This window comes from Beta vulgaris, chromosome 4, assembly GCF_026745355.1.
Source record: "Beta vulgaris subsp. vulgaris cultivar EL10 chromosome 4, EL10.2, whole genome shotgun sequence".
Classification (NCBI taxonomy): Eukaryota; Viridiplantae; Streptophyta; class Magnoliopsida; order Caryophyllales; family Amaranthaceae; genus Beta; species Beta vulgaris.
Window position 1 is genome coordinate 54176605 of NC_079205.1, and position 119703 is coordinate 54296307.

Sequence of the window (119703 nt, forward strand, 5' to 3'; positions counted from 1 at the left end):
CTCCGGGCAATGTTCCCACAGGCCCTACTATGCCTGATATCCAAGCAGTCAACTTCGAAATCAAGCCTGGCCTCATCAACATGATCCAGCAGAATCAATTTGGTGGCCATCCATCTGAAGACCCTGCAAATCATTTACAACGGTTTCAACAGCTTTGTCGTACCGTTAAGCACCAAGGGGTCACTCCTGATCAGTTGAAGGTATGGTCTTTGAATTTTCACTAAAGGACAAGGCACAGAAGTGGCTGAATGATGTTAATGAAACTGAGTGGAGTGCTATATCTGAAGCATTCCTGAAAGAGTACTACCCTCCCACCAAAACTGCAGAAATAAGACACAAGCTTGCCACCTTCCAACAAGAACCTGATGAAACATTGAAGGAAGCATGGAATAGATTTAAGGATCTGCAGAGAGAATGCCCACACCACAATCTGGATAAGTGGTTCATCACCCAAGCATTCTACAATGGTCTACAACCTCATATCAAGAGCACGATTGATTCATCTGCAGGGGGTGTCTTCCTAGATAAGGGGGTAGATGAAGGATAGATTTTCTGGCCAACTTAGCAGCAAATGATCATATTCCTCCAGGACACTACAAAGAAGAAGTTGGATGCTGATGCATATGCTTTGTTGTCCTCACAAGTAGCACAGTTGAGCATGAAGATGGACTCATTGAAATCTTCGCAGTCCACTACTCCTCCCATGAGTATTAATGCGATGTCCTCCATGGCTCCTATTACTTCCTCCTTTTGTGAAGTGTGTGGTATTCAAGGCCACTTTGGTCATGATTGTTCCTACAGTCAACCTGATCCGAATCAGATGGAGCATGCCAATGCTTTTCAGCAGAGACCACACAACCCCTATTCTAACACTTACAACCCAGGTTGGAGAGATCACCCCAATTTCTCCTATAAGAGCAACAATGTCCAAAATCCTCAACCTCCACCACAATCTTCCTACCAACCACCACATCAAAACCCACCACAACATGCTGCTAGACCACCATATTATCAAGGGGCTCCTCAGAACCCCCTCCTGGTTTCAATAGGCCTTCACCCCAAGGCTATCAGCAGCAAGCTCCTCATAATAACAGCTCTCAAGAGCCTACTATGTCTGATCTAATGAAAATGATGGTTTCTATGCAGAAAAATCATGAGGAGAGCATCAAGGAGCTGAAGAACACCACCAAGCATTTGGAGACTCAACTTGCTCAGGTGGCTGGAAACAATGCACAAAGGCAACCAGGTCATCTGCCGGGGCAACCAATTCCTAAAGAAACCGCTAATGCTGTCACTCTTCGAAGCGGTACACAATATGATGCCCCACCTATGCCTACTGATGATTCAATACCTCCAGTTCAGAATGATGCTGTGGATGACAATGAAGGTGAGGATAGCTCCAGAACTGAAGTTGAGCGCGGGAAAGTGGATGACGCAGAGAAACGCAAGGAGAAGGTTACTGATTCTCCTACTCCACCACTACCTTTCCCCCATAGGATGCAAAAATCAAAGGTCGATCAACAACTTGGTAAATTTATGTCTATGGTCAAAAATCTTGAGGTAACAGTTCCTTTCACTGATTTAATTTCTCAAGTACCTGTGTATGCCAAGTTTCTGAAAGATATGATAACTAAAAAGAAAGATTTTGGTGGGATAGATAGGGTTGCTTTAACTGAAGAATGCAGTGCTGTTCTGCAAAATAAAATTCCACCCAAATTAAAAGATCCTGGTAGTTTTTCCATCCCTGTCATGTGGGTGCTCTGTTTATAGATAAGGCTTTGTGTGATCTAGGTGCTAGTGTATCTGTTATGCCTTTATCTGTCTGTAATAAACTGAACTTGGGTGCTTTAAAGTGCACACAGATTACTTTACAGATGGCTGATCGATCTGTGAAGTATCCTTTGGGTATTTTAGAGGATGTCCCTGTTAGAGTTGGAAAATTTTATATTCCTGTGGACTTTGTAGTACTTGATATGGAAGAAGATAGTCAAATTCCCATTATTTTGGGTAGACCTTTTCTATGTACTGCTGGTGCTGTTATTGATGTAAAATCTGGCTCTCTGACTTTGAGTGTTGGTGATGATACTATTACTTTTAAGTTAACCAATGCTATTAAGTCCCCTATGCTTGAGCACACATGTTGCAGGATTGACATACTCGATGAGATCTCTGGAGTTAGTTTTTCACAATTTCTGTCTGATGAATTATTGGAGACAAGTCTTGATCTCACTGATGATCTTGACATTGATACGGTAGCAGATTGTAAGGTAATGGAGACTATTTGCTCTACTTCCGAACCACAGGTAAAGAAGTTAGAACTTAAACCTTTACCTTCTCATCTCAAATATGCATTTCTTGATGATGCTGAGGAATGTCCTGTGATTGTCAGTACTAAACTCACAGATAGCCAGCTTTCACAACTTCTTACAGTGCTTCGCATGCACAAGAAGGCTATTGGGTATAGTATTGATGATCTAAAGGGCATTAGTCCTGATTTCTGCATGCATAGAATTAATTTGGAAGAAAATCACCGCCCTTGCATACAACCTCAAAGACGTTTGAATCCTAATATGCAAGAGGTGGTGAAAAAGGAAATTATGAAACTACTTGACGCGGGCATCATCTACCCCATCTCAGATTCTAAGTGGGTGAGCCCGGTTCAAGTTGTTCCTAAAAAGGGGGGACTACTGTTGTTAAGAATGATAAGGATGAACTAATTCCTACTCGTACTGTTACAGGTTGGCGGATGTGTATTGACTATCGCAGATTAAACTTGCCACTCTGAAAGATCATTTCCCTCTCCCTTTTATTGATCAGATGTTAGAAAGATTAGCAAAACATAACTTTTTCTGTTATTTGGATGGATATTCAGGTTTCTTTCAGATTCCCATTCACCCAGCTGATCAGGAGAAGACGACGTTCACTTGCCCCTATGGCACTTTTGCATATCGCAGAATGCCATTTGGTTTGTGCAACGCCCCTGCCACATTTCAGAGATGTATGATGGCCATTTTTTCTGATTTCATTGAAAATATCATGGAGGTATTTATGGATGATTTTAGTGTTTATGGTTCTGACTTTGATGTGTGTTTGCATAATCTCTCTCAAATTCTGAAACGTTGTTCTGAGGTTAATCTGGTTCTTAATTGGGAAAAGTGCCACTTTATGGTGAATGATGGAGTGGTACTTGGACATCTCATATCTGAGCGTGGCATCCAGGTGGACAGAGCAAAAATTGAGGTGATTGAGAAACTTCCTCCTCCTGTGAATGTCAAGGGAGTGAGAGTTTTCTGGGTCACGCGGGTTTCTATCGCAGATTTATAAAAGACTTTTCAAAAATTGCGAAACCCCTTACTCAATTGTTGCTCAAGGATGCCACCTTTGATTTTACTGATGCGTGTGTGGAGTCTTTTGACAGGATTAAGGAAGCATTGATCACTGCCCCTATCATACAACCTCCAGACTGGAGTCTTCCTTTCGAGATCATGTGTGATGCTAGCGATTATGCGGTTGGTGCTGTGCTTGGTCAACGGAAAAACAAAGTCCTCCATGCCATCTACTATGCCAGCAAGACCTTAGATGAGCCCAGGTCAACTATGCTACGACAGAGAAAGAATTGTTAGCCATTGTGTATGCTCTTGACAAGTTTCGGACCTACCTCATAGGTTCGAAAGTGATTGTTCATACTGACCATGCTGCGCTAAAGTATCTCTTGGCCAAGAAGGAGGCCAAACCACGACTTATACGATGGATATTGTTACTACAAGAGTTTGATCTGGAGATCCGTGACAAGAAGGGTGCTGAGAATGTAGTTGCAGATCATCTCTCCCGGTTGAGGTTTGAGTCAAGTGCTGACGGTCCCATAGATGATGCTTTTCCAGATGACCATCTTTTCGCTGTGTCTACTCAATCTCCATGGTATGCTGATTTTGCTAATTATTGTGTTAGTGGTTCTCATCCTCCTGATTTGACATACCAACAGCGCAAGAAGTTCTATCACGATGCCAAGCATTATTTTTGGGATGACCCCCTCTTATACAAGAAGTGTTCAGATGGCTTGTTCCGACGATGTATAGCTGATTGGGAGATAGTTGGCATTCTCCAACATTGTCATAGTATGCCTTGCAGTGGACATCTGGGCTCACAAGCCACCGCTTATAGAGTTCTCCAGAGTGGTTTTTATTGGCCTACCATTTTTAAAGATGCTCGTTTTTTTGTCTCTCTTGTGATGAATGTCAACGAACGGGTAATATTTCAAAGAGGCAGGAGATGCCCCAGATGGGTATTTTGGAGATTGAACCCTTTGATGTATGGGGTATTGATTTCATGGGACCTTTCCCTTCTTCTTGTGGGAACAGGTATATCTTGGTTGCTGTGGACTATGTGACTAAGTGGGTTGAAGCTGTGGCTTCCATTACCAATGATTCTAAGGTAGTCATGAAGCTCTTCAAGAAGGTCATTTTCCCTCGATTCGGAGTCCCGAGAGTCTTGATCAGTGATGGGGGATCTCACTTTCACCAGCGCACTTTCAAAGCTTTACTGAAGAGATATGGAGTCACTCACAAAGTTGGTTTAGCCTATCATCCTCAGACTAGTGGTCAAGTTGAAGTCTCCAATCGTCAGATCAAGCGCATTTTGGAGAAGGTAGTCAACAGGTCAAGGAAGGATTGGTCACAAAAATTGGATGATACTCTGTGGGCTCTGAGAACTGCTTTTAAGACACCTCTAGGAACCACCCCATATCGATTAGTCTATGGCAAAGCTTGTCATTTACCAGTTGAAATGGAGTATCTCTCAGCTTGGGCAGTTAAAGAAATTAATTTGGATTTGGAGGCTGCAGGGGAAGCAAGACTTCTTCAACTGAATGAGTTAGATGAGCTTCGACTGGAAGCATATGAAAACCACAAACTCTACAAGGAGCAAACCAAACGATTTCATGACAAGATGATTGTAAAGCGGGAGTTTCATGTTGGTGACAAAGTCCTATTATACAACTCTAGACTGAGGCTTTTTCCTGGAAAGCTTAAGTCAAAATGGTCTGGACCTTTTGTCGTCACTGACGTAAAACACATGGAGCTATTGAAGTGGCCAATGCAGCTGGAACGAAGTTCAAAGTGAATGGGCAGCGTCTGAAACTGTACCATGAGGGCGCCTTCATCGGCCAAGTAGAGGTCATGTACCTAGACACTCCCTGATTTTGAGAAGAGGTACTAAGGTCGTGCGGGACCATCTAAACCAGCGCTTTGCGGGAGGCAACCCGTCTTTTCTTTTCTTCTTTATTAGTTTCGATTTTTGTTTTCTTTTGATTTTTTTTTAGTTTACTTTCTTAGTGTGGTGAGGGAGAGTGTACTGATATTTGGACGAGTCTAGTGTGTGCAGGAGGCAAATTTACGGACTTGGGAAAATTTTGACGGAAAACGCGAAAAATTGAAATCGCCCGGTCAACCGGGCGAGCTCGCCCGACCGGGCGCGCAACCACTTTTTCAGCAGAGTGAGGAAAACGAGAGAAAAAAGTAACGTAGTTTTCGCCCGGTCGACCGGGCGAAGCCGCCCGACCGGGCGCGCAAGCGTGTTTTGGGATTCCATTGCCGGTCAACCGGGCGAAACGAAAGTTAAAATCTGGAAATCGCCCGACCGGGCGGAATTTCTTCTTTCGCACACGCCAGTTTCGTGAAAAAAAAAATGAAAAACCGAGAAAACTTTTCGCCCGGTCGACCGGCGGGTCGGCCCGACCGGGCGAAATCCCCGACAGCTTTTCTAACCCTCGAATTCACCTTCCTTTTTCATTCTTTCTTTTTCCTTCTCTCACAACTTCATCTTCTCCAAACCCTTGTTTTCTCTCTCCTCACTACCTCCATCTCCATACCTTCTCCTACCTCTCTTCTCTCACCAATCTCATCCCTTCCTTCAAATTTTCTTCACTTTTCTTCATCTTTCTCACAAAAACAAAAGAAAAATTCAAAAATCTCCATCTTTTCTCTCTCTCACTTCATTCATTCCATCAAATTCAAGATGCAAGCAAGAAATCAAAATTCAACAGGGGAATCAAGCACTCGCATCCCACCGGATTCCAACTTTCCCGAGGTAATCTTCAAATCTCTAGAACAAAAAGAAAAATTTCAGAAATTGAAACATAGAAATATTGTTCCTACTAGATTTGTTGATTCACAATCTCTACATACATTGGGAATATTTAATGATACAAAGACTTTGTTTGAGAAATTGGGTTTGGGTACTATGTTTGGCATGTTTTTCTGGACCTATAGGCACCTAACCCTCGAATTTCTGAGTTCCCTAGAAGTAGGGAATAAAAATCAGGTGCTTCATTTTCGCCTCATGAATGAGGATAGGGAATTAACATTGAGCCAACTAGCTGCTATCTTTGGCCTACCCCTAACTGGGGAACATCGTCACCCCCCAGAACTTCGCATAAACACACTTTGGACGGCCTTTACGGGTGAAGATGAGGTCAACACCCAACATATGTCTGCCGATCATTTGCACTTTCCCAGTCTTCGCTACTTGCAGCGATTTCTGGGATGTACACTTTTTGGGCGAGCTGAGCCCCACTCCTGTCAAAAACAGGAGATTTTTCTGATGGGGAGCTATTTGTTTCCCGAGCTTGACTATGCTTTGTGCCTGCCATATTTGTTTGTCTCCCAGCTCAAACGGACCGCCACTAGCTTGCCTGCCCAATTTGAGGATGGTAGTGTCAGGGGACAACCTATTGTTGTAGGTGGACTTATAACTGCTATTGCTGTTCACTTTGGTTTTGTGCCTGACGTTAACAATGCAGTAGTTGGCCCTGCAGAAATTGGCATCGATTACATGATCAATGCCAAGTGGATCACTGCCCAGTCGGCCAACAAGTTTAGGTGGTACATTGCCAAGAAGGAGTCCATCCTTCTTCCTGACCGCGCCCAGACCCACCTTGAGCCTGGAGTAGGTTCCTACCTACTTCCTTTGCGGGGTCAGGAGCCCATTGCTCGACGACCCTTGAGGACCTACCATAGGCAGTCGCGGGGGAAGCCTCTTCCTCCGCTCCTGAAGACCCTATGATGGCCGCCCTTACTCGCATCGAGCAGGGACAGCAGTCCCTTACCTCACAGATGGGCCGTCTTGAGTTGGGTCAGGCCACCATCCAGACCCACCTGACCTCCTTGGACACACGGTTGACCACCGTGGAGTCCGACATGCACCATGCCCTCTACCCCATCTACCATGACTATTACCACCAGGGGCTTATCGCCCATGACCATACCCATCCGTCTTGGTATACGCCACACGTCCTGACCCCACTGACCATATGGGGAGGATGCCTTTGGCAATGCTGTTTTTGGTGCTGCAGGTACTTCTGGAGGCGGTTTTACTGCTGATATGTCTGACGATGAGACATGAGTCCTCTCTTCTTCCCTCTTGCTGCAATGAGGTCATTGCCGAGTTCAGCTTGGGGGGAGATTTGTTGTAAGTACACCCTCTCTTTTTATTGCTTTTTAGTGTAGTCAGTTTAGTTAGTGTGTTTGTTATAGTTTATTTCATTGCTTTAAAAAAAAAAAAAAAAAAAAAACATATATTGCTGAAAAAAATACCAAAAATACGAATTGACTGGATTGATATGATCGCTTCCCTGTGCCCCATGATATTCTTTGAAAATGTATTTGGGCTCTTTATCTGGATAGTTGGGTACTTGTGATTGTGATGCTGGAATGTGAACTCTAAAGGCCATGACCCTCAATGAGTTTTGATAATAAAGCGCTTATCTTGACTGCATACTTGATCTGGTTAGACTGTGAGGATTCATTTTTGCCAATGGATTCATTTCTATATCCATTCTGTTTTCTTGTGTGTTAGTTCCTCATTAGCTGACTGATCTTGACTTTGACATCGTACGCATTGAGATCTGATGACTTGTGGCAATTGCTGTGATAGAGGCGTTCTTTTGTCTGCTTTTTGAGCCTTAAAGTGATTTTCATGATATACTTTTATCCTCCTTAGCCCTGCTGAGCCTAATGACTGTTTCATGTTACTTAACCTCATTACATGCCCATGACCTCTGTTTTGATACTAACCCAAGCCTAGCTTGGGGGAGCATATGGTTGAGTTAGCATCTGAGATAGTTTTTATGAGTTACTTTGGATGGAAACGATCGTCTTAAGGTACAAAAATTGAGAAAAAGAAAAGAATGAGCAAAATGAAATACATGTGATTATGGGATTGAAAAAATCAAGAAAAAAAAGAAAGATTGAAAAGAAGAAACGAAAAAAAAAAAAAAAAAAAAAGATCAAAAATTCTTTCTTTTCCCAGTGCTTGCAAAGAAAAAATTTCAATCACGCTGTTTCTAGAATGAGTTCATTGCAAATTTGGTGATTTATAGAATTGGGTGAACTTCAATACTTGGGATTTTGCATCTTTTATTTCGCCCGGTCAACCGGGCGATCAGACGAAGAAAAACGCTTACGCGCCCGACCGGGCGGATTTCGCCCGGTTGACCGGGCGGAATTTTTCCTTCGTCGTAAGTTTGCGATCACCGTCGCCCGACCGGGCGGATTTCGCCCGGTCGACCGGGCGGACTCTCAGGACGCGATTTTTCGGGTTTTTTTAGCCGGTTTTGTATTCAGTATAAATAGGTTTTTAGTATTTTCGTAAAACCTACTTTATTTTCTATGTTATTAGAGCAAAAACACTTAGATTATTCTCTCTAGTTTTGTTGAACTTTTACATTGGAAGATTATATAGATCGTCGATTTCCTTTTCCATCGTTCTTCAATCATTTGGTATTCTTCTCTACTTAGTTTAATTTCATGAATTCTTTTACTTTGATTATGTTTATTGCTTTCAATATCATCATGAGTGAGTAGTTTATTTTCTAGGGTTTAGAGAGGGAAGCCATGTTTATACCTTTTTGATTGTGGTTTGATGTTCTTCAATAATTGGATTGAATTAGAATAATTCCTATTGATTTGTTATACTTGTTTAATTCATGTAATTGCGCAATATCATGAGTTATGTTTAGCTAATAAGAATTAGAATCGAAAGATCATATTCATTAGAGGCTTGTTACAATAGGTAGATTTGATTATGTTGAGCGACCGTACTGGCATATGTTAATCTAGGAGTTGTTAATGCCTGACCAAGGATTAGCGAAATACTTCATTTATTCGAACCTTAATCCAAGTGTTGTTGAACTATATTATATTGATTAAACTGGTATAAGCATGGTGGACCGATCGATTGCCCTAGGCTTTTAATTATTTGATAAATTCTCATTTTTCTGCGTTCTAGTTTATTTTAGTTTAGTTATTAATTCCTCAATTATTTTTCCTCTCTGGAAGTAGTTAGATAATTGAACATAAATCTGTAGAACTCCTCTCCCTGTGGATCGACCCGTATTTGCCAGTTTCTGCCAAACAGACACCGTGCACTTGCGGTATATTTTAAAACACATCAATTGTTTGGTTAGACGTTTATAACGTGAAATCAATATGATGCATTGAGATATGTTGCATTGAAATGCGAAGTTCTATCGTAGTGTAACATCAGCATTATTAATCTGATCTATAGAGTAACGAGAGTGTTACCAGAGATAAGATTGAGTTTGGTAATTAAGAGAGCATGTAAATGACTCCTTAAAGTTATAAAAAGAATAGTTAGTAGTAAAAGAAGATTATGGCAATAGCTTGTAGTTGGATTCCCTACAAGTATAGAACAATGGGGGGAGTGTGGGACTTGTTCTACACTCCTACGCAGGCCTACTGTGACGACAGTAGTGTCCTTATATTTTGATAACTCAAGTAGGCGGAAGGTTCCGTTCGATCTTGGGGGTATGCATACTAAGGTGATGGGTGTGAGACGGAACAAAACCGTATTTGCATTTCATCTAATAGACCAAGTTGTCTATTAAGGATTCAGTAGCCCGTATGATTCTAGTAAGATGACGGTGCCCGTTCGATGCCAAATAATGAAAGGTTAAAGAATGTGAGATATTGTAGTTTCATATAGCAGTCTGTAAGGTGTGCATCATTTATGTTCATATAGTTTCAATGGTTCATTACGTACTCAGCATAGCTGACTCTGTGTGTTATTATGTGTTTGTTGACCTGTGATGAACCATTGACACTTCAATGGGGAGCAGACTAGGTGAGCTGGTGCTGCTGCATGGTATCAAGCATAAGGGGGCTAGTCTGTAGTTTGAAGTTAAACTTTTGGTTTAAGTATTACTGAATTTTATAGAACATTGTTAAATGGTTTGAGTTTGAATAAAGAGGGGTCATCTGTGATTCCCGAGTTGTATTTACATTTTCTATTCTGCTGCAATTTGGTTTTGAGACAATGAATTTGAGTTACCGTATTTCTAATTATGCCTTGCGTTCCATCGCGGCGGTAACACTTCCAAAGTCGATGCGACGTAGCATTAGACGTGTATGGATTTTGGGGGTGTTACAAAACTGGTATCAGAGCTAGAAACTCCTATTTTCAAAGACGTTTTCAAAACGATTTCAAAACGGGTAGTATGGGATAGGAGCATATAGATCATGTCATGTGCATTAAGTTATAGGAATGACTTCATTGCAATTCTGTTCGTATCTTGAACTTGTATGTGCTCTTTGTGTAATTGAAATGGTGAAAGATTCTTGAAATCTTCAAATGTGACTAGATTAAGAGAGTGTACAAAGATAGGTCTAAATTGATGTTAGACTCAAAACTTATTTTAGTATAAAACTATTTTATTGATCGAAATGAGCTTGATCTCACTTGTGGATTTCAAAGTTAAAATGAGCATTTACCTCTTGAACATGTATTCCTATAACATATGTTTTGAACCCTACTATTTACAAAAACTTAGACTATTCTATTTTGTGTTTACTTTCGCAGATGGTTCACGACATAGGTTGTAAGGACTATTTGATGAAACAAGTAGGGAGGACTGGGATGTTTGGTTCTTTAAGATGAAGTCTGCTATGGATTACAGAATTATGCAAGGGGAGCAGTGGTTACGATCTGAGGGCTCTAGGATACACTTCATGCTTCGTTATGTTCCAGACATAGAGCCATATAGGTTCGTTCATCGTAGGTATGGAGATATGTGGACTACAGAGGGGTATTTCAATAGGAATAAGCATACCTACGGATACCAGAACCTTCCTTCTGAAAAGCACTTCCTCACTGACCTTAAATACTGCGAGAATGAGTGGAGGGTTCGTGAAACCAGGGGTCAAAACCCTTCTACTTCATCTGAAAGGGAAAGTTCGGGCAATAGGACCGTAGATGGGAATTCTGAGAACCCAGGGGTCATACCTGAACCACCATCAGCACCTGTGGCAAAGAGGCCAAGATACCAACCATTTGAGGATGAGTTAATAGCCGATGACTTTCAAAATCTTAGGACAATCACTTATGTCTCGGACGATGAGAGAAACAATAGGACCTTCATTATAGTGTTGGGTGGGGTCCAGGTTGTACCAGGGTTACATGGGGAGGATGATGATGACGAGCCACCCCCACTAGAGGATATACCAGTTGAGGAAGAGGACCCTGCTGAGAATGAAGACCCTGTTGAGGATGAGAATCCTGTTCAGGAAGAGGATCCCATTGAGGAGGAGGATCCCATTGAGGAGGAGGATCCCATTGAGGAGGAGGATCCCATCGAAGAAGAAGACCCCGAGGAAGACCAAGGACCCATACTAGAGGATATATTCTTTGAGGACGACGAGCCTGATGCAGAAGAGATTGACCTTGATGGGGGGATAGAGGATTCTGGATCAGAGGATGAAGCTCGCCGCCTTAGCCCATAGTTCTTTTGATCATATATGTAGGATTAGGACTTTTGTTTTATTTTGGTCATTTTTTTTTTTCAGTTGTTATGTTAGTGATCATAAGGCTTGCATGCCGATTAGGGAGTAGCATTATTTGATTTATATATATATACATATGATATTTCTTTACAAACATTACATTCCCATTTTCAATAATAGTACATAGTGTTATCTTTTATTGTTAATTGTGGCATCTTATTTTGGATGATTGTAATGCAAGTCAGTACAGACTTAAAGTGTTCGCAATATATGTTTATATTTAAATGTGTATTCGTTGAATAAGTTAAAACAAAATTATGTGTAAGTCACTGAAATAGCTACTATGTTAATTTCAGCGCAGAATGGTTCGATCGGGAGCGCCCCTGAACCTCTCTAATATCGAGCAATCGATACGTGACCTAGTACAATTACTGCCAACTTAGCCCAAGGTCACAACCGGGATGGGACCTATCTGAAAAAGTGGCCCGTAGGAACCCACCTGTACTAAATGGAAAAGGGGACCTGAAGAGTTGGAGAACTGGGTTGGGGAATTTGATAAGCTTTTCTTCACCCTATCCTGCCTGTGAGAAAACGTGCCCTTAGCTAGTACTATCTGCAGGGGATGCCCATTTCTGGTGGACCCAGGCTAAGGACAACCTTCTAGCAACCGGGTTTCGGGTGGGAGACTTTCAAAAAGGCCCTAAGAGACAAGTACTACCCTCCTATCTTAAGAAACAAAAAGCCCAGAGAGTTATGATGCTGGAGCAAGGGACCATGTCTGTGAGGAGTATTACCGAAAATTATTGAACTAATGAGGTTTGCCCCGAGATTGCCCCTACTGAGGAGGCTAAAGCCTCACGTTTTGAATTGGGACTTACCCTTGACCTGCAGGGTAGACTGGGGGAGATACATTCACCTCTCTGGACCATGTGTTTGGCAAAGCTGCCCACCTTTATGCCATCAGGAAGAGAGGAAGGGGGTAAGCTTGGCGAGAAACGTAAGGATAACCCAAACCCTGAGGGCCAAAGTTTGAGAAAAAGCACAACGGGAACCAGAAATCAAAACCCTCAGAGAATTTTGGTAAGGGACCCAATAATAACCCTAATCCCAAAACAACAACACAACCGAATAACAACACCAATAACCGCAGACCTGAGCGTGTATATGGTGTAGAAAGTGCCCTAACAACCATCCTGGTAAGGATGTGAGGGTAACAAGGTTGAATGCGGAATGTGGGAAGATGGGACATAGAGCCTATGAATGCTATTCGAAGAAACAAGCTAAACCCCAATGGCCAAAGGAAGGGGAATATGGGGACAAGCCCCGAAACGGAAATGGAACGGGAATGGTAACGGGGAGTAATTACAATGGGAATTCTAACTATTCCAAGCCCGCGACCAACACCAGCAACCAAGTCTCTAATGTGAACAATGCAACTAGTTCCCAAGATAAGGGCAAAGGGAAGCTGTACATGATGACGGCTAGAGAAGAAGAGGCTCGTAGAGATGTTGTCACGGGTACATTTTCTATCAACTCCACTCCTGTTAAAGTTTTATTTGATTCTGGAGCATCCTTGTCATTTATTGCCCATGCAACTGTTAGAAATTTAACATTGGTCGAGTCTGAGTCGATTTCTATGCCTATAGTCATTCCATCTGGGGAGACTGTTAACTGTTCTAAAAGATTCTAAAAGTGCCATTAAAGATAGGTGAGGGATACTTTCCCTCTGATCTGATAGAGTTTAACTTATCGAACCTAGATATCATTCTGGGGATGGATTGGCTTGGGAAGTACATGGCTAAGATAGATTGCGATGCGCAAAAAGTGGAACTAAAGGACCCTTCGGGGAAAAGAGTGTCATATAGGAGAATACCTCGAGAACCGGAATTAAAGTTATCAATGCGTTACAACTTAAGAACTACGTAGACAAGGGTTGGCCCCTATTTATGTGTTCAGTGAGAAGAGTTGAGGATGATCCGTTAAGGCCTGAAGATGTGCCCATAGTCCGAGATTCCAGGATGTTTCCTGAGGAAATACCTGGTATGCCTCCAAGGAGAGATGTAGAGTTCACCGTTGACCTAGTACCTGGGACTGGACCCATTTCGAAAGCCCCATATCGGATGGCTCCGGCAGAAATGAATGAGTTAAGAACCAGTTAGAGGAACTACTAGACAAAGGGTATATTAGACCTAGCATGTCGCCATGGGGAGCACCCGTCTTTTGTTTGAAAAAGAAGGATGGTAGCTTGAGGTTATGTATAGATACCGGAGTTGAACAATGTCACTGTGAAAAACAAGTATCCATTACCTAGGATTGATGATTTGTTCGACCAACTTCAGGGTGCGGGGATGTTCTCCAAAATGACTTAAGGTCTGGTTACCATCAGTTGAGGATTGTTGATCATGATATACCTAAGACTGCCTTTCGAACCAGATATGGCCACTATGAGTTTACGGTTATGCCTTTTGGGTTAACCAATGCACCTGCAGTTTTCATGGACCTTATGAATAGAATTTTCCGACCCTACCTAGACAAATTCGTCGTGGTATTCATAGACGATATCCTGATCTATTCTAAGAACAAGGAGGAACATGAGGATCATTTGAGAGTCATTTTGCAGACACTTAGGGACAACCAATCTATTGCAAAGTTTTCGAAATGTGAATTTTGGTTGGAAAGGGTGTCATTTTTGGGTCATTTTATCTCTAAGGAGGGTGTATCAGTAGATCCTGCAAAGCCGTGAATGAATGGCCTACCCCAAAGAATGTCACGGATATACGAAGTTTCTTGGGTTTAGCCGGTTACTATAGGAGATTTGTGAAAGACTTCTCCAAAATAGCAAAACCTATGACAAACCTGATGAAGAAGGATTGTAGGTTTACCTGGAATGAGGACAGTGAGAAGGCCTTCCAAACGCTCAAAGACAGGTTAACCTCAGCCCCTGTCCTAACCTTGCCTAAGGGAACGAAGGATATGATGTGTATAGTGATGCATCCAAAAATGGGTTGGGTTGTGTTCTGATGCAAAACGGGAAAGTTATAGCTTATGCGTCCCGACAGTTGAAGCCATATGAAGTCAATTACCCAACACATGACCTAGAATTGGCCGCCATAGTATTTGCACTCAAAATCTGGAGACACTACCTCTAGGGGTAACCTGCCGTATCTTCACCGATCACAAAAGCCTTAAATATATCTTCACCCAGAAAGACCTCAACATGAGCAGCGCAGATGGTTAGAGCTCATCAAGGACTATGACTTAGACATCCAATACCATGAGGGTAAAGCCAACGTTGTTGCTGATGCTAGTTTAGAGCCTGTACATAGCTATTTGTGAGGAATTCTCTAGACTTCAGATAGAAGTTGTTCATGAAGGGGAGGTAGAAAGATTGCTGAGTGCCCTAACCATCGAACCTAACTTCCTAGAGAGATAAGGCGAGTCAACCTGGGGATGTGAAACTTGAGCGAGTCAAGGCAAAGCTTAAGGAGGGCAAAGCAGAGGGGTTTGCGATCCATGAGGATGGAAGCATACGATATAAGGGTAGGTGGTGCGTGCCACAAAAGTGTGAAGAGCTGAAACAAAGATAATGAGCGAGGGTCATAACACGACGTATTCTGTCCACCCAGGGGGAGATAAGTTGTATAAGGACCTCAAGAAGATGTTTTGGTGGCCTGGTATGAAGAGAGCAGTAGCTGAGTTTGTTTCCAAATGCTTAACATGCCAGAAAGTCAAAAGTGAACACAAGAGACCTCAGGGAAAGATTAAACCCTTAGACATTCCGACATGGAAATGGGACTCGATATCCATGGACTTCGTTGTCGCCTTACCTAGGAGTCGGGGAGGCAATAATACCATTTGGGTGATAGTGGATAGACTAACCAAGACAGCAAGGTTCATACCTATGAAAGATACGTGGAGTATGGAAGCCTTAGCCAAGGCTTATGTGAAAAATGTCATTCGATTGCATGGAGTACCCACAAGTATAGTATCAGATCGAGACTCTCGATTCCTGTCGAATTTCTGGAAAAAGGTCCAGGAAGCATTTGGTAGTGAGCTATTAATGAGTACAGCCTTTCACCCAGCTACCGATGGTCAAACGGAACGAACTATTCAGACCTTAGAGGACATGTTGCGAGCATGTGCTTTAGAATACCAAGGGTCATGGGAAGACCATTTGGACCTCATAGAATTCTCATACAACAACAGCTACCATGCTAGTATTAAGATGGCACCATTTGATGGTACGGGAGAAAGTGTCGTAGCCCTTTGTGTTGGAACGACATCAGTGAGACTGTGTGTTAGGACCTGAGATGATTCGAGACGATGGATCAAGTGCGAGTCATTCAAGAAAAGATTAAGCTGCACAGGACAGGCAAAAATCCTATGCGGACCAGAAGCGAAGGGATGAAAATTTCGAAGTTGGGGAAAAAGTGTTGCTTAAGGTGTCCCCAATGAAAGGAGTGATGCGATTCGGGAAAAAGGGGAAGCTAAGCCCTAAGTTCATAGGACCCTATGAGATACTGGCGAGGGTAGGGAAAGTTGCTTATCGCCTGGATTTCCCAACGACTTAGAAAGGGTCCATAACGTGTTTCACGTATCCCAACTCCGAGATACGTACCTGATGCGTCACATGTCCTTGAACCTGAAAACGTGAGATAGACGAAACTTTGTCCTATGAGGAGAAACCTGTCCAGATCCTAGACCGCAAAGTGCGAGTACGAGGAATAAGGACGTCAGAATTGTCAAGTGTTGTGGAGAAATCAAACTACCGAGGAAGCCACATGGGAAGCCGAAGATGCAATGCGTCTGAAGTACCCTGAGCTTTTCCAAGAGGTACGTGAGTTACGGGGACGTAACTTTTCTTTTAAGGGGGAAGAATGCGATAGAATTTCGCGCTTTCACCCTAAAGTATGTTAATTTATGTTAGTTATATGCTAGTTATGGTAAAATGCTTATCTATTGTGTGAACGTTAGAAAACGCTTGTGAAATTTGGGACTTAGAAGTGCAAAAGATCGTCGTTAAGACGGGCTACCTCAAAGTTTCGGGACGAAACTTCTTTTAAGGGGGAAGCCTGTAATACTCCGTATTTTTATATAATTTCGTATAATTAAGAAAATATAAAGAATTAATAAAAAGGTATTTTAATTTATTTACAAATTAATAGGAATAAATTATTGTTAATAGAATTTAGGAATTTCGGAGTTTTAAAAGAGTAACCTAATCTTCACTTGACCTAGGGTTACTACCTTTTGAAGGGAGTATAAAAAGAAAAGGAGAGGAATTTCAGAAAACCCTAAACCCTTTCTTCTCCCTCTCCTCAGCCGACTTTTCTCCTCTCTCTCTCTCCTAGCCGATTCTTCTCTTCTTCTCTCTCAGATTTTTTTTTTTTCTCTCTCTCGGAGTTTCTCTCGCTGCTCTTCCTCTTTAACTTCGCTCCGCTCCTTCACGTCGCCGGTGCTGTGCGTGGGTGGTGTTGGTGCAAAGGGTTCCGACGAAGGCTGCAAGGGTTTCGCGCGAGTGTTGGTGCGAATTGCTGTGAGTGGTTGTGCGGTTCGAGAGTGTGGGTGCGAAGAGGTTCGAGAGTGTTGGTGCCAAGTTGTCCGTGGTTTGTGCGAGTTCCGTCGAGCACGAGGGTGTTCGAAGGTTTGTTCGAGGGTTGTGCGACAGATCTGGGTCGCGCAAGGGTGTTTGGGCGACGGAGACCGTTCTCGGTGTGTGCGCGTGTGCGGTGTGGTTTCGGTCGCCGGAATTCGTTCGCCGGCAAGTTCTAGCGGTATAATTTTTGTACTTAACTAGTATGACAGTTTATTTGTTAGGTTTATATTTACAGTTTTCATAATTACGTAAGGTTTGTAATTAATAATTAGTAATTAGAGTGTTTAGTAAATTATTAGATTGTTTAACTAGTTAAGTTATTGTTCTGTTTTAAGTCAAAATTCTGGTTAGGTTTGTAATTGGAATAAGTTGAAAGTAGGAAAAGTGTGTTCTATTATTAGTTAAAGTTATTATCGTTTCATGAGTGACCTGTTTCATGGAACCTGACTTTGGGACATATGACTTACCTTTTTGGACATGGAACTTACCTTTTGGACATGGAACTTATCTTATGGACATATGACTTACTTTTGGACACATGACTTACTTTTGGACATATGACTTAACTTCCGGACATAAGACAGGTTGGACTTATGACCCTTTTGGATTGGTAAAATAGTGGACTAATGTTACTAACTAACTTAGTTACTCACTAACTTTGACTTCTGAAAGACGTTAAATCCACTAGATTAGAATTATAATGAAAGTTCTGGAACAAGGTTTTAACTATCGTTTAATTCGAATTGTTAGATCGTTATGGTCTTAGTACGTAGTAGTTGTTAGTGTTATCAAGGATGTAACACTAAAGCTTTGTTTTAACGGTTTAGGTCCCAATTTCATAAGCGGCTCGTTCAATTAAGTCAGCGAAAATTCTCCGCTACAAGGTACGTACGCGTACCAGTTTACTTTCAAGCTTAACATCATGATTAGGTTGCAGTTCATGTTATTGGAACCTAGTACCATGATAGGGAACATTTGATTGTGATTGTTTGGTTAGACGTTTATAACGTGAAATCAATATGATGCATTGAGATATGTTGCATTGAAATGCGAAGTTCTATCGTAGTGTAACATCAGCATTATTAATCTGATCTATAGAGTAACGAGCGTGTTACCAGAGATAAGATTGAGTTTGGTAATTAAGAGAGCATGTAAATGACTCCTTAAAGTTATAAAAAGAATAGTTAGTAGTAAAAGAAGATTATGGCAATAGCTTGTAGTTGGATTCCCTACAAGTATAGAACAATGGGGGGAGTGTGGGACTTGTTCTACACTCCTACGCAGGCCTACTGTGACGACAGTAGTGTCCTTATATTTTGATAACTCAAGTAGGCGGAAGGTTCCGTTCGATCTTGGGGGTATGCATACTAAGGTGATGGGTGTGAGACGGAACAAAACCGTATTTGCATTTCATCTAATAGACCAAGTTGTCTATTAAGGATTCAGTAGCCCGTATGATTCTAGTAAGATGACGGTGCCCGTTCGATGCCAAATAATGAAAGGTTAAAGAATGTGAGATATTGTAGTTTCATATAGCAGTCTGTAAGGTGTGCATCATTTATGTTCATATAGTTTCAATGGTTCATTACGTACTCAGCATAGCTGACTCTGTGTGTTATTATGTGTTTTGTTGACCTGTGATGAACCATTGACACTTCAATGGGGAGCAGACTAGGTGAGCTGGTGCTGCTGCATGGTATCAAGCATAAGGGGGCTAGTCTGTAGTTTGAAGTTAAACTTTTGGTTTAAGTATTACTGAATTTTATAGAACATTGTTAAATGGTTTGAGTTTGAATAAAGAGGGGATCTGTGCTTCCCGAGTTGTATTTACATTTTCTATTCCGCTGCAATTTGGTTTTGAGACAATGAATTTGAGTTACCGTATTTCTAATTATGCCTTGCGTTCTATCGCGGCGGTAACACTTCCAAAGTCGATGCGACGTAGCATTAGACGTGTATGGATTTTGGGGGTGTTACACAATCAATGCCAACCCGCTGTGTCTTGCCATCACCTACAAGACGAGCTTTATATCTTTCGAAAGAACTGTCAGATTTCACCTTATGAGCAAAAATCCACATAGAACGAATGATATTAACATTAGAAGGACGGGGCACCAACTCCCACGTCTTATTTTTAATAAGAGCATCAAATTCATCATCCATAGCCATTTTCCAATTTGGGTCACGGAGGGCCAACACGGGATTAGAAGGAAGGGGTGAGCGATCACTATGAGTGACAAAAGCATATTTCCGATTGGGTTTGTGAATGTCGTGTTGGCTGCGGGTTATGGGCCGATTTCCGTGAGGGAGAGGAGGTGGAATGGGAGTATGGTGGGCTGAATTTGATTTTGGGGAGCTAGGGGGCTGCAGGTCCGAAGAGGGAGGGCTGGAATGTGAGGGAGGGGAGCTCGTGGGCTGGGGGCCCAAGGAGTGAGAGCTGGCAGTAGCGACTGGGCGGGAAGGAGAGTGAGGGGAGCTCATGGGCTGGGGGCCCAAGGAGGAAGAGCTGGCAGCAGGGACACGCTGGGCAACAAGAGGAGTGGTGCGTGTGTGAGATGAGGGCTGGTTTGGGCTTGGAGGATCAGGCCCAGTGGCAGTGAGTTTGGAGTGGGAAGATGGGAGACTAGGGGAGGTGGCAAATCATCTAAAAAAGTATTAAATGAGGTTCGTGGGGTATGTAATGATGCAAATGGAAAAGTTTGCTCATCAAAAATCACATGGCGACTCAATATTATTTTATTAGAAGATAAATCATAACACTTATATCCCCTATGATTTTCCGGATATCCCAAGAACACACATGGAGTAGAACGGGGTTGGAGTTTATTTATAGTGGTGGATGGAAAAAGAGGAAAACATAAACACCCAAAAACCCGTAAATGAGAATAGGAAGGCTCTTTTTGATAGAGAAAGTGGAGAGGAGACATATAGGCAAGATTCTTGTGTGGAAGAATATTAAGAAGATAAGTGGCCATTTGAAGGCCATGATGCCAAAAATTTGGAGGGAGAGAAGCATGAGCAAGTAAAGTACGGACTACATTATTAATAGTACGTAGTTTTCTTTCGGCTTTTCCATTTTGTGAGGAGGTATAAGGACATGAAAAACGAAAGGAAAGACCATTTGTTTTGCGAAAATCCCAAAATGGCTCATTGTCAAATTCCCTACCATTATCACATTGTATATTTTTGATTTCCCTTTCAAATTGTGTGCGGATATACGAACGAAATTGTAAGAAAGTAGAGAATACTTGGGACTTTTTAGCTAAAGGAAAAGTCCATACAAAATTCGTGATATCATCCAACACAACTAAATAATAACGATGGCCCAAAGAGCTCAAAACAGGAGAAGTCCAAAGATCACAATGAATAATGTCAAAAGGCATCATAGTAGAAGAAGTAGAAGCAACAAACGGCAATTTAATATGTTTTCCAAGAGGACAAGAGTAACAAACACTAGAAGTACTAAGTTTATTACATTGAATCAATTTATTTTGCCCAAGAGAATCCAAAATAGAAGCACCCGGATGACCCAGACGATCATGCCACAAAGAAGGTGCAATAGCAGCAAAAGTAGAGTGGTGGTTGGCTTGATTTGTGGTGGTGATAGGATATAACGTACCCTGACTCTCACACCTCATGATTGTCTCCCCGTCAGAAAATCCTTCACAGAAAACCCAAAAGGATCAAATTCAACAGTGACAGAATTATCCGTTGTAAATTTGCGAACAGACACCAAATTTTTAATGATTTTAGGAGTATGAAGAACCTTTTAAAGAGCTAATGGGGGATTAGGGGAAGGTAAGGAAGTATCACCGTAACCACAAATAGGAATACTATGGCCATTTCCGACTACAATACCATTATGATTACTCAAATTAAAATAAGACGAGAGATTACCTTGGGAGGATGTCATGTGGGATGTGGCGCCCGTGTCCACATACCAATTTGGATCCGGTGGGGTGAGTCCAAGAGTGTGCATAGCTGCTTCAATATCCGTTGGAGCAGATGGAACTTCAGCTGAATAAGCTTGTGGCCTTTGCCCAAGCACCCCTTGCTGCCTTGGTTGATACACTGGTCTGGCCCAAGGTGAAGGATATGAGGGATATGAGCAAGGAGGAGGAAAAGCCCAAGGAGTATACCCCCAAGGTGAGGCCCACGGTTGCTGTCCAGAAGCAAGCGGAGGACCACCCCACTGTCTGGCCGGCTGCTGGTGCTGGGCCGCCGTCTGACCGCCTGAGTTACTGCCGCCGGTAGTGGTCCGGTTGTTCCGGTGACCACCGCCGGAGTTCCGGTGACCACCGCCACCCTCATTTTTCGAGCCCTTGTGACCCTTTTTCCCACCGTTTGGCCCACGGTTAGGACCACCATTTTCCGACGAAGACTCCATGACATTTGCGACCATCACCACGCCATTAGTCTTCTTGGAAAGGCCGGCTTCCTCTAATACAAGCGTGGATCTTGCTTGGTAAAAAGGAGGGAGCGGATCACTTTGACGAAGCAAAGTACCAACACCACTATATGCTTCGGTAAGACCCGCTACCATTTGTAAAACGAGTCGATTGTTAGAGACCGGAGCCCCAAAATTTTTGAGTTGGTCCGCCAACATTTTAAGCCGTTGACAATAAGAAGATGCATTAGGGAAATCCTCCATAGAAGTGTTAGAGAATTCTTGTTCTAAAGTGACCGCACGGGATGATTTGTTGTCTTGAAAGATATCCCGTAAGCGATTCCACGCCTCCATAGCCGTAGAATCCGGTTCAAGAATAGTGTTGAGAAGGTCGGGGGATATAGTGGCGTAAATCCACTTCAACACTGTTGCATCAATGGTGGACCAATCATCTTTTTCTTCATCGGTTAAGGTATCTTCTCTTTACCTTTAGCCGGAGGAAGAATATGATGAATGACTCGATGGGAGCGTGCATGAATCTTGAATAACTCGGCCCACGTCGAGTACTGCATGTTTTCCATGTCTAGAGTGATGGGGATGTTATGTTTAACATTAGAAGCCGCAAGAGATGAAAAAGGAGAAGAAGAAGAAGAAGTGTTAGATTTAGGGGAGGAGGCGCCGCCTGTCATGGTGGCAGCGTGGAGGCAGTGTGGGCGGAGCTGCCGTGAGAAGAGGGGCGGCAGTTTAGAGTAGGTTGAGCGGAAGAGAAAAATCAACCTAGAAATCTGATACCATAATAGAATGTAATTCCTTGAATCATTGAGTTTACAAAACTGATTACATATATCAATTACAATGAGATACTCTAGGCTAGAATTAAGGAGCTAATGCTGACTTTCCTAAACAAATTCTATCCTACCTAAATATTAACATATTTACGTAATCTATCAGTATAGAATATGTTGTAAAGTGATAGACACCGTCATAAAATTGAGCAACTTCACCCAGAAATAGGTGCAAATGTGCAATTATATAATGGCGTCCCTTCCAAGATTTAGCACAACTCTATCTCTGGAAAGATAACGTTTTTTCAAGTGTATCTCAAAGAGATCGTATTTATAAAACTTTTATAATCCTAACTAATCTATAGGATTAAAACACGTTATGGAAGGCGAGTTATAAGGCATAAAATATGAAAAACAATTGCAAAAATAATTTAAAGGATTGAGCAAAATATAACTTTACGAGTCCCATAAATATAAGACTGCCAAAAATGTATCAGCCAATAAAATTAAAGTAGCCACACCACACATGTGCGACGAATTGGCCAGGTGACCAGCGGCAGCGCCACGCATGTGAGGTTGGTAACCTCTAGCTTAACCCCTATATATATATATATATATATATATAAAAGTACTTTGGGACAACGAACTTTTGCACTTCCTAAAAAGTACTTTGTATTCAGAGTAAAAAGGACATTTGGAAAAATTCTCCTATGTGAGACATATTTAATTCCCGATTTCACTTGCATTACAAATTACAATGCACAATTAACAATATTTGCCAGCATCAAGGACGTCAGATAGTCAACAATATAATTGGCTTTTTGGTAATATATATATATATATATATATATATATATATATATATATATATATATATATATATTAGAGGTGATCATTTTGGCCCGGCCCGGCCCGTTTTTGGGCCGGGTTTTGGGCAGAATTTTTCGGCCCGCCGGCCGGGCCCGGCCTGGCCCGGTCATTTTTTTTTTTTTTTGGGCGGGTTTTGGGCAAGCTAAAAACGACTTTTTAGTCTATTTTTTGGCCCGGCCCGTTTTGGCCCGCAAAAGCCCGCTAAGCCCGGCCCGAAATAGCGGGCTTTGGACACAAAAATTCGGCCCGGCCTGGCCAATGGGCAAATTTTTTTTGGCCGCGGCCGGCCCGAACCCGGCCCGGCCCATGATCACCTCTAATATATATATATATATATATATATATGATTGATTGAGTGACCCTAAAGGTTGCCAGCATTATTTTTATGTCACTTCTCCCTTCATTTATTACATACATATTAATATTATATTTTAATTTAATGTGTCTAATAGGGTACCTGGCAACCCTATTGAGTTGCTCAAACATTTTCCATATGTATAGACTATCATTCTAAATTCCACCAAATAGGTCCTGAAGCTTCCGCAAACAATGACATGTTACCTGAAAATATACAAGAGTACACAACTAGATCGAGAACAAACGTTACACTCTCTTAAAAGCGGTGGATAGATGTATATTATTTCCTCATATAGTATGTGATATGTAAATGTTGCCCTTTCAATAATTGAAGTGTAAGATATGCATGAGTCGTGCCTTAAAATTTCTCCATATTAGGGTATGAATCATGATATACAAAAGTATAACTGTATAACGGCTCACAAGGTGTGAAAGCGTGAGAACAAATAGCATCTACTCTCAGAAATGTTTACTATTTCAGCCGTGTTTACGTCAAAATCATAGGTGAACAGTGAGGCTTCCGCTAGCCACACGCAAAGATTATTTGATGAACCATGCAAGTCATCCGTACGCCTACGAAACCAAAACATAACTAGGTCAATGTATTAAACTGGTTCTCCTCATTAAACCTAGCAAATTAAACCATCACAAGTAAACCTAAGGAAATTAATTAATTAGTTATAGTACCTGTTATTAGATTTAGTGAAAGTCTCTAATTGAAGTTAACACCATTGATCAACATTTATATGTTACAAAATAATGATAATCCTTACTGTATTAGGAATCCTACTAAGATAAGAATATGTATACAAGAAAATATATCCTACATAATGATGATCTATACTCTTAAGTCATATACAATTATGAAATGAAGTGAACAAGGAAGCAAATTTTCATCATATATAATTGTATTTGTATATATATTATGAATTTATGATTAGAATATTAATGATTAGTTGGTTACATAAAATACTTGATGGATATCAAATACCTACCTGTGACAAATAGAAATTTTATTCACAAATTAAAATAATTATAGAGGTGTAGATTTTAGTGACATCGAAGAGACCCTCTTTTGCAAATTGGTAAGAAGTACTATTATAATAAAAGATCGAAACCTAAGGTAGATCTATAGTCTATTGGTTTCTCTGGATCTATTCACATTCTTTAATTTAACTATCGTTTGTCAATTATGCATAGGGAAAAACATAATTATGTGTAATTTTGTTAAATTGATCTTAACACATATTTTAGAATATAAACAGTTTACAATTTTACCCATTGATAACTAGAGATATTAATGGTCAAAGTTTTGCGTTGGCATCGCAAGCATGAAAGTCAAATTGTGTAGATTGAAAAGAAACAGAAGTATTATACACTAATGGTGAAGGGCATCAATAATGTAATTTAAATTTTCATTTAAATTAAACGTAATTTTAATATTTATCTTCTAAAGAACCAGAAACTCTTCAGAAAAAAAAAAGATAGAGCCATTCAATAAACATTGCTGACAGGATCTCTTAATTAGTAACTGATCAACTGTGATTATATGCAGATTGAATCCTATTTGAAAACGGACATTGATTGAGTGACCCTAAAGGTTGTCAACCCTCTTATTATTGAATTTTCATTGGTTAGGATTATATTAAAACATTATTTTTATATCTCTTCTCTCCTCATTTATTACATACATATCAATATTTTATTCTAATGTGTCTAAGTGGGTTGGCAACCCTAAAGGTTACTCAAACATCTATACTAATATATTAAAAGGCGTTCATAAAAAAGTTTGTGTGCCACGTGGCACTCTCCTCTAGGCTCTAATGAAATACTTCAAGTCAAACCCTCAATTTAAAAAATAATAGTGTGTAATTGCAAGGAATCGATCATGTGACCTTTGAAATGAAAAGTGGAAGCTTAACCATTAATCCAACATAACACCGTTGTTTAGTAGTTCAAAATAAAATATCATAAGGCTTATTAATATATCTCATTAAAAGATTTACACAAGTAATTAGATAGCTATATGATTTTTATAATAACAACAAGACTATTATAGACATATATAAATTATTCTTACCTCAATTCCATGTATAAAGTTAAGTTATTGCTTTCATCCCCAAATTTTAAAGGGTTTATTTTTCAAAAATCATACAATTACTTATCAGGTCAATACGTCAATTTTTCCTACCTTGACAAAAATGTTACGAAAAATAACAACCCGGAGCATCGTCCGGGACACTCACTAGTTTTCCTTTGAAAACAAAGCCATTAAGGTTATATTTAATTCTAACAAAGCATACTTATTCCGTAGCATACTAAAATCACACTAAGTACTCCTTACTAAATTTCTTGGGAAACTATGAAGTTAACTGTTAACCCAATAATATAGGGAAGAAAGAACTTTTCAAACAATTTTTTTGACATTTTATAACTAGTGGATAACAATAATTATTGTGAATTTTAGCTTGCGTGTCCGCATCTGTGTACAAATTTATTTAGCTATAGATTGATTTATTTAAAAAAAAACCACTTTCCTTCTAAATCTTAACTGCTTTTTGCCGGTTGTGGTGCAAGGTTCGAATCTCCTGCGTGACTCTTTGTTAAAATGCAAAACCACTTTCCTTCTAAATCTTAACTGCTTTTTCATCTTTCATTTAGAGCTATGTATAAGGTGCTTAAAATGGAAATAAAATATGAAATCAAGCATTTATTACCTCAGTTGATGTGAAAATGTGTCTTGAATTCTTAAACTATACTGTTTCCATTTAAAGAAATGTATTTAATGCTTATATGTAGCCCTAAGGGCTACATATAACATTACCCTTTTCTTTTTACCATTTTGTTCATTTAATTTATCTTCAGGTACACCAATTAATTTATTGTATCTTTTAGTTAGTTTAATACTCCCTCCGTTTCCTAAAAATCTTCCCTCTTTCCGTTAAGTGCGTTTCCAAAATATCTTCCTTCTTTTACTTTATTCCTTATTTGGATTTTTTTTTTCCTTTTTACCCTCTCATGTCCATATCACATGGTCCATATTACATTATTAATTCTATTTTACTCCTTTTCTCTCTCCTACATTAACCTCTTTTTATTTGTTTATTTATCTTAACCTCTTTCTCTCTCGTACTTTACCCACCCCACACCTCGCACAAATTAATTCTCATTGGTATCTGTAGTAACAGTAACAAGGAAGATCTTTAGGAAACAAAGGTAGTACTCCCACTACACAAAAAAAAAGCTTTGTGCAATTAGTAATATATCATCACCATAAATTCTTTTATTTTCCGATATTAGTTGAATTCTTAATTTGAACATAATATGACCTTAACATGTTTTTTATCTAAATTTAGACATGAACTTACTTTTACATCCTCTATTTTTAATTATTTGAAACACTTTTAATCGTTCAAGTTATAACACTTTGAATCTTACTTGCAACACATGATATTGACCATTTATATATATGTGAAAATAAATCAAAAATAATCTTAATCAATATTAATTATTTTACATATATTTTGTCAGATATTTTAGACAAGATTGATACATAGATACTGCAAAAGATAAAGCATTATACCTAATAAACAAATAAGTAGAAGGAACACTCATGTTACCAAATTTGATATGATCCGAAATAAACCTATACATGTTACCAAATTTGATTTGGCCCATCCAATGAAATTTTTCTGAATCTGCCCCTGTTATTATTGATCCGCATTATTTACTTTTACCTCGAAATTACAACTACTATAGATGAATATAAGGAGATTATTACGGATCAAAACATGAATATGAATTCCAAGGGCGTTATGCATAGTCAATAACCTTAAGGCTGTCATGTCTCTTATTTCATCCTTTTATGTGCGATTTGCACCACCTATCTTTGGAGTGACATACGGGAAAACTTCTTTTGGGGATCGGAGTTGGAGATGCCTGAATCCTGGTCGAAGCCCGGAGATAGACAGTTAATTACTTTACATTGATAAATAGTAATCTATATATATTGTTAGACTGCGTGGAGTAAAATTATAGTTTGTCACGTGTCGTCTCCCTCTTTAAAATGCTTACGTGGTGATGTTATATCCTTATAGGTGATATAACATTTCCTAAAATAGTTGTTATTACTCATAAATCAGAAAAAACGTTTGTAAAAAGTCTTGTTTTAACCCAAATCATGCCTGCATGATTAAGAAAATTGAGTTATTGTAATAATCAATATAATGGTAAAAAAATAAAATACAATTCAATGCACTTAATAATTTAGATGATGATATACTACATTATTATTACTTCAAAGAAAAAGGATAATGTTGTTAATAAGAACAAACAATTTTCTGTTTGATGCAAATGAGGCAAAGCCAAAGAACAAGAAAAGGAGACACAGCAAAAAAAACAAAACAACAAAGTAAACAAATTACAGAGGAATCATGCGAAGAATACCAACCCTACGAGCATCTATGAAGATCCACAGGAGCTAGCTACTTCCAACACACTAAGACTATTCTGTTGATCCACGCCTCAATTAGCCAACCAATTCACTGCTCGATTGCCTTCTCGATATATACACATGAATTATATTAACAGTCCAATCCTCTTTATTAATTAAAGACGCACATTTTCTAATGAGGTGGGTACAACCATCACAGGATGCACTTCCCAATCCCTTTGAGGAGAGTCATAGCTTCAGCTCTAAATGCCAAGCAACGTCCAAACTTCATGGTCATCGCCAAGATGAAGGAGCCACAGCTATTTCGGTCTTATCACAGCGCCCCCTGCCTCTCGAGAAGACCCACGAGCTGCTCCATTACTGTTGAGGGCATATATACCAACCTTGGGGTAGGCTGGTCCAAGTGATGAATTCTTCATGCTTTCTCACAAAAAGGGCCTCCAGGTTCTCCAGTTCATCCCGTAAACAGCGTTGGGTCTCATCAAAGTGGATTTTCAAGAAAGTACCAACATCCATCGGAACTTCATTACCTCTACCAAACACGAACATATTCCTTCAGCGCCAAAGTAGTAATTGAAAAGAGTGCATGTCAAGTTTCTAAATCAGCATACTCTAAATTATTATTCATCCATTCTTGCACTCCACCTAGAAACAATCCAGCTCATTAGCAAGACCTTCCAAGCGACTCCAGACACTTCTGGCAGCAGGACAATCACGAAGGATGTGTAGCGTGGTTTCATCCTCATCACCACAAATAAAACATTTAGGATCGATCGTTAACTCACGTTTGAGCCTATTGACGTTCCCCATCAATCTGTCATGACAAACTAACCATAGAAAAGCTCGAACTCGTTGTTGAACAGGTGCCTTCCAAACATTTCCATCCCATTTTCTTCTTTTCGAATAATTTTGATAGCCGTTTTAATTGAAATCGTGCCTTTCGATCCATCATTCCAGTAAAGAAAATCTTCCACATCTGGTTCTTCCATCACCTCATGCGCCTGAATGAGTTTCAGGGTAGCTTGATCCAAGTGGGGAGCAAAGAGGTCCCATCTCTAGTCCAAACCCGGTTCCCATATCTCCTAGACTGTAGCACCTACCATCTCGAGGGGAGGAGGTTGCAACACAATCAATGAGGGGTGTCCTGGATAACCACCTATGATCCAAAAAAAGAGTTTTTAAACCATTGCCAACTGCCACCCTAATCCTCTCACATAATATTTTGGCATTCTCATAAAAACCTCTCCATATATTAGACATCCCTTTCCTTGGTTCAAACATGTCAAAATCGCAGCAGCCTTTGCAATACTTAGAGTAGAAAACAAGAGACCAAAGCACATTTGATTCTGTAAGCAATCGCCACCCAATTTTGTCCATAAACGTAGCATTAGCTTGGCTCGTAGAATAAAGTCCAGACCCCCTTAATTTCGAGGCTTTTGGATCATATTCCATGAGATAAGATGAATCCGCTTAGAATCCTCATCACCACTCCAAACAAACCTTTACAATTTTTTATCAATGTTATCACAAATAGACCTAGCGATTTTTGTTGTTTGCATAGAGTAGTTAGCACAAGAGAGGATGTGGTGGATTTGGCTAACATGATCCTTCCCACCAAAGTTAAAAACTCGGTTTTCCACCTTGTAAGGCATCTATCCAGCTTTTCACAAATATGATTGAAAGTTTCTTTGGTAACACGATTCATAAAAGTAGGCATTCCAAGATATAAGCCTAGGTCCTCTGTAGCCATAATACCCAACGTATCACCAATTTGCAACTGATGAGGAACTAACACATTTCCAGAAAAATACACCTGGGACTTAGCTAAACTGACCTTTTACCCCGATACTTTACTGAACCTCTGCAAGACATCATTGATGACAGTGGCTTGGTACAAACTAGCCTCCGCAAACACAATCATGTCATCTGCGAAAAACAGATTGGATAGGAGAGGCCCATCCCGACTTGCCCGAATGTGTTTCCACCTTTTTGCAGTAATAGATTCTTCCATTGTTTTATTCAACCTTTCCATACACATTAGAAACAAGTATGGTGATAACGGGTCCCCTGGCGAATACCACGACTAGAGTTGAAACTTTTCGACAGCTCACAATTCCATAACACTTGAAGAGAGATCGTGCTCACACAATACACTCCATGATTGTATCAATCATAAGAATCGGTAGGTTCATCTGATTCAAGGTATCAAGAATAACGACCATCTCAATCGATCGTAGGCTTTCTCAAAATCAATTTTGATGGCCATAAAACCCTGATTACCTTGTTTCCTTCTCATTGTATGAATCACCTCCTGAACTATGACTATATTATCTGAAATTTGTTAACCTGGAACAAAACTTCCTTGAGTGTTATAGATCTTGTGAGGCAGCAGTGGCTTGACGCGATTAGTAATGACTTTAGTTATGACTTTATAAGTAACGTTATAGTTAGAAAGTCCTATAGGACAAAATTGAGTCGCCATTTCAAAGATGATCAATTTTGGGAATAAGAGTGAGAAAGGTCTCATTTAAGTGCTCAAGCAACCCTTTCCCTTCTAAAGTTTGGAGGACAGCCTTGAAAACATTATTTTTGACAAGTTTCCAAATTTTTTGGCAGAGCCTGGAATCCATTAGGTCTAGATGCTTTGAGCTATTTCATAGTGTGGACGACATCTTCAATCTCCAACTGAGCTTAAAGGCGTGTCAACAATTGGTTATAACTGGGGTAAGTTTATGAAAGCGTATAATGTGTTATTAGTACGTAGTATATATATATATATATATATATATATATATATATTTTAAGAAAAATAGTGTACATATATTAATCCAAGTGAATGAGGTACTATCCAACTCATATATGACATACATTCCAATACCATATTGACATAGTAGTAAGACATTAACACTGGCCGGTAAGTGCGTGGTAATGGTACACCACAGAATGCAGAAAATAGTCTGAAAAATGCTCTTGGCTAATTGATCCGATCTACTACTTGTCCTCTGTACCTTTAGCTAGTAAGCTGCCAAAAGAGAGCAAAAATGAGTTATAATGTCGACACCCATGTTAATATTTTATAGAGTTTACAATATAATAACATACATCCTCTGCACTTTCATGAGAAGCAATAAACTTTATGACATATAAAGAAAAAGTCTAACTTCAACATTACCTAAGTATTACTCCTACATAGTAATGCTAAAATTTATGTAGGGTATACACATAATTATTGTGAATTTGTGATCAAAGAAAAGGTACTACTTCTTGAGGATTGACAACTCTAAAGGTTACTCAAACATGAGTGATCCTAAGAATTGGCAACTTTCTTATTATTGAATTTTCATTAATTAAGAATATATTTAAATATTATATTTATATTTCTTCTCTCCTCATTTATTACATACATATCAATATTTTGTTCTAATATATCTAAAAGAATTGATAATGCTAAGAGTTACTCAAACATTCTTCCGTTCATTTTTACCCAAGTATAAAGGACCAATATAAAAGCAGTAGTACTTCATTTTTACCCTAGAATAAATGTGTAATGAAGTTGAGCAAATTATGACCATAGTATGCCTCGATATTGTAATGAAATACATATCATTATATCAATATATATATACTTCACTTTTGCCAATACCAAAGCATGCAGAATTTATTATGATAAAGATTCTTAGCTAGCTACCTTCCTTATACTCTACCATGCAGTCATAATAAGTCGCCATCTCTAGCAAGTAAAGTGCGTGAAAGAAATATACAACTAACCTTTTGAAAATGATTTACATCTTCAAAACATAAATATCTTTTGTAATATAACAAATAAAAATCATAAAAATATATTATTAGATTCGTCTTAAAATAGATTTCCGTAATATTTTTTTTGTAATTTTTATTATTATATATTGAGAATAATTAACAAGTCATTCAATCAAAGTTCATCATCAAATATTGTGTACACCTTGTATAGAAAAAGAGGGAGTATATAAGGACTTTAGAAAAAAAATATTACATTTCATAGAAAAGAATTTGGTCAAATTTGATTTTTAAATGAACCCGAATGTAGTGATGGAGAAAAGTCGAAATTTTAGTGAGGATATGGTAAATCTTCGACTTCAGATATGAGGTTGAATTACAATAATATCAACTAATTCTGAACAAAATAAATATTCTTATTGAGTTATTTTTACTCAAAAGTGTGGCCAATATTATATTTATTATTGCGTTACACCTCTGTGTTGTTGACATAATGACACATGAGTTAATTTCGACATGACATATCCTCTTGTATTAAATTTCCTCTAGTATTGAATTCCCTCCTTATTAGCCATTTACACATAAAAATGTAACATGATGATTTGAACTAGTGATCAATTAATTGTAACTTAAACGCTTATACTTAAGCCATAATTAAGTTTAAAATCTCTATTATATAAGGGAAGGAGGAGCTACGGTGTCCTTATTTGAAGAGATTGTTTTACCCTCTTTCCCTTTCTAACTTACAAAACCAATTTCAACCAAGACAAGGTTTCAAAAGAACTGTCGGAAGTACAATTATAACAATCAATCACAAGTCAACTGAAATCAATAGAATTGCATAATTCACGATATACAGATCACTCAAATGAGAAAACTTTACAAAAACAAGAAAAAGATCTCCAATTTTCCCCCTCCTTGCAAAGGGACTTCATCTTACCTATATATGTATGTATGTATATATATATATATATATATATATATATATATATATATATATATATATATATATATATATATATTATATATATATATATATATATATATGAGTGAGTTCATATGAGAATGCATACTTACATGAGAAATGAAAATGATATTTACGCGCTATAACTCTTATGAATAAGTGATGTAACTCTAATGAAAAAGTGATGTAACTCCAAAAAACAGTATATTAGAAACAATTCAAAATTCAAACTTTTTTTTGGCTCTAAATATTTTTAGGTGAGTATAACTCTAATGAACAAGTGTTGTAACTCTAATCCAATCGTGTGGTTGAGATTCATTCTCATGTCTCATATATATATATATATATATATATATTATATATATATATATATATATATATATATATATATATGAGCTTAGAACTATCAATAATTAATATTCATAACTCTTAAACTAAACTTCTAAACGTTTATATTAACTGGTTATTATTGCCTGGACAAAATACAAATTATATTCATATATACAAAAGGTGAAAGATAAAGATCCATATTGTTTCTGCAATCATTGAAGTTAGGGCACATATTCCATCAAATTCAGGGTAATGGGCAGCTATTGTAGCATGTTCGATTGATGACATTAATTACCTTTGGTAGATGAACTTCTTTATTGGTTGATATTATGCATGCACAATGCAGAACCACACTAATTGGAGTATGTGCTCATTTTAACAAAGCTTCTCTTTTTCCTTTGGGTGGGGGATCCTGCACCATTTTCTTTATTATTATGTGCATGTTATTAATTAAACATGCATGTCTTGAACCATTACTAACCATCATTATACTTTTAGACAAATATCTAACTAACCACTAACCAGTGATGTTTTGCAAAATGTTTTCGAAATACTCCATTATATTGCAAGTTAATCAAAGAGTTTAATTAGTTATGATATTATGTGGATGTAAAGCAAATCTTTTTAACTTCACATTAAATAGGTTATAAAATCCAGATAGATTGACTTTTTACCAGTCAATACTCATTCAATTTGGTTATTTAGTTACTATTAAAAACAAAATCCACTGTGGTTAAATAATTAATGTCAAATTTAATAGGGAGTATTTATTTATCTAATGTCTATTTAATCAAAGACACATTATCCGAAAACATAGTAGGTTTGCTTCAAAGAAAGAAGGTACTAGGTAAGAAATTAGTGAAAAAACTTGGTTAAGTGAGTAAGTTAACAATGTAAAAACAAAAAAAAAATCTGTGAAAACAAAAATTACTACATGAATATTCCTTCTTTTAAAAATAAATTAGCATGATTCATCATACCACGTAAGCATGTATGTCATATATGCATATTAACCTTATAATATATTATAACATTAATTAAACAAAAAAAATATTTATATACATGTTATATATTATGTACTTATTTTTTATACGATATACTCTCACATACATCTTTGTATAGTAATTAAAAAGAAAAATAACACTGATTATGCCGATGCACAAATCTCAATAGTCGATGCCTTGTGATGATGAATTACCTCTCTGCTATATGATAAAATTCTCCATATTCAAGAGATATTAATTAGTCAATTATACTTGCTAGGGTTAGGACAAATAATTAGAAGGCTCAAGGCATGAGCTATTCCAAATTAAAATGAAAAAAAGTAAAGAGGGACAAGTAAACTCTAAGATGTATTGGGGACCAGGCATCTAAAAGATTAACTATTTAATGTGGACCCTACAATTGCCAATAAATAAGGCCCTTCTCATAGTTGAAAATCTCCAAGTTCAAAGACTCCCAAGAAAAAAAACACACAGAGAAATAAAAATTGTTTTCTTGTAAGAATAGCTATCTTTCTTGCACATAGTGTCGACATGGTGTGCAAAGAAGAACCATTGGTGAACAAAATCACTGAATTATATGAGAAAATCTCAAGTCTTGAGAGTCTGAAACCATCAGAAGATGTGAACATGTTGTTCACACAACTTGTCTTAACATGCATGCCTCCTAATCCTATTGATGTCACAATATTATGTGACCAAATCCAAGAAATGAGGTCTAACTTAATTAGACTATGTGGTGAGGCTGAGGGACTTCTTGAAAAACATTTCTCCACTATTTTAGCTACATATGATAACCCACTTCATCACCTTGATATATTCCCTTATTTTTCCAACTACCTTAAGCTTAGCTTATTGGAGTACAATATCTTGACCCAAAACTCAACCCAAGTACCAAAACGGGTCGCCTTCGTCGGGTCGGGTCCGCTTCCATTGACATCGATCGTCCTAGCTCTCAACCATCTCCCAAACACCCGTTTCGACAACTATGACATCGACCCGTCCGCCAACGAAATGGCGGCCCGTTTGGTGGAACCCGACCCGGACTTGTCGGGTCGGATGGTTTTCCACACTAAGGATGTGATGAGTGTAGGGAAAGAAGAAGTTGAAGAGTATGACGTTGTATTCTTAGCTGCCCTTGTTGGTATGAACAAGGAAGAAAAGGTTAAAGTGATACACCACTTAGCCAAAAACATGGCACCCGGGTCAACCCTAATGGTTCGAAGCGCCCATGGTGCTCGAGCTTTCTTGTACCCGGTTGTCGAACCCGATGATCTTTGCGGGTTCGAGGTCCTCTCGGTGTTTCATCCAACAGATGAGGTGATTAATTCTGTTGTCATCGCAAGGAAGTTCGTTGATGATCGATCTTCCTCGGTCTATTCAATGGATCAGTGGGAGCAAAATCACACTCATAACTTTTCTCCTATAAGGATGATGCAAACTTGCAAATGTTTGGAGATTCAACCTTTTAACCCTTTAAATCATGTTGGAGAACTAGCTTCTAGTGCCCATCAATAAGCCTAAAGTGTAACACATTTACACTACTTACCATTTCTCTAATCTTCCTTTGTTTCTTCTCAATAATCACTCCCAAAACTTTGTTATTCCTCCATTATTCTTAGTTCTTGTTTTACTTTCTTTTCCAACCATACATCTTGTCCATGATCACCTCCCTTGTTCCTTATATATATAAATCTTCATGTAAGGTATTCATGGTAGGAATAAATTGCATGTCCTACTCCTACACATGATAGATTATTGGTCCAACCCTAGCTATACTAGTGTTTATGTCATTCATCAAATTTTCCAATCGAACATCAGTTAGAGGTAAAGTTGCGTACATCTGAACATAGGGTATTGGATAATATTATAAATATAAGGTGATCGTAACTGTTGTATTGTTCAAATAAAAAATTCATATTGAAATTCCCTTAGCTTGGCACATCTATCAAGATAGATTTTAATTGGGATGCCCTTTTTTTCTTGAGGGTTATATGATTGGGTGTTTATTGTAGTTGTTTTTCTACCTTGGGAGGTGGTGTTGGTCCCATTGGATGGATGTTGAATCTAATTCTCAATAATTGGGATTTGGGATGGATGATGTGATGAGAATAGTGAAGAAGACACAACATGGAAGCTAAGGTGTAAGGTGAAATTTCGTCAATGGTATTTATGGAATCAAATTAAGGATTGTTTTTATAATATATTCATCAAGTCCTTGTCAAATGAGATATGAAAATATGTATGTGTGGACTACGCCGATTGCATTACTATTAGTGCATGTAGCTGCAACTAGTTGTAGTTGTCACTAGAATAAGCAGCACCAGTATAATGAACCATGTCAAATCATGTTTATTTACATATTTATGTATGTTTCCTCCTCATTTTAAGTGATACATGTTTGATTTTATCTTAATAGTTGATCTTTTGAGCTTTTCTTCTGAATTTCAATGATGGACTATCAAGGTTTCCACTTTTGTGTATTTGCTAAATAAAATTCCCTCCTATACGGATATAAAGTTGTGAACGCATGTACATTGAAATTGGCGCTTCTGGATACGTGTTGTCTTTATAGCCAATAGTATAATGTGCATGAGAATGAAAAATAGTGCAATTACATGTTTGACGATTAATAGTCAGAATCTCAAACAAAGTTATTAGATCTAATATTCAGCTTAAAAACTTATCAAGCTAATTTACAAGTGGTTTAAACTAGTTAGCCCGTTCTTCTTAAGAAAATGGAGCAGTTAAGCTTTTACTATATTAAGAAATAAATTTGTAGGCAGATTTAGTATTTTGAGTGTGCTAATGAACCTAGTAGTTGGCTTGTGAACCATTTGAAATCAAGCTAAGCTAATTAGTTCAACCCGAGAAACTTGTGAACTTGCTTGAAATCCTTATAACTATTCTATCTTATTATTTAACTTAAAATTAAGGGAAAAGCTAAAAATGAAAATAAGTTGCATTAATTGATCATTTATTACATCAGTTGATGCAAAATATTTCCATAAATTCACAACTTATTTTCATTTTAAGTAGTGTATTTAACCCTAAAATTAATGCTAAGAAGGTGCACGATGCTATTGATCAGAAGCTCAAAAGTAGTAAAAACCTTATTAACATAATATTCTATATCAAGTCATTCAAAAAGTTAAAGCTCAAGATTTCACTTGAGTTTAAGTAGCAACTGTTAGGAGTCAGTTGAACGAGCAATAATCAATCTCAAATTGGTTTGACTCATTAACCTTACCTAAATTTGACTATAGAGTTCACGCTTAAGATGGCAAGTTCCTTGCCTCTGATATGTCCCGCTTAAGAAGCACTCTGATCAACCAGAACTCCAGAAGAGTAACTTCGCAAGGTCCTTTTCAGTTTTCAGTATGCTTGCTCAAACTTTGCTTTCAACTTTCCAAAGATGAATATTTAGGCAAATATTTTTGTAGCAAATCCTTCAGAAGAATCGGAAACATTCATTGAAAAACTATTTATTTTATATATTCTGTTTTAAAGCTAAGAGGTAATTATATTAGTATATATGGAGTATGCACTTTCAAACTGAGGATATTGTCTAGTTTTATAGTTGACTCTCTGATACTTTATTCTGTTTTTAGAGCATAATTGACGGTTCCCATATTATTTGGTCATTAATTTTAATATTATTACTCCTTATTCCATCGTTAAGAGGCGGCTAAAGCTATCTATATTCTATAGGATGAGCAACAACATAGGACTTCAAAATATAAGGGATTAGTTCTTAGTTGTCCGTCCAAAGGGGAAAAAAAACTAAATCTAATTACAGCTTGTTTCTTTCCAACTTATCTAGTCTAATGTTGGATGCAGATTCAAATAGGTTAATTTTTATATAGTGTTTTGTTTCGTCTTTTTATATACTCCAGAATAATCCCCATTAATGACTATTCGGTCTCTTTGTATTTATCATAAATTTTTCAATTTTTATATATTAATTTAGCATACGACTCCTAAATTATACTAGACGGTTATGTCCACCTTACTCATAACCAATTTTTACCTAATTCATAAACGACCTTCAATATGATACACATCACGCTCTTGTGTATAAGATCTAAACTTCTACATACCAACCACTCCAAAACCATTCTAAAAAATTGAATAAAAATCTTCCAAACAATACATTTCCCACTTTTATTAAAAAAAAATATATGTGGCTACACTAAATTCATTTAAAGTCATAGAGTTAGAAGTAATGGGATAATATGTGGTTCAACATCCACTATCACATCAAGCAAATAATCTAATTTAACACCTAACAACTTAAGTTGGGGAATTTTTCATAATAAAGGATAAATATTGATAACGAAATCTATAAAAGGGGAAACTATTTTTGTGGTTCTTTTCAGGTAAGACAACAAAAAAAAAAAAAAGGGGGAGATCAAATTCAATGGCATATGCTTTTAAGATGTGTAGTGAGAGTCCTATTCAATTGTAAGTAGACATAAAAGAGATGATGATGTGCAAGTTGCTATTGTTGAGAGAGACCATGAGATCATTTATTTTGGATTATATTCTACTAGAGTAGCCGCATATAATTATCAAAGCATATGATTCTGGTCCTTCTACATCTTTGTGTTCTTTAGGTTTGTCAAGAGGTACAAATAGATGTATTACACGTCTAAATATCAGTTAATTTAGTTGATTAGGATTGACTCCCTTTGAAGATGTACTAGTAGTGTAAATCCTTTAGTTGATTTTAATGAAGATGTACAACTAGTGTTAATCTTGTGTCATACACGATGTATCATACATACAGTTTCCTAGTTTTGTTAAAAACATATTTCATTTTGATTAAGAAATACCTCCGCCGAATTTCTAATTGTTGCAATCTTTTTTGATCGCTTTTATTCAATTGTCATATTTTCACTTTTTTCTTTTTTTTTTCTTTTTTTTTTGATAATTTTTATACTATTTTATCTCATATACCTACCCACGTTATTAATTCACCAAAATCTTTCCTACTATATAGTTCTCCCCCAAAATGAAGTGTTACAATTAATTCTAAAAGAAGGGAGTGTAAGCATATTCGTGATTGAGGAGCATTTATCATTAAAGTAATTCTTATGTCTTATAGAATAAATGAAATATTAGCCTAGATTTACAAATTATTTATAAGGTAAGATAATATATCATAATAATTTCTTGTTATTGTGATAAAGTAATACTATATGTGTTGATATGTCAAAAACTATTAGAAGGCTAAAAATAAGATACTTAATAAGTTTCACAATCTTTTATCTTGAAAATAAAGTTGTACAATAATTTTCTTTAATAATGGCTAAGGGTTTGTTCTCTTTGGCATAAAACAGCTAAACGGAACTGAACCGAACTGAACTGAATTGAACTGAATTGAATTATATTAAACTGAATTGAATTGAATTAAATTAAATTGAATTGAATTAAATTAAATGTAATAAATACAAATATAATATTAAAAGAATATTAATATGAATATTAAATAATAATTTTAATGATAAGTAATAATAATGAATAATTAATAATGAATAATAATAGTATTTTTGATATTTTAAAATGATAGTTATAAATAAATAATATTAATAATCATAAATTAATAATAATAATAATTAATGATAATAATGATAATTAATAATAATTATTTTATATTATTTTTATTAATATATCAATACTTGATGATGATTATGTAATAACAATAATATCTAAGAAGTAAATTAATATTACTATTTTAATAATTATATTTAATAATATAATAATATTTAGTAATAAAAATAATGATTGAGTCGGACCATGCAAAATTGCATCATAAATCGTTTTGACGCGATTTGATTGATTTATGGGTTAAAAAACGTGGGTTTGTTTGTGCTTTTTGACCTAAACCATGTTCCTCCTAATAATAATAGTTATAATAATGAGTAAAGTTATAATAAACAAAATAATATATAGAAATAATAATAATAATAATAATAATAATAATAATAATAATAATAATAATAATACTTACTAATAATGATATAAAAATAAATAATAATAATAATAATAAGAGTAATTAGTAAAATAAATTAGACCAATAATAATAATATTTAACAAAATGGTTATAAAAGAATGGAGCTGAACTGAGCTGAACTGAACTGGGATTGAACTGGACTGGACTGAACTGTACTGAACTGAATTGAACTGAACTAAAAATAAATTGGAGAGAATAGGCCTAAACTTTTAGTCTGCACCAAATGTCACGTGTTCAAGACTTGTATATAATCATTTTCTTAATAGTGAGACTTGTGAGTGCGTCATAGAACTATGAGTGGCACAAGTGAATGAGTGATACTTCAAGCCGTTACATATTGTACATTTTCACATCTAGTAAGAGAGAAAAAAATTGTCATACTAGAAAAAAAAAAACTTGCAAAATTTGATATGAAGAAATAAAAGTAAAAAAATTAATGTTGATGAGCAACTAAAATATAATGCTATGTTTTTACATCATATATCAATATAGGACTGTAAGTGTAACGACTTTTTTTAGGCTGTCAAATGAGATATGTCTTTGCATGATGCAATTCTACAATCTACATGCAATAATTTTTATATGAGATCGTCTTATCATGATTATATTAATTGATAAAACATATGTAACTTGTTTTAAAAGAGTCGCTTATGGTACAAGTGATGGAGTGACTCATTTAAGACATGAGGTGACCCATTATCTAAAAGTGACCCTTTTAACTTGCAAAGTGATCCTTTTAGAGAACTACTCCTATTAAGGTAGACTTACACTGTATTTATGATAACTTGATAAGGCAGTCTTGCACAAGACTTATTTATCCATCCCTCAAAGGATATGTTATACGCAGTTCTTTTCAAGTTAAAGAATTTAGTTTTAGCAAAAATCAAAATTTGCAAATTCTAATCAATAATACAGTTTAGATTAGTTAAGATATTGATCATCTTTAATTGATAAAAATCATTACATTTAGTTAACTTTGCTTGATTTAAACTGATTGAAATTGTTTAAATGGTCGTTTAATATATATGAGAATTTAATTATCAAGGGAAGTTTCATTTTCTAGAAAGTTGTAATTTCTCTTTTGTAATTCCTACGAAATTGACTAATGTGTTTGGTTGACATCGAGGAATTTGTAATTCCCATGAATTGATGTGGGAATTTTAAATGACCAAAGGGGACTATGTGAATAAATTTCCACATTTTGTGGGAATTTCAATTTTTCAGGAATTTTCATTGCCCGTTTTTCATATTTCCTGTCAACCAAACAACTACCCAATTTTGAAAATCATGAGAATTTCTATTGCCTACATAATAGTATGTATACCAAATTCTTCTAACTAAAAGTAAATTGTTAATCAAATTGATTTTGTTGATTTTTTTCAGATTAATTGACTCATTAAGTTTACTCATTAAAACTAGAAAATATTTTAATAAGTAAAAATTATAATTATAAAAAAATTTGACCTCATTCAAGAGTGTATTCATCATGCACCCGCATGGTACACCCAAGGTTATTTTTTTGCTTATTTGGAGCTCTACCTATTCTGTTATTATGCTCATTTGGAGATTTCAAATGAGCAAAAAAAATAATCTTACCAAGTGTACGATATAAATTCCCTTCATTCACAAATAAGCACTTCGATTATTACAATAAAAACAGTCTTAGGGAAGAAAATCTTTATTAAAGCTACTAAGACTTTATACTAGAATTTGAAAATAATCTCCAAATTTTATAGGCGTAGAAGCATCATATCTTTCTTTTGACAAAGATGGGGGATAACAGACATAATCACATAACACCACGACTGGAAGTCATACTCATGAATGAACTTTCAAATAATTTCAGATAATATTGACAAACCCAATCAGTTGTTTTCCTGATAAATGCAAATACATATCATGGGTCACCACCAATCCATGTGTGGCGTATAACGTAACTGATGTTTGTATGTCAATTGACCTAAAATAAACTAACAATAATTACAGTACCATCGGAGAAAATTGAACGTTTAACAATTTGCAGTTGTGATGATAATATGAGAATTTTGTGATAAAAAAAAACAGATAATAATGTAATGTAACGACGTTACTGGATGTGACTAGTGCTCAAGTCTAATCTTGGTTGTCATAAGCAAATGTAAGCATATATATCTCCAAGCATTTCTTAAAAGAAATATCCAAGATCAAAGATGATGTAATTAGCAAGATATTTCATAAATTAATACAGGCAAAGGAACACTACAGAACATGAGGTAGGTTTTCAGGCTCCTGATAAGGATATTCAGAAGCATACAAATTAATCTGACACTGGCGCAGTGACGCTAGTGTTTTTCGTAAGAAAATACAGGCAATTTTTGTACATACATCAGTTTTGGCCGATCTCACTTGAAACGATTTGCTCAAACAAGGTACTAGTATGTAATAACTGTTGAGTCCAATTAGTGATGGTTGGAAGTCATTTCGGGCGCTTGGCTCCCAGCGGAAAGGAGACTCTCTGCGGAGTGTTCTGCAGACCTTCGATCTTTGGCTCTTGAGATGAGCTAGGAGCAGCTGTCTCTTCTTCGTCTGTCTCTTCTAATGTCTGGGGGTTCTGCTTCTTTTGAATCACTAGCTGGTAGTTAGGGCTAATTAGTGTGTCCTCTTCGGGTGGAAGTGGAATTCCTGAGCCTCCAACGTTCTTTGGTAATGGGGTCTTGTTCCTGTTTCTAGCCAGTTCCAGTAAAACCTGGTCCAGCAGTCAAATGTCAAAACAGAAGCAATGCTACGAAAAGAAATATGGTAGATAATACAGAACTACAGACTACAGACCAGAGAGAGGTACAAACAGCCAATCATCAAAATGCGACCTCAAACACAAAATCAAACAAAAAAAAGGAGAAAAAGAGAACATGGCAGCATTCTTTGGTAAAATCTTTACAGCAGAAACTGAGGAATGGCAATGTAAACTTTTTTCGGTGAAAAGAAGTCTTAAGAGAAAGAATCAACATGCAACAAATCAAATAATATGTGGTTCGAATTGTTACTAAATACTAATTCTGTCCTGGAAATCCAACTATTCTCACTACATTATTTCAGTTAAAATTTCTAATAATTGAAACACAAGTGCGATACCAGATGGCCGTTCAGGTAAATGAGATCAAAACAAGAAAGATTTTTATATGATGCTTAGGTATACATAGTTTTATTTATTTGGGGGTGGGGGGAAAGGTGAAAACTAAAAGTACCTCCCGAGGTGGTGGTTGTGAGAAGCTGAAATTCACTTTTGATTGGATAGCAAGCTTGATATCATCGCAGTCTATTGTGGCTTTGCCAGCATGTTCTGAGTAAACTTGTGCGTCCGTCAAAACATCAACAGCATACCTATACCACAGTTCCAGAAACTGGTGCACAACACGGGGCTCATGCTCCTCAACACCCATAGATTTCAACAATGACTTCACAATCTTCGCATCCCTGGGCAAGTCTTCCTCTCCCTCTGCCATGACCACCCAAGTCTGTCACACCATCCAATGAGCATTAAGATCCATCAACAACCGAAAAGATTCAGTAGGAATATAATTGAACAGCTTGAATTGTAACGACAGCCACAGTTTATTCATTGGCAGGTATGACTGTATGAATTTTCGTCCCAAGCATCTAACACCAGATACGAACTCCACGCCAAAAAATTCAGGTCGAGATTCAGGATTGGCTACAATAGCTTTAAGATTGTAATTATACACTAGAAATTTTCTTAGCAAACCTATAAATTAATAATTGGAGTTGATCTCTCAACTAATTAAATCCCAAAACTATTTTCAAACCACCTTCTACTTGGGATAGTTCAGCTATGTACAAACTACACTATCAAAACTCCCAATCTTAAACAAAAATCAGTTGCACTTTCCTTTAATGTGATTAAGAACACATCAGCTTTAGTTAACAAAACAATGTTCCATAACATATCACTGAAATTCAATTATGAAATACTTCATGCAACCCAAGTACAAAAATTTGTGCTAATTAGTATTCTCTCCGTTTCAAAATATAAAGGAGTTACGCTATTATATAATTGTGTATCCAAAGTGGGTTTCAGTGGGTTCAATTGAACCCCAAAATTCTGGTTTTAATCTAAATTTGAGCTCGCATACTAGTCAGCAACATTAAATAAATTCTTACTCAAATATAATGCTAAACTACAAACTTTAAATCATAAACTTTCAAGTTTCAATATATAACGAAATTAGTCCTAAACAAACCTTCAATTTCTTCGAATCGCTGAAAAAATCCTTCAATTTCTTTTCTCGAAAAGTAACTTGAATTGATGCTGCATATACGAAATTACAAATCAAACTTTTTAGATCGAAAACAGAACTCGAATGAAATTTGTAATTTCTAATATGTAATCTGTAATCTGTAATCTTTAGAGAGAGATAGAATCCCTTGTAATTGCAGCAAATTCTACTGAATGGAATTTGGAAAGTTAGGGTTACAAACTTCTTTCAAATTTTAATTGTTTCTTCTTTTTCTTTTCTTCTCTTCTCTTTTCCTTTCCTTTCCTTTTTTTTTTTCTTTTTTATTCTTTCTTTTTTCTCTATCCCTTTCCTCAAAAGAAAATTTGACTAAGTGGACCAAGGAAAAAGAGGGGACTCACACACTTGAGTCATCTCGACCCAATAGCACCACAGAGTGACCAGAATCCAAACAAACAATCAAACATGCTCTAATTCAGTAGGTAATTCAGCAATTCAGTAGTATAGGTTCCCTAACTCAGTAGGTAATTCAGCAATTCAGTAGTATAGGTTCTCTAATTCAGTAGGTAATTGTTATCCTCTCTCCTCAAACAAACAATCACCACACATCTCAATCAAATAACAGCCAATTCAAGAATCAAATCAAAGCTCAACAATATGATTCATACAATAAGGTAATTTCACTTCTACAAAAAAAAATTGAAGGTTAGTTCAAGAAAACTGACCTTAGGTGGTCGTCGCACGAGAAGTAAGAGGATGATGGCGGGTCGGCGCGTCGCACGAAGAGGAGGCGGGTGGGTCAGCGCGGCACCACCGTCGGCTCGCAGGTGAGGAGGAGAGGGGAGATGTTTGTGTTGGCGTGGTATGCAGGGTGAGGGTGGGTAGTTTTTAGGTGGGTTAAATTAAAAAAAAGGATAGATTAGTCTTTTAATATATTGTATTTAGGTCTTGTTTGGTAATTAGAGTTTAGAGTTTAGAGTTTATGAGTTTAGAGGTTGTGGTTAGAGGATTACTTTTTTGTTCAGAGGATTTGACTGCTGATTTAAATAATTGTTGGGTAAAGGTGTTTGGTAATACTTAGCTGATTGTCTAAAGTTTTGTACTTTAGAGCATGTAAAATGACATTTAGGGACATATGTTTTTTTTTAAAACAAATTTTAGTTTTAATTATATGGACAAAATAGTCATTTTTTTTCTCTCTCCAAAACTCTCATGAAAAAGCTCTTCTACCCAACTTTTCCAAAAGAGAATTTTTATCATAGTTTTTGGTACAAAACTCTTTTTAATCCTCTCTCTCACCAAACACCCAAATTAGAGTTTTTACTGGTCAAAACTCTAAATTCTTCCCAAAACTCTAAACTCTCTCTAAAACTCCCTCCCCCTAACCCTAACCCAACCCAGTCCACCACCCCTCCACCCCCAAGCCCAACCCCCCAGCCCAAACCCCCCCCCCCCTTCCACCGCCGCAACCCCCCTCCCCTCCCTCTCCCCTTCGCCGCAACACCCCTTCCTTTCCCCTCCGCCGCAACACCCCTCCCTCTCCCCCCTCCCCCTCTTTGTTACAAAGATAGCTGTAGTTTAAAATGAAATTTGTAATATGTAATCTGTAATCTTTACAGAGAGATAGAATTCCCTTGTAATTGCAGCAAATTCTACGAAATGGAATTGGGAGAGTTAGGGTTACAAACTTCTTTTAAATTTTAATCTTTTTTATGTTTCTTCTTTTTCTTCTTTTTTCTTTTCTTTTCCTTTTCTTTTATTCTTTCTTTTTTCTCTATTTCTCCCTCGAAAGAAAATTTGAGAAAGTGACCAAGGAAAAATGTTTCCATGTAGATATTGAACAAAAATAATACAAACTTTTGACCGTTATCTCGCAATAATACAAACTTTTAATTATTATGTAATAATACAAATGTTTAATTATTATGTAATAATACAAACTTGAGTTAGTATTGTGTCGGACTCATCCGACCATAATCTTTGGTCGGACGACTTTCAGGTGGTTTCAATTTTTTTTCAGTTAGTCTTAATTTTTTTTCAGTTTGTCTTCATTTTTTTTCAATTAGTCTTAATTTGTTTTCAGTTAGTCTTCATTTTTTTCAGTTACTCTAAATGAAAGTAACTTAGGTCTAACTGAAAGTAACTTAGGTCTAACTGAAAGTAACTTAGGTCTAACTGAAAGTAACTTAGGTCTAAATGAAAGTAACTTAGGTCATTTTTTTCAGGTAGTCTTCATTTTTTTTCCGGTAGTCTTCATTTTTTTTCAGTTAGTCTTCTTTTTTTTCAGTTGGTTTCAAGTATTTTTAAACACCAACTGAAACATATAAAACACCAACTGAAAGAAATAAAGAACTAATTGAAAGAAATAAAGAACTAACTGAAAGAAATAAAGAACTAACTGAAAGAATAAAAAGACCAACTGAAAGAAATAAAAAACGAACTGAAAGAATACAAAAACTAACTGAAACAATACAAAAACCAACTGACCTTCACTCTCCTCAACCTCACCCATCTCTGACTTATCCCTGTAAATGCTACCATTATCATGTTTTCTACAAAAATGTTTCTTAATCCCAGTCAAATCTCCCAAAGCTCTTGAAGGATCATGATGAACACAACTAATTTCTGGGCAAACATAAACTCTCTTCTTAACCTCTTTACTCGATCTCTGCCTCAACTTCCATGGCAAATTATGCCCTCTTCTATGTAACTGAAGATTCTGATCTCTTTGAAAACCCCTGTTACATATTTCACATACAAATCTGTTGGTCGCCATTAATGTTTTCGGTGACAAAGCTATTACCTCTGCATCTGGATCAGGCATTCCAGGTTGCTTACCTTCCCTGCCTTAAACCTCATTCTGTTTTTTTATTTTTTTATTTAAGGTGTTTTGGTGGAACATTATCGACGGTGTGGATGGAGCACTGTCGACGGCGAAGAGCTTTCGGGTAGGATTGGCAGCATCAGTGACAAGAACTTGTTTTGGGCTCAGCCCGTCTGACAGTAAGTATTGGTCAGACGGTCTGACCCAATACTTTCACTACAAACTTTTAGTTATTATGTAATAATACAAACATTACATCAAAATTTCTTCAGTAGGTCAATGTAATCGTTTACCTTTTACAGGTAATTATTTTTTTTAAAAGAACTCCAAAATCTCTTCCTCCTCCCCCTAGCAATGTCCTCGTGTAACTCTGCAAAATCATCGCCGACGACGACGACGTTCCTCCTCCTCCAATTCGCCGATAAGATCAAAATGACCACCATTTTCGAAGATCGTATTGATTTCAAGCGATGATGGTGAGTTAGGGTTTGATTTCTTCCACTTTGATTTGCGTCTGAGACAATCCGACTTGTTGTGCGGGAGATGATCGAGTTCAAGCGATTGAGAATGGCGTCGGAGTTGATTATAGATGTTGAAGATAGGATGAAGGTGAGGATGGGAGAGGGGGTGGAGGTAAGGGTGGGCGTAGGGGGTGGTGGATGGTTTCGATTGGTTTTGTTAGGGGGGGAGGATGAAGAGAGAAAAACGGCGGCTGGGCAGGGTCTAGGGGTGCTGGGGTGTGGTGGGGTGGGGAGGGAAAAAGAGAGTGAGGAGGAGAAGAAAGAAAAAAAATAAAGATATTTTTAATATTTTTTTATATTTAAATCAAAATTTTAAAAAACAACCAATAAAATAATGACACGCGTTGAATGCCACGTCAGCTTGTTTATCTCCTACAACAAGTTAGCAAGCGGTAGTGCCCTACTAGAGGAATTTTGATGTTAAGTTTGTATTATTACATAATAATCAAAAGTTTGTATTATTGCGAAAGAACGGTCAAAAGTTTGTATTATTCTTGTTAAAAAATCCTAATTTTATTCTTTATTTCTATTTTTAAAATAAGGTAAGAAAAAAGAAGTAAATTAGGAGACCCTCCACACACGGGAAACCCCTAATTGATCATTTACAAGATTATGGCGTAAGCATGCGAAGATATTACAATCTTCAATTAAGGAAGCAGAAGGGTGTATTCTTTTCACCTTATTGGACCTGAACTTAATTTATTGGACCTGAACTAAACTTATTAGACCCGATTGGACATGATTCAACTTATTGGACCTGATTGAACCTTATTAAAACTTATTGGACCTGATTGAAACTTATAAGACCTTATTGGACCTGATTGGAACTTATTAGACCTTATTGGACCTGATTGAAACTTATTAAACCTTATTAACTTTTAGCAATTGGAACTTATTGGACCTTATTAGACCTGATTGGAACTTATTGCACCTGATTGAAACTTATTGGACCTTATATAGACCTGATTAGAAGTTATTGCCATCATTGGACCTTATCTGAACTTATCTAAGCTTATCTGAACTTATTGGACCTGAAACTTAATTTATTAAGGTGAAGAGAACGCACCCCAACTAAGGGTGCGTTCTATTCAACTTATTGGACCTGAACTTATTGGAACTTATCTGAACTGAACTTATTGAACCTGAACTGAACTTATTGGAACTTATTAAACCTGATTGGACCTGATTCAACTTATTGGACCTGATTGAACCTGATTGGAACTTATTGGACCTGATTGACCTTATTAGACCTTATTGGAACTTATTGACCCTGATTGAAACTTATTAGACCTTATTGGACCTGATTGAAACTTATTAGACCTTATTGGACCTGATTGAAGTTTATTTGACCTTATTAGACAAAAACATTGACCATGAATAACATAAATATTACCACTAACGTAAATACTACCCTCAAAATTTTTTATGGAATAATAATTATTATAATTCGTCCTTTAAAAAATAATGATTATTAATTATCTCTTATGATAATTAATTTAACAAAAAAATTACTATTTATATATTTGCCTATACATAACTTTCATCACTAATATATCTAATAGTGTTGTTTTAATTTTATAAAACACTAGTAGAAAATCAAAAAATTAATTTTATAAAATACTAGTAGTTACTAATTTAAGCTGAGCAAAAGGCAGTGAACTTTCATTGTAAAGGGCTTGATTATGGGCCTGATTCTCCTTTTCCTAATCAATTAAAATAAGCTGAACATTTATTGCTAACAACAACTCCTTCATTCATTTCTTCAGCTTTCTTCACCTTTTATTTATTTGAATGTTACTAGAAGAAAGAGAAAAAAATGTTCAAAGTCACAGTAGCTTCAACTCGGGCGAAAATTGCAGATGAAATATGGTTGGCTGTTGATGAAGAAAACGTATTGATTGAAGATGATGATGTAGAAGATGAAGAAATATACTCCGATAAAGAAAGATACTCCAGTGATGATAATGAAGCAATCAATTGATAACATTTATATCTTTCATAGTTATTAGTAACGAAAACATGTTATCTCTAGTTATTTAAAGACGAATTGCAAAATATTGTAATTATTATTATTATTGTTAACCTTAATTATTTGACCATGATTATAATATTATTCAATAGCAATATGAATAATCAAATAATAGATAATAATACAAGTATAATACTATACATTGTGGTACTTTAATAAAAAATTCTAATAATAACATAATCAGCTAATAGTAATATGAATAATAAAATAATAGACATAATACAAATAAATAATAAAATAATAGACATAATACAAATAAAATAAAATAATAGACATAATACAAAAAAAATAATAAATAATAGACACTAATACAAGTATAATACTATATAATCATTGTGGTACTTTAATTAAAATTCTAATAATAACATAATCCGCTAATAGTGATATGAAATTATGAATAACAAAATAGTGGACAATAATACAAATGTTTATTAAACATTGACTATTTGGAACTTATTGGAACTTATTGGACCTTATTAGACCTGATTGGAACTTATTGCACCTGATTAGAACTTATTGCACCTGATTGGAACTTATTGGACCTTATTAGACCTTATTGGAACTTATTGCACTTATTAGACCTTATTGCAACTTATCTGAACTTATCTGAACTTATCTAAACTTATTGGACCTGAAACTTAATTTTTTAAGTTGAACAGAACGCACCCTAAGTGTCCAACATTGACGATCTAGGGTGCGTTCTGTTCAACTTAAAAAATTAAGTTTCAGGTCCAATAAGTTCAAATAAGTTGCAATAAGGTCTAATAAGGGCAATAAGTTTCAATAAGGTCCAATAAGTTCCAATCAGGTGCAATAAGTTTCAATTAGGTGCAATAAGTTCTAATCAGGTCTAATAAGGTCCAATAAGTTCCAATCAGGTCTAATAAGGTCCAATAAAGTCTAAATAGTCAATGTTTAATAAACATTTGTATTATTGTCCATTATTTTGTTATTCATAATTTCATATCACTATTAGCTGATTATGTTATTATTAGAATTTTAATTAAAGTACCACAATGATTATATAGTATTATACTTGTTTTAGTGTCTATTATTGTATTATTTATTTATATTATGTCTATTATTTTATTATTTATTTATATTATGTCTATTATTTTATTATTCATATTACTATTAGCTGATTATGTTATTATTAGAATTTTTTATCAAATTATTTATATTATGTCTATTATTTTATTATTCATATTACTATTAGCTGATTATGTTATTATTAGAATTTTTTATCAAAGTACCACAATGTATAGTATTATACTTATATTATTGCCTATTATTTGATTATTCATATTGCTATTAAATAATATTATAATCATGATCAAATAATTAAGGTTAACAACAATAATAATAATTATAATTACAATATTTTGCAATTCGTCTTTAAATAATTAGAGATAACATGTTTTCGTTACTAATAACTATGAAAGATCTAAATTTTTGATTTTCTACTAGTGTTTTATAAAATCAAAACAAGACTATTAGATATATTAGTGGTGAAAGTTATGTATAGGCAAATATATAAATAGTCAATTTTTTTGTTAAATAATTAACATAAGAGATAATTAATAATCATTATTTTTTAAAGGACGAATTATAATAATTATTACTCCATAAAAAATTTTGAGGGTAGTATTTACGTTAGTGGTAATATTTATGTTATTCATGGTCAATGTTTTTGTCTAATAAGGTCAAATAAGTTGCAATCAGGTCCAATAAGGTCTAATAAGTTTCAATCAGGTCCAATAAGGTATAATAAGTTTCAATCAGGGCCAATAAGGTCTAATAAGTTTCAATAAGGTCAATAACTTCCAATAAGGTCCAATAAGTTCTAATCAGGTCCAATAAGTTGAATCAGGTCCAATAAGGTCTAATAAGTTCCAATAAGTTCAGTTCAGGTTCAATAAGTTCAGTTCAGATAAGGTCCAATAAGTTCAGGTCCAATAAGTTGAATAGACGCACCCTTATCTGCTGCCTTGTTGGTTTCTCGGTAGATATGCTTGATAGTCTTGGAGATAAACTGTTGAAGAAGAGTTTGAATGACTTTATTTCTGTTTAGCATCCTATCAACACTTAGGTATTGGTTTTTATATAAATAATGCAAAATAATTTTAACGAACAAACAAACATAAAATTTTAATTAAATATGTTGGTTAAAATTTAAGTGAGTACTTAAACTTTTATGTAGTTTTTTGTTTTATTTGTATCTTAGTCATTTTCTTTCGGAAAAGTGTTTAGTTTAACCAAAAATCTAGATCGTGTTTACATCCTCTCCAAAAAAAATTATTTGACATGATGTACTCTGCAGACTTTCTTTCTCCTTCACATATGGTTCTCTTTATATCTCCTCGAAGTAACCCTAGATGATGATGATAAATGTCAATAGAAGATATTACTATTCTCCCTGTACTAACTTCTACTATCTCTGTTTTTATTTAGTTGCAACATTCACCTTATTGCACAAACTTTAAGAAATGAGAAAAGAGAGTATAATTGACCCACTTATCCTTGCTACTAGTACTATAATTAAATGGGAAGAGTAGGTGAAGTAAGGGTAATATAGTCAAATAATTATCCCAAAAGCTTTCCTAAAAAGGGAAATGTTGCAACTAATAAAAAACATCTAAAAGTAGAAATTATTGCAACTAAATAAAAACAGAGGTAGTATTACCTATTGCCAAAAAAACACTTATATTACCAGAGGCATACTTAGTAAGAACCATCGCAAAGTCTTATAAAAGACCGTCTCACGTTAATGTTAACACTAACGTGAGACGAGTCTGTTTTTCCTCCAATTCTTAGCCTCGGCCTTCATTTATGGTTTTATGGTTGATAATTGTGATTCTGGCTATTAGTTATTGTTTTCTAATAACAAGTTATGATATTTGGGTATTTAGTTATTATTGTTTTTTACACAGAAAACGCACAAAACTCAGACTATCTCCTGCAATTTCACTACCTTGAATCTCTCCAGTGGCGAAAATGTTGAAGAAATTTCAACACTTCTCAAACACAACAACTGTGAAATTTTAATGGGTTCTTCAAACATCACTAAATAGATAAACCCATATATTATTCAATATGTTCTTCATCATAATCAATTTTTTGATCCAACTAAACTTTTGGGTTTCTTCAACTGGTTACATTCTCAATTGGGTATTCATCAATATTTGTTTTCCTTCTCAGTCTTGATTGTTCTTCTTTGATATAGTGATCAATGTTTGTAAGAAAAAGGGTTTCTTGATTGAAGCTGCTAATGTGTTTTTATGTGTTAAAGATGGTGATTTTTGCCCTAGTTTGGTTTATTGCAATTCTTTATTGTCTGACTTATTGACGAAGAGCATGATGCGTTTGTTTTGGAGGGTTTATGATAGAATTAGTACATTAGATTTTTTTGAGAAAGACATAATTATTTATGCGTGATATTGAAGTTATGGAAATAAAATGCATTATAATTTAATTTTTATGATATAACTAATATATATACTTCAGCGCTTAACTAATATAATTCAGCGTTTAACTAATATACTCCAGCGACTAACTAATATACTCCAGCGACTAACTAATATACTCCAGCGACTAACTAATATACTTCATCAATTTAAGGCTAGCATAACTAATACGTGCAAGCGCTTAACTAATTATACTGCTGGTTTGATGCACGCGCGTGATGTCAGCATGACATCAGCGGTCTCACGTTAACACTAACGTGAGACCGTCTCTTCAAAAACGGACTCTAAGAACCATTTATTTATTTGATACTAGTTTTTAGGTTCAGATTATGCCCTAGGTATTTATACCTTTCATTTATTAATATTATACTCAAATAATAATTTCAAGTATCACTTAGTTTAGTGGTTAAGATATTAGAATATATACTTGTGATATCGAGATAGAATCTTACATAATGTATTTTTTATTTTTTTAGTGTATGTGAATTACATAACATAAAATACTACAAGTTATATTTCACATATCAAGTGACATTTTGGAGAAAAAATAAACTTAGTTTTCGAAAGTGCCAAACTGCCAAATGCAAATGTGCCATACTATCATTAATCAATGCAATAATGTATTATTTTAGATCTGTAACGAATATGCCCCCTTGGCTAGAGATGGCAATATCCAGTGGATCACCCGATCATCCGCTCCCACCCGGTTTATTAAGTGGGTGAAAACCCCGATTTAAACGGATGATAGTCGGGTGACGGATAATCGGGTGATGGATGCGGGTCGGGTTCGGGTGATATTTTTTCATCCATCACCCGACCCATCATCCGTTTACCACCCGATCCGTCACCCGTTTAAAGTAAAAAAATATATATAATTTTTTAATTTTGGGCTTGTTTATTTTTACAACTTTATTAATCTATAGTCCAAAAGTTACAAGATGATAATATAAGTATATAAATGTTAATAATGTGGATTAGAGTTAGTTTGGAGACGATTTTACATAGTAAGTAGAATTATATAAATGGATTAGTGGTTCTTGTTAGTAATTTTTTTTTCTTCTCCTACTACTATTTGATTTCACCCGTTAATCACCCGATCCATCCGTTTAACCCGGTTACAAATGGATGGATGGATTCGGTTGGAGATGGATGCGGATGATGGATGGATCGGGTGGAGTGGGTGGATGCGGGTGACGCTCCACCAAACCCGAACCCGATCCATTTACATCTCTACCATTGGCCCTTATTATGCAAATAATCACATATCTTCGAAATCAATGGGTGAATGAATTGGCATATTTAGGAATTTACTCATAGGGGTATGAATACTTAAGTAGGTAGATTCATCAAAAAAAAAATTAAAAAAATAAGCTTTGTAACATTTTAAATAACCAGAACTTTAACGATAAGTTGTCTAATTAACATACCTTTTTAAGTCATGTACTCTTTTTATAACTGATTAACTGTTTCGTTTAAGTTAGGCTATTCTTTTTTCTAGGTATACTACAAAATTATCTACAAATATTAAACAAATTTATACTTTATTACATAAAATAAAAATAATTCAAAATACCATCAAGTGATGAATTTATATATATATATATATATATATATATATATATATATATATAGGCAAGATCACATGAGAATGCTCTTTACATGAGAAATGAGAATGAATCTCAACCACACGATTGGTTTAGAGTTACAACACTTATTCATTAGAGTTATATCCCTCTAAAAAAAATTGAATTAAAAAAAATTGTTTTTTTTGATTTTTTTTTTTCAAATATTTTGTTTTTGGAGTTACATCACTTTTTTATTAAAGTTTATCACTTATTCGTAAGAGTTATAAGTATACATTCTCATATGAACTCACTTCTATATATATATATATATATATATATATATATATATATATATATATATATATATATATATAATATATATATATATATATATATATATATATATATATATATATATATATATATATATATATTGATTGAATGCTACAAATTCAGAAACTTTTAACAGTTAATGTGAAGTTGAAATTTTTTTTAAAAAATATTTGTTTAAGTGTATAAATGAGGAATAATTGAGGGAAAAAACAGAGACAAAAATGGGGTCATTACTCCTAGACCACAGACCACAGTCCACAGTCCACAATCCATATTATGGATTCCATACGCATGCACAAGCCCACATGGTAGATAGTTAGGCTCTGTTTAGTAGGGTGTAAAACGTTTTCCCGGAAAACTGTTTTCCTCTATTTTTTGTTTGGTTGGCAAAAGAGTGTAAAACCATTTTCCCTTGGGGTAATATTACTCTCCCAATAATGGAAAATCATTTTCCTTTCAAAATGAAGGGAAAACTATTTTCCTTATCTCTCTTGTACACTCCTCTCACTACCTCCTTACTTTCCCTTTCATTTTCCTTTCATTTCATCATTTTTTTTACATCGAGCCAAACAACGGAAAACTAATTTTGAAATTGTGTTTTCCATTGTAAATTGTTTTCCATGAAAATCATTTTACACTGAAAATGTTTTACGCCCTACCAAACGGAGCCTTAGTGTAAACACATGCGCCCAAGAGGCAAGCACAGACCTGCCGAGTGCCGAATAGCTTCCATCAGAGCAGTGTGGTTCTGGGCCGCTACCTTTTTCTAATCAAGTAAACAAATTAGATAAAGTGTTGAAACCAAAACACGGCAAAACACTAGATGACGCCTGCGCACTGGTATACAAAGACAGACCCAGAAATGGCGTTCAATATCTAATTACAGATAGCAGTAAATTCTACAGCAAGCCAGCAAAGCTCAATGAAGATCTATCAATAAAGACATTGTAAAAATAGAAGTATGTTCTACTAGCAAAATATTGCACACCTGTGACCCGTCTCTCCACTCCTGCTAATTTCAAGAGCAATAAAAAGAAGAAAAGCAAACACCCCCAGGATGTTCATTTTCTAAAGAAGAAAAGAGAACAGAAGACAGCCTCAGGAATCAGAACATGATTCTCCTTAAACAAACCAGCATTTTATAGTAAAAAAGACATAAGATCAGAGAAGTAAATGGTAGAAAGTAGAAAATAGTTGTCAGGTTCTCAAACACATTCACAAGGGTTTACACCGCCTTCAAAACATGTCTCTGGCACAAAATCAACGACATTACATCATTATCTTCCAGTATGAGAAAAAAATTATTAATCAAGAATGGGTTTAAGCACTGCTTCCCTCTTAAGTGAGCAGCAGACATGACCATATAGCTGTTCAAAGATACCAAAACAGAATATGATTATTCATTATGGATGGATGGTGGGTCTACTCTTCTACTACCACACTGATCTGGCCCTTCTCAAGCATGTCATAGAAGGATCGCACTTTCCTCTGCTCATTCCAGTGGTGCATCTTCCACAAGGTACCAGCAGCCAAACCAAGTCCAAATCCAATAAATATCTCCTTCACGACACTCGGACCTTTCAAAGCAGCATGAGCAACCTTTGAGCCAGCCATAATTATCACCTGAAAGTATAAAAAATATCCAATACATTAGACGGCTTGGAATATATTACAAGAGGGGAGAGGAAAAACAAAGTCTAGTTAATGTGCTACAAATACAATAGGATGCTCATATAACACTTAAGACCTCCGCCTTTCCCTGTCACTCTCCCCACCCTGATACTGATTTTCATATGTAGACTAGGATTGAGTTCAGCAGAATATGCAAGAATGTTCAGCAGAATATGTTTCTCATGCTTTTACTTTAATTCTTGTGGGCGGGGTAGACCAGTATATACTCGGATCAATGCGGTCAACTATGTTTCTCCTAGGAGTTGGTTAGCTAATTCTCATTTTGTTCTAGGATTCTTCCTATTTGTAGTTCATATGTGGCATCCGAGAAGGGATCGTGCTGAAGGATTTAAAAAATTACATGCTTGTGATTTTGAACATGTTCTTTTGATAAAATTTAGACAAGAAATCATTTCATGCTTTAAAAAATTAAATGCTTGTGATTTTGAACATGTTCTTTTGATAAAATTGAGACAGGAAATCAATTCATTACCATAATACATATTGGTATCAGGTCATATGTCAAAATATTCGTCAAGAAAAAAAAAAGTCATAAGCAAAAAGGAATCCTTCATTCCTCCCCCTTCCTTTTCTCGACAAGGGTCATACTAGAAACCCATATGATTATCATGAAAATAATATAATAATTAAGCTCGGAAAATATTGCAACAATCACATGAAACACAAACAACACGTGTAGCTGACAGCCAACAATGGGATGTGTGAACCCTTAAAACATTGTCAATCTATATCATGCTCAATAGCAATTTGTCAGATTGTGTGATTTAAAATTCTCTAGTCGGGAGAATACACAATCCACAAATCTTCTAATCATATATATTGCGGTTATTGCCTTTAACATATAGAGCTATATATTTGACACATCTAATAAATGTTTCTTGCATGACATTCTAGAATTATACCAGAACTACTGTTGCTATATGCCTATGTAAGAGTACAGAAAAGAGCATTAGATTAGAAGGCAAAAGGCTTGCAATTCAACCACAGCAGCCAATACTATTTACTAAATGCAATCACCAGCTTCAACTTACAGTGGTGATTCATAAAATTCCATAACTGAACAAGGCGTCCGTTGAACACCTGGATATACCTATACTCGAGGCTGTTCTGCTCATTTACTCATCCAGAGCTCCTCCAAAAGCAATGAGCAAAATACCTTGCAATTCAACCACAGCAGCCAATACTATTTCCTAAATGCATCACCAGCTTCAACTTACAGTTGTGACTCATAAAATTCCGTAATCGAACAAGGCTTCCGTTGAACACCTAGATATAATTATACTCAAGGCTAACTTTTTAATTCTTTTAAATCATTTACTCATCCAGAGCTCCACCAAGGCACCAAGAGCAATGGGCAAATACCTCGCAATTCAACCACAGCAGCCATAATATTTCCTAAGTACAATCACCAGCTTCAACTTAGAGTGATGATTCATGAAGATCCATAACCGAGTAACGGAACCATCAAACACCCTGATTACCTATACTAAGAGCTAATTATTTGCTCATTTACTCATATAGAACTCCTCCAAGAGCAATGAGCAAATAAATATATATATCTCCGACACTCAAGTCCGAGATGAAATTGTGTTAAACCTAATTGCATTCAAGAACAGATATTCAAACTCACTATTACCCTAGTTTTCTACCAGACTTGACAACATATTTACATTATTGATTTGAGCCACGGCAGGAGAGGCGGCCGCCCAGACCCCAGGGAGAACAAGTCATTCATTCCAGATTTTCAGTCACAAAACTTCAAAAATTAATTTGATGAAACAAACAATATAACAAATGAAAATATGCGCAGGTACAAATTGTAAATTGAAATGAACATGAATTAAATACCAAAAATCCAGATCGTAAGTTTACAACATGTATAGTATCCCTAAAAAAACATGAGATAAGAAAAAAAAGAAGTTGATTTCTTGAAACAAACAATTACAATCGCATAAAATCGAATGAATCACATGAGTAGATCTCAAAAATCGCAAGAGATGAAATATCACATGAAAAATCGCAACAAAAGATCGTCTAAACAAGTAGATTCATCAAAGGAAAAAAAAAACCTGGAACGAGGTTTGAAGATGAAGTCGAGTCTTAGAATTCCGTATGAGTGGGGAGGCTGAGATGAGAGGTCTCTATAAAGTTACAAATTTAGGAGGGTGTTGATTTACATTTTACATACCCCAAGTCGTTTGGGTTTTTTTTTTCTTTTGGGCCGAAAATGTTGGCTGGCTCAGGGCATTGGTTTTATTCGCATTAGTCTTATATGTATGTGACGTGTGTATTTAAATACATAATTACTTTATAAGATATTAATTGCTAAGGAAATGGGAAGGAAATTCAAGATTACTAGGCGAGATATGTTTTTTTAATAACTATGAAGGAAACAATCATATAAATGATGGACGATGAATCAAGTAGAAGAGACACAATTAATAATAAACAACAATTGCTTTCTAGTTCTTTAGTTTTTAGCGCTAGGATTGCCATTTAGGCTTATTAACCTATAGGGTTTTTTTTAGTGTAAGTTTCGTGTGATAGAGATAATCATTTGGTTAACCTTTCTCCGATTATCAATGATGGAGGTGATTTTATCTTTCACTATGACTCGTTGTAATTGTTCAGACTGAATTTATTATTGTTTGTATATGTACGATTTGATAAGATAGAAAATATTTTTCTTAATTTTTGTCATTCCCTTTTTATTGCCTCTTGTTAAGTGCTTTTTTTAGTAATTTAATACTAATAATAACTTGTATGTTAGCCAGGTCCTCTTAAGGTCAATAAACCCTAGCGTAAACCCCCCAAGGCACTCCAATCCCTAAGCGGTAGGGTGCCAATCCTTGTTGGCAATTCTTGCTCCAACAAAGTGCTTCCAAGACTACCCAATCTAAGCCAGCAATCTAACTGAAAGGAGATCCCATGGCGTTTACCCTTGCCCTGTCCTCAATACGAGTCTAAATAACATTAATATCAAGTAAAAGAACGAAGATTAGAAATGATTGGATGGATACGTAAATATGAAGTAAATAAAATGTAGATCGATGGCTAAAAAGAGAAAGAAAAGTTACACGAAAGAAAAGGCAGAAGTTGGAAAACGATGAGAGAGAATTAGAGGAGATAAGCACATATTTGGGTAAAAGCGCGAGCAAATAACAAAACGCAGAATAAAAAATATGGTGTGTAAGGAAGACACGTTGGTTCAACCATCAACTAATGTGCTTACTTGGGCTGACCCAATTTTAATGCATGCAGGCTGCAACTTCTTCAGCTTAATAATCCATTTCAAGAAATGAGTAGTATAATGTATAAACAAATTAGTCGCAATAATTTTTTGCATTTGCCTATTTCATGTTAATTGCAACACTTTTATTTTAGATATGAATCTACTCTTTATTCATTATTCTCACTTCACAACCATACCTTACCCCTTAATTGAAAAAATTAAAAAATCTTATACACAACCACCCCCTTACGAAAAAGGATATGCTTAATTTACCCACAATGTTATAATATTCACTATTTGCAGTTAAATTTACTTTATCACTAAAATAATACAACTCATGTCATACTTTATCTACTTCCTCTCCAAAATATTATCCACAAAAGTTTGTTGCAGTTATCTTAACATTCTTTGTATCATCTTTCTCTCTCCATAAAAAAACCTCTGCCTTCTCTCTAAACAAACACAACAAAACCCTCTAACCCTAGAACTCGTCGGAGATCCGGCGCCGCGTAGGTCTCCGGCGGGTCTCCCGCGAGTTCGTTTTTCATTTGTTTTGTTTCTTTTTCTTTTTTCGTCGCCTTTCAATCTTATTTTCGCCGGCCTTTCACTTTTTCGGCCTCTTCGTCGGCATTTTTTTGTTCGTCGGTGCGTCCCCCTCCCCTGTTTTCGCACCATCCCAACCTTTCGTTCGTCGGTCGTCCCCCAGTCCTTAGGCGTTCCCCGAGTCTGTGCGATTTCACCCCCTCCCTTGTTCGGTGAGTTCCCATCCCTTGTTTCCCCCTGTTTGTGGTCTGTTTCTTCTTCCCATCCACTGTTTTGGCTCGGCTAAGTGGTTCTTAAACCCAGCTTCCTTGGTCAAGAGTTTCCCCTCCCCGATTCCCCTCTTTTACGGTGGTTTAGTCTAAGTTCCCCTTCCTCGTCACCCTGTTTAGGTTTAGGTGTACTCGAGTGTCCCTTCCTCGTCCCCCGCTAGTGTTAGTTGGAATCCGTGTCTTTAGTATGCCAAGGAAGTATTTGGTGCAGGTTCTTGACGGTGTTGTTTGCCGGAGTGGCTCTATGTGTCGGGTGGCAGTTTATGCTTTCATTATTTTCATGTTTGTTTGTTTCAGATCTGTTGTTTGTCGGTCTTCTGGTTTTGAGATTGTCACTTTGGATCTTAGGATCCGTCAGTGGGGCGTAGTTCATCAAACTAACTCGGCCCAACTTCTCGTGATGACATCATGTGTCATCACACCTAAAAAACGCATCTTGTGGGAGGCCCCCCAACTTGTTTTGGGGCACGTCAAGACCTCCACCTCGTTTTTCGAGTTTCAGTCTAATGTGACTGATTTTCGAAGACCCTCGCAGCAGGATCCGAAGTCACTCTCACAAGTGACTTCTTTGTTCATCGAATCAGGAGAATCCCAGGAGGCTCATCAAGGACCTTGGGATTTCGTGCCTAGTGGACAGGATCTACTAGCAGTTGTACGGCAAGCTCTCTATGAAGATCGTCAGAGTTGTGTCTTTCAACAGATTTTCACTCACATCCATCTTCACTCCCCATCGCACAAGACAAATGTTATTCGGCCTGGACTTTTACTAGTTAGTGTTTATGTTAAATTATTTTTACGCGTTATGATAGTTTTTCATAATGTCTGTTGTTTCTTATTTCTGTTTAGTTTGGTTGTATCTCCATTAGGTTGTACTCCCGCTTTTCATTAATGCAAATTTCCTTGATGTCAAAAAAAAAGTTTGTTGCAATTATGCGACGAGGAAGTATCTGTCAATTGATACTCTCTAATTTTCTTCCCTTATTAAAGTAAATAATTTATACGAGAATAATTCGCTCTTTTGGATATAGAAGTATCACAAATCTTTAATTCTTTATAATACTACTATAAGGTGAACTTACAATATTGTAAGATTGAGATAATAGTCACATCTATATTTAAAGTGTTAATTAGTTATCATGTTCGGGTTGCGTTCCGCGTAAGGAAAAAAAAAATTATTAATATTATACTTTAAAATGTCAACACTAATACAAAATTGTCTAGTGGTTAAAACTTTAGTATATGAACTTGAGGTTACCATTCAAATCCTACACTATGCAATTTCTAATTTTTGTATTTTATATGGATTACATAGATTCCTTTACTGATCGATTATTTGAAGAAATAAGTTTTGACACTGCATAATTAGTTTTTGTAAATCCATCTTATTTAAGAGTTGTTTTGGACATTTATGACTTATATTATATGGAATAGCGGGTAAAATTTTGATATTGCTACTTCTCCATGTCTATTATACTTTTTTCATTTCTTGAATTCGTAAGATGAATCGTTTTACTGGATCGGAATCTCGTATAGGTTAACCTGATCCAGATTAGCGGGCTAGAGACTTTGAGAGTAAGGATAAGGAAAATTCCTACACTTAAAATGCTCATAATGAGAATTAAACCCTAACCTTGAGTTTGCAAGTCACAATCCTTACCATTTTGGACACTTAGCTTGGTCCGTGTCCATAGTACATGGCTACATGCATGTTTGTATCCTCTTTCATGTAATAAAACAATTTGCAATTATCCTAAATAGGGGGGGGGGAGGGGGGGAGGGGGGAACTGAAAAATCTACTCCTCTATTTGATATTTTCAACTTTGTGCAGCTTTCATATATTTCCTATGACCATAATTTTCTAATTGATAACTATTTATTAGTTAAAGCAATGTGTCTAGTAGATGTGACAAGTCAAATTAGAGTTTACTGATCATACATCTGGGTGTATAACATACCAAGATTAATTTTTGCTCATTTGAAACTCTCTTTTTGTAGTAATTTTGCACATTTGGACGATTTTAAATGAGAAATGAGCAAAAAAATAGTCTTTGATGTATCATGCTCACAATACACTCATACATATGATAAATTTTTAACAATTTTGAATATAAATTACATTTAAAAGAAAACAGAGGAAATATAACATATTATTATTAGTTGAGGAGAAGAAAAAGCCGAAAACCAATTATATGACCTATCTTTACACTTATATAATTTGTGCCAACGTAAAAGAACCCATCTCTTTATTTAGCTACTAAAGTTTACATGAATTGGATAAAACTATTACATATTTTGTTGAAGCTACCAAGGATGTTTTGGCCTAATGGTTAAGATTAAGGTATTGTGAACGATAAGTCACAGGTTCGATTGCCCCTTCCCTTCTTTGTACTTTGTACCGCCTTCATGGCTCATATGGATCCAAAAAAAAAAAAAATTTTCTTGAAGCTGAACCGTTGAAGGTGTGTATATGTGTTTGGCGTCACCCATAAATCAAACGAGATCAAAAGGTGTACATGATGCAATTACGAAGCCATTTAATCGTTTCAACAAAAAAGAAGGAAAATGTCACAAAATTGCTTCAAATAATATTACAAAAAACAGGCTGCAGATCTAGATAATATAACCCCAACTACTGTAACAGCAGAGCACTGAAGAGTAAAGACAGACAGTAGAAACTAAGACATTTTTCTTTTCTTGTTACCAGAACGAGATTTATTATTGAAACCTCTGATGTCATTGGTTGTATCTGCAGAATTCTGCTTGTGACCGCCTTTCCTTCCCCCGAACCCAAACTTTGAGTCTCTGAATTCACGGCTCTTCCTGTTCTTGTCCATCCCCTTCTTGCCCCTCCCACCAAACTGTTTTGCCTTTCCACCCGACCTATCACCAGGACGCACACCAGGTGGTCCTTTGCGTTTACCTTCATGTGATCCACCCTCCTCGAACGACAACTTCATTTCATCCTTGTCATTTGCAAACCCGCTCCTTTGCCGCTGCTTCCTCCATTTCTTAACAGATTCTATGTGCTCCTTCTTCTCCTTAGCTCGCTCTTTTTCTTTTTCAGCCTGAACCTGTTTCCCCATTTTCTTAGCTTCTCTAGATTTCCTTCTCTCATCTTGTTCTTCCCTTAGCTTCTTCTCCATCAAAAGTTTGCCCTTCACTTTTCCCATATGAACATCAGTCTTCACCATCTCAGCATAATAATCAAAAGGCCGCAGAAATGGGACCCCTTTAGATTCAAGCTTTGCAAAGGCTTGTCGGGTTCCTTGTATTGCCTGTGTATAAAATGCTGCCTCACGAGCGAGGTCATCATTTACATCAACTTCTTTCTCTTGATCAATAACTACATCAAGAGTATGCATCCAATCTACATTGTCAGGCCAGCTTATCTCACTCAACTTATCAGCAAGACCATCCTTATTATAGATAGCAGTTTTTGAAGGTTCTGTTAGCTTTATGTCATCTTGTTCTTCATCATCTGATTCAGATTCTTCCTCAGACTCTGAATTATTGCCCATAGTATTTACCTCCTCGTCATCTTCCAATTCATCTCCATTGATTGAAGAAGGGTATTTACGAAGCACAACCATCTATCCTCGCTCAAAAGTTTACCTGTGAAGGTAAGACAAGAATTTAATCAACGAAACACATATGATTTCATGAAAATAATATAATATTAAGCTCCGAAAATATTGCAACAATCACATGAAACACAAACAACACATGTAGCTGACAGCCAACAATGGGATGTGTGAACCCCTAAAACATTGTCAATCTAAGTCATGCTCAATAGCAATATGTCAGATTGTGTGATTTAAAATTCTCTAGTCGGGAGAAACACAATCCACAAATCTTCTAATAATGTATATTGCGGTTATTGCCTTTAACATATAGAGCTATATATTTGACACATCTAATAAATGTATCTTGCATGACATTCTAGAATTATACCAGAACTACTGTTGCTATATGCCTATGTAAGAGTACAGAAAAGGGCATTAGATTAGAAGGCAAAAAGGCTTGCAATTCAACCACAGCAGCCAATACTATTTCCTAAATGCATCACCAGCTTCAACTTACAGTGGTTATTCATAAAATTCCATAATCGAACAAGGTGTCCGTTGAACACCTGGATATACCTATACTCAAGGCTGTTCTGCTCATTTAGTCATCCAGAGCTCCTCTAAAAGCAATGAGCAAAATACCTTGCAATTCAACCACAGCAGCCAATACTATTTCCTAAATGCATAACCAGCTTCAACTTACAGTGGTTATTCATAAAATTCCATAATCAAACAAGGCGTCCGTTGAACACCTGGATATACCTATACTCAAGGCTGTTCTGCTCATTTAGTCATCCCGAGCTCCTCTAAAAGCAATGAGCAAAATACTTTGCAATTCAACCACAGCAGCCAATACTATTTCCTAAATGCATCACCAGCTTCAACTTACAGTGTTGATTCATAAAATTTTCGTAATCGAACAAGGCCTCCGTTGAACACCTAGATATACCTATACTCTAGGCTAACTTTTAAATTCTTTTAAATCATTTACTCATCCAGAGCTCCACCAAGGCACCAAGAGCAATGGCAAATACCTCGCAATTCAACCACAGCAGCCATAGTACTTCCTAAATACAATCACCAGCTTCAACTTAGAGTGGTGATTCATGAAGATCCATAACCGAGTAACGGAATCATCAAACACCCTGATTACCTATACTAAGAGCTAATTATTTGCTCATTTACTCATATAGAGCTCCTCCAAGAGCAATGAGCAAATAAATATATATATATCTTGAGTGTCGTTACACTCAAGTTCAAGATGAAATTGTGTTAAACCTAATGGCAGTCAATAACAGTTATTCAAACTCACTATTACCCTAATTTTCTACCAGACTTGACAACATAATTATATTATTGATTTGAGCCACGGCAGGAGAGGCGGCCGCTCATTCCTTAGGAAGAACAAGTCGTTCATTCCAGATTTTCAGTCACAGAACTTCAAAAATTGATTTGATGAAACAAACAATAACAAATGAAAATATGCGCAGGTACAATGAACATGAATTAAATACCAAAAATCCAGATCGTAAGTTTATAACATGTATAGTATCCCTAAACAAACCTTAAAAGTTTTTGGAATTGTCGAAAAATGCCTTCAATTTCTTTCTTCGAAATGTAAATTGGATAGATGCTCAAAATCGAACTTTTCAAATAGAGAAGAAAACTGGAATCGAAATTTTATTATCGCCGCAAATTTCACGGATTGGAATTCAGAGAGTTAGGGTTATAAACTTCTTAGGTTTTTCCTTAAACCCTAGTCTTTTTTCCTCTCTCCCAAAACAGTAGTGTTTTTATAGGGGCTTCTAAATTTGGTTATTTTCATTGCTTTAATTCTTAGATTCATTAGTTTTTAGTTTAAGATTATTTGATTTTAACCATTGTATGAAGTGGAGTTTTTTTTTTTTTTCTAAATAACCAATTCATAAACCCTTTTTTAAGATAATCTTTTTATATTTTTTTTGTTTTTCCCATAAAAAATCATTTTGTTTTAATTTACCCCATCGACATATTCCGTAAGAAAAAATGGTTTATTTTGTGAAAATTTGACGGTTTATGTGACGAAATTAGTCAATTAGTGGCAAACTGAAATAAATATAATTATATAAAGTGTAAAAGTGTTTATAAGGTGGTTACTGGAAAAAAAAAGTCCACCTTATAATTAAATTTCTTTAAAAAATAATTTAGTTTATTTTAAATAACTTGCCCTCTCGCTATTAGGATTGTCTCCATCAATATTATGGTTCCATCTACTATGATCTTGAGAGTATTGTTTTTTTTTTTAGCTGGTGAGGTTGAAGATGTGGAAAATCAAACTTGGTGGTTGAAGATCAAGAAGAGCAAGGGAAATGTCAGATTTAAATTTACTATAACATCAATCATAAAAGATGTTGGATCGTTAAATTTTATTTGTTTATGGCTAGAATATTACCATATCAAATAAATGGTTCTAAGACGTTTATATTAGCGAATTGGACGAAGAATTTCATAATGATGTTTTAGATCATTTTTTACATAAGGATTATTATTGTTGTAGATGTCATATAGCGATTTTTTAATGATACTTAGTTGTTGACTATGGCAAAGTCCCAAGTTTTTTTTAAAAAAGTTTTGGATTATATTTCAACTATTCAATATAGTTAGTGCGAGTTTGATGTTACGATTTGGTTCTTTTCGGGCTATTATGTTTAAGGAATGCAATTGATTTATGCGAGTGAGATGTTATCATTTGGTTCTTAAATTGAAAGCAATATAATTTGCAGTTTTAAGTTCTGAAATATTAGGGGGATAAAGCGTTTCAAATGTGCGAATTATATACTTTTAATTTTATTTTTAATATATAAACATTGTACTGTCATTAAATAAAAAAAATATCCCTACAAAGACCTGTATGAGATTGTAGTTAAGTTGGTTAGTGTTTATATATTTCAAATGAGAGGTTGTGGGTTTAAGTCTTAACATACACATATCTATACAAATATATTAAAAAGCGTGCGAAAACAAGAAAGTGCGCAACGTGGCGCTCTTCCTAAGGAGTTTTAGTTCATGTAATCCATGTACAATAAAAAAATTAAGAAATTGTAGAGTATAAGGTTTGATCCCACGACCTCAAGTACACATACCAAAGTTTTAACCACTAAGCTAAGTTGTATTTAGTGTTATTATCATAAAGTATTATATTAATAAATGAATTGTTTGCTTACCCGAGACATAGCTCGGGCCTAATAACTAGTTTATTGTTTAATTTGTGTCGATTTCTTTGTTTTATGGGAGTATATCTAGCAGCATGACAATTATAGGTTTAAACTTTAAATTATACTCCAATACTTCAAAAAAGAAAGAAAAAACTTATTCTATTACATGTTAAAGAAAAAACTTATTCTATTATATGTTTCTTCTCTAATTTTTTTGTTTTCCTTTTTTCTACTCCTCGAAAAATAATTGAAAGTCTTCAATGAAATTTTAACCTTCAATTCTATTTAACATCTCTCTCAACTCTTAAATACAGGTCTTTATTATGTGAATATTTGTAAAATAATTTTTGTTGCACAAACAAACATATATGTCAATTTACAAAAATTTTGCTAGGCTAAGACTATGTTCCTAAAATATGAATAGTGTAAAACTCCGTCTGTTACAAATGAATTGGAACTGAAATTATGTTCCTAAAATATGGTAAAAGTTAGTTGATATATATTGTAAATTCAAAATATTATAATTATAAGAAAAGATGGAGGAAGTATTCAACTAGCTTTTATCCCGAGCAAAGCGCAGGTTATGAGATCCTTACTATTTTTGTATTTCAAAGTAAATTAGTTCTCTTAAATTTTCTCATCAAAATTTAATACAATAGTCATAGTTACCTAACCCATCATCGCATGGACCAAGTAAAACATAGGTGGATCAAATTCATCGATACAAACATAGGGGTCATTTAGTTCAAGATATGAAATGGAAAGGGAATGGATACAAATAGAGGAGAGGAATGGTAACAAAGATGGTTACCTTTATTGAGTGTTTGGTTCAAGCCAAAGAATGAAAATGAAGTGTAATCAGTAACTTCAAGTAATGGATTTTGTTACTTGAGGGGGGGGGGGTAACAAATTGATCCCGTTTTTTGAAACCCAAAAATAGTGAGCTAAACGACCCCATAGAGTTACTCTTTAAGAAGTCATCGTCCATCAAACAACCAAATCTGCATCTTCCAACGAAAATCCCAGAGTTACTTCTATAATATTCTAGGCAAAAACATTAGTATTAGCATAGAAGAAATGAGTTCATACACCAAATGTATGCTATTACTCAAATTACAGAGGACCTTGAAGTAAAAGGGCTTCAGATTCTGTTTTCATTGTCCTCTCCTTTTCTACCTTTCTATAACTAAAATTTAGATAGTGTTAGCTAATGGATATGTAATTATAAGACCATCTTTTTGAAGTTTTAGCAAACCTTTCGAACTCCCAGTAACTTCACTGTCCCAATTCCCAAGAGTTCAAGCAAACAAGTATGCTTATGTTCCAAGTTCAAACATTACGCAAAAGAGCCCGTAATAAACTTCCATTTTCTGGTTGCAACAGGGAAAGCCTGTTTTACAGTTACAAACTGTTTAGACAAGAATTACAAGAATGACCTATTCAATTCATATATCATCATATAGGTGCACAATAGATGAATCTTTCAATGTCTCCGGAACACAACCCTCTCCCATCAACCAAAACAGTTCTTACAGGAGCCACTCAATTCCTCGCCACACATCTTCCAAATTCATAATACCAGAGAAAGTGTGCTTCCATTCACAGTTGACTCCGGTGCAGTATGTTTCTAAGACTAACACAATAAGAATTGACGGTCTTTGCTATTATCAAGACACCTGGTCAGCAGTGGCAGCAGCTAACGGCTGTAGTGCTTTCAAAGGGTTCATGATGACACCGTCAATAAGTCCATATTCTTTGGCTTCTTTAGCACTCATGAAGAAGTCACGGTCAGTGTCCTGGTTGATCTTTTCCAAGCTTTGACCAGTGTGGTAAGCAAGATACCCGTTGAGATTTGCCTTGTGGTGCAGCATTTCATTTGCCTGGCCAGCAGAAAGAGAACAGTGATTGAGCTTGCATTTTTATCAGATCAGGCAGTAATATGTTTCCAACTAATAATGTTCAGACTAACGTAGGGATCCTGGAACAATGCTTGGTTTTTCAGAACATCACAAACTTACACACGGAAAGAAACTTCATCTTCTAGGATTGGAAAGAACTGTCTATAACTAGAGTACACTATCTTGCGGGGATGCAATACTAGAAGGTGATAGCTTTACCTGGATGTCTATATCAGTTTGACCACCCTGTGCACCACCAAGAGGCTGATGGATCATAATCCTTGAATTAGGCAAGCTGTACCTTTTTCCTTTATATATGACATCACATCACAATGATAAAGCAACACTTAGCCTCTGGCAAAGATAATTGAATCAAACATTGTCAATAATCCAATCAAGGGTGGATGATTTACCTTTGGTGCCAGCACTTAGAAGGAACGCTCCCATACTGCACCAGAATGTCAATAACATTCAGAATACGCACAAGTCCATATGTCAATAACATCCATATACAAAGTACTGAAATGGCATGCAGGCTATCTAATGCTCCAGGATCACTGTAATGTTCTAACTGGCTTTGCCATTCATACATAGATCATAGATGTCTTCCCTTTATACTAAAGAGCTTGTTAATGTTTTCAAACTTGTTTGGTAAAGAGAGGAATGGGCATAAATTAGAGAAGGTTTGAGTGAATTTAGAGGATTGACTAATCTAATACTGGTGTTTGGTAAATAGAGGATTGAAAGAGCTTTTTGGACCCAAACTTTTAAATTTGAAAAAGCTAGTAAGGGGAGCTTTTTGGTGAAAGAGGATTGAGACTGTTATAGTGATTTGAGGATTAGGTTAAAATATAATCGGCTATTTACCATACACTCTATTCATTTACCTAGTCAAACCCACTAATACAACCAGCTAGTCAAACCTGCTAATACAACCAACTAGGAGCCACCCGCTAACATAACCAACTAGTCAAAACCACTAATACAACCAACCAGGAGCTACTCGCTAACATAACCAACTAGTCAAACCCACTATTACAACCAACTAGGACTTACTCGCTAATATAACCAACTAGTCAAACCTGCTAATACAACCAACTAGCAGATATCTGCTAATTGTCAAACAGGGTCTAAGTGATACAAATTTTGTTTTGAAGTCTCAATTTAACTCCACACTCTAGTAAAGAGGACTATTGGCTTTCAGAGAAGGGGTTAATGACATAATTTCATTCAAAATAAAAATAAAAATAAAAATAAAAATGAAGGGTTACAAAAAGGTTATTCAACAGCACTACAGAGAAAAACTGCCAAGCAACTATAGCAAGGATCATATGTGACAAGTCTCCAAGAATTGCCCAATAAGAAAACGCCTGCCCCTCAAAATCCCAAGGAAACAGTTCAAATGATGCTGTCAGAATCAGAATACATCGCAAGTCTCAAAATTCATCACCCTGATTGACTATGAAAGCAGACCACAAGCTTAATTCCTTATGTCAAGACCCAGGGCAAAAGGGGGGCAATGGTAAAAGATGTGCCCCCACTCCATCCACCCCCGGGCTGTTAAAACACTAATAGTAAGTATCCATTCAGGTTGATAATAATGCCCTTGTTCAGATAAGCATGGATGAGGGGAGCTGTTGTACTGGTAGCAGGTTCTCCCTTACTGAGAAACTTAGCACATGAACCAAGCGATTCTATCCTGCCAGCCTAGATTGAGCACATTTGGAGAAGAAAAAGAACACAAGACTTAAATAATACTTTCATTACAACAGAGAAAAACCCCAGAAAAGTCGACAGGGTTGGACCTCCAGCAACATATATTAATACAGACAACCACACTACATTCTATTCAACCCTCTTCAAAATTCTTAATTTATGCATCAGATTGAAACCATAGAGAGAAAAAAAAATATGGCAAAGAAATAGTGTTGAAAGACGAAAGTAAACTAAAACTTAGAAGTCCGTAAATAAAGGAACAAAAGTGCTGAAAAAATCAAGAAATTTAAAGTCACCTTGCTGCGAGTCCAACACATACAGTGGAGACATCAGGTCGGATGTGCCTCATTGTGTCAAATATTGCCATACCTAACAAGAAGATGATTAGAGTCATATAACTTAATAAGAGCCAAAAAGGAGGAGCTGCCATCATTTATCAGCAGATAAACTCAATATAATAAGAAAAGATTACCAGCTGTAACTGATCCTCCCGGAGAATTCACATACATGACAATATCCTGCAAATGTCACCAAAAATGCATTGAACACATAAAAATTAGTAAACTACCAAAACTAAGAGAAAGAAGCATCATAAGTTGACACATGCCCACACCATTCAAGAAGGGTCTTGCATAACAAATACCTCATAAGCTAGTGGAAATTCAAAGAAGCATAATATTTCATAAATCCTTAGAAAATAGCAAGTGCATGGAGATGAACATTAGCACTATGTCTAAGGCCTAAGCAAGGTATATCAAAAACATTTACAGCAATCACAGTACAGCTTAACTTGAACATCTTTATACAATGCCAAATCAAATCTACAGTAGTACTGAACCAAGAGCATCACATACCAAGGGTCCAATGATATGCCAAGTTAAATATATATAATCAATAACAAAGAATAACAAAAGCATATAGAACAAGGGATGTTTGGTAGATGATAATCAAGAAAGGCAAAGGAATGATGACTGCAATTCCCAAGGGATGTTTGGTAGATGATAATCTAGAAAGGCAAAGGAATGATGACTGCAATTCCCTTTGCAAGTGTTTGGTCGACATTTCTCCGGATGTCCCTCTTTTCATGGTGTTTCAACACCCCCCCCCCCAACCCGGGACTTGCATTCCCCAACTCGAGGATTTTGACATCTCAACCCATCATCACCTTCTTTGACCAACACAACTAAACTCCGGCATATTATGCACCATGGCCGATGAACCCAGGACCACTACCATAACCCGCCATCAGCAACACCACGATGTCACTCAACACAACTGCCCTCACATACCCCCACAACACCACTATTCCAAACCACCGTGAACCCCCACCACATCACCAACCACCATGGAGACTTTGCCAAGCACATCAACACCTATATTGAAATATGAAAGTTGTGAATGGTACATTTTAACCCTATCAAGTTCGAGTTTCGCGGGCCAAATTCCAGATGTGAAACCTTTGGCCATTCAATTATTATGGAGTAGAATCTCCACCATTTCAAGCCTACATAGTGGTGGTGGTTACAAACCATGGGAGGAAAAAGGGTGGTGACAGAGCATTGTTTGTCAATTGGAGAGGTTTGAGGTGGCTTGGTGGTCTCAAATTCATGGCAGTGGTGATTATGTTCAGCTTGATGGGTGCAATTCTAAGTTTCCTTTCCTTTCTCTTTTTTGTTTTAGGGAACACTTATGATTGAATGGAAGCACTTTCTCTTCTCAAACCAAACAAGGCAGTATATTAAATGGGATAACCTTCAATTCAATTCCTTCCCTTTCTTAATCTTGTTTCTTTTCTTTTCCCCACCCCGAAACCAAACACCCCCCTAGGATTTAATGAATGAAACTAGCAAAAATATAAGAAAAAAAACTGGTAGCTGAAAGAAGTTAAAACAGCTCAATGAATTAGGACTATCGGCACCCCTAGTTGTGACGAAGTAGCTGAAATGTTTCGGATGACATATAACATGTAAACTACCATACTTGTTGGAGTACTCACTACAGCTCTAATGGGGATAAAACAAAACATATTTATTGCACACTAGCTTGTTGGAGTAGCTTCACAATACAGCTCTAATGGGGATAAGATGAAACATATTGATCGGACACTAGCTTGCTGGAGTAGCTTCTTATTACAGCTAATTTGTCAGGCAGATGCAACACTAGCTTAAATATCCTTGACAAACAGTGCCTAATCACAAAGAAGGCATTTATCTAAAAGTATTTGTTTTAAATTCAAGAGTAAGCCACTTTTCACACAAGGATAACATCATAATATAAACCAACAAAGTGAGAATTCAGCAACTAGTATAATATAATAAGAAATGTGATACATTACATCCATCGCATCTAACCTTATACAGACTCCAAAATTTTCTATAGCAACTAACACAAACAAACCTTGGTAGGATCAACGGCATCGAGGTATAAAAGTTGAGCAACAATTATATTAGCCATATCATCATCGACTGCTCCACCACATCGGATAATTCTCTAAAAATCAACAAATAAGAGTACTCAATACATAGCAAATTGCCAAAACATCATTACACAATATTCAATTTCAATCATCAAAAGCTAAAATAGATAATCAACTATAAACAAGTAAACAACCAAAAGAAAACCCTTACATATTGAAATAACTGAGTAACCACACTTTGGAACCTCTCTTGTACCATCGGAGGCGGTCCTTGTCCTTGCGCATACGCCGGAAGATACGGTGATGATGGAACCAACAGATCATCTCTACAAAATTCAATTCAAATTTCACACTTATATCACAGCTTCAACAGAAAATTACACATTTTCACATACTGCAACAACAATATATCCAAACTCTTGACAAAATTGAAACATAACACTGAATAAAAAATACTTGAACAATTCCTACCTAACTGACTCCACAAAATTCAATTCAAATTTCACATATATATCACAGCTTCAGCAGTTACACATTTACACATACTGCAACAACAACAACAAGATCCAAACTTTTGATAAAAAATTGAAATAAAACACTGAATTTAAAACACTTGAACAATTCCTACATAACCGACTCTACAAAATTCAGTTCAACTTTCACATTTATATCACAGCTTGAACAGCAAATTACACATTTACACATACTGCAACAACAATATATCTAAACTGTCGATAAAATTGAAATAGAACACTTGAACAATTCCTACCTAACAGACTCTACAAAATTCAATTCAAATTTCACATTTGTATCACAGCTTCAACAGAAAATTACACATTTACACATTGAAACAACAATATATCCAAACTTTTGACAAAATTGAAATAGAACACTTGATTGATTCCTAGCTAACGGACTCTACAAAATTCAATTCAAATTTCACATTTACATCGCAGCTTCAACAGCAAATTACACATATACACATACTACAACAACAATTAATCCAAACTTTCAATAAAATTGAAACAACACACTGAACACAAAAACAATTCCTACCTTACGGACCAAAGACCAGAGCGCTCATTTCTTCGAGGAGTACCAAATCCATCAGAATACACCGCCTTAACAGTCGAAGTTCGACGAATTTTCTCGCAAGAATCACTAGTTTTTAAACCCCTAGCAAAATTCAATCCACAAAAAAGCTAAAATCGAGCAAAGAACTAAACTCAAAATGCAGTAATTCAAATCTTGATATTAACATCAAGAAATAATTTATTACCTGGTAGAAAGAGGCTTGAATGGAAGAGAGAGAAAGTGAGAGTCAGAGGAGCGAGAAACGAAGTGGTTGTGGTCGAAGATAGAAGTGTTGAGTCTTGGAGTTGTTGAAGATGATTGTAACGCTACATATGAGTGAGCCATTGTTTTTTGTGTGAGCTTTTTATTTTTGTGAAGATATCTTTAGCTCAGAAAAGAGTGAGAGAAGAGAAAGAAGAGAATAGAAAGTTAGCTAAGGTTTTAGGGGAAATGGTCAAATTTGAGAGTGTGATGTGGAAGAATGTTGAGAAAAATGGGTTGAGTTTTTATGGGCCTGTTTTTTGTGAACAAGGGCTAAGGTGAACTTGCTAGATTTTATCATTTATCAACTTGTTTGATTATCAACATTTTTAGTTTTTGAGAGGTGCAATTTGTTGATTAAGAAAACTATTTTTTGATTTGATAGGACGAGTAGGTATTTAATGATTCAGGTATGATTTAATATTATTCTTAGTAAGTAACTGAGATAGGAGATTAGAGTAGTTGGCTAGCTCTCCGACTTTTAGTGAGAGATCAGAGGTTAAATCTCACTAAACTCTTTTCATTTTAATCATCTTTTACTTTTAAATGAATTGGGTTATTGCCTTAAGAGAAAGCATTATTTATCCTATTGTTTCCTTAAAAAAGTGAATATGAATTTGTGTTAATCGTCATTAGTACTTCTATTTTGTTGTATTAAATTAAGTGTTAAATTAACATTAGTTGTTAATTCTAATTTTAGACCAAAATAATATAGTGTTGTAAGATAAAATCCTAATATATAAGATGAAAAAAACAAACATGATTTACCAAATTTATTTATTTGGAGAATTTTTTTAATGTTTTTAATAATATAATAAAGAGAGATCCTTAATAATACACGGTGCATCGTCAAATAACCCAGATTATTCTTATCTTACCACTTTACCTCAAATACAGAAATTCCAAAATGGATAATTTTATATTAATGATGCGGCAAAATTAGAAGGAAATGGAAGTGGAGACATATAATGTCGACCACAATAAGAGTAAGCTTCTATGGACAAAAAGGATGTCAAGTTGTGTTTAGGAAATTTTCAAACATAACAATACGAAAAGGATGGCTAAAAGGAATCCTATTATGTGTAATTAGGTTATCAATTATCACACATAATAGAAGTGTAATTCCACACGTATGTGTATGGGTATGTGCATCCTTGGAGTCTCTTTTAATCTACAAATAAAGTGTCACATTCCCTAAATTTGTCTAGATTTTGATGATTTATCTACCTCCTCCGTTTTTTTTTTACTTACAACATTTTTTCTTTATCAACTCTAATGTAAAATTTGGATAGGAGAGAGGTAGAGAGGGAAAAAAAAGAGAGTCCCAAGTGATTGGAGAGAAATAAAGAGAAAGGAAAAGCAAAAGTAGAAAGTGTTACAAGTAAAAAAAACGGAGGAAGCATATATATCTATACAAATATATTAAAAGGCGTGTGTGACCATGTATACACGCCACGTGACACCTCTGTTACTCCAGTAGAATTATCCAATAACAACTTCTATTTATCGCACAAAAATTACTTAAAATCGCCCAAAAAAAACATTAAAATGTCATTTATAACCTTCTCTTTCTTTCTCCCTAAACCACCACCCCCACCATCCACCACCACCACCAACCCCATTGCCACAACCACCCTCCTGCCCCCACTCTCCTGCCGCCATCACCACCAACCCCATTGTCACAGCCACCCACAGCAGCCCCCACCATCTCCCCACCCCCACGAGCAGCCCTCCCATCTCCCCACCTCCTACAATCCCCTGCGGTTTATCCACAACCACCACCCCAACCCCCTGCGATTTACCCACAACCACCACCACCAGCCCCCTGCAATTTACCCACAACCACCAGCCTTGCGATTCACCCAGATTCGAAGCACCCACTTCGAAATTACAGAAGCCTCCAGTTCGAATTTTTTTTTTAAGACCATGGGCGAACGTCCGCGGTGGACGTTCCACCCATGGCCCGAACGTCCAGGCCAAACGTTCGGGCCATGGGTGGAACGTCCACCGCGGACGTTCGCCCATGGTTTTAAAAAAAAAATTCGCCTGCTTTTTAGGTGGGTGGTGGTGGTCGCAGGAGGAAGGTGATGGCGGTGGAGGTCGCAGGTGGTGGTGGGAAGGTAGGGTGTGGTGGTGGGGTAGGTGGGTGGTATGGAAAAAAAGAAAGGGAAAAATAGTCTAAAAAAATAAATTTTGGGCGATTTTAAGTAATTTCGAGACGATGTTTAACAAACCTCTTATCCAATGTGTACATAAGTCATGTCAATTAACGAAAGTATAATTAGCTTGCAACAAGATTTGAACCCATGACCTATTGCTATTATACATGACGCAATTACCATCTCAACCAACTTTTAATAATGTTTTAAGTGTCCACATTGTTATATTTGTACCTTTTAAATGTTTTGTTTTCCTTAATATATTTTAATGGGAATGGAAAAAAATGCATATCAAGTTCGAAAAACAATACTAACCCGGGGCAACGCTCGGGCCCAAATACTAGTATATATCTAAAACCCAACACAACCTCTCCTTTGAGATAAAAAAAAACTAGGCAACTAATCTACAAGCTTATATTGATTATTTATTGTAAGTGGAAGTAATTATGCTTTTTAAGTTGACACACAAATGCAACTCCTACATTATAGATGAGTAAATGAGTAATATATTAATATATTATTGTGTTACAAGCTATATTACCTATCAAGTTTTTGTTTACCATAATAACGATAATAAAATATCAAATCAACTTTGATGCATTATAAAAATCTCTAATAGATCCATCAACCTTTGTTTTATACTTAGCTTTTTACAAAATAAAAAAACACGGTATTACTACCTATCATAAGGAGAAATTTGAGAAAATTATATTGTAATTAATTTCAATTAATTATAGGTAGGAACGAAAATGGAACGTGTTTTTTTATGACTTGAAAAATGATATTGCAAACTGTGTCGTGTTGAATCAACTAATTTGAACGACTGATTCATTGTATGATATGGGTTCTTGCGCCGATAACTATTGATCTTAAATATATAGACACTTATAAACTCATATAGGACTGATCTATTTAATATAAAAAGTTACCCTTTATACCTATGTAAGTTTCGTCCTAAATGGGTCACTTTTACTTATATGCAAGTGGCTCATTAAGGTAAACAATTATTCTTTGTTTGAAAATGACTCATTTTGACTTAAAAGAGTGATCCATTTTGCGAAAAAGTGAATGATATCACAATAAATTTATTATGAACCCGGTACTCAATACTAATTGAAAGTTATGAAGTATTGGAGGTCGTCACATGTCATCTAAATGTATACGCAAATATGGAGGTATATCATTCAATTAATTTTTTTTTTAAAACATATTAAATGCAATGACCCGAAACTTCGCCCGGTGGAACAACTAGTTACTCTTTTCAAACATAATCCTACATCATTGATCAAGCACTAAGGATTTTAGAGTGAATTAATTACAAGTCTTAAAGAAAGTATATCCCAAATTTATTAAATTATTTAAATACTTCCTCTGTTTTTTTTAATTGCATCATGTTGTTTTCACATTTGCCAAGACGTTTCTTTGAACGTCAATATCTCTAATTGCGTATAATTAAAAATTATAAAAAATTGAACATTGAGACGAATTCAACAAGACGACTATGTTCTTTCTTATATAATGATGCGAGATAGCTTAACAAAGTTGGTTAATGAAAATTATCAAAAATGAAATGGTGCAACTAAAAAGTAATAATTTTAGATAATTAATATTTTAGGAGATGTATAAAATTAAATTATTTGTTAATTATATCTAATAAATTAGGGATTTTTGAAGTGTTGACAGTTTTCTTTTTATAATGCTTTCTTTTTATATTTTTTTACTTTTTAAATTAATTGGATTGGTAGTTCATTTTTCTATTTTTACTTTTTTTATTTTTTAATTAAAGTAAATAATTAATCTCTTTTTTCTATTTTCTGGTGTCCTACTCCTCTTGAAATATAGAATAGAAATATAAAAAGTATATAAATAATTGAGATTATGATGAAGAATATAAAACTCAACTCAAGGAGAAAAAGTAGATGTCCAATTTTATTACTTCTTCCGTGATCGGGATTTGTGGCATGGTTACATTGACCAGGGGCCTTCATGTCCTGCCTGAGCTTTGCTCTAGAGCAGGAAGACACTGTCTACGAACAAGTCTATTTGTTGGCTTTAGTTGGTGAGTTAAAGCAAGGACTATTCACAGTTGCATACTTCTAGAAATAATAATAACCATTGAAAATCTATATTTTGGCCAATTTAGCAATAAAAAGTGCTAGTTATGCCTTGAATCCGGTCGAAAGTCTTTTTGTTGGCTCGCCCGATCTGGCAGGATTGCTCGCTTCAACAGTTCATGAAAGTAAGGCGCCAATTTAGCGAATTACAACCGGGCAAACAGCTCCCGATCGTGCCTGAGACATTAGCTAGTTTGAAGAAAATGAGCGCCCGATCGAAAGGATGTTGCCCGACCTGATCGGCAACGGGGAATTTGACGCATGATGCGCGATTTCTTTCGGGATTTTGTCCGAAGTATATTCTAGGATTTTGTTAGGTTCCCTTGTATTATAAAAAAAAACCCTTGGTGGTCATTATTTGACACACAATTTTAACCTCTAATATTTTAGTACTACTTGTATTATTCTCTCTGTTTTTCTCCATCGTAGTGAAGAAACTCGAATTCTCCACCCGTGGGCATAAGTCTATTTTGACTGAACCACGTAAATCCTTATGTTTATTGTTTAATTTCTTTATTGCATTTCTCATCCTTTTTATTTCATTGACTTATTCTTTTACACTACCCGTTTCCTAACAAAAAGAACTAACGAGATTTTTTTTTGCATGTAAAGTGGTTACCCCGAACCGAATCCATCTTCTTCGAACCCAATTGTACCTAGCATCAGTTATGGCTTCCAATTCCAATATTTCATAACCAGGTCCACGGCCGGAATCCGAAAAAAATGACCAGGTCTTGCTCACCCCTAGTTAAAATTGCAAAGAGAAGAAACAAGAAAGACACCAAGTCACTGATTTCTCAATTAGATTCCTTAACTCGAGGGAAGCTTCGTTTTCATTCTCTTAAGCTACATAGCTGTGCAAGTTAAAACACCTACATACGCCTACTTGGTTAGCACTTAGCAGTAATCAAACAGAAAATTAGATAACATAGTACACACTAACACCAAACTTGATACACTAATGCCACTCCACTTCTGTGTCCAACTCCGTTCGTGGAGATAGTCCAGCTAACATGGGTTTCGGGCCAGAAATTGCATGGAGAAAGTTGTCGAAGGGGCTAGCAGGCGGCAATCTAAGAGTGTTAAACTGGTCACTGGATCCCATTTCTCTATGCACTTCACCAGCACGAGGTGAAACCTACGTTAACACAAAAAACGATTGAGATTGAATATTATAGTCCAACAGTGACCATTAGAGATTCTAAATCATTTGGCTAATACCAGCCCTTGTGCTACTTCCCACTTTCCAGAATTTCTCCTTTATTTTCATTTAGCTTTTGGTTGGACGGAAAATGAATTCAGAGAAAATATGATAAACTTCCTTTTGTGTTTCATTCATAACAAGAAAAAGATACAAAGAAAAGATAACTGAAAATGAAAGGGAGAGGATGGATGGAAAAGGAGAGAGATTAAAGGTCAGGAACATGGAGGAAAAGGTAGCAATAATAGAGAGTTCTTAAGATCTTAACGAAGCTCACCGGATAAGTTACTGTTGCTGCATCAGATGGAAAAGCAAAAGCCTCGCCAGAAGAGGAGTTTTCCTGCGCCAACCAATTGGAGAGCTTCTTCCTAGTGCCCGCCTCAAGAGCTTCACATTGACCAGCCATGGTGCTGTAAGATAGGGGAGAGGTTGATACTGATGTCCCAACTACTTGTCCAGCCACTTCAAGTGCCTATAGATATACATAGGAATAATGGTGAACTAGCAGAGTACATGTTGATCTCAGGATTAGCGAGTGAAATTGGAAAATTATGAAGAAGTCATTTTAGGAGTTATAATAGTAATTAAGTGACTTACTGATTCTAAAAGTTGTCCAATGCTCATGATATGAGAATCTGAAGGAGAATGAGGCACCACCTTTTGGCCAGTAATATTCAAATTAGATAATGAACTTGTCACGTCATCTTCAACAACTGAGCTCAAAGATAATTCCTGCATAATTATGACCTATCATTACTAGAATCTTGACAACAAATCAAGAGGCAAAACAATAACTGACACTACTATTCAAACTTACACCGTCCAGAGAAGGGGACTCCTTCAAATGGCGAATGATGTGAGTATGATCCAATTCTCTTAATTCTTTTGGAGCGAAGATGAAAGCCTCGTCAGGAGTGAATATGTCAGACAGCTGACTGAGTAGCTCTTCTTCCTTTATCTAAAAGAATATATCAGAATTCTGCTAGTTCAGATCTTCTCAAGAAGTGTATTATAATAATCTAAAAACATTCAGCAGCCAAGCGTACCTTAATAATACAGCATAGGTGTCGCACTATAATGTCAAGTGTAATCTTTTCTTGTTCAAGATTCTTCTCTCTTAATTCAGAGAGGAATGAGATAGCAGCTTGGTTATCAATTGCTGAACCATACTGTCCAATTTCCATTTGAGGTTTAACATACACCAGAAGATCATCATTGATACCCATATAGGGATCAACCTGCATAAAGATCAGCTCATTAGTGTAGTGGAGTCAACATTTCTGCTATAATGTATACGCTAGTTTAGTCTTAATACGAAATAAAGATATACATCAACAAACAGAGTCATCCCAAAATGGAATAGAGTGTGAGAATCAAAGACTCACATCAGATGTAATTTGTAACCTCAGCATATCATTCAGCTCAAGCATTTGATACATTCTGCCAGCAAACATTAGCATGGAGGTTGCTGTTATAAACATTGATCTCCGGCAAGCAAACGGAAACATCCCTATAACCCCAAAAGAGTTTTGTTAACCATACTGGCTGGCCAAGACGTTTAAATATAATGTGATAGTGATAGTTCTGTATGTACCACAGTCACGCAATGAAACATTTCTTAGAGACAAGGGTAGCTGGAAAAAGCGCACAACGACACTGTGGTTTGTGTTCTGCAAAAACTATATTGGTTAGTTCATCAAGACAAGTAGTTCAACTGTTCCAAATCTTCTTATATGCTACATACATCAAAAGATAGATAATATTTCACTGAACTACATGAAACATTTTAGCAAATTTTCTTATATAAGTTAAATACTACAATAAGTCCCATGAGCCCATCTAATGCAAGGATCATGATCAATAATAACAGCAGCACAAGGGAAGTGAGACACAAGAAAGCAGAGCAAAGGTGCACCAACCAAAATGATTCTCAGATCAGTTTCACCTTAATGTGTGAAGATATGAGCATCAAACAATAAGAATGAGCTATTGCTTCAAAGTTCGATGGTAAATTATCTGAAAGGTTGGTCTGTATCCAGAAGCCAGAAAGCAATTGCAACATCTGATCTTCAGTCAGCTTCATTGTACAAGTTTCCTGCAATAATTAGCAATAATATGCTCATTACACAAAATTGCTGCAAAACTCCAAAGACTCATTCAACAATGCAAGACTGAACTCATGGCACAAGCCAAGTGAACAACATCTCAGATATCAAATGGAAAACTCCAAAGACATTCAATAATGCAAGACTGAGCTCATGGCACAAGCCAAGTGAACAACATCTCAGATATCAAACCACCACTACTACTACATTACTACCTCATAGAAGTTGCTTGTTCCAGCTGTCCGGTCAATAATTGAGCTTAACTTGTAGAAGTTGGGGGAGCTTCGATGAGTCCGGCCCTCTTTACACTCATCCTCCGGAACTTCTCCTCCCCTAAACTCATCCAAACCACTATCCCCATTCTTTTCTCCCTTGACATCCTTTTCTTTCCGAAGCTTATCAAGTAAATCAGTGACTGAAGCTAGTCCAGATCTCCGGTTAGACTGCAATCTCCTTGTCTCGTATGATCTCCAAGAGCTTGGAAACAAAAGAACAGAAAATATCTGATGGGCCACAATACGTGCCTCAGTATCTGTGTGCAGCATAGCTTTCAAAATTTGGATAAGAAGAGCTTCTGGGAAGGCCTGCAAAGATTAATCAAAATTATACTGGATAAATTAAGTTTCTAGAAGACAAACAAAGGGGGTTTTGGATTGAATCAACAGAAATTGGTATGGAATAGGGTTCCAGCTCCAACAACCACATGATCAAACTTAAACTTTACCAGCTGTAGATGGGAATGAACCGCCACTGATACATGAGCAAGAATTAACACTGAACCCATGGTTGCACGTGCAACTACTCCAGCAGGGGGTAACTTTTCCAATGCTATGACCATCAAGTAAAACAATGAATCTGCATCCTTATTCTGGAGGGAGAGAACAATTTAGAGGATGTTTCATATGGAGGAAACAAGTCCGAACAGCCTAGACAAAGGAGGACGATTACTTACCCCTTTTGCAATTTCGAGTAAGCAAGATTCGATTGAATTTTGTAGATGGATATTCAAGTTGATCTCTTGTTCTCCAGTTGGACCAGCAATTGACTGGAGACTCTTCCTCAAGTGTCGCAACAAGTCACTAACGCATCCAACGTCCGAAAGAGTTCCACCAGACCTAATCTGCCTTGCCACATTTGCAGCAACTTGGACAACACAAGACTTAACTACTGGGTCATGTGAAACATTTTTGTGGTCCATGTGACGTATTATGCCATTTAAGATTATCTGCTGATTTTCTGATAGACAAGAATCAAGAATAAAGTACCAAAGAATTAGCAATGAAACACAAATGTATAAAGCAAGTTTGCCGGCTCAAATTCACAAAAGACTGAATTTGAAAGAGTAGAAATAGAACCAACATACAAACAAATTATAAGGAACATCAAGAAATATAGATTTCAGCAATGAGGAACTAACTATTCGATTAGCATATACTGAAAGAAGAAAAAGAGCGGAAAAGCAGGTGTAAGAATGTTCTGATACAACACAACCAAGTAGAATGCAAACGCTAATCCAAATTGTGAAGCAAGTATACCTGGAAGTTCCATGAAATAACACATATCACACAGAACGGTGACAGCCAAACCCTGCTGAGTAGACCAGTGGCGCCCAGTATCAAAATATATAAACATTGGCTCTAGAACCTGACGCATCGTGGTGCTCTCTCTTGCAAGCTCAGCCAATCTTTGGAGACAAATTTGAGCCCACACTCTTGGATTTTCAATCTCCTCTCTGGGGAAAAATTGATGGAATGAAAAGATGACGAAAACTATTACTTGAGTCCACAAGTGTATTATTATAAAGACGTTATACACTTATCACGTTTACATTACTTTGTCAATGAAGAAATGTTTTTTCTATTAGGGTGAGGCCTGACAGCAGTACAGCAAGGACTCGCAGCACCAGCAACACCACTTCCTCCTCCTGCACATCTAACAACCTCATCCACCCACTGATGACGTGGTTCTTCCCTTTCCTCATTCTGCACTTCTTCCTCATAGCTGTCCAATATAACTTGCACAACCTGTTATGGGACCATATAACTGGGTAAACCATTTCACTCGTTTCAAAGAGTAGGTAATATATGCTCATTTTTGTAAGGCTCAGGACACGTTAACCAGAATACTCAAAAAGTATATCAAGTAAATCCACCTTTATGATTGCAAAGGATGACTGAGGAAGCTTGCTCAGTTCTAAGAGAAGTAGCTAATGGTTTTATTTAACGACACCAGAAAAAGTGTCACTCATATTAAAAAGAAGAGTTAGGGACATTACAATGAGACAAATTAACAATTATCCTAGAGGGATGGACACCATTGTACCACGTAGTTAGACATAACAGGCCTCCAAGCTTTACAATGATTCATTATCTGAAGCAACCTCGATGTATGTGAAAAATCGGAGATAGTTCATAAAAATTTAATAGCTGGAATCCAAATTTTTTCAGTAACCTGATGAACAGCTAGAATCCCTCGCAAACCCCATCCGATCCATATAACAATCAAAAGAAACACTCTTAAGTATATTTAAACACCATTGAGTTCAGGAAAGATAAATTAAGATTACTGACCTCATCAACATTATTATAAATGTGGGAAAATTCAGCCATGTACCACACCTGCAAGTGAAACTCTAAGTTAACTGTAGAAGATAAGCAACTGTTCATATACCTATAATGCTGGACCATTCTAAGAAAAATGAAGAGCTAGCAGGATCAAGTTTGCAGACCAAAGTCAAGAAGTTACCATAGCTGAAAGGCACTGTAGGCTTGAGGCTCGCAAGGAGCGCTTTTGATGCTCTGCCCCTGTCTCCTTAGCTAACATGCATACTTTGTTAACAAAAGTTCCAATATTGCGGGCATAAGTACCATCAGTCTGTGCATGTATTAAGTTCCAGTAAGAAACCATAGAATAAAAAATAAAAACTGTAGCAATAGTAATGATAATAAAGACACTACAGATTTCAACAAAAGGTATAGCGTGCAAAGAACATAAAGAAAAAAGCACAATTCCTATCTTACATGGTTAAGTAATTAGCCGTGTATAAGTTCATTGCAAATGAAGGCTTAAAACCTCAAAGGCCCACCCTCCAGGAAACTCACAAGATAATTGATCTTACATATTCCTTTGTATTAAAAGAACAAAAATTTGCTTCAAGTAAATTTCTACTGGTTTTCATTTCTGAATAAAATTTGTTCACTACAAATCTTGCAACTGGTGGCATATACATCCAATGGCCTAGCTTGATGACAAGATCATGTGAACTGAGCAATCACAAAAACGTGCACATAAAGCAGAAGCCCATAAAAAGACAAACAAGCTCATCACTGGTGAACTACTTTAAATGATTGTTTGAATACAAGAAATCTTCCTTTAGAATACAAAACTTGCACTATTAGTATGAAATTTGAAAAATCCATGAACCAAAGAGAAGCAGATCTTGTACTTTACCTGACTGTAGATAAATCGAGTTAATGTTTGGCATCCAACTACTTGCACGGAAACCTCCTTTGACTGGTCCAAAACCTCATCACTAAGGAGCAACAAACTGGCAGCAAAGTATGCCCTGAAGAGACAATTGAAATCCAGTTACACCGACAACGTGCAAAGCAAGAATGGTATATTGCATAGCTGAGAAGTGACAAATACATCCAGATTCGAAAAGATATCAATAATTTTAGAAAATAAAAGCAGATGAAGTAAGAATGCTGTAGCAGACAAGTGAGAGCAATATTTACGAAAAGAAATCAGGTCTACAGTCTACTCCTGAAAATCCAATAGTACTAAGCACTGAAAGAATGGAAGGCCTAAAATGAGATTTACTAACAACAGAAGAAGGATGCAGTGTGTGTTTAAGCCTTCAAGGATCATAAAACTGTGAACATTAGAATGCTAGAAAGAATTCAGTTTCTCAAGTCCATGTATTCAGGTCAATCAAATGCTGTGACAATTTCTCTTAGCTTTCTTTTTGTTTTTGAATAGCTTAGCTTTCTTAACATAAGAGAACATCAAGGACCAAATTATAAAAAAACCTTAGCTGAGTTCTCAACAGGAACCAATTTTTCTTTGGTTGTAGACTTGTAGTTCAGATTTTATGTAATGAAAACATTCCATTTCTACCAACACAAAGAAATATATCCTCTGAAGAAAACATTTAATGCTGGAAAAAGTACGAAGCTGGAAAGATTTTTACACATAGTGGAGTGTGGATATTTGAAGAATTAACTTCTACAAGAAAAAACTAATTCACAAACGTCTAGGCATTCCAGCTCCTAAATCGATGAAAAAGGGATGGGCCAAGCTGAGGACCTAAGACCAACATCAGGAAAAAGATCCGGCTAACATCAGAATGAATTTAGCTGTCATAAGCAAAGATCGACAAGCTAACTTACATTTGTTTCCCACACATGCAGAGCAACTTATCATAAGCTTCCATGACAATGCCAACAATCTTCAGGTGTCCATATCGCAATTCTCTGAAGAATTTCTCTTCAAGTTGTTTAGTGATCTACAATAACAATTTGGACCCAAGCAAAAATACTATCAAGCAATTTAATAGTTGAATCAAGTGTCAAAGTCAAAATAATTTAACACCTCACATGCTATGATCTTTACCTTAGGAATACGAACAGGATTTTTAGCAGCATACTCACATAACTTTACAAGTTTCCGCTCGTTTGTCTGACCATCCTGCACATGACGAAAGTATTAAAATGTTACTATTTTAGCTGATGATAAAACACGGAGCCACCTAGACTACCACCTTCTAGAGTTCTCCAAAAAGGGCACAAATTTTGTGCTTAGAAGAAGAGATGGTGAGCTAACATCATTCTTGCTGCATTAAAGACAAATTTAGAATCTCAACCATGGAGCTTAATTCAAGCGTTTGCCTTTCTCAATTTCCTTTCCATACACTCAACCTTTGAGTCTGACATCAACTCAAAGATCATCAAATTGGTGTTGTCCTCGTAATCATCTAAACTCTAGAGCTGGCAAGTGCAGTATCCTCTCAGTTGTCACATAATTAACATAACAATCCACTACCTCATCCAACAAATCTGCAGGAACAAGACAACCTTTCCATCTGATTGAAAAGCAAACACTTAAGAACTAAAAGACCTTGCTCCTCTCTCACATCTTGAAGTTTTCACACTCTCCTACATATATCTTTCCAAAGAACTATAGTAGCAATGCACAAAACACACTAACTTTGCAATGAGTTAGAACACCAATAACAAGAACGATTGCTTACTGTACTTAGATCGACGAAGGTGCCAACCACAGCACATAAGTTCAAATTTCTTGTCATATACTTCATGCCAACATAGGCACATAGCCAGTCATGTTCCAATAATTCTAACTATAGTACTATTCCCAGAAACTCTTGCTATAACAATACTAAATTACAAAATAATGTGCATAGAAATCCAGAATATGTGTGTTTTCCAACTTCTAATACATAATTTCATACTTACAGGAGACTTTGGAAATATGTCAGCAATCAACTTCTTGTAGCGCTTAACAGGTTGCCTGGATCTGGACCTTAGAGCAGGACAACAAACACACATACTCCCACATGCTGGGAATAATTTCCGGGAAATGATCCCCATTTCCTGCATTTTACCAAATTCAACCAATTCATCAAAATCTTAACCCTCTAAGAAATAAAAGTTGTAGAAAACTGATAAAAAAAAAGTGAAAAATCTCTTAACATTATTACTCAAGGGAGGGAAAAAAATTCAAAAGCAGCATGAAAAACCAAACCCCACCTCAAAAAAAAATAAAACCCAGGTATGATTCTACATTGACCCCTCCAACAACAAAAAAAAAAAAAGCAAAAAAAGAAACTTCGAAGTTTGAAGTGATGTTTGCTGGAAAGTTTGAGAATTCAACTTTCGAGGTAAAATTTACCAACATTTTTATTTCCAAGTACAAATGAACCAAAAAGAAAGAACAAAAAGTGAAAAAAGGGACTTTAAAGTTTTTAACATTGAACATGAAGCTTAACACAGAAATTAAACAACAAAACATACCAAAAAAAATTCATACAAAAGCACCATGATCACAGAATGACTAAAACAGAGAAAGAAGAGAAAAAATAACACATACCCAGAAATTATTATGTTGTTTTTACCCTAAAAACATTAATCAAACACATAATGCAATTCAAAAGAAGAAACTTTTATGGGTAAAGAAATGAAGAGAAAATAAGAAGTTTACCCAGCAAAGAGGCAGATCTAGGGGAGTGAAAGGAAGCCCCTTCTAAAAGGGGTTTTTTTTTTGGTGTGTTTTCTTCGTTTTGGGAGAAATTTTATTTGAAATTGAAGCAAAAACTATATGTAGAAATTAGAATGTGAATGAGAGAATCAAAAAGGCTGACACATACAAGAAGAGAGAGAGAGAGAGGAGGGAGGAGAATAGAGGAAGAAGAAGAGGGCGCGTGGTTTGAGGTAAAAATAAAGGAGGGAAGAGAAAGGTCACGTGATTGTCCTCAGTTTGGCACTCGAGAGAAAAGATGGCAACTTGGCATTGTTGATACTTTTTGAGTATTTTGGGTTGTCAATTGTCATAGTCTAGGGGTTAGACTAGGGAGAATCAAATGGACAAGAGTCCAAGATTTTACCAAATTCCTTAGAGGTCCCTTTTTTTTCTAAATCTCTTTGTTAAGATTTCTTTTTAATTTTTTTTTTTTAATAATGTAAGAAGAAAAAAAGTTAGAAGATCCTCTAAATGAGGGGAACTTCTACCATATTAGTTACAAGGATATAGTATTATAGAAAGCAGAAGAAGTACAATTTGGTATAGAGAAATGACTATCTACTAAATGACCAACATTACCTATCCAATCCGCTGCCTTGTTTGCTTCCCAGAATACATGATGTATATCCCATAACTGAAAATCTTTGAGAAGGAAGTAGATGTCTCGGATGATGTTGGAAATCTATCACGAGGGGACCATATGTCTTTTACTGCGTTGATGGCCATAAGATTATCGCCCTCGATGAGCATGTGGTGAATATGATTTTTGAGGGCTAGGAGAATACCTTGAAGAAGAGTTGTATCTTCAACAATGAAAACCCTCTGCACAAGGAAGTACTTTTATTTTGAGATTTTTGGAAGGTGTTTAGTGCTTCCTGCGATATTAGTAAGTTTTCGTGAATGGAGCGATCCTGAGTGAGGCGTTTTGAAGAGGGCTTATTTCTCTTTGTAGAATATGGCGTAAGCGATTAACAATGATCTTGGAAATTCTTTTGTAGATTGTATTGATGAGACTAATACATCGAAAGTGGTGTTTCGGCAATATCGGGGATGAGGGTGATGAGGGTATGGTTGAGTGAAGGTGGTAATTTGCCATGGTGAAAGAAATTTCAAAATTGCAATCACGACGTCTTTTTCTATAATTGGCCAGTAGGCATGGAACAATTTTGCTCCGTAGCCATCTGAGCATGGTGTTTTATTGGGGTTAATATCAAAAATTACCTCTTTAACCTCAGTTGGTGTAACTGGAGCTAACAAGAGTTAAGAATCCGATTGTGAAACAAATGGAGCGAGGAAGCTGAGGTCGAAAGTTCTTTGAGCACTAATATTTGATGTGAATCGATCTTGGAATGATTTGGTGAGTAAATTAGCAAGATCTTGTTGATAGTCGAGCCATTGTCCTAAATCATTTCTTAAACAGAAGATGGTGGAGTGGGTTCGAATCTTTTTTTCATTTTGTTATGGAAAAAATTGGAGTTGCGATCGTCTTGGGTGAGCCAAGTTTTGCGAGCGGTATTTCCCCATGCGTTTTGAGTGGAGAGAAGTAATTTTTCTCTAGATTATAAGTCTATTGATATGTTTAATCCATATTTCATCAAAAGGTTGATGTCATAATTTGTCTTGTAGTTCTTTTAGTTTACCGTCATTACATTGTAGTTTATTAGTTGTGTGTTTGCCCTTTGTTTTGGCCCAAAATTTTACAGCAGTCTTTATGCGAAATAGTTTTTGCTAAATGCGATATAAATGTGATCTTGTAATTTGAGTGTTCCAATTTTTCCTAACAATAGAGTGCGACTCCTTGTCCATGACCCAAAAGTTTTGAAATCGAAAGGGTGGTGCTTTGGTAAGAGGTGTTTGATTTGTTGAGAACAAAATGTGTTTGGTGTTGTCCTCGCTCGCATCCTCTTTCTTTATGTTCCTTTCTCATCAGAGTTCTTTATTTTGGGTTTTCCATCAGTTTAGTGTGTCTTTCAGGGAGGAAATACTTATATTTGAATTCTCAAACTCGGGTAGCCTCTCTCTAAAGCTTCCCTAAACACCACCATCAATAATCTCGTTGGTGAGGTAAGGTTAGGGTAAGGGATTCTTTTTCGGGTTAGGAAGTGCTAAATTCGTGTTTGCGGGGGCTGTTTTAGATAAGTGCATTTGACAACCTTTTACTGGAGCTAACCTAGTCGCTGCTGTCTTGCGGTTTCGTTAGTTACCCCAATCGTGATGATAAAGGTGAAGATTAAGTTAGGGTTTCTGTTTTGGTATTAGGTTTTGACGATCTACTTGAATTCCTCCTACTTGTTCCCTATTAGTTGTTTGTCTCATAATGTCTGCTGCTTGTTCTTACTGTTGGGTAATGTTGTTTTTGGCTTCTCTTTAGTGAGGTTGGATCAGGTTGTTTTGAGTGTTAGAGTGCGATTTATAAAGTTGTGTTTTGGTCCCAAGTGAGATAGTTTAGTTTGGATGCTTGTTGATGTTAAACAATTGGAGTTGTGGAATAGGAGCCTAAAGGCTCTGTTAATTGGTGTTGTCTCCTCCTTTAGTGGATGGAGTTCGAAGTTTGTAGGACAGGTGTTTATTAGTCAGGATGACCCTTTTTTCTTCATTAGAATTTTCGAAGGTCACATTCTAGGTTGCATGTCAAGAAAAAAAAAATAATGGGAGGGGGTGTAAGTATTCTTGGGTCAAGTTTGTGAGGTTGTGTCTGAGATTAACTTATGTTAATTCTCAATATCGATTAGCGATGTGATTCATCCCTTTCAAAACTTTTTATCTTTACGCTGCTTCTCATCTTCTGGGGGTTCATAGCATGCTTATCAAGTTACTTTTAGTGACTCTTGTTTTTTTTTTTTTTTGGCAGCAGTTTAGTGACTCTTGTTGCTTGCGAGCAATAATTCACAAGTATGTTATCTCTGACTCGAATCAATATTACCCTTCGATGTCTTTCCTTGTTCTTAAAGTTTCCCAGGTTTTCATATGCCCTTGGTGTTTATGATCCTAACTGGCGCTCACTCATCTTAAATGGAAGTAGTACTGATGGTTGTGGCAAGTGTGGATGCTGCAAACAGTTATCTCAACAACCAAAAGTCCAACTGAGAAGTGTAACTTTATCCATGTAATGTCTTGTAATTTATTTTTAATTTTGCTTCTAAGTGTTTTAAGAGGGACTAATGAACCAGGTAATGTGTAAACTCTCTTTTATTTATGCAATTAGTCGTTGTCAACAAAAAATATACTCCCCCTGTTCTAAAAGTGTTGCTACATTTTAACCGTTGGCACTTTTCACTTGGTAACTTTGACTGTCTTTTAGTTGATATACACAAGAAAAAACATAATCATGTTGGATCTTATTTGATTCTTTCCAATTTGTATTTTCCAAATATATAATTTTTATATTTTTTTCATATATGTAACTCAAGATATTGATGTTTGAAATTGCATCTTGTAAACTGTGAAAAAGCAAATACATTTTTGGGACGGAGGACTATTATGGAATGACAAAACAAAAAAGACTCTCAATAATGCAAAGGGCAAAAGTAGTCCTTTATGCACGTAAATATGCATGTAGACAAAAGATTCCCTCAATCTTATTGTTGAATTCACTAAATTTATGGCGTCGGAATTTCTCTTTCATGAGTCTTAACCTGCACAGCTTCATGAGCATTGCACATGTAATTTTAGCTAATCCATGCATAACAATCCAATCTGTATCATATTATTGTCGGTCCCATCACCATGTTAAGGTTTCAAATTTCCAACTCATTGACTAATTAATATGGGGTTTGCTCTTCAGATTTCAGACAATACTTACTAAGGTTCTTATTGAATTCGTTATAATGTATTGAAATTAGTATTTTGACCCAGATGATGATTCGGATCAATTACAATAAATAAATATGTTTTTATTGTTAAATTTTATAATTTATTTTGCCACTTTTCGTATTTTTTTTCCATTAAGAAATTGAAAAGTTTACGTCATGGAGTGATAAGTACAAAAATCTGAAAGGTTTAAGTTTGTAAATATCTTAAAAGAAATTGTGGTAAGAGAATATAACATCAATAATCTTTTGTTAGTTATGTAATAAGAGTGTTAGAGATGTATATATTTTTGTTTAAGTGTTTTAAGTCAAGTACATCTATTATAAGACTTTATTATATTTTATTTCAAACATTAGATAATAAAGTCATAATGTAATGATGGTTAAACTCTTACTTTTCGTTTCAAAGGTCACTTTTATGAGACCTTACACAGTTTTTTTTAGAAGTACACATGGACATAAAACATTTGCATTGGAAGTTTGAGAAGAGTACCACGTGATATATATACTCCTCTTTAGACACGACTTTTAATATGTTCGTATAGATTTATAAATTTCTCAACTTTTTAGTGGATGAAATATTAAAAAGAGGTCAAATATTATAGGTATAGATGTGTAAATGTGTTGATACTCTCGGTAAACAGTTTTGATTTGGTTAAATCTCGTTTCTTTCAAAGGATGATGAGCTAGATCATGTGGTAGAGCACTCCCTCTCTAATCTCTAAGGTCAGGGGTTCGATTCTTACCCTAGCATTATGTTGGGGTATTTCCTTAGCATGCTTTGCATGCATTACCAGCCAATGTGCTGGTAGTTCCTACAAGGCTGAAGGCTAGTAGCCTTGTCGGGGTTAGCCCTTGAACTGACTTAATTTTCCAATCAAAAAAAAAATCTCGTTTCTTTCCTGAACTGAGTTTAACAAAGTTTGAGGCTCGATTTACAAAACCTTACTACAAGAAATACTAGTTTATTTATGTTTACGAACTTAATTATTTTTTCATGAACCATGCTTTTCATTAAAAAGGCTTGTTTATTTACTTGCAAGTGCATGTGCCTAGTTAATATGTTTTTTTTTTTTAAGATAAGGAGAATCCTTTGGAAGGAGAAAAATTGGGGATCCTTTTTGCAAGGGGTGAGAATCGAACCCCTATCACAGGGGTGGAAGGAGGGTCTTACAACCACTATACCAACCTTGATTCTCGTCTAGTTAATATGATAGATTTATTAAAAAGCATAGAAGTATAAAAATATGCATGTATAAGACACTAGCAAAAAATATATTTCTACTATTAGCATAGAGTAATTTTTTTGCTGCATGAGAAAAAGTTAGGACACCTTTCTCACATAGGAGAATCCTAATTAATCAAGAAGAACAAATTTGTGTAATGAATGATCAGTTGTAACATCCACGTCAAGTGAGACAGTTACAACTATTTTGACCTATTTTTGACAGAAGACCCACTACTCGAAGTACATATTAGTGGTCTAGAATTTAAACAGACAAAACAGTTGTCAATGTCATTAATGAGGGCCTGATAGTTCACGGGAAAGCATAGTGTCCTCGTAAAACTCTTATAACCATTTGGTTATATCCCGTTCAATATATCGATTTTGAATGTGCTGATGAAAGAAAAATTGACACTAGGGGTCTCAACTTTTGCTTAACACTTTTAAAAGGTTGAACTATTGATTAACTTGTGAAGGTCCCTGCTTATGGGAGGCTTAACCTTTGATGGGCTTTGTGGGTTCCCTAACCTGTTACAACCGGTACGACCTCATGTGACCTCATTCAAGAGTCACATGAATTGAACTTTGACGTTTTTTCGTAAGATCTCAACTATATCCTTCTCTCATTAGATATGTTAGTTTAATTTCCCTTGCGATTTTCTCTTTTCCCCTTCTATCCTCCTTTGCGTATTTTCATTTGATTTTTAGACGGGAAAAATTCTAGTGCTCTGGATCTATCAATTCGAAAAGTGAAGTAATGATTCTCAACACAGTTCTCATAGATGGAATGAAGAATTAAGAATATCAAAGAATAGTGGAATTCTGACATTTGTATTGAGGTGACTCAAAAAGAACTCAACAACCAAAATTTCAAAAACCAAAAGTTATTAAGACCCAAAATTTTTCCTAACTAGTGTTGACCCACCAAAAATAACACAATTATAAACTAAGCAATCAATTTCTTGAAAAATTGAACTGCAAATTACCAACTAAGCAATCAAATTATTTTTAAACCACATGCTTCGGTTACGAGAGGTAAGGTTTGGCTAAAAAGATACGCTTGTGCGGATACAAGAAGGTCAATAAAATTGCAAATGGCCACACCAGTAGCGGCTAAGGAGCCAACAAGTGAACCATTGAATTAGTTTAAAAGCGTAAATGGCAACAATATAAATCTTAATGTTCATAGAGAATGGCTTAGATGGTTAAATTTTGGGCAACTAAACTTTTTTCACATCGGTTTATGATATGTTTGTAATTGTAACTTCCACTTGTGGAGCATCCACCAACCCCAACTTTTAGTTAATTAACTAAAAAAGGCCCTATTACTTATTAGAACTTGACTGTAAAACTTGTTTTTATGATGATTAGTATTTAGTAAACTAACTGTTTAAAAAAATTACAAAAATAATTCAAAATTAACTCCAAAATGTTACCTTTATCCCAAAAATTAACATTGATACTTTTTCAAACACTAATTTGAACATCAAAAACTACTTTTACAAGCTATTTCCAAATCTATTGCTCAACACCACCTTAAGATGCTAGAGCACATAGCCCAAGGCCTACCTTGTGAATAATCGGACACGCAATGAACTTCGAGTTCAGAATTCAGAGCAATAAGCCTCCAAGGAAGATGATAACAATATTACATACCACATAAATAACACTATATACTTCCTCTTCTATTTTAAATGAAACATTTGGTGGAATGACACTATTCATTGATCAATTTTAACTCCAATTTATCGTCATTATATAAAGAAAAATAGAGTCAAATACAATCTTGTTAGATTCGTCTCGATGCATACTATCAGATTACAACTTTTTATTTTTATTTTTTACGTGTACACAACTAAAGATATTAAGAATTAAAGAAGCTTGTCATGTTGCTTGAAAAAACAAACGTTTCATTTAAACAAAACGTATATATATATATATATATATATATATATATATATATAATAATATATATAATATTATATATATTATAATATATATATATATATATATATAAAATGCATCCTTATGTGAGAAATGAGAATATATTTTACGCGCTATAGTTCTAATGAACAAGTGATGTAACTTTAATGAAAAAGTGATGTAACTCCAAAAAAAATATTAGAAATGAAAAAATTGAGAAAAATAATTTTTTTTTTGCTCAAAGTTTTTTTCGGAGGGGGATAACTCTAAGGGGGCTCCCCCGAAGAACGAGACTTTCGCATGCCTGAACATATAATACAAATCATGTGGTTGAATTTTATTCTCATTTATCATGTAAGGAGGTATTCTCATGTGATCTTGCCTACGGGTGTTCATGGGTGGTTAACAGTCCCGAAATAACATTTCGGTTCGGTAATCGGAAGTTTTGGTTCGCGTTTTACAAATCGTAACCATTTAGACCGATCACCGCCTAAGCGGTTAACCTTTTTTCAGACGATTTTTCGGTTGACCACTAATCTTTATTTAAGCTATACTATTACGTTTTACTTCATGTACATATATATTTTCAATTTTTTGTGCATATATTTTAATATTATATATACTCTAAAATAAAATGTATTATAAAGTGGATAACAGTACAAATCCACTGAAAATTATAACTAACACTAAGGATCTGTTCTTTTCGGCATAAAACAACTGAACTAAGCTGAACTGAATTGAATTAAACTGAACTGAACTGAATTAAATTGAATGTAATAAATTTATAAATAGTATTTAAACAATAATAATATGAATATTAAATAATAATTATAATGATAAGTAATAATAATAAATAATAATAATAGTATTTTGGATATTTTTAAATGATAGTTATGAATAAATAATATTAATAATCATAAAATTAATAGTAATAATAATAATTAATGATAATAATGATAATTAATAATTATTATTTTAAATTATTTGTATTAATATATTAATACTTGATGATGATTATATTATAATAATTATATATAAGAAGTAAATTAATATTACTATTTTAATAATTAGATTTAATAATATAATAATATTTAGTAATAAGAATAATAATCGGGTCAACCGTGCAAAATTGCATCATAAACTGTTTTGACGCGATTTGATTTGTTTATGGGCCAAAAAACATGGATTTATTTGTACTTTTAATAATAATAATAATAATGTAGTAGTAGTAGTAGTAAAAATTTTCGATCTGAACTTAGCTGATGAACTTATCTAATCTGATTTAATCTGCTTTGATCTGATGTGATCTAAAATAAGTAAAAATTTTCGAAAGCTAGAGGAAATGTGTCTCACGTACATCAATTAGTAGGCATGAGAGGATTAATGTGGGATCCACAAAGACAAATGATTGATTTACCTATTCAAAGCAATTTACGCGCTCACATTTTATACCAAAAGTCATGTGTTCGATTCCTAATAGCTATACATTGTTAATATTTCAAAATGAAATCATAATAAGCATGTATACTAAGGGTCTGTTCTCCCCAGCTTATTTTCAGTTCAGTTCAGTTCTGAACTTCTGATCTGTTCTGATCATTTCAGTTCAATACTTTTACTCTCACATATCACAATTCAATTAGGTTCGATTCGATTCGATTCAACTGTTTTATGCCGAAGAGAACATGCCCTAAAAGCTTGAAAAGAGTACCACTCGACACATACAATATATAGTGCTATATAGCACCGTTCATTCGATAGAAAAACCTTTTAATATATTTGTATAGATTTACACTTCATAACTAACATCTATCAGAGAACGATTAAACCAACTACTACTTTTGCCAACAAATCTTCATAATACTAGTTAAAAAGTTACTCCATATACAGATATACTGCATTGCATTCCTATATAGAGTACGTACAACTTTTAGGTGATGCACTCCCAAACTCAAAAACCAATATGGTACACCGGTAACAAACATATTCACCACAAGACAGAGGTTGCTCCCACAAGACTCAACTTGCATAATAATGGGATCATAATCTACTTTTGGCGGGAACTGCATACAATGATTACTTACTGGCTACTGCAATATTGTTGGTCAATACTCCGCAGTCTAGAGTACTTGCACAATTGAGTTTCAGTCATAATCTTGAGAATTGAGATGCAACAAATTCTTTGAAAAGGCCAAATGAGACTATGAGAGAACTACGAAACAACTCCCACAAACAAAAGTTTCAGAGAGTCCACCCACCAGGCCACCACAACAGATATGATATGTCAAGGATAGGTGAAATTAAGGGCCCCTTGATTTTGTGGTGTGGAACTTTCTATTATTTTATCATCCAAGTCATGGGGGGTTGAACCATTTCTACTTTTAATGATGCAATGAGACAAACTACTACTGAGGCAGGTACAAGTTTAACCAATGTAAATTTCCCCACAATAATTTAGATATCTCACCCTTCATGTATAGTATAGTCCATTGATGCATTCCACAAGTTACTCGTATGATTTCAGTGTAATTATGAGGATAACGTGACATCTGAACTACTCCTTCAGTTACAAAATTAAGTTTACAAAAGAAAATGACACAACCAAAGTAGTACTTGGAATATTTGGTGGTCATAATAATGATAATCCATTTTAGTGTTCCTTTTGGAAAAGAAAAAGAATATTTTTGTGTTAGTTTGTGAGAGAATTCCTATGTCAATAATTACATATCTGTGGTATGATTCCAGAAGTCCCAAGTTTGATTCCTACCAACTGCGACCTTGGGGACGGTGATTTTCCTAAGGTATATACTTCCTCCATTATGAAATAAATGAAACGCTTCTCTCTTTTATATGAGAGCTTTTTGAGAGACGCGTTTCACTAATTTTAGTACGGAGGCAGTATGTATATTTGAGATCACTGAGCCTGATCCCGAAATCATAATAATAACACGACAGGAAGAAAACGAGAAACATATGGTAATATAAGACCAAATCCAAGCTAAACTGAAGGAGATATTGGAAAAGATGAACCCTTATCAGCTCTGGTAAAATATACAATTTGTACAATGTATTGTCAAAGAGTTCTCAAAACAATAAATAAGCCTCAAAATACAGTCAGTTTCCTTAGCACAGGGAGCCCTGATGGATCAAAATCTCAAGAAAGGCAAATGCAAATCATTGTCGAGGGCAGTACCTTGGATGGAGATCACTAAGTGTTTCTGTAAAGTCAATAGGACTAGCATTGCTAAGAAATACTTCATCCCATGTCCTGCAGAGCTCTGTAGAAGGTACCAGAGTCAAAATAACATACGTGGAGAATCAGAAAAAAAAAAAGATAAAGGTTTTCAGTAGGAAAGAGCTTCACTATACTAGGAAATAGCAACTTCGTAACTTGTATGGCTAATCAGAAGAGTATTTGTTAATAAAGTTTAAAAAGGGGGGTTGTACGAGAATACTTGAGGTAAAATTTACAAATAAATGACTGCATATGCAACTTGTAAAGGAGCCTCATGCCATTGTCCAGCTCCATTCCCAAATATGTGATCTACTTCATATTATCCATTACGACTCAGAACCAGCGGCACCTTTAAATTGGTAATAAATGGTCATAGAAATGTGTGAAGAAAAAGAGATCTAGGGTGGACATGTGTTATATTGGACATTGGCAGTTCGGCACGTTAGTGACGCGACATTCCTCACATAATTACATATAAGTTCATTATCATAGCCGCCTTTTCTACTGTCCAACAGACAAGGTGTAAGTGGTTTAGATTTACAAATAGAGAGTTACGATCCCAAGTTATGGACTTACGGTTTCTTCATGGATAATACAAAACTTTCCTATTGATTCTCTGACTCTACTAATTTTTATTTAAGCCATTGGTGCTTCATCCCCTCTAACATCCCTCTTATATCCCCTCTTAATTCTGACCCCCTTTACTTCCTGTTTCCCTTTAATCTCTTCTACTATCTGCTTCCTTCCCTACCAAGATAAAATCAAACAGTTAGACAGTTGTGACCAGCTGTTCACTACCTATATGTATAATTGTCCAAGTAACCAGTCTGCTAAATTTCTTTTGGATGTCATAGATGACTTCTTTACTAACTGCCTTTTTCTGATGACATAAACATAATTAGTTCATAACCTTTAGCAACTTCTTGAGCAGCCCATAAAGACATCCTGAGCTCTAAATTATGGACACTTAGAGCAGACCTCATCCAGGGCAAGAGTATATTCCTCAACATTGGTTACATCAAATGGCAGGAAACAAAGACATTCAAAAGCATGTTCCGAGTATTTATAGGAGATACACATCACACATCCTATAACAATCTCGATATTTTTCTTCAGAGCATATAGCATGTAATTGTGTAAGGTGTTTTATCATGTACTAAAATTAGACAGTCAAATATTCTGCATAACTATGAAAATGCAAGTTGCAAGCAAGATTATCATCTTATGTATCTCGGAGCACGAAATCCTAATATTTAACTTGTGAAACATATAACTAGCTCTCCCAAATCAGATAGTACACGTACCAGCCTTGTCTGCTGGCGGAAGGCACATGATGACCATATCAAATCTTGGGATCTTGGTCAAATTTTCCAGATAATCGACAGCAAGTTTGGTATCCTCACTACCACAAAGATATAGCAAAAAGATATGGCCCAATTAGATATCATATCATGGCACCTGATAAACGGAAAATTAACACAACAGAGTATAATACCTCGACTTACATAAGAAAGATTGCAATACACTTGATAATATCAATGAGTAAGGGAGCAGTCAAAGCATTTTTAAATATCTGCGGCAGTGTAACTGGTGGAGTGACCTACATGTACAAAAAGCATGAGCAGAATTTAACATCATCAGCAAAAACACAAAGGAACAAGAGATCACAAAATTAAAAGTTCTGCTCGGGTTATATAGTTCATCTACTCATCCATGCACAAACTTGGAACCATCTCTGGCAATACAATTCAAGTGTTGTCTCAAAAGATACATATCTAACGCCATAAAGCAATATTCTGCAATACTACCTTCAATAGATGAGCTTGTAGAGAGCGATCGCCACCAAACCCTCTCCAAGTCACCTCAAATTGATAAGCTGAATTCGGGGTACAGATATTTTTAGCAGCTTCTTCCCTGGCTCGGGAAGCAGCCCTAGAAGCAAGCTCTTGTACTGATGTCGCCAGCTCCTTTTCCCCACTTTTATTATTCTTCTGTGCAAATGACAACAAATATAGAGTTGCTTATAAAACGATATGTCAACCAAAAGTTAGAAGTTGTAGAGTGTAGAGATTACTCCACGTAAAAAAATAACTCAGTGACATGATCTTAACAGTTAGAACACAAGGATGATTTCAGCCTATTAAAATGTGAATGGCAAGGCTGTATCAGCTTCATGAAGGAACTTACCAAAAGAGAACTGCCTTGCGCAACATCTTTCACGCCATTTACTTTTTTTTGGTTTCTATCTTCAGCTGTATTGCTGTTTATTGCCATCTCCCCGGGATAAGAAGATCTGTTCACAGATAACTGTAGATTACCCCACAAAATTAGCATTCAGGGATCAGAAAATTATATGCATGAAAGAAAAGCATTTGGAGAAACTATTCTCATCCTCTATTTTTAATGCTGTAAAAACTATATGGAACATGAGCTGCATAATTAACTCAGTTATACAAGCATAGACAGTTCAAACAGAGCCAAAATGATTCCAACTTTTAGTGCTCAGACATTTTATACCTGTATTTTATCTGGAAGAACATCCACTCCGGCTTTCTTACTCCTTTCAGGAAAAGAGAAAGCACGGTTATCATGTCCATTGGCATCCACCTTGTTCTCAACTTCTCTAACACTAGGTGCTGCTCTTGTAGCTGCTCCAGCTGCTTTTGCAAGAATTGCCTACAAATATGTCTCAATGCTTTAAATTTATTGTTAAAATGAAGAATTTACACAATATTTCAAAGTAGGTACGACAATAACACAGATATGAGCTTCTAGGCCCAAGTGAAGCCACCATTTTAAACCACATCCTAGCAAGTAGCAACTATGTTCAATATGTGGGAAAATGACTAACTTCAACCTATGTAGCATGAGTACTTCTCCTAGGTCACGTACTCGTACTCGTACCCACACCCATACCCGATACGTATCCTGTACGGGTACGTGTACCCTTTCCTAAAATTTCAAAATCTTGCCGTTTTCTGTCCTCGTACCCGAATCCACAACCGTACCCATATCCATCTATGTGCAACCTAGACTTCAATAACTTACACACGAATTGTCTTTTTTACCCTTTAAAGGGGACGTAAACACGATATTATTAAAGTCTAATATGTGCGTATTTATATTATATATGTCTGTAATTGCCGGTTCACTCCACAGTGAGGATAAAGGAGTGACATCTTATCTTGCATAAAGATAAACTTCGCTTATGCAGTCCAACATACATTACACTACTCTGGAAATAAAATTTATGGTGTCCAAGCCATTATAAATTACTAAGCGGAAAGTGCTCTTCAGCACAATTTGGTCAAAAGGGTTGATTTCAACAACCATTCTTCCAGGATCACAGTTTGCCACACTCATCCTTCCACTTAAGGGTTCACCCAGCCTACGGCATAGGACTTCCAATTCAGATATGTGGCTACCAAAATTTAATGATGCCACTTACCCACTTAATCTCAATTCAAGAACTGCATAGAGAAGAAAGTTTAAAACGAATAGAATCACTAAATAGTTCCTTCAGGAATGATAAAAGACAAAAGTATCTCAAGTTCTAAAAAAAAATTACCTTTTCAAGCAAGGACTTCACTTCAGTGCGTTGTTTCTTGAGTTCTTCTGTTTGCGGCTCTAACCGCAATGCAAACTCAACATCTGCAAGCACTTTTAATAGTAAAACAGCCACAACAACTTGTACTTAAAATAATTGCACACTCTACGTCAACGTGACATACCCTCTAAGGCGTCTCTGAGTTTCCTGAGTTCTTTTCTGGCCGTAGCTCGGCGTGAATATGCTTTTATGTAGCGGTCATCTAAATTAAGGGCCTCCGTGCAGTCATTCTCAGCCTCTTGAAATCTGAGGAATCAAGAGCCAAGTTTACCAGCTCTCAGTACTAACATGTTGTGGAAGTTCATAAAAATCTTAAAGGTGCAATGCAAAATATTCCAAGTTGCTATGGCTATCAAAAAGACTAAAAAAGAAATTAATAATTGTAACTACAACTAACCTTCTTTTTTTCAGATAAGCCATTGCCCTATTTGCATAAGCCACAGCTGTAGGCGACAAAGCGATGCTTCTGGAGTAGCAGTCTATAGCTTCATTGAACTTCTTCTGCTTAAAATATTCATTACCCTGCCAAGGTGCATACAATGCTCCTTAAACCCAGTCAATAACCGAGGGCCACATGAGGGATTGGCAAAACAACGAAACAGACAAAAACTAAAGGGTGGGGGAGCTTAGTGGAATATGTTCTACCAGATCTTTCTCCGAGGCAGCATCCACAGTATTCTCATCAGCAATTAAACTACTCGACATGTGACTCAACCGATCGTAGTTCATAGGAGGCCGATGCTGGCTTGTACTATTGCTTAAAGAAGTAGCTGTATTTTTAACAACAGGTTGCTTGTCCTCACTGACCACTTCAACCTTCTGAAGAATTGATATATGAAAGCCACCATTGGAGCAAGTTAGTATTCCATTTCCATCATACCACACCACACCAGATTGAGTTTAAACAAGCACGCATAATTCTGGATCAAGTATACAGCAAGAAAACAGTACAACACAAGGCAAATCACGCCCTTAATAATATCATCCACCCCCCCCCCTCCTAAAAAAACGCCAAAAAGAATACCGGTCACTAACAGACAGCACGTTTGTAAAATAAAGACCACCACCCTAACACAGCTACATCAGGTAAAGCAATAACCACAACAGGAACAACACCGAAATGCCTCTAAGCTTGCACCCTGTGCGGAATAGAAGAGCCCAATGTAGACAATAGTACAACCTTACCTTCATGATACCAAAGATAATGTATCCAAATGACATCAAGTCGTATTACGACACACAATAGCTAATTAGTTATTTTGCCAACGTGCTGCTTCATAATCAATTTAAAAGCGCACACATTATACTAATTCATGTTTATCTTTGTCTATCATCAAAGCCAAAGCAACAACTCATACAAGAAAAGCAGATTGGCAAGCTTAAGCATCGCAAGCCCTAGGTTAACATCCCCCCCCCCCAAATAAAGAGAGAAAAGCCAACCCAACCCACTGCAAAGCTGTTATTTTTTCTACATCCCCTTCTAAGGCCTTTCTTTTGACCTCAAAAAACCAAGTTCGAGAAGAAAAAGTTTTGGTAAGTTCAAATAAGTTGAGTTCGGATACAAGTTCATTCCACAACTTTAATACACTAATACATGTTAATAAGTTCAAATAATTGAATTTCAGATCAAAACAGCAAAACCTAAAATCATGTTGTTTCAATCTTAAATAAATGAAGTTCAGATAAATTCTAAACAATAATGACAACGACGTGTTAGCATTTGAAAATTTTGCACAATACAAACTCATATAAGTACAATTGTAGATATAAAGAAGAACATCACTCATCAATTTTCTTTCCTTCATAATACAGTAAAAAAAAACCAGCCATAAAGATGAAAAATTTACCGATTTACTCTTGTGAGAATCCTGGTTTTTCAACTTCTTATCCTTGTCTGTGATAGAATGTTCCCAGTCTTGCAAGTCGTTCAAAAAACCTTCGAAATTCTAAGGTTAAACAGAACATTCATCATCATAAACTATCCCTCAAAGACTACTTCAAAAAAAAAAAAAAAAAGGAATGCTTTTTTCTACTAATTTATATATATATTGCTTCGATATTGTGAATTTGCGGCAAAAAAAAACATCGGAGTAAAAGAGATTACTTTATAAAAATTTAACTAATCTGAAATTATCATAAATTTGCATGCAACTGAATTCAAAAAAGAAACAATGATTTTGACAGAATCAACAGATAGTAATTTGGTTTAAAAAAGAAGTGAAAGTGGTAGTAAGGTTACCAGAGATTGGTTAGACATTGGAAGTCATACGAGGAAGATGGAAGATGTTTGTGCAGTCCAAAGTCACTACTTCAGCTTTCGATGGTTCTCGAATGCTATAGAGGAAGAGGGAAATTATGCAGGCAGAGAGAGAAGAGTTAATACGTCGTCGTGGGGGGTTTTGGAACTGCTGGAACTGTCTCTCTCTTTTCAATCTTGTGGGGTACCCAATACCTCAGATCAGATCAGATCATTATTATTATTATTGTTGTTGTTGTAGTTATTAATTATTAATATTGGTAATTATTATCTATCTCATTGTTATCATTATAAATGTCATTGTTATCATTATTTTAAGGGTATATTCTCTTCGGCATAAAACAGCTGAACTGAACTGAACTAAACTTATTGGAGCTGAACTGAACTGAACTTATCAGAGATGAACTGAACTGAACTGAACTGAATTGAATTGAAATAAACTGAATGTAATAAATATATAAATAATATTTTAAAAAAGAATAATATGAATATTAAATAATAATTATAGAGATAAGTAATAATAATGAATAATAATAATAATAATAGTATTTTGGATATTTTTAAATGATAGTTATAAATATATAATATTAATAATCATAAATTAATAATAATAATAATAATTAATGATAATAATGATAATTAATAATAATTATTTTATATTATTTGTATAAATATATTAATACTTGATGATGATATATAATAACAATAATATCTAAGAAGTAAATTAATATTACTATTTTAATAATTAGATTTAGGGCCTGTTCTCCCCAGCTTATTTTCAGTTCAGTTCAGTTCAGTTCAGCTCTAATAAGTTCAGTTCAGTTCAGTTCAGCTCCAATAAGGCTCCGTTTGGTAGGGCGTAAAACGTTTTCCCGGAAAACAGTTTTCCTCTATTTTCAGTTTTACATTGTTTGGTTGGCAAAAGAGTGTAAAACCATTTTCCTTTGGGGTAAAATTACTCTTCCAATGATGGAAAACTATTTTCCTTTCAAAATGAAGGGAAAACTATTTTCCTTATCTCTCTTGTACACTCCTCTCACTACCTCTTTACTTTCCCTTTCATTTTCCTTTCATTTCATCATTTTTCTTACATCGAACCAAACAACGGAAAACTAATTTTGGAATTGTATTTTCCATTGTAAATTATTTTCCATGAAAATCATTTTACACTGAAAATATTTTACGCCCTACCAAACGGAGCCTAAGTTCAGTTCAGTTCAGTTCAGCATCAATAAGTTCAGATCAGTTCAGTTCAGTTCAGTTCAGTTCAGCTCTATTCTTTTATAACCATTTTGTTATTATTATTATTATTATGTTGGTATAATTTATTTTACTAATTACTATTATTATTATTATTTAAATATATATCATTACTATTAAGTATTATTATTATTATATGTTTCTATATTTTTTTTATTGTAGCTTTACTAATTATTATTACTATATTATTAGGAGGAACATGGTTTAGGTCAAAGCACAAATAAACCCACTTTTTTTAGCCCATAAACCAATCAAATCGCGTCAAGACGGTTTATTGTATAATTTTCGCGGTCCAACCCAATCATTATTTTTATTACTAAATATTTTTAAGTTATTAAATATAATTATAAATAGTTATTAATTTACTTCTTAGATATTATTGTTATTATATATCATCGTCAAGTATTAATATATTAATACAAATAATATAAATAATTATTATTAATCATCATTACTATCTTATTATATTATTATTAATTTATGATATATATATTATTATTATGATTATTAATATTATTTATTTATAACTATCATTTAAAAATATTCAAAATATTACTATTATTATTCATTATTATTACTTATCATTATAATTATCATTTAATATTCATATTATTATTGTTTAAAATATTATTTATATATTTATTACATTCAATTTATTTCAATGTAATATAATTCAATTCAATTCAATTCAGTTCGTCAGTTCAGTTCAGTTCAGTTCAGTTCAGTTCAGTTCAGCTCTGATAAGTTCAGTTCAATTCAGCTCCGATAAGTTCAGTTCAGTTCAGCTTTGATAAGTTCAGTTCAGTTCAGCTGTTTTATGCCGAGAGAACAGCCCATTTAAATATATAATAAAAAAAAAATGATTGACCGCAAAAATTACATCATAAACCGTCTTGACGCGATTTGATTGGTTTATGGGCTAAAAAAAGTGGGTTTATTTGTGCTTTGACCTAAATCATGTTCCTCCTAATAATAATAGTAATAATAATGAGTAAAGTATAATAACAAAATAATATATAGAACAACATAATAATAATAATAATAATAATAATAATAATAATAATAATAATAATAATAATAATAATAATAATACTCCCTCCGTCCCAGAATACTCTTGACACTTATCAGGACACGTAGTTTTAGATGATAAGTTGTTGTTTGGTTATCAATTGTTATTTTATTGAAAAAGTAGATGTGATGGGTATTAGTAGGTAGTAAAAGTAGTATTATTTTATTTGGTGGAGAGAGTGTGTGGGCCAATGGTTAGAGTTGGTAGGTAATATGAGTGGTATTATTTTATTTGGAGGAGAGAGGTGTGGGCCAATGGTTAAAAAGTAGAAAGATTAAAATAATAGTGGGTCATATCCAAAAATAGAAGTGTAAAGAGTATTCTGGGACAGATGAAAAAGGAAAGTGTAAAGAGTATTCTGGGACGGAGGGAGTACTTAGGGCCTGTTCTCTTCGGCATAAAACAGCTGAACTGAACTGAACTGAACTGAACTTATCAAAGCTGAACTGAACTGAACTGAACTTATCGGAGCTGAACTGAACTGAACTGAACTTATCAGAGCTGAACTGAACTGAACTGAACTGAACTGAACTGAACTGAACTGAATTGAATTGAATTAAATTGAATTGAATTATATTACATTGAAATAAATTGAATGTAATAAATATATAAATAATATTTTAAACAATAATAATATGAATATTAAATAATAATTATAATGATAAGTAATAATAATGAATAATAATAATAGTAGTATTTTGAATATCTTTAAATGATAGTTATAAATAAATAATATTAATAATCATAAATTAATAATAATAATAATTAATGATAGTAATGATAATTAATAATAATTATTTTATATTATTTGTATTAATATATTAATACTTGACGATGATATATAATAACAATAATATCTAAGAAGTAAATTAATATTACTATTTTAATAATTAGATTTAATAATTTAAAAATATTTAGTAATAAAAATAATGATTGGGTTGGACCGCGAAAATTACATCATAAACCGTCTTGACGCGATTTGATTGGTTTATGGGCTAAAAAAAGTGGGTTTATTTGTGCTTTGACCTAAACCATGTTCCTCCTAATAATAATTAGTAAAGCTATAATAAAAAAAATATATAGAAACAACAACAACAACAATAATAATAATAATAATAATAATAATAATACTTAATAGTAATGATATATATTTAAATAATAATAATGATAATAATAATAGTAATTAGTAAAATAAATTATACCAACATAATAATAATAATATTTAACAAAATGGTTATAAAAGAATAGACTGAACTGAACTGAACTGAACTGAACTGATCTGACTGAACTGAACTGAACTATGAGCTGACTAACTGAACTGAACTGAACTTATTGGAGCTGAACTGAACTGAACTGAACTTATTGGAGCTGAACTGAACTGAACTGAACTTATTAGAGCTGAACTGAACTGAACTGAACTGAACTGAACTGAAAATAAGCTGGGGAGAACAGGCCCTTAATAGTAATGATATATATTTAAATAATAATAGCAATAATCATAATAATAATAATAATAATAATAATAATAATAATAAGAGTAATTAGTAAAATAAACTATGCCAACATAATAATAATATTTAACAAAATAATTATAAAAGAATGGAGCTGAACTGAACTGAACTGATCTGAACTGAACTTATTGGAGCTGAACTGAAAATAAGCAGGGGAGAACAGACCCTAAGTTATTTTGTTGTTATTAAATAATAGGAAATTAAAAGCCACGTGTTAAGAACATAAGATTGGCGAAAATAAGAAATATATATAATATGATAGCTCAAATTCATGACAACGAAACTACTAAGTTCGGATTACATTTTCGAAATAAGCTAAGCGCAAGATACAAATCATAAATTTAGATCCGGTATATCTCTTCCTACTGAATTCCAAATCTCTCTAGCTACTTCCTCCGTTTCTTTTTACTAGCTACACTTTCTATTATGAGAAGTTTCACATTACTTGCTACACTTCTTTTTTGGGCAATAAACTCTCTTTATCTCTCTCCTCCCACATGGGTCCCTTTCCTTTTTATTCTCTACCTCTCTCTTCTCCAAAAATTGCCTAGGAATCCGTGAAATAAGAAGTGTAGCGAGTAAAAATAAACGGAAGAAGTATTTGAAGTTGCACGCTATCCATTTCTTTCTTACGTAAGTCATAATTGTTTGTATATCTTATTTTATTTTATTTTATATGGAAAAAAAAGAGTTGACTCTTCCGACTTCTCAAGTGTGAAATATTTTTTAAAAGGGAAAGTGTGAAACATTTTATAAATGCTCTTATAAATTAACGACTTGGGTTCTATATTTATTTTTAGTAATTATCATTCTTATGATTATAATTATTGTTGTTGTTAATATAATAATGATAATAATAATTATTATTATTAATAAAAGTTGTGTAAAAGTTGTGATAGAAATAAAATGATAATAATAGTAATACTATAAATAAGATCTTATAATGTATTGCATAATATATAATGAATTATAAAGTCTTAATATAATAGTAATAATATATTTTATAAAAGATAAGATCTTGCAGATCAGATTAGATAAGTTCATATCAGAAAATTTCAGGTGAACTAAACATAGCCTTAGTCGCTTGTTTACACCAAAAAAAAAAATTTATGGATTGGCCATTCGGCCTAACCTAACATTGCCCATTTTATATTCATTCTATACCTTTTTTTTTCAATTTCGGGAGGGGGAGTTATGATTTTCCCTTATTAATTTACTAAGATGCCATTAGTAAATCAACTACAACTAGAAAAAGGGAAAAATCAAAGTCAAATTAAATATAGCATAAAAAAATTAACTTAAATATTGAGGAGAATAAATTTATAATTGAGCCACCAAAACAAGAAACATTGACTATAAAATTTAGTATATGTTGAGATAAGTAAAAGGGAATATTACACCAATCAAATATCTTACCTATAAATTCACGGACACAATCAAGCTAAGCATTACATCAAAACAAAAAAAAAAAAGTTCAATCTTTAACAAAGTGAAATGATTTATTTAACACAAAAGAATATGGGGGTGTTTGGTAAATGGCTTTTTGCTTGGCTTTTGGCTTTTAGCTTTTTAGTTTGGTCAAATAGCCAAAAATCATGTTTGTTTTGTGGCTTTTTTGTTGGCTTTTAAGCCAAAAGCTACTCCAAGTAGCTTTTCTTCCTTGGCTGTTGGCTTTTTAATAATAAAATTACAAATATACCCTTATGGCATAAGTTGGATGAAAAAAAATTAATGCCCACAATTGTCATTTTATAGTGTAACAGCCAACAGCCAAAGACAATTTTACCAAACATATTTATAAAATCAAAATAGTCAAACAACCAACATAAACTGCCAATACAAACAGTCAGTCAAACCAGCCACATAAAACAGCCAACAGCCAACAGTCAACCGCCAATTACCAAACAAAGCCATTGTGAAACTGTGAAGAAATTTGATTGAAATTATTTCTTCTTTCTTTCGGAAAATTAAAATACACGCACTTTAACTGCCTTCTTCCTCGCGTATCTTTCTCCAATTGCCTCTTGCCACGGAGGGTTTAGCTGGTACACGTCGGCGCTAATCTTTTTAGTGCTTCTCTATACGACTCGTAGGGGTGTGCAGTTTTAGACCGGACCAGAATTTGGACCGGATCAGGTTTGCTTCGGTTTTAGGTCCAAACTCAGAATTTTCTTTTTAAGAAAAAAATTAGGTTTGAATGTTAAAAAAAAAGTTTATAATTTAGAAAAGTTAGAAAGTTAAAACTTTATCTTTATTGTCTTTTAAATTATTGCTTTTTGTATTATTAGTTTTTAATCTATTGAATTTATTAAAATGTTTAAACCTTAGAAAAAAAGATTTTTTTGAATAAAAAAAATACAAATTTCAGCTCAAGTGGTCAATTTCGATCCAAAAAGGTCGGATTCCGATCCACCGGTTTGATCTGGTTCGATTTTGGACCGGTGCATTCCCTTACCTACGAGTTAGTCTTGCATGGATGTGGTAACAACTTATTTACTATAATGACCATTTCTGCATTTAGTAATCTTTTAAAATATTAAGTTACACTATATAGTTACTATTACCACAATAATCGTGTTTTCTCACATTATTTTATCATAGTGAAATTTTCACTTTGTGACATAGTAACCTTTTTTTCACATAGTAAACTTAACAATCAAAATCTACTCATCTTTTATATCTATATTTTATATAGTGACCCTTTTTCATAAATCACGTGAATTAGCATTAAGTCCACACTAATTTAGTGTGGATCAAGTCCATATAAGTTTTTTATGCCTCTACAACCCTACTTTTTATTTTTCATTGTGTTCGGATGAAAGGCGTAACTGAAAAGTAATAGAGAAAAACTGAAGAATGGGTTAAAATATTAAAAAGTGGAACCGTGACATGAATGAAAAGAGAGCACTGTAGTTGAGATATGTTACCAACAATAGAAAAGAAAACAATATGTAGATTAAGAAAAAACAGACAAAAAAAAAAGTTGTGTAGATTCAAACGGAACGGAGGGAATATAATTTAGTACTTCAACATAATTGATATTTAAAAAAACAAATAACTCTTTGTTGATGTTTTTTCTTCAACTATATTGATTTGTTAGGCAGTAGGCACTTATTGCATTCTCACTTTAATATATATATATATATATATATATATATATATATAATATATAATATATATATATAATATATATATATATATATATATATATATAATTCAATCCAAGACGAACAAATGTCATATTGTAACATATACTCTCCTCTCCTCCAAACAATCCAATGAGACATTATACAATAAAAATGTGTGTTTCAAGAATCGAATTTGTGACCTATTATTTGATATGCTAATGTACTAACCAACTACGTTACAATGCTCACGTTAGTCTTTGTAGGGAGAAAAATCATTTAAAGACATACTAGCTCGGTTCTTTTTCTATTACAACAATAGATTTTTCACGCTTGCCAATGCACAACTTTAACTATTAATATCTTTAATTACTTATTAGAATATATGCAAATTAGATATTTTGAAAGTATAAATTGAGACGAATCTAACAAGATACCACATGACTATATTTTTTCTTATGTAAAAATCAAAAGAGATAGTGAAAGAGTGGTGAGTAATTCGGGTGTATGACCCAGGACAAAAACTAGTTATATATTAAAATAAATTTTTTATCATATAAAATATCTTTGAACCAATTTCAAATTATATTTGTAAAAGGTCAGCCATTTGTAATTTTTACTAATTGATTACTAATTATATACATGGTCACATATGAAAAGTCAAAAGTAAAAAGCTACAAAGGGAATATTATTCATTTTCTTGAGACACTTGTCAATTACTGGCTACTGCATAGCAAATGTCAATTTTGTAAATTTTAGCATTTTCAAAAAATTGAGAATTACTATCTTTTAAAACACTTTACAATTACTAATACTACATTAATTCATATCATTTTACTTGAATATGACGCTTATAACTATACTCCATCTGTTTTATACTCCCTCTGTTTCAAAATATAAGACATTAACGCTTTACGAAGATTTGTTTTGACCACAAATATCTCTCAAATACAATAAATAAAATTTATAAAAATTATACCGTTGGATTTTTCTTCAAAAATACTATAATAACATTATTTTAAAATTTTTTTATCAACATAAATTGAGAGTAATTAACGGTCAAAATTCGACCTCAAATATCTTACGTGCCTTATATTTTGAAACGGATGGAGTATATTGCCTACTCATTTAATAGATAAACTTTAAACTAAAGAAAACCCAAATAATACCTTAATAAATGCATCATACTAAATTGACACACTTTTCAATGTATGATTTGACCATCAATATATTTAATTATTAAAAATTATAAAATATAATATCTTGAATACGATGAAATTAACCCAACAACTATTAAAAAATGACATTGATCTTTAAATATTAGTAATTGGATATAATCAATATTAGGGCCCCAGATTATTTTTAGTTCAGTTCAGCTCAGTTCAGTTCCGTTCAGCTTAGTTCAGTTCAGCTCAGTTCAATTCAGTTCTGTTATAACCATTTTGTTAAATATTATTATTATATTGGTCTAATTTATTTTACTAATTATTCTTCTTCTTATTATTTATTTTTATATCATTATTATTAAGTATTATTATTATTCTATATATTATTTTGTTTATTATTTCTCATTATTATTACTATTATTATTAGGAGGAATATGGTTTAGGTAAAAAGCACAAATAAACTCACGTTTTTTAGCCCATAAACCAATCAAATCGTGTCAAAATGGGTTATGATGCAATTTTGCGCGGTCCGACCCAATCATTAATTTTTTTGTTATTAAATATTATTATATTATTTAATCTAATTATTAAAATATTAATATTAATTTACTTCTCAGATATTATTGTTATTATATAATCATCATCAACTATTAATTATCATCATCAAGTATTAATATATTAATACAAATAATATAAAATAATTATTATTAATTATTATTATTATCATTAATTATGATTATTATTAATAATTTATGATTATTAATATTATTTATTTATAACTATCATTTAAAAATATCTAAAAATACTATTATTATTATTCATTATTTATTATTATTACTTATCATTATAATAATTATTTAATATTCATATTATTATTGTTTAAATATTAATTATATATTTATTACATTCAATCTAATTCAATTCAGTTTAATTCAATTAAATTCAGTCCAGTTCAGCTCAGCTCAGTTCAGCTCAGTTGAGTTCAGCTCAATTCAGTTCAGCTGTATTATGCCGAAGAGAACAGACCCTTAGTACCTAAATTGTGTAAAAGGTCAATATAATGTACATGTTCAGAAATAGAGGAAATACATATTAAAGACATTTTCATCCAGTCTATTTTCACGGTGATGCTCTCCCTCGTTCCATAAGTTTCACTCTATAAAAAAATCAAAACATTGTGTGTATAATCTTGATGCATGACCTCAAGTATGAAAATTAATGAGTTAAGCAACCACTTATCAAATGTAAACTTACAATTTTGCTCAAACAACAACAACAACAACAACAACAATAATAATAATAATAATAATAATAATAATAATAATAATAATAATAATAGTAATAATAATAATAATAATAGTAGTAATAGTAGTAGTAGTAATAGTAGTAGTAGTAATAGTAGTAGTAATAGTAGTAGTAATAATAATAATAGTAATAATAATAATAATAGTAATAGTAATAGTAATAATAGTAATAATAATAATAATAATAATAATAATAATAATAATAGTAATAGTAATAATAATAGTAATAATAATAATAATAATAATAATAATAATACAACAGTAATAATAATAAATAGAAATAAATAGAAATATGAAACAGAAAGATCCGAAATATAGTCGCTTGACAATTGCTTGCATATTGTACTATTGTAGTACTAGTAATCTAGTATAGTAGTATGCAATAGGTTCAAGCTAGTTGCTTGACGATTGGTGGAGAGATGGGATTAGCTTGGGAAAGCAAACAAGGGCAAACAATCTAGTATAAACAAATTCTTCACATGATGGAGATGTAAACAAGATCAGTACTGTGAACCACTTTTCATTCTCAACCCCCTATTTCCAGATTTTCTTCTTTGGAGTAAATTACAAGAGAATAAGCTAGCTAACAAGAGCAGGAGCTCGTTCTGACAAGATCCACAAGCAACTTACACATTACACAAACAATAATGCAGGAGCTACAATAAAATTAAGACATGAAGAAAAGAGTACTCCTCCTACATCATAGTATTCCTTCACTGTCATAGTATTCTCTCAGTATGTATGCCTCCATGACACTGTCATCAGTGTACTGTGTACTGTGTACTATGAGAGTACTGCAGTCATTTACATTTACTAGCTGTTATTTACTAGCTGTTATTTTGTCCTTTTGCTCTATGTAAGGTGTCATGTTTCTATAGGTCCTCTAGGTATTATTTGTCTTACTTTGGTTCCTAGGGATCCTCTAATTCCTTGTATATATAGGTGTGTGTATCAACATTGAATGGATCAATGAGAATATATTATTGTGCCGCCTCTTATTTCTCTCTTCAAAACTCAACATGGTATCAGAGCAACCAGGTTGCTCAGCATCATAAAATTTACTTTTATCAGTAACATTCTGGTGATGTATTCTGACTCTTGTTAAAGATTTTTTAAGTTGTTACTTTTTCCTTGTTATTTCTGGATTATTTTTGAGAGAGATTAAAGCTGTTTCTACAGCTCTAACCTTTGCAAAAATGGCACCAAAGCAAGGCCTTTCACTAGCAGACATCCAAAACCCTTTGTATCTTCATCCATCTGATGGTCCTCTCAGTATCAACATCTCTGAAAAGCTCACTGGACCCTCTACCTATAGAGCATGGAGACGATCTATGGAGATTGCTCTTGCGTCTAAAAGGAAGCTGGGAATGGTGACAGGAGTGTTGAAAAGAGACCCTGAAAATGAGGAGTTGCAGGAGCAGTGGGACACTTGCAACTTCATGGTGATAGCCTGGTTGACAGCGTCTATGTCACCATCTGTAAAGGAATCAGTGATGTTTGTTCAAAGTGCTAAGGAAATATGGTATCAGCTTGAAACTAGGTTCTCTCAAACTAATGGTACAAGAAAATATAAGCTTAGCAAAGATATCTATGATCTTAGGCAAGCTGATAAGACCATTAGTGAGTATTACACCACAATGAAGTCTCTGTGGGATGAGCTTGAAGGTCTGACAAACTATCCAGCTATTACCAATATTAATGAAGAAATTAGGACATTTCTTGATGCTCTTTGTAAGCAAGAAGAAGAGAAGAAACTGTTTCAGTTTCTTAATGGCTTGAGTGAGAGATATTCCACTGAGAGAAGCCAGATGCTGATGACTACTCCTTTGCCTTCAGTTGAGACTGCTTGTGCAAGGCTCCAGCAGGAAGAAGCTCAAAGAGAGGTATTAAAGGTAAGTAAGCTTGAAATAGAAAGCTCAGGGATGTATGCAAATAGCTCTCAGACTCAAAGCTCAGCTATGCTTGCAAGGGAAAGTGAAGGATGCACTGTGTGTGGCATCAAAGGTCATGATAAGGAAAAATGCTGGAAAGTGATAGGGTATCCTAAATGGCATGCCAAGTCTAAGAAGATGCATAGAGAAGGTGCTTCATCAGGTGGTAGTGTCAATCAAGGGTTCAGAGGAAATAGAAGCAAGGCTGATGGTCAGGGTGCTAGATGGGCAGCTAGTGCTCAAATGGATGAAACAGTGGGATTAACAGCACAGCAACTGGAACAACTTCTTAAACTCATACCTTCAGGAAATGGTGATGATCAAGATATGACAGACAACTTTGCAGGTATGACTCTATGTGGCAATGTCTGTTATTCTTCAAAAGGATGGATTTTAGACTCAGGAGCCTCTGAGCATATGGTTAGTTGTCTTGATATGCTTATTAATCCTAAACCTGTTGTTATGGCACCTAAAATAAATTTACCTAATGGCAAAACAGCTTGCATCACTCACACTGGAAATATAATTCTAAAAAATGACTTGCATTTAACTAATGTCCTCTATGTTCCTGAGTTCAAGCACAATTTGTTATCTGTTAACAAGCTTGTGAAAGGAGGTAAGTTACAAGTTGTTTTTTATCCTGAATCTTGTGTTGTTCAGGACTATCCTTCACAGAAAGTTAGGGCTCTTGGAGTGGCAAAACAAGGTGTCTATTATCTTGTTGATGAAGATCTAGGGAAGTTAAAGAAGCTTCAAGACAAAATGAAGCAGAAAAGAAGTAGCAATGATGATAAAGAAGTGTCTGTAGTCTGTAATGCTATCCAACAAGACAAATGTGTTTTGTGGCATAATAGGCTAGGACATGCTCCTATTGACAAACTAAAACAAATTGGTTGTGTTCCTAAAAATTGGAAAGATCAAGGATTGTGTTTAATTTGTCCTATGGCAAAATTTTGCAAACTTCCTTTTAACTTAAGTACTTCTCATGCTAGAACTGAGTTTGAATTGCTGCATATTGACATTGGGGACCTTACAGGGTTCAAACTAGAAATAAGCACAGGTACTTTCTGACAATAGTTGATGATAACACCAGGGCAACTTGGGTGTATCTTATGCAATTAAATGATGCTTATGACATGTTGTGTGCTTTCATTATGTTTGTGAAAAATCAATTCAAGAAACAGGTTAAGATTGTAAGATCTGATAATGGGCTAGAGTTTGATGATTATAGATGTAAGAGGTTGTATAATGAACTAGGAGTTATTCATCAAACCACTTGTGTGGATAGACCACAACAAAATGGTAGAGCTGAAAGAAAACACAGAAATGTTCTAGAAATGAGTAGGGCTCTAAGACTTCAGGCAGGGCTTCCCTTGAGTTTCTGGGGAGATTGTGTTTTAACTGCTACCTATATCACAAATAGGTTGCCTACACCAGTTTTAAACAATGTGTCTCCTTATGAAAAATTGTTCAAAAGAAGACCTGACTATACTCACCTTAAAACATTTGGGTGTTTAGTCATGGCCTCTAATCCTACATTACAGAAAGACAAGTTCACTGAAAAAGGTGTACCATGTACCTTTTTGGGTTATCCTCAGAACCAAAAGGGCTACAAACTTCTTAATTTGCTCACTAATCAAGTGTTTGTGTCCAGGGATGTTAAGTTCTATGAAGATATATATCCTCATAATCATAACAATAATAAAAGACAATACAATCATCCTATTCCTGTATCTTTTCCAAACATAGAAACAGGTACAAACAATACATCCTTGCATCAAGTATGGGATGATATTGAAGATGAAGAAGCTACACACCAAGAGACTCCCTCACCTGTAACTACTACTGCTGAAGAAAATGAAGCTGATGATACTTCTGCTCCTCCTGAGAATGAAGCTGGTGAAGACATAATGCCTACTACAGAACAACCTGTTGCTGTGAGAAGGTCTACAAGAGTTCACAAACCTCCAACTTGGCACTCTAGCTATGATGTGAGTTCTACTAGAACTAGGCCAAGTCCTGTTGTCAATGTTGCCAGCATTAGTTTAAGTCCTGTATTCAATGCTTTTATGGCTCAGTTGGTCAAGGATGTTGACCCAATATCATACAAACAAGCTGTTCAACAGCAAGAGTGGGTAACTGCTATGAATGAAGAGTTACATGCTCTTGAAATGAATGATACTTGGGAAATCACATCCTTACCAAGTGGGAAGAAGGCTATTGGGTCCAAATGGATATATAAAACTAAGTTCAAGCCAGATGGTCACATTGAAAGACACAAAGCAAGACTTGTCATTCAAGGGTGCAGACAACAATATGGAGTAGACTATGGAGAGACATTTGCTCCAGTGGCAAAGCTCACAACTGTCAGAGCTCTTCTTGCTATAGCTGCTCTTGAAGGATGGATTGTGAATCAAATGGATGTAAAGAATGCATTCCTTCATGGTGATTTACATGAAGATGTTTACATGAAGTTACCTTTGGGGTATACAGAAGCTGGATGTAGAGTGAGTTTAGGTCAGGGGGAGCTAAGCAACAGCAATAGGGTATGCAAACTTAAGAAATCACTCTATGGGCTAAAACAAGCCCCTAGACAGTGGTTCTTTAAGCTTTCTACTGCTCTTCAGAAGTTTGGATACACTCAATCAAAAAGTGATCACACTTTATTCACTAAGACTCATGGAAAAGAGTTTGTGGCCATACTTGTGTATGTTGATGACTTGATCCTAGCAGGAAACTCTAGCTCTCTTATTGATGAAACTAAGCAACTGCTATTCTCTTCCTTTCACATGAAAGATCTAGGTGCCCTCAGATACTTCTTGGGAATAGAAGTTCACAGATCATCACAGGGTATATTTTTATCTCAAAAGAAGTATGCACTAGATATGATCAAAGAATTTGGTGTTCATAATACCAGAAAGCTTAGAGTTCCTATGGATCCTATAACTAAATTAACACCTGATTTAGGTGATCCTCTTCATGACCCTGGTGTTTTTCAGAGACTTGTTGGCAAGCTTCTCTATCTCACTTTGACTAGACCTGATATTAGCTATGCTGTTCACATTTTGAGTCAGTTCATGCAATGTCCAACTACTGCTCATCTTCAGGCTGCTAAGAGGGTGCTCAGATATCTTATGTCATCACCAGGGCAAGGAATTCTTCTTGCATCAACATCAACTGCTGTCTTAACAGCTTACTGTGACAGTGATTGGGCTGGATGTCCAATCACTAGAAAATCTACCAGTGGCTATTGTGTGTTCCTAGGGGATTCTCCAGTCTCTTGGAAGTCAAAGAAGCAACAAGTTGTTGCCAGA

The 119703-nt window shown here is 35.2% G+C and overlaps 8 protein-coding genes and 1 non-coding gene across 13 annotated transcripts; 1 reads left to right on the plus strand and 8 right to left on the minus strand.

Moving 5' to 3' along the window:
- Positions 1-325: 325 nt before the first annotated feature.
- Positions 326-432, minus strand: LOC125497176 (small nucleolar RNA R71). Its single transcript, XR_007273812.1, has one exon. It is a non-coding gene; the product is annotated as a small nucleolar RNA R71 (small nucleolar RNA).
- A 34290-nt stretch (positions 433-34722) lies between these two features.
- Positions 34723-36707, plus strand: LOC104890766 (nicotianamine synthase). Its single transcript, XM_010676356.3, has one exon. It carries the CDS (start codon positions 34826-34828, stop codon positions 35807-35809), a length of 984 nt encoding a protein of 327 aa, XP_010674658.1. The 5' UTR covers positions 34723-34825; the 3' UTR covers positions 35810-36707.
- A 5790-nt stretch (positions 36708-42497) lies between these two features.
- On the minus strand, positions 42498-45407 carry LOC104890765 (transcription initiation factor TFIID subunit 9). The gene is made up of 4 exons (XM_048641803.2): positions 45265-45407; positions 44546-44613; positions 43532-43801; positions 42498-43032 (listed from the first exon to the last, which is right to left on the minus strand). The coding sequence occupies exons 3-4, from the start codon at positions 43787-43789 to the stop codon at positions 42763-42765; spliced, it is 528 nt and encodes a 175-aa protein (XP_048497760.1). The 5' UTR covers positions 43790-43801; positions 44546-44613; positions 45265-45407; the 3' UTR covers positions 42498-42762.
- Positions 44413-47363, minus strand: LOC125496758 (zinc finger protein GAI-ASSOCIATED FACTOR 1-like). Its single transcript, XM_048642317.1, has 3 exons — positions 47027-47363; positions 44546-44613; positions 44413-44436 (listed from the first exon to the last, which is right to left on the minus strand). Exons 1-3 carry the CDS (start codon positions 47361-47363, stop codon positions 44413-44415), a joined length of 429 nt encoding a protein of 142 aa, XP_048498274.1.
- Positions 47364-56436: 9073 nt separating this feature from the next.
- LOC104890764 (cytochrome c oxidase subunit 5C) lies at positions 56437-59196 on the minus strand. The gene is made up of 2 exons (XM_048641807.2): positions 59037-59196; positions 56437-56898 (listed from the first exon to the last, which is right to left on the minus strand). Exon 2 carries the CDS (start codon positions 56887-56889, stop codon positions 56698-56700), a length of 192 nt encoding a protein of 63 aa, XP_048497764.1. The 5' UTR covers positions 56890-56898; positions 59037-59196; the 3' UTR covers positions 56437-56697.
- A 4312-nt stretch (positions 59197-63508) lies between these two features.
- On the minus strand, positions 63509-66379 carry LOC104890763 (probable rRNA-processing protein EBP2 homolog). The gene is made up of 2 exons (XM_010676352.3): positions 66139-66379; positions 63509-64623 (listed from the first exon to the last, which is right to left on the minus strand). The coding sequence occupies exon 2, from the start codon at positions 64599-64601 to the stop codon at positions 63687-63689; it is 915 nt and encodes a 304-aa protein (XP_010674654.2). The 5' UTR covers positions 64602-64623; positions 66139-66379; the 3' UTR covers positions 63509-63686.
- Positions 66380-69104: 2725 nt separating this feature from the next.
- On the minus strand, positions 69105-75378 carry LOC104890762 (ATP-dependent Clp protease proteolytic subunit 5, chloroplastic). The gene is made up of 9 exons (XM_010676351.4): positions 75078-75378; positions 74855-74974; positions 74010-74124; positions 73780-73872; positions 71855-71900; positions 71679-71751; positions 70080-70114; positions 69886-69974; positions 69105-69648 (listed from the first exon to the last, which is right to left on the minus strand). Exons 1-9 carry the CDS (start codon positions 75215-75217, stop codon positions 69436-69438), a joined length of 924 nt encoding a protein of 307 aa, XP_010674653.2. The 5' UTR covers positions 75218-75378; the 3' UTR covers positions 69105-69435.
- Positions 75379-80183: 4805 nt separating this feature from the next.
- LOC104890760 (protein SEMI-ROLLED LEAF 2) lies at positions 80184-89258 on the minus strand. Its single transcript, XM_010676347.3, has 20 exons — positions 88932-89258; positions 88187-88324; positions 87327-87401; positions 87104-87219; positions 86163-86277; positions 85458-85586; positions 85283-85330; positions 84546-84736; positions 84248-84444; positions 83665-83948; positions 83437-83580; positions 82928-83296; positions 82553-82702; positions 82202-82277; positions 81993-82117; positions 81654-81845; positions 81425-81565; positions 81205-81339; positions 80885-81079; positions 80184-80544 (listed from the first exon to the last, which is right to left on the minus strand). Exons 2-20 carry the CDS (start codon positions 88319-88321, stop codon positions 80365-80367), a joined length of 2997 nt encoding a protein of 998 aa, XP_010674649.2. The 5' UTR covers positions 88322-88324; positions 88932-89258; the 3' UTR covers positions 80184-80364.
- A 9665-nt stretch (positions 89259-98923) lies between these two features.
- On the minus strand, positions 98924-105168 carry LOC104890758 (uncharacterized). 5 transcript variants are annotated; one of them, XM_010676345.4, is made up of 12 exons: positions 105006-105168; positions 104614-104712; positions 103412-103585; positions 103164-103288; positions 102891-103012; positions 102728-102810; positions 101677-101835; positions 101347-101466; positions 100968-101147; positions 100665-100759; positions 100464-100561; positions 98924-99202 (listed from the first exon to the last, which is right to left on the minus strand). In XM_010676345.4, exons 1-12 carry the CDS (start codon positions 105021-105023, stop codon positions 99099-99101), a joined length of 1377 nt encoding a protein of 458 aa, XP_010674647.2. In that variant the 5' UTR covers positions 105024-105168; the 3' UTR covers positions 98924-99098. The 5 variants fall into 5 exon arrangements, with proteins under 5 accessions (XP_010674647.2, XP_010674646.2, XP_048497748.1 ...); XM_010676344.3 differs by having other exon boundaries at positions 100968-101150; positions 105006-105167; XM_048641791.2 differs by having other exon boundaries at positions 100968-101150; positions 104614-104702; positions 105006-105162.
- Positions 105169-119703: the final 14535 nt, after the last annotated feature.

What these genes read in the sequence shown, in the direction of transcription:
- LOC104890764 (XM_048641807.2), bottom strand. Translation starts at nt 56,889, where the DNA reads ATGGCTGGCTCAAAGGTTGCTCATGCTGCTTTGAAAGGTCCGAGTGTC.
- LOC104890762 (XM_010676351.4), bottom strand. Translation starts at nt 75,217, where the DNA reads ATGGCTCACTCATATGTAGCGTTACAATCATCTTCAACAACTCCAAGA. An exon ending in TCTGGTCTTTGGTCCGTAAG is followed by an intron (nt 74,125 to 74,854) that starts GTAGGAATTGTT and finishes TGAATTTTGTAG; the next exon opens with AGATGATCTGTTGGTTCCAT. An exon ending in GGGAGGATCAGTTACAGCTG is followed by an intron (nt 71,752 to 71,854) that starts GTAATCTTTTCT and finishes TCTTCTTGTTAG; the next exon opens with GTATGGCAATATTTGACACA.
- LOC104890765 (XM_048641803.2), bottom strand. Translation starts at nt 43,789, where the DNA reads ATGGCAGAGGGAGAGGAAGACTTGCCCAGGGATGCGAAGATTGTGAAG. An exon ending in CACAACCACCACCTCGGGAG is followed by an intron (nt 43,033 to 43,531) that starts GTACTTTTAGTT and finishes CTGCTGGACCAG; the next exon opens with GTTTTACTGGAACTGGCTAG.
- LOC104890760 (XM_010676347.3), bottom strand. Translation starts at nt 88,321, where the DNA reads ATGGGGATCATTTCCCGGAAATTATTCCCAGCATGTGGGAGTATGTGT. An exon ending in TTTATAATAATGTTGATGAG is followed by an intron (nt 84,737 to 85,282) that starts GTCAGTAATCTT and finishes GTCCCATAACAG; the next exon opens with GTTGTGCAAGTTATATTGGA. An exon ending in TTGGACAACTTTTAGAATCA is followed by an intron (nt 81,080 to 81,204) that starts GTAAGTCACTTA and finishes GTATATCTATAG; the next exon opens with GCACTTGAAGTGGCTGGACA.
- LOC104890758 (XM_010676344.3), bottom strand. An exon ending in CGCAAGGCAGTTCTCTTTTG is followed by an intron (nt 101,151 to 101,346) that starts GTAAGTTCCTTC and finishes TCATTTGCACAG; the next exon opens with AAGAATAATAAAAGTGGGGA. An exon ending in TGTATTGCAATCTTTCTTAT is followed by an intron (nt 100,562 to 100,664) that starts GTAAGTCGAGGT and finishes TCTTTGTGGTAG; the next exon opens with TGAGGATACCAAACTTGCTG.
- LOC125496758 (XM_048642317.1), bottom strand. Translation starts at nt 47,363, where the DNA reads ATGCCTGATCCAGATGCAGAGGTAATAGCTTTGTCACCGAAAACATTA. An exon ending in TGAGGTTGAGGAGAGTGAAG is followed by an intron (nt 44,614 to 47,026) that starts GTCAGTTGGTTT and finishes TCGTATATGCAG; the next exon opens with CATCAATTCAAGTTACTTTT. An exon ending in GCGATTCGAAGAAATTGAAG is followed by an intron (nt 44,437 to 44,545) that starts GTTTGTTTAGGA and finishes GTTGCTGACTAG; the next exon opens with TATGCGAGCTCAAATTTAGA.
- LOC104890766 (XM_010676356.3), top strand. Translation starts at nt 34,826, where the DNA reads ATGGTGTGCAAAGAAGAACCATTGGTGAACAAAATCACTGAATTATAT.
- LOC104890763 (XM_010676352.3), bottom strand. Translation starts at nt 64,601, where the DNA reads ATGGTTGTGCTTCGTAAATACCCTTCTTCAATCAATGGAGATGAATTG.